Raw genomic sequence first — 144179 nt, 5'->3', positions numbered from 1 at the left:
AGTAGAACTTCAGCTGAAAATAAGAGAGCCATGAACAAAAGTCATTGGGTATACTAGTTGGCTATAGGTGGAGCGAACACAATGATTTATGAAACTAATCACATTTGACAGAATTTGAATTAACTTTATCCCTGAAATGGATTTTAATGTTTAACCTTACTACATCAACTTTATATTTGCCTTGAAGTGTACAACAATTATTCAAACATTAATGCAAATACATTTTGAAATGGTAACGTGAAACTTTTTTCAAAAATGTTGAATTAATACATCTCCTGTTTTATAAAATCTTGAAATCTTTTGTTTTTATTTTTATCCTTGGGAACATCAATTCAGAGCATTTTGCATCTCCCTGAGTATCTCTCAGGCATCAAGAACCGGACGTACAGTATATTACATCACTAAAGCCAAGGGGAAGCCAAAGCCATTAGGACATGGTAGTTCCATTGGAGAAACATTAGTGGGCAGGATTTTGACAATTTGGCAGCTTTTCAGGGTAACTCTTCAACTACCTTCGTTGTTCAGATCACTTAAACAATTCACTTGGATGGGTCTGGAACTCCTAGGTTACTTTCACAACAACAAACTTACCAGAACCTGACTGGAAGATGGAATCAAACAAAGACACCTATGAAGAATGTGGGTGGTGATAATAAAGCTGGATGGAAAGGAGGCTGAGGGCATGGAGAGGACGTATGCATGAAAAAGACCCAAATAGGCAAGGGAGAGATGAGTATTAAAGAATTAAAGCATTAAAGAGGATGATTCAGAGAATGAGAGGGATGGATTATGAGGAAAGAGACCTATTAGGCTATGAGTGTTGAATGTTGAATAAGGAAGTCACAGCCTTATGACTGAAGCCTAGACTCTGAAGGCTGGAGTCCAGTCCTGGAGTTGGATGACTGTCCATGTGAGGGTGGATGGGAAGGAGGAAAGGGGCTTGCTTTGCTGTTGTTTTGTTGCTTGTTATGTTCTGTATTATTCTGCTGAGCATTGTGGCTATGTTATACTGATGACAAAATGCAGGTTGTCCCCTGTACACTCTTAGTTTGTGTTGGTCATTGACACAAATGGCGCATTTCACTGTGTGTTTTGATATACCTGTGATTTGATTTAACTCTGAATCTAATTATGGGACACCATAGGCGGAAATTCAGCCCCATAAGTGGATGACAGATGGAAAGATGTGAGTAGGATACTGCAGGCAAGGAGAGATGGGAAGAAAGGTGAAGGGAAGATGGACCTGCAGGAATGTCCCAAAATGGCAGAGCAGGCAGAGCTTGTCTCTTAACCAATAACAGTCCTTCCTTTCAGGACTGCTTCAAGGCAAGTGGTCGTGTGTTTCCAGGCCTCAGCTGCATCAATGAACATTGTGCAAGTAACATTAAAGCTTACACTGCTTATCTTCTGACACCACTGTGCACATCCTGCGTTCTCTGTGCATGTCCTGTGCACCAAATAATTGAACTGAACTTGCAGTAATGTGTTACATGGAAACAAAGGATGGCAAGCTTCAATAAAATTCATTTGTGTTATGTTACAGGAGAAAATTTGGATTCCTCTTCCTTATCCTCTTTATAAGCTTACTTGAAAAATAGAAAAAAGGAGGTTTGGAATGGCAGAGTTCCAAAATGGTGCGATAATAGATTTTACTTAGAACTGCCAATGCCCTCAGTGGGAAGGTTATAGAAAGAGACATGGGGTTCCTGGATTTAAAATGGCAGCACTTATTCCTATGAAGGCAGAATCACAAGGGTTACAATGCCACTGGCACAACTTAAGACTTGTTCCCTTTGGATTTTGAATGTGAACTTATAGCCAATGGTGATGTCATAACTTAAGGCAGGCTTGCCTCTGGTCTGTATCAACTTATTTTGTTTGATATTAGCAAATCATTTGTAACACCCACTGAGATAAACTGAAGAGATTATAGGGCTGATGGCAGCACAGTGCAAGAGCTGGAACAGTAATAACAGTGATAATGCTGTAGAAACCACAGGAAACCATCTCATAGTCTATTCCTTAACGGCATGAGAAAAAGTCACAGCTCATGGCTTATGAGGAACTGGATTATCTCTGCCATCACAGGCAAAGTCTTTCATGGCCTGCTATCTTTCTCGTTACCACATTACTTGCATTATTGTACATAGATGAGGCAAGAAGAATTTAATATAACACAGGGGCAGGCTGGAACTCTGTAAAACTTGCTGGCATCAGCTCTGGATCATGCTGAAGAAAATATGTCTCCTGCAGTTCACTGTACACTTGGAGGAAAATAACCCACAACAGCCCAGGGTGAGGGCCTGACTTGCTGAGTACTTCCACCATTTCTTGCTTTTATTTAACCCAAAGTGTCAACAATTTAACATCAGTCCATTTTTCCCCAGTGCTTTTCTTGAAATGAAGATTATGACCTTAACAACGTTTATTGTAATTTTCTGGGTAGTTCCTCAGGAAGTTAGTTTCCTTTGCCCAATATTGCCATTGTCATTCCAACTATGATCCCCAGACCACTCTGCCACACATTTATTTATTATTATGTGTTATCAGAATTTAATTATTGCAGAATTGTGATTAAACTTAAAACCTCACCATGAAATACCTTGCCTAATTGTAAGCTTGGGCCTTGCTTTTATAAATGACAGGAAGGAAATTCCCAAAATGCTGGTTTGGGAATAGCATTGCCATGTTAATCTGCCGTGTCCCCATAAAAGCTTCAAGTACACCCGCCAGGCTCAGGAACAGCTTTTATTCTGCTGTGTTAAAACTCCTGAATGATCATAATGAACTCTTGATCTCCAGGTCCACCTCCACATGGCCCTAACACCTTCTATTCTACCAGCACAGCACTTTCTCTGTAACTATAACACTGTATCCTGCATTCTGTTTCATTTTCCCTTTGTACTGTCTCAATGGACTGGTGTATTTAATGATCAGTCTGGAAAGCAAGAAAACAAAAGCTTTTCACTGTATCTTGGGACGTACAACAATAATAAACCAATTAGCAATTATTAATTGCAGTGAGTTTTGGAGTTGTCCAGTTTTGTCGTGCAGAAAGCAGATACATTTGTGTCTCAAAATCAGTTCTGCAGTAAAATTAAGTTCTACTTATAAGGTCAGTGTGTGCACTGCGTGTCAGACTTGGGTTGGTGAAGCTGATTTCAGCTTTTGTCTCACTGGTCAGTTCCCTGAAATGGCATTGTAAAGTAACACAATGGGAGAAATATACATAATTCACAACTGCCACCATTGAGTTGTAATCTTACAGAGGGTGATCTGACTTGATGACGTTGTTATGTACGGATTTTTAGCATGCTTTTGGAGTCCAATAAAATGTGTTATGAGTTTTATTAAACATAAAATATCTCAGTTCATTTTATTTGTGAAAACCTACATTAGTGACCACAATATGACAGGATGATTCCAGTTATTGAACATGTCAGCCAATGCAATCACTTTGAAATTGACGGAGTTCTAGGAGCAAAATGGCATCGCTTGGTTCATACAAGCCGAGGCCCAGTTCGCTCTGTGAGAAATCACCGGCGACAACACTGAATTCTACAACATGGTAGCATTGCTCAGCAATTCCACAGCTGCAAGAGTGGCAAGACTGCTTGAACACTTGTCTGAATATGATAAATAACAATCTCTAAAAAGTCATCTTTTACAGACCTTTAGTCTACCGGAGTCTGAATGCACCAAACAGCTATTCTCCTTACCTGGTCTCAGTGATGGTAGGGCTTTGGAGCTAATAGACCACATGGTGTCCCACCTGGGAAACCACAATCCTTGCTTTATTTTTAAAGAACTCTTCATGTGGCAAATATCTGATCAAGTTCACATAGCCCTCGTTAATGCCCCCATGGAGGACCCATGGAAGATTGCTAAACTAGCTAATAGTCTACACTCAGCTAGGCAGCAATGCATCATTCCTCCTTATTTCTCTACCTCAATAAACCCAGTCAGCAAGGCCCCAAACATTAGGACATGCAAAACTGTGAAACAGGCAATGCCAGGCCAGTGATTTTAACCAGGTTCACTTTGGTGCAAGGGCTAAGGAGTGCCAACCACCTCACAGCTTTGACAGTGCCAGTGCCTCAGGACATCAAAGGTTCGAGCTGCCAGGGTTGTCTACACTTTACTATGGACGCCCTTTCAGCGCAATGCTCCCTGTGTGACTCAGGTGTTCAAGTGAGTGGGCTGTTGAAGTGAAGGCAAAAAGTGGTGAAACCTCACTGGAGGCCACCAATAGCAGCAGGATCCAGACTTATGGGTCACAGGGAGTGATACTCTGCTTCAGGGGCAACATAACCCATAGGACTTTGTCCAGGCTAAAACGACTGAACCTCTGCTCAGTGCAGATTGCCTATGTGCCCCAGGACTGTCTTCAAAAACTGCCAACTTGTGGATGTCAAGGACTTTAGGTTGTTATCCAGTTCCCCCAGTAAGTTCAACACAATGACTCTGTCAAGCACATGCACTACCACCTGTGAATTTGGTCAACTGCTGGACAAATACCCAGACCTCACCAAGTCCACATTCTCTACTACAGTCACAAAACATGTGGTCGAGGATTGCATTCCCACAAATGGCCCGCCAGTCCATGCCCACACATGTAAAGTGGACTCAAAAAAGCTGGTAACCGGGAAGGCTGGGTTTGCCAAAAGTGAAAAAGTCAGAATTGTATGCCAGCTGAATAACTCGTAAGCCAGTTTAATAGTATTAATGGTAAGACTCTTGGCAGTGTGAAGGATCAGAGGGATCTTGGGGTCCGAGTCCACAGGACCCTCAAAGCAGCTGCACAGGTTGACTCTTTGGTTAAGAAAGCATACGGTTCATTGGCCTTCATCAATCATGGGATTGAGTTTAGGAGCTGAGAGGTAATGCTGTAGCGCCTCTTTTCCTAGCGTATCCGAACCGACTCACAATTAGATAGCCTACGGGGGTTTGCGAGCACAGAGCTTTGGAGCCACTTCACAGCATGGGCGGCACCCGACCTGCGTACCCAAAGACCTACGGAACTGTAAGTTTGTGTTTGTACGAAGGGGCGGGCATCGGCCACCGCTGCAGCGGCCATACGAGGGGCCGTTTACGGTGCTCCGGAACAACGGGTCCACGTTCGTGCTGGACGTTGGGGGGAAGGAGGAGGTTTTCACGGTGGACCGCCTCAAGCCGGCCCATGTGGACCTGGCGCCACCGGCCGAGTTTCCGGCGCCTCGGCGCAGAGGCCGACCTCCCAAGCAGGTTCTGGCCCAGGCTGTGGACATTGGGGGGTGTATCGCCGGTTCTGGGGGGGGGTTATGTAGCGCCTCTTTTCCTAGCGTATCCGAACCGACTCACAATTAGATAGCCTACGGGGGTTTGCGAGCACAGAGCTTTGGAGCCTCTTCGCCATGGGGGGCCGGTTGACAGAGGCTTAAAAGTGAGGCTGAAGTTTTCGAATAAAGTTTTTCCTTCGACTGCAGTTACCGACTCCGTGTCGTAATTTTAGCGCTGCTTGTAGCACACCGCTACAATGCTATAGTTATATAGGACCCTGGTCAGACCCCACTTGGAGTTTTGTGCTCAGTTCTGGTCGCCTCGCTACAAGAAGGATGTGGAAGCCATAGAATGGGTGCAGAAGATATTTACAAGGATGTTGCCTGGATTGGGGAGCATGCCTTATGACAGCAGGTTGAGTGAACTTGGCTTATTCTCCTTGGAGCAAAGGAGGATGAGAGGTGACCTGATAGAGGTGTATAAGATGATGAGAGGCATTGATCATGTGGATAGTCAGAGACTTTTTCCCAGGGCTGAAATGGTTGCCACAAGAGGGCACAGGTTTAAGGTGCTGGGGAGTAGGTACAGAGGGAATGTCAGGGGTAAGTTTTCTACTCAGAGAGTGGTAAGTGTGTGGAATGAGCTGCCAGCAACGGCAGTGGAGGCGGATACAATACGGTCTTTTAAGAGACTTTTGGATAGGTACATGGAGCTTAGAAAAATAGAGGGCTATAGGTAAGCCTGGTCATTTCTAAGGTAGGGACATGTTCAGCACAACTTTGTGGGCTGAAAGGCCTGTATTGTGCTGTAGGTTTTCTATGTAACCTATTGGCTTCCCACCTCCATAGAGGTTCTACGCCTGATGGTGCTTGCCACCCATACTGTGATTTCCAACACCTTAACGAGGCCACCACTCAATCATTACCCAATCCCACACATTCAAGACTTTTCTACAGTTAATTTTTTCCAAAGTTGATCTAGTTGAGGGCTATCATCAGGTGCCTATGTGCTTGGAGGACATTCCCAAACAGCTGTGATAACCTCATTTGGCCTTTTTGAGTTTCTGCATATGCCGTTTGGATGAAAAATGCAGCTGAAGGATTCTGTATTAAAAGATTTAGATTTTCTTTTTGTTTACCTGGATGACAGACTTATTACCAGGGCTTCCAAATCAAAACATGTGTCTCATCTTTGCACACTTTTCAAGTGCTTAAGCCAACACCTGTTGATTATTAATCATGCTAAATGCCAGTTTGGATTGTCAACCATTGACTTTCTCGGCCATTGCATCTCCACAGAAGTTATAAAACCCCTCCCTTCAAAAACAGCTGCTATTATGGAATTCTATCACCACTTCATTCCGTGAGTTGCTAAATTTATGCTCCCTCTGTATAGTGTACTTAAAGGCAATACCTCAATCAAATGTTTGACTGGTTAGTAGACATGACTAGGGCATTTGATGATGCCAAACAAGCTATTTTTAACGTGACACTACTGGCACCCCAGCTCCCCAACCCCATTATTACTGACACCTCAGACTACACTGTGGGTGCTGTGCATGAACAGCTGGTCAGAGACGTGTGGCAGCCAGTCGCCTTCTTCAATTGGCAGCTCCGTCCCCCTGAAAGGAGCTACAGCACATTTGACTGTGAGCTTCTCGGTCTCTATCTGTCTGTCCTCCATTTTTGTTTCCTTTTAGTGGGTCACCATTTCACAGTGTTCGTTGACCACAAACCAGTCAGGTACACAATGGCCAAAACATCTGAACCTTGGTCTGCATGGCAGCAATGCCACCTGGCCTACACATTGGAGTATACAACATATCGCAATGGACATACAACATACAAGGGGGGAAGTAATGTTGTGGCTGATTGCTTCTTACATCCAGCCATTGAAGTCATACACATACGGGTTGACTATGCCACCACGGCAGCTGACCATGTTACTGACCCAGAGGTTCAGGCTTACTGAACAGCACTCATGGCTGTGGTTGGCTGACATTAAGTTTGGGGAAGTTAGGTTTTCTCTCCTATGCGATCTCTCACCTGGTTGCCCTCACCCCATCATGCCCACAAACTGGAGATGGACTGTTTTTGACTCCATACGTGGCCTCTCACATCCAGGCCAGAAGGCCTCACAAAGACTGGTTGCACTAAGGTTTCATTGGCACGGCCTCACAAAAGACGTGTGTAATTGGACTGCAGCCCCCATGGGGTGCCAGCAGGCAAAAATTAACTGTCATGTTCAGGTGCCATTGACACTTTTTGAGGTCTCTGAGCAACGATTTGACCATGTCAGTGAGAACCTTGTGGTCTTTTCCCTTCATGCACCTTCTTACCACAGTGGACTGTAAAACCAACTGGCCAGAGGTCATCCCTCTAGCACTGAAGATGGTCGCAGGTGTGACTCAGGCCTTCATCAGCATCTAGGTTACTCGGTTTAGCACCCCATCTGATATTTCCTCTGACTGCGGACCCCATTCCTTTCAGACCTCTGGGCCCAGAACCTTGGCGTTAGGATACACCATGGTACCTCAGCCACGGTTCAATTGCCTATGTGAGTGGTTTCATTGGTCCAATTGCCTATGCTGATTTGGTAATGGACAGCCATTACAAGAACCAGATGATTTCATTCATGCTGCCACAACCCCGTGGTCGGCCTCTCAACAGTGTTTCATCCTCCTCAGTAAATTGAATTCCTTTGTACCTATTCCTACTTTCCATCATGGTGTACAGCACTCTTGGGCTCCTGTTGACCTACATTCCACCTTGTTGGCTTTTGTCCACCATGATGCACACCATCATCCCCATAGGCCCACTTACGATGGCCCATTCAGCATTTTGGAATGGGGAGAAGAGACTCTTTATCATAGATAAGAGGGATAAACCTGAATGCATTTCGGCCTTAAGCCAGTCCACCAACATTTGGAGTATTCCACTGCCATGCTCCAACTCCATAAGACCATAATACATAGGAGTAGAATTTGACCATTCAGGCTATCAGTTCTGTGCCACCGTTCTCTCATGGCCGATTTATTACCTCTCTCAATTTCATTCTCTTGCCTTCTCCCCATAACCTTTGACACTCTGATTAATCAAGAGCCCATCAACCTCCACTTGAAATATACCCAATGACCAGGCCTCAATAGCCATCTGTAGCAATGAATCCACAGGCTCACTAGACCCTGGCTAAAGAAATCCCTCCTCACCTCTGTTCTAAATAGACACCTCTCTATTCCAGGGGCTCCCAACCTGCGGTTCACTTACCCTTTGCTTAATGGTACAATAAGGGTTGGGAACCCCTGTTCTATTCTAAGGCTGTGCCCTCTGGTCCTAGACTTCCCCCAATACAGGAAATACATCCACTCTATCTAAGCCGTTCAATATTCAATAGGCTTCTTCGTCTAAGCTCCAGTGAGTACAAGCCCAGAGCCATCACCCACTGTTCATACTTTACCCTTTCATTCCTGGAAACATTCTTGTGAACCTCCTCTAGACCCTCTGCAATGCTAGCAGGGTTTTTTTTTTCTTAGATAAGGGACTGACAATTCTCCTCCCCTGACTTAGAACATGCCTCTGTTATTCACCAGCCAGAGTCTTGTGCAAGATCACACACCTGTCAGGACTGGGGTGTCGGGGCAAAGAAGCTCGTAGGATTCACCGTCTGGAGCAAGGAAGGTGGTGAGGATCATTTGTTTTTATTGGTTTATTTAGAGACACAGCACAATAACATGCTCTTTCAGCCCAATGAGCCTTCACCATCCAACTACACCCATGCAACCAATTAAGCTACCAACCTGTACGTCTTTAGAATGTAGGAGAAAAATCGAAAACCTAAAGGAAACCAACATGGTCATGGGGAGAATGTACCAACTCTTTACAGTCAACGATGGAATTGAACCCTCCTCACTGTCATTGCTGTAGCATTACGCAGACTGATACACTACCCTGTCATGTTTTCCTGTGGTTGACCACCCACAGGCTGTTCCATCAGCTCAGGAATCATCGAGACCTTTCTAGCTCCAACTGGACAACTAATACAAGACTCTCTTGCATCTGGGTACCCCCCCCCCCACTTCTGCTTCAGAGTTCACTTGCAGGGAACACCCAACACTTCCAATCAACTTTCACATGAAACTTGACAAAATAAACAAACAGCAAAAATTAGTGATGGATGGGAGAAAAGGCCCAATGTTCCTGAGAAACCAAATGTTTATCAGAAAAGCCAAGTGTGAAACCTACAGCAGTTTTGTTGTCATTGCTTCATGGGTCCACCTTCCACCAGATGTTGTCCTTGCTCAGAGATGTTGATTGGCAATCCAGCTCCAGCGTGGGCACAGCTGAAGGTCACCAAGTCTGGGAGTCCACTATTGCACCAGGGAAATCTGGGCACCTCAAGCTCAGGTATCCTGTCAGACATCAGCTAAGGGGCTGGTGATGGAGGAGGTATTTGATCATCTGACTAATCATGTTTACCCTTGCACCCTGGCCTCCTCCTTCCTCCCCTCACTCCTGCTGGCCTACAGGATGGTGCATTGTGGAGCTGTGTCCTGTTTTACTTTCTTCACCACCTCAGCTACATGCTGAGAGCCAAATCATCCCCGAGTCTGTGCTGAAGCGATTTGAGCCTCTGGGAACACGTGAAAGATTGATAGCATATTTCCCACCATCAGGACTCAGCTGCAGTGTCCAGGCTGGATTAATGAATTAATAACACAGGCAGGATAATCTGCAGAACACTGAGTCCCTGGTAACATCAGCCATTCATTTCAGTATTGTGTATGTTTCTATTTAAGGCACCTATGCTGAGCTCACTGAGGACAGCAGATTCTGAAGATGGTCCCCTGCCACTGCAGTCCACTTGCCCTGTGCGTTTTGCCTGTGGTTGTGAGATTTATCTGCCTTTCACAATCAATGGAGAGACTAGTTCCTGGGCTGTTGCCTGAACTAGAATTTTCATGTTCAAAGTTTAAAATTCAAAGTAAATTTATTATCGAAACACATTTCTGTCACCATATACAATCCTGAGATTCATTTACTTGTCGTCATTCACAGAGTGACAAAGAAGCACAAAAGAATCAAAGGAAAGCTACAAACAAGCAGAAATGGACCAACTGGAGCAATTTGTAGATGTGCTCAATGTTGGGGGGAGGGGAGTGTTCCTTTCCTTTGCTGGACTGGGCAGTTTCCATTATTTTTGTCAGCTTTTCCATAGATGGACATTGGTGTTTCCATTCCAGGTCAGGATACTCACAGCTGTGCTTATATAGAAGTTCATCAAAGTCAAGAGATGACATTCTGAATATTTGCAAACTTCAAAGAAAGTAGAGGTGCTGCCGTGTCACCTTTGTAATGGCGCTTAAATGGGCACATCCTCTGAAATGATAACTCTGCAGAATTTAAAGTTACTGACTCCCTCCACCTCCGATCCCTGATGAGGACTGGCTCATGCTCCTCCATTGTCATTGGCAGTGTGAGTGATTTGTACACTACACTAGCTTTGTGTCCAATTGTACAAGTAACACTAGAATCAGCATCCGATCCATTCAAACATCGGGCGACATGGGACTGTCTTCTTTGGCTTTGACAACTTGCAGTTCACCCAGTGCTCCTTAGAATGGTGGGCTCAGGCTTTAAGTAGAAGCTGAGCATCGGCTTCATAGTCTGGCTGCTTGCTGACCCACCCCAAAGCAGAGAGCTGTGTGTTCACCTGCTTTCTGTCATCATTTTCCTAACTCTCTATCTAAGTTAAAGATCTGAATTTCAAATTTTCAGATAGTGCAACATAAATCTGTGTGCAGAGAATGCAAAGGCCTTGAGAACAAGGCGAAGCTTTGACCAAAAGGCCAAACTTGCTCCAACAAAGTGAATGGAAGACTACATCAGCCTGTCAGGAAAGGAAGTCCTGTAGTCTGCAAGGCATGCAGCTGTTCCCCAACTCCAAGCAAAGTCCCTTTTCGTTCAATGTGGCAGACCACAGCCACACAAAAAAAAATCTGTTAATTGATTATTTGGGTGCAGATTCATTAATTTACTTTGATGCCTCACTGTTTACAATACTCAGACTGTTACTTAAACACTGGGGAACCTTATAGTCAGAATCATATTTGCAATTAGATACGCACGAGTCAAGAACTGAGAGTAGAGGACCTCTTGCAGTGGATGGAGTAGTGCTGATGTCATCTCAACACACATCTCAGGGTATGATTATAGCAAATTGCAAGGCTAGATATTTATTATTCACAGCCTTCTTACATGGAGCTGTTTGGCTTCCACAAATGTTGGGAATATGCCATATTATGTATGACTCAAATACTGTGAACACACAAGGGAGCAGTCAACTCTTAAGGCACAATCATCTATTGGCTATCATTATGCAGCAATCACTTGAGGAGAAACCTGTTTCAAATCCTTTTTCTCAAACATTTCAAAACCCAAAATAGCAATTGTCCATTTCCCTCCACAGATGCTGTCCTGCCCATTGAGTTCCATCAGCACTTTGTATGTGGATCTAAATCCTTTGTTTCTTTAAGAGGTCCCACCAATGAGAGAGATAGTGCTACATTTATCAACCTGTGTGTCACCTGCATTGAAACATCTCTTATGCCTCAGGTTTTCTAGACAACATATTTTTAACATGCGTTTTCAAATGCCAAACAGTATCTGTGCCCTGAATCTTCAAAGAATTGCCATAACTTATCATGGTTATCTAACACGGCTGCCCTGACACTGAATGCTGACAAGTGTGACTATTTTGCTACAATTACACAGAAAGATTAGCAGTATTTTAGAACATTAGTTCCTTCAGAAAATAATAATACTTTTAGATACAAATTAGGCTTTACATAAGCTGGATTCCGTCATCTGAAAAATAGTCCATCTTGAAATTCTAGGCTGCACTCATGGTTAAGAACACGACTGACAAACCTCCTGGGTTTAATTTAAATCTCATTCCCATGTAAAAAGGAGTTTTTGAAAACTGCATGTGACAACTGTCAGCTCATATCTATGCCATGCACTTGCACTTTAACTGAAAATAGTTAGGCATAATATGAAAGTTCTTAAAATAAAGAAAGCATGAGGTACAGAATTAAGCACAAATATCCGAGAGAAGACTCCTGGGACAGGGACAAAGTGGAACCTGCAGGGCTGTTAAACTGAGAGTCATTATTCAGAAAATCAGTTTGAGTTTTGACAGACAGTCAGTATTAACCACTATCTCTACAATTTGAATTAGAGCAAATGAAGTATTTAATGTAACTCAATGTTTACCAATCAAGCTTTACAGTTTAACTGCCGTGTGGTAATTCATATTAAGGGTTGAAAATAAGCAACATTACCTCATAACAAATCATTGCCTGTTCATCTACCACCACATCAGCCTTCGTATCTAACACATCATTCTCCGCAACTTCCACCATCTTCAATGGGACCTACAACCGAACACAGCTTTACCTCCCCCCAGTTCCCTGCTTTCCGCAGAGATCACTTCCTCCGGGATTTTTTCCATCCATTTGTCCCTCCCGACTAATCTCCCTCCTGGCACTTACCCCTGCAAACAGCCGTAGTGCTACACCTGCCCACTCACCTCCTCCCTCACCTTCACTCAGGGCCCCAAACAGCCCTTCCAGGTGAGGAAACACTTCACCTGTGAGTCTGTTGAGGTTGTCTATAATATTCGGTGAGTTGGATATGGCTTCCTCTATATTGGTGAGACCCAACACCAACTGGGGGAACCAGTCTGTCAAGCAGCTTCCCTCCATCTACCAAAAGCTTTATTTCATGATGGCTAACCATTTTATTCCAACATGTCACTCCATAGCCTCTTCTACTGCTACAGTGAGGCCACTCTCAGGTTGGAGGAGCAATATCTCAAATTATGTCTAGGTATTCTCCAATGTGATGGCGTGAAAATTAATTTCTTCTGGTAATTTTCCCCCTCCCCTTCCCTTTTCTTCAATTCTCCACTCGGCCTCTCATTACTTGTCCTTAGAAAAATGGAGGGCTATGGGTAGCCCTAGGTAATTGCTAAGGTAAGGACCTGTTCGGCACAGCTTTGTGGGCCAAAGGGACTGTATTGAGCTGTAGATTTTCTATGCTTCTGTTTCTAACCTGCCTCTCCCACCACACCCCCAATGCCCCTCCTCCTTCCCTTTCTCCAATGGCCCACTCTCCTCTCCTGTTAGATTCCTTATTCTTCAGCCTTTTGTCTTTTTCACCTATCTCCGCTCAGCTTCTTACTTCATACCCCCTCCCCTCCACCTGGCTTTACCTATCGCCTTCTAGCTTGCCCTCCTTCCTTTCGCTCCACCTTCTAACTCTGGCATCTTTCCCCCTCCTTTCCAGTTCTGATAAAGACTCTCAGCCTGAAACACTGATGACTTATTCATTTGCATAGTTACTGCTGAGTTCCTTCAGCATTTTATGTGTATTGTTGTGGATAGCCACTACCTGCATAATCTCTTGTGTTGGTGCTTTTCTACATTACTTTAGCTAATGGCTGCTTGTCGGAATGACCAATTTAAAACAGAAATCTGAAGATGGGTCAGGATGAAAATTTTCAGTCAAATTGCCTGCGTCAGAAAGTTTTGGATTGAAGTCTTTCTGTAATCCTGAATTCTGGAGGGACAGGTCGTCTCTGTGTTACATTGAAAAAGGTCCAGCGTGACACATCACTTCAGTGTTGAGACTGGGTCACGTTGTTAGAGGTGCTACCTCTCAGGTGATATGTTAAAGTGCACATAAAGGTTCCATAACACTGTTTTAAAAAGCTCTAGGTAAATATATGTAGAAATTAATCTTGGAAACTGTTTAGTACATTTTTCAATTGACATTGAATTCAAACGTTTCCTGAGCAGTCTTAGGTATCGGGAAAATGATTTAGGGCTCTCGCATTCCCACTGTAAGCCACAGTGGGAGAGCCTCGGCAGTAGGAGCATCCTATATTTCTTTGCAGTGACTCACTCTGCTGTTATCGACAGTCGCAGCTGGAGCCTTTAGCCGGGCATTCGCCATCTTTCTCAGCCCATTCTCTGGCTTGATTCCCTGCTTCCCCTTGTCTTCTTGGTGTTTACTTCCACCTGCAGCTTCCTCCAGCCGACAGGACATTTAGGGATTCTCTACAGTCGCTGTCAGTGCATCTGTGTGATCAGTCTACATGAGCCCGAGCCAAAGACTGGCTCAGCCGACCTTCCTCCTCAGTGAAGGAGCTATTCCCTCCATCTGGCCCACGCTCCAGAAAGCTGGTATAAAATTAATTGATTGCTTCCAGCAGCGCAGGGGAGGGGATATCACAGCCTAATCTATTATTATTTTCTTCACTGCTTTTTCTACCATATCTCAGACTGAGTCACACAGCCCACAGATTAAAAGCCAGATGGACGCAATACCCTGGTGTGTCTGTTAATAATAAACAATGACCCAACTTACCAGGTGCAAGAAAGAAGTATAAACTGCACCATCATACCTCCTTTGTTGAACCGCCTTTGCTCCCCTTCCCAAACATACCAAACAGCAGAAGGGAATGATAGAATGATAAAATGTCAAATTAAGGCAAAGGATAGATAGAGTCTGTGCCTTAGGTTGAGGATGCCCAGTACTTGAGGGAATAGGTTTAAGCTTGGAGGGGGAGAGTTTGAAAGGGGTTTGCAAGGCCAGGAGTGGAGGATGCCTGGAAAGGGCTGTTGGAGGCAGACATGATTGTGGTGTTTATGAGCAGGAAATGCAGGAGTAGCGATCATGTGCAGGCAGATGGGATAGGCTGGGATAGGAATCATGATGATGGGCCTGTTCCTGGTTCAGATTTGTTTATCACATGTCTATCAAAACACGCCTCTCAAAGTCCGACCCTACGTCTCCATCACGAGAGGAGGAAACGGACAATGCTGGACAACTGGTGAAGCTGTGCTGGCCAGTCCCTGAACAGTGGATGCAGTGGATTGCAGAAGCATTGATGTACTCCAACCATACCATCGACTCCAGAGGATGGTGCAGACGGGGGATCATTGGTGACCTATGCTCCACTGACGAGCAAGACCCAGATAAGGAAGTAAGTAGATTGAAACATACAGTGAAATGTGTTGTTTGCATGAACAATAAATTTACCCAGGGATATACCTGGGGGGGGGCCCACAAGTGTCACCGCCCATTCCTGTGCCCACCTTGCTGGACAGAAGAGCACAGAACAGGTTGGGGGTGTTGTGGATAGTGTGGAGGACAGTGGGACATCGATAGGACTGAGAAATGGCAGATGGAGTTCAACCCAGATAAGTGTGAGGTGGTTCATTTTGGTAGGTCAAATTTGATGACAGAATATAGTATTAATGTTGGCAGTGTGAAGAAGCAGAGGGATCTTGGGGTCTGAGTCCACAGGACACTCAAAGCTGCTGCGCAGGTTGACTCTGTGGTTAAGAAGGCGTATGGTGTATTGACCTTCATCAATCGTGGGATTGAGTTCATGAGCTGAGAGGTAATGTTACAGCTGTATAGGACCCTGGTCAGACCCCACTTGGAGTACTGTGCTCACTACAGGAAGGATGTGGAAGGAAGGAAAGGGTGCAGAGGAGCCTTGCAACAATTTGCCTGGATTGGGGAGCATGCCTCATAAGAATAGGTTGAGTGAACTCGGCTTTTTCTCCTTGGAGCGACGGGCAGAGGATGAGAGGTGACCTGATAGAGATGTACAAGATGATGAGAGGCATTGATTGTGTGGATAGTCAAAGGCTATTTCCCAGGGCTGAAATAGCTAGCACGAGAGGGCACAGTTTTAAGGTGCTTGGAAGTAGGTACAGAGGACATGTCAGAGGTAAGTGTTTTACGCAGAGAGTGTTGAATGCGTGGAATAGGCTGCTGGCAACGGTGGAGGAGGCAGATACGATAGCGTCTTTCAAGAGACTCCTGGATAGGTACATGGAGCTTAGAAAAATAGAGGGCTATGGGTAATTTCTAGAATAAGTAAATGTTCAGCACAGCATTGTGGGCCGAAGAGCCTGTGTTGTGCTGTAGGTTTTCTGTGTTTGTAACAAAACAGAACACGCCAAGCGACAAAGCACTACCAGCAAAGTGAGCCCGGTTCCCTTCTCCCACACATTCATCCTGAGCGGCACTGTGCAGTGATTGAATGTGCCAATAGGTTTTGATAGCGCTGAGTTACAAGGACCCCAGGAGACAGGCAGGTGCCATGAATAAACATCAATGAGGCTCGAACCCATTCGACCCGTAAAGCTGAGGGATCCCACAGCCCCGGAACAGCTTGTGAGGCTGCGCTTATTTATATTTTAAAAATGCACACTCCAAATTTCTTCAAATGTGCATGTTAATTATATAACTAATATTATTCAGCTTCTTAAGTAATTATCACACACCCCATCGGATTATCAATAATTTACATTTGCTTATGCATCTATGCATCCTCCAGGACATCAGTGGAAAGGACTTGAAATTTAGATCAAATCAGGCAGAATGCTGCTGAACAAATTAAACCTTACAGGAACCTTAACCGTGCTGGAATAAGAAATGAGAAGCTATCTCCAGTCCCACGTCTGTTAACAACACAGGTTACAGCATGAGTGGCCACATTATTAGGTAACAAGTACACCTGTTTGTTTATGCATATATCTAGTCAGCCAATCATATGGTAGCAACTCAGTGCATAAAAGCATGCAGACATGGTCAAGATGTTAAAAACCTCGGAATAGGGAAGACACGTGATCTGAGTGACTTTGACTGTGGAATGATGGAGTGGTTTAAGTATCTCAGAGACTGCCGATCTCCTTGAATTTCGATTGCCAACAGTCTCTAGAGTTTACAGAGGATGGTGCAAAACATTTAAAACTATCTGGTAAGCAGCAGTTCCACGGGTAAAATTGTCTTGTTCATGAGAGAGGTCAGAGGGGAATGAGCAGCTGGTTCATAATGAGAGGAAGATCTAATTCAGTGACGGTGTGTCACAACAGTGGGGTGCACAAGAGCATCTCTGAACATGCAACACGTTGAAGCTCGAGGAGGACGTGCAACAGCAGCAGAACACCAGGAATGTACACTCAGAGGCCACTTTATTAGTCACAGGGGGTACCTAATAAAGTGGCCACTGAGTGCGTATCCGCACAATGCTTCGATGTGAGTACAGACTTTTCCATGTGGATTAATACATTACAGTATTCTGAACACCGATCTACTATAAATACTCACAGAATGAATTTCCATCTTCACTGAGTTTTGGCAGTATTTAATCACCTTCCTAACATGATCCCACAAACAATTAAAAACATAAAATGCTGCATATACACAGCAAGTCAGGCTGCATCCATGGAAAGAGATTCCCAGTTTAGGTTAAAAATCAACACAGCAGTATCACAGGGGAGCAGGATGCCCCCATACAATGATCACACTGACTTGGGCAGAAAGTGACATTTTTTTTCATCATGACATTGTCCAAGTTATTGCCAACTCCATCAGCCACACTGTCTTGCCAGCAATTTCTCGGTACAGCTAGGGATGAGTGATAAATGGCCAATTCCCCGAAACACTTCCAATAAATAGAAAATGTCAATAAATTTCTAATGGAAGTCTTCATTGTACCTATGCACATACTGCTGGCTTAGGTTTTGAGATCCTGTCACCATGACTTGCTATATATCTCAAAATAAATTTGGAGAGTTAATTGTAGTTACGTTGGTGTGCTGAAACAGCTATAAGGTCTTTTTTAAAAATCACTGTCCTTGCTCTTTATGGATCATCTGCGCCATCAACTGGCAGAGATAGAAACTGCAGCTCTCTCAGGATTCAGGAGCCACAGTCTGTGGACTGAGCAGCATCAGTAGAAGGGAATGATTTGTTTATGCTTCCGTTGAAACGCTGTATCAGAACTGAGAATGGGGAGGCAAGATAGTCTACATGATGAAGGTGTTGATCTGAAACTCTAAAGATTCTTTTTCCACCCAATAGATGCTTCTCAGTCCACTGTTCCTCCAATCGATTATGTGTTGCTCCAGATTCCAGTATTTGTGTCTCTTGTGTCTCTCTTGTGATTAGAGTCCTCTGAAAACACATTTTGTTAGTATTGGTGTCAGCGAGTCAGAGTAATACTGGACTGAGCAGCTTTCTGCTTTCTGATTTCTGAACTGAGCTCTTATTCACAAGTTCAGATAATTAATTCATTCAGTTATTCCCAAAGTGGTGATCACGATGATCCTCAGTTACCTGAGCATTGATTAGTGCATATTATTCTCAACACCATAACAGAGGCAGCAGAACATTTGCCACAATTGCCCAAATACCATGGAGGTACGAGAGACTTGAACAACTTTCTCTCCGTTTTTTTACAGCTGCTTTGACTAACCATTGCACTGAGCAGGAAATTTTTACATTGGCCTGAAAACTGTCTGGCACTTCAGTAAAACATCTTATAAAAGAAAGCTGTGCAGCAACGAAGGCTATGTGCGTGGGAGCATTCCAGTTACTGCGCGGCCACACAGCCGCACGGCTTCGAGGGAACAATGGACTGCCAATGCTGGGATCTGAAGCAACACACAAGATGCTGGATGAACACAGGTGATCAGGCAGCATCTGCGGAGGGAAATACATAGTCAATGATTTAGGTCAAGTCTCTTCATCCGGACCAAAGAAGTAGAAGAGAGATAGCCAGTATAAAAAGGTGGGGTGAGAGCTGGCAAACAATCGGCAGATCCGGTTGGAAAGGAGTGATAGGCAGTTGGAGCAGGAAAAACTGGAAATAGTGACAGAGGCTGGGAAGGTGACAGGTCAGGACAACAAAATGCTGCAGACGATAGAATCTGATGAGAAAAGAAGGTGAACATGGAACTAAATAAGCAAAGAGAAGAGGGAGGATGGAAACAGAGAGAGGAGTGGAATCCAATAAGTAGAGTGTAGATGGATGGTAGGACAGAAGGAGGGGAAAGCCAAGTCAGTGGACGTAGGGATGGATATAAGAGGAAATGAGTAGATCAGGAAGAGAGAGAAAAGGGACAGAGAGGGAGCAGATATATTATCATGTTGCCATCAGTTAACATTTTATTAAAATGTGATAGCTTCTCAGTCAATTTAGTGTAACTAGATTTTATTTTAAAATTTTGAACTAAATTTGAATTGTCAATCTTTTATGGAACTTGAAGTTTCCTTCACTTGAATTACTGGTGACATAGCACAAGTGCAGTGATACATTGTATTCTCACATTATATAACTGGTCACATAGGAATACATTGATATTTCTCAGAATCTTTCATATCACGATCGGTATGAAGATCCCATTTTCCAACAGGGTAAGATTTTCTTAATGTAACAGTCTGATTTGTGCAGGCTTGATATACAAAGTTAGTGATACACCCTGGTCCTTGAATTGTTTCTTTTGAAACAATAAGTGAACATAAGATAAGATACATGTGGTGTTTGTCCTAAACAAAAACGAGAGATTATGTTTTAAAAGTGAAATAAGCCAAACACCTTGTCACTATCAAACTCTGCGTGGGGATATATCGTGCCACAAACTTGACTATGACATCTTTTGCTCAGGCCATTCATTAAAAGGTTTACTTTGATGAAACACCTGCTCACTCCAAAAGCAGGACTTTGCAGATGTGCCTGTCTATTATCAAGATGCATTGGCTTTCTGCTAACCATCTGAAGAATAATTTCATGGCACAGCATTCACTGTTTGTACCATACATGCTTTTCCCAGACAACTGCCAAATCAAAGAAATGGAGCTGACCAAAGGATACAATTATAGAAGGGTATCCCTAAAGGTACAAAGCACCCAGCTGTGTGGTACTTACCAACTTAAGAGCTCTCCAAACTCAGACTTACTCATGTTTTCAAGAAGCTGCAGTCTACTGTTGATGCCTTTAGGTTTTGGAACATTCGAGGATAATTCCACTTGCTGATCATCTGGTCCTGTCCAACTCAGGTCTCCCCAGTACAAATCTCCTCAAGTAAACCTTCTTCAAGCTGGTGTTTGTCTTCCACTAATACTCTGGGCCTCTCTGACCAAGATGACCAGCCTGAATCATATCAAGAGCTGCTCAGAAAATGCTTTCACAGACACTCGTACCCACACACAAATAAACTTAAACATACTCTTAAATTCTTTATAAAACAGTTGTTAAAATGTAAAATATTTTGAAAAACTGAAAATAAGTAAAGACTATAAAATGCATTTAAATAAACTCTCTTTCAAAGCAAGAGAATTTTCTTCTCCCTCACAGTCATTCTTCTTCAATCCAATGTTCAAAGTTCAAAGTAAATTTATTAGCAAAGTATGTAAATGTCCCCATATACTACCTTAAGATTCATTGTCTTGCAGACACTCACAATAAAACAAACTACAATAGAATAAAAAAAGACTACACACAAAGACCAACACACAAACTATGTGCAAAAGAAGACAAACCACAAATACAATTAATTAATTAATGCTGAGCACAGGGGTTGTATATGGATAGCAGGCAGTCATCTTCATGAGTTGAGGAATCCTTGAAAGTGAGTCCACAGGTTATGGAATCGGTTTAGAGTTGAGGTGAGTGAAGTTATCCATTCTGGTTCAAAAGCCTAATAGTTGAATGGTAATAACTGTTCCTGAACCTGGTGGTGTGAGATCTAAGGCTAATGTGTGGGCAATTGCTTTCACAGGTCCTAACAGGTACAGGAATAATAGAGACTTTTACTGAAAATCTGGAGAAGTGAGAGGTGTGTGGAAGTGTCTCTGCATTCTCTGAAGAACCCTACCTCGGAGCACAATTAGGAATTGTCCGGAAATCAAAGAGGAGGAAGCTTGTGGCTTCCACACTTGCGTGAGAGGTTAGGATTCCAGCTGCTGTAGTGGAGGAAAAGGACAATAGTTCCATGAACAACTCCAATAAATTTTGAAGAAGATTAGATCTTTCATTTGAAATAAACCCAAAATGTTTAAAATCTGGCAGCATAAAACATCAATGAAGAATTTGCCAACTCTACATGGAAGGACCTGATTAATTACTGAAATGTACTAAGCAGAACAGCATTTATATCAGCTCCCACTTCCCCAAGGTTCTTTATGACGCCAGGAATCTGACTCCTTGAATATTGCTATTTTATAATATCCTAGACAAGTGGGACAATACGTCAATCTTGAGGCCCTCCATTGGTCAGGGTCAACCATGGATGTTGCATCCTGGTTCTGTAACCAGTACACAAGCCAGGGCAGCATGATGTGTAGAGCAAGATGATGCCATGCCACAGGCTCTCCTTCTCCATGCAGCTGAAGAATCCAAAGGAATAGCAGAGATGGACACAGTTTGGCACCATTGATATTGCAGGAGTTACCAGTCAGCATTGAACTCAAAATAGAACTCCCTTAGGGTTTCCAGCTCTGAATCTTTCCTTTGGTGTTTACTCCCAATACCTTCCCCATGAATGGGTATAGTTGCAAGGCAGCAGAGGTTTGAGATCAGAATTTCACTTCTCCTAGATGAGCTGCCAACCACAGTCGACAAGCAAATTCAAGATGATGAATCAAATACATATATATCTAAAACGGCACAGTAATCCAATGCTAACCAACAAACTTATCTCTGACATGAACTTCGGAATGCAAGAGAAAGACTGCCTTTAGGATTCCAGCCCTGGATTTTTCCTTCAGGGTTTACTCCCAAAACCTTCCCCATAAGTGGGTATAGCCTCAAACAAAATATAATGTGCGAATTACTCTTAAAAGAACAAATTCAACAGTTGGAGCATTTGAAGTGGTTTGTTTTGCTTCAGGTAATAAAAATGCTGTGGTCCTTGTGTAATTAAAAAAGGGTTTTATCTTTCTGTGAATTGTTGAATAAAAATAACCAGACACTTTGTTTCTATGTTACAAGCTGATTGAAGATTCCAAATTGCTCTTTTTTATTTCTCTGTCGACTGACACTTTAAGGGAACAGGATGTCTTTTGTTGGCAGCATCTCATTATTTCTGTCTCTTTTGATGTGTTGGTACAAATGTTATTCTAATGAGGCTCAGAGAGAAACTCAAAAGAAGATTATGAGCAACACTGTGGGAGTAATTTTGGGGAGAGAAATGGGTCCAGGGCAGTTCCTCTGAAATTTAAAATTTATCAATACCAAGTGTTATGCTTTGTAAATTCAAAACATTAAACTAATTCAAAGGAAGACAGGGAAGTCCAGGATTGAAGGTCTAACTTCACATTTGCTTTAAGTGAGGCACGCATCTTTTGGGAGCGTGATGACGTATGCAGTTCATGTATTTACACATATAACTGTGGTGAACTATGTGCCTGTCGGGACACGCCCCTGCTGACTGCTCCTGTGGCTCCTCCCACAGGCCCCTGTATAAAGGAGATCTGCGGCCTGACGCTCGGCCTCAGTCTCCAAGACCTTGTATGATAGACACTCACTCCTGGTTCCTTCTTCCAGTCAATAAAAGCCGATATCTCGCCTTACGTCTCAGTGTGAGTTATTGATGGTGCATCAATAACCCAAAACACTTACCTCTGACATGTCCTCTGTACCTACTCCCCAGCACCTTAAACCTGTGTCCTCTTGTGGCAACCATTTCAGCCCTGGGAAAAAGCCTCTGACTATCCACACGATCAATGCCTCTCATCATCCTATACACCTCTATCAGGTCACCTCTCATCCTCCATTGTTCAAGGAGAAAAGGCCGACTTCACTCAACCTATTCTCATAAGGCATGCACCCCAGTCCAGGCAACATCCTTGTAAATCTTCTCTGCACCCTTTCTATGGCTTCCACATCCTTCCTGTAGTGAAGCAAACAGAACTGAGCACAGTACTCCAAGTGGGGTCTGACCAGGGTCCTATATAGCTGCAACATTACCTCTCGGCTCCTAAATTCAATTCCACGATTGATGAAGGCCAATGTACCGTATGCCTTCTTAACCCAGAGTCAACCAGTGCAGCAGGCTTTGAGTGTCCTATGGACTCAAACCCCAAGATCCCTCTGATGCTCCACACTGCCAAGGGTCTTAGCATTAATTCTATATTCTGCCATCATATTTGACCTACCAAAATGAACCACCTCACACTTACCTGGGTGAACTCCATCTGCCACTTCTCAGCCCAGTTTTGCATCCTATCAATGTCCCGTTGTAACCTCTGACAGCCCTCCACACTACCCACAACACCTCCAATCTTTGTGTCTTCAGCAAACTTACTATCCCATCCCTCCACTTCCTCATCCAGTGTCTATAGTCTGGACCGAGGTACTGAGCAGTGTTGTCACCCATTGCTTTACTCATTAAGATTATTCTCCCCTCCTGGCAACTTGCTTTTAATAAACAAAACCAAACTGAACCCACCACAAACCTGTTCAATGTCTGATGCATCTATGATGCTGTTGGCACTGGTTTAATCATCTGGAGACAAAGTCAGTTCAGACCTAACAGCTAAGAAATAATCGCCAGGCTCGTCGACAACACCAGTGAACCACAGAGGTGTGTTACGGGCTGCTTTCACACCTTCTTAATGTATTAGTGGTTTCACGATCTTCTGAAGGGCTCAGTGGACTTAATTCTCAAGCATGCAGATATGGCACCTTTAAGCATGCAAAGGTATAGTGCCAAGGTTGAAAGAGAGGGAGGAGGGGAGGATTGCAAGCTAGACTGAAACATCGAGAAGTGAAACTTCCTCTACCCTGCATCTTCCAGAGTCATAGAATACTGCAGCACAGAAACAGAACCTTCAGTCGATCTAGCCTCTGCTTATTCCCATCAACCTGCATCCAGACCATAGACCTCCATAACTCTCCCATCCATGTACCTATCCAAATTGCTCTTAAATGTTGAAATCAACCCTACATCTATCACTTGCCTTGGTAGATTGTTCCACACTTACACCATTCTCTGAATGAAGAAGCTCCGTCTTGTGTTCCCCTTAAACATTTTACATTTCACCTTTCCCTCTTAACCCAGGACCTCTAATTGTAATCTTATACCCTTAGTGGAATAAACACGAGGCTTCGCAGTAGTGAATTTAAAGACCAAACACGAGGCCTCCTGTCCCATAATCCTTTCCCTTCTCCAGCTCTGTATCACTTTCGCCAATCACCTTTCCAGCTCTTAGCTTCATCCCACCCCCTCCGGTATTCTCCTATCATTTCACATTTCCCCCTCCCCCCACTACTTTCAAATCTCTTAGTATCTTTCCCTTCAGTTAGTCCTGATGAAGGGTCTCGGCCCGAAACGTCGACAGTACTTCTCCTGAAAGATGCTGCCTGGCTTGCTGTGCTCCACCAGCATTTTGTGTGTGTTGCTTAGTGGAATAAGTCTATTTACATTTATTTTATCTGTATCTCGTAATTTTGTATAATTCTATCAAATCTCCCCTCAATCTATTACTATGTTCCAGGGAATAAAGTCCTGCCCTATTTAACTCAAATCCTCAAATCCTAGTAACATCCTTGTAAATGTTCACTGCAGTATTTCAATTTTAATTACATCTTTCCTAAAGATAGGTGACCAAAACAGCGCACAATACTCCAACTTAGTCCCTGATATTTCTGCACTTGGCTTCCACGGGGTTGAAGGGAACACCCTGCTAGGCCCTAGGGATTTATTCATCCTAATTTGCCTCAAGATGCAAACATGTCCTCTTCTGTAATCTGTGTCCGGTCCATGACTGCACTGCTGCATTTCCCCACATCTATAGATTCTGTGTCCATCTCCCATGTAAATACAAATCCATTTGACATCTCCCCATCTCTTTTCACTTCACACATAGATTACCATTCTGATGTTCGAGAGGACCAAGTTTGCTATTCCCTTGCTATCGTTTTGCTTTTAATATATCTGTAGAAGCACTTACGATTCTCCTTCAGCTTGTCTGCTGGAACAACATTATGTCTTCTTTTAGTCCTCCTGATTTCCTTTTTAGGCATTCTCTTGTGTTTCTTATACTCTTCAAGTATCTCATTTGTTCCTACCTGCCTATACCTGCTATGTGTCTCCTTCTTCATCTTAACCAGAACCTCAATATCACTTGAGAACCAAGGTTCCATTAACCTGTTATCTATGTCTTTTATTCTGACAGGAACATGCACACTCTGTACTCTCAAATGTTGACTTTTGAAGACCTTCCATTTACTGTACAACTTTTCCAGAAAACAACCTATTCCAATCCACACTTGCCAGATACTTTTTGATACTATCAAAATTAGCCTTTCTCCAATTTAGATTCTCAACCTAAAGACCAGATCTATTCTCTTCAGTGATTACCTTGAAACTGACAGCATTACAAACACTATTTACAAGGTGTTTCCCTACACAAAGCTCTGACATCCATACTGATAGGAGATTTAGTATTGTGGGCTCTCTAATTGGGACTTCTATGTAATGATTAAGGAAACTTTCCTGAACACATTTGAGAAACTGTTTCCCATACAGCCCTTTTATAGTATGAGAGGCCCAGTCAGTATAAGGAAAGTTAAAATTACCTACTATCACAACCCCTAGTATTATGGAACAGTCTGTGATGTTTCTACAAATTTGCTCCTCCAAATTCTGCAGACTGTTGGGAGGTCTATAAAATAATCATATTAACTTGGTCACACCTTTCTTATTCCTCAGTTATACCTATAAAGCTTCACTAAATGATCTCTCCAGTTTGCCCTTACTGGGCACTGCTAGTAATGCCTCCCCTCTGCCTTTAATTCCTCTTGTTCTATCATGTCTAAAATAAGGAAACCCCAGAACACTGCCAGACTTGTCCTTCCTGCAACCAAGTCTCACTAATGTCATAATTCCACATGCTGATCCATGCCCTAAGTTCATTCACCTTTTTAAAAATTATTCCTCTTATTGAAATATATGCAGTTCAGAACATTAGTCCCATCATGCTCTTCCTTTTGATCTCTGACCTTGAATGTGGGCTAAACAACATATTTCTCTACAATCACTCCAATACAATTTCTGGCACTCTGATTGCCATCCCTGCATCTTTAGTTTAAACCCTGTCCTGTGCAGAACCAGCAAACCTTCCTGCTAGAACATTAGTTCCCCTCCAATTTAGGTGTAAACTATCCCTTCAGTACAGGTTGGAGCCTCTCTGGAAGAGAGCCCAATAACCCAAAAATATGAAGTCTTCTCTCAGCCACATGTTAAACTGTATGATCTTCCTATTTCTGGCCTCACGAGTATGCAGAATGGTTGGTAATCCTGAGATCACAACCCTGGAGGTTCTATCCTTTAACTTATCACCTAACTCCCAGAACTTGCTTTGCAGGACCTTAATACCCATCCAACCCCCATCATTTGTACTTTCATGGAATATGAACTCTGGCTGCTCATCCTCCCACTGAAGAATGCTGTGGACTTGATTTGTGATGTCTCTGAGTTTGGCACCTGGGAAGCACAAACCAATCAAGGATCATCCACAGAACATTCTTTCTGTTCCCCTAACCAATAAATACCCTATCATTACAGCGCACCTCTTCTTTCCCCTTCCCTTTTTAGCCACAGAGTTAAACTCAGTGCTAGAGACCTGCTCACTGTGGCTTCTCCTTGGCAGACCATCCTGCCAACAGTATCCAAAGTAATATACTTATTATTGAAGGGAACAGCCACAGGGGTAATCTATATTGGCCACCTATTCCCTTTTCCTCTCCTGACAGTCTGCAACTCCATTTCCTTAACATGGTCTTTAAGGAGCTTTAACTCAGTATGTTTTGTGATTCATTCCCAACAAGACTTGAAATTTTCAAAATTCAAATGTATAGCCACAGGAGGACAAGAATTGATGACCTATGGCCAAGATTGCTGTATTGGAGGGAAATGAGAAATTGCTGCACTCTGCATTCACAGAGAGATGGCTCACTCCAGACATGCTAGATGTGTCAGTAAGACCCAAAGGCTCATCAATACACAGAATGGACTGAACTGCTGATTCAGAGAAGGCAAAATGTGGGAGTCTGATTTTCATGATAAACTCTTTGTGGTGCTCAAGCATGGTGGTTTCGTCATGTACTTGTCCCCTCTGTCCCCCACCCCAATGACCTGGAACATCTACCAATTAAGTATCAACCATTCCACTTACCAAGAGAGTTCTCTTCAGTGATTCTAACAGCAGTTTACATATCGGCAAAAGCCCATGTTAATCAGGCACTGGAAATATGGAATGTTGCCATCACCAAACAAGAAACAGCCTGAAGCATTTCAAAACAAAGTCAGGGGCTTCAATAAAGCTTGTGTGAAGTAATCTCTGCCCAATTCTCATCAACATATAACCTACAGCATAAGGGTACCCAAAACACTCAACCACTGTTGTACTACTATGCTACTGTTCCATGCCTAGACCGCATTTTGGTAAATCTGATCACTTGGATGTCCTTCTTCTACCTGTGTACAAGCAAAGGCTAAACAGCAAGGCTCCAAAGGTAAGGACAATAAAGAGATGTTCACATGATGCAGAAGAGCAGCTTCAATTCAATGGACAGGGCCATGCTCAAAGATTCATTGGAGGATCTGAGTGACAGCACCACGGTTGACATGAACTTAATAAAAAGAGTCATACACAAGTGTGTCCCCATAAAATCATTCAAAATCTTCCCCAAGCAGAAGCTATGGATGAACCATGAGATCAGCAGTCTGTTGAGGGCAGATCAGTGTCATTCAGGTTGGTAATCAAGTAAGATACAAGAGGTCCAGGTTCTATCTCCAGAAAGTAATCTCACTTGTGATTCCAGACAAATTGGTGCCCGACAGCTGTGACAGGGCTTGACTGCTACTACCTCTTACGAAGTGAAACTAAGCACATAGGTGACAACAAGGCTTTGCTTCCAGATGAGCTCAATGGAGAGAAGGAGGATGAGAGGAGACATGAAAGAGGTATACAAGATATTAAAAGGAATAGATAGAGTGGACAGCCAGAGCCTCTTTCCCAGGGCACCACTGCTTCAACTACTGCACAGAGTCTTGCCATCTTCAGAAGTTTTCTGATGACTCTGCCATAGTTGGATGCATCAGCAAGGGAGATGAGGCTGAGTACAGGGCTACAATGGGAAACTTTGTCACATGGTGCAAGCAGAATCATCTGCAGCTTAATGTGAAAAAGACTAAGGAGTTATGGTGGACCTGAGGAGGGCTCAGGCACCGGTCACCCCTGTTTCCATCCAAGGGGTCAGTGTGGACATGGTGGAGGATTACAAATACCTGGGGATAAGTATTGACAATAAACTGGACTGGTCAAAGAAAACTGAGGCTGTCTACAAGAAGGGTCAGAGCCATCTCTACTTCCTGAGGAGACTGAGGTCCTTTAACATCTGCCAGATGATGCTGAGGATGTTCTATGAGTCTGTGGTGGCCAGTGCTATCATGTTTGCTGTTGTGTGCTGGGGCAGCAGGCTGAGGGTAGCAGACACCAACAGAATCAACAAACTCATTTGTAAGGCCAGTTATGTTGTGGGGGTGGAACTGGACTCTCTGACAGTGGTGTCTGAAAAGAGGATGCTGTCCAAGTTGCATGCCATCTTGGACAATGTCTCCCATCCACTCCATAATGTACTGGTTAGGCACAGGAGTACATTCAGCCAGAGACTCATTCCACCGAGATGCAACACTGAGCATCATAGGAAGTCATTCCTGCCTGTGGCCATCAAACTTTACAACTCCTCCCTCAGAGTGTCAGACACCCTGAGCCAATAGGCTAGTCCTGGACTTAATTCCACTTGGCATAATTTACCTATTATTATTTAATTATTTATGGGTTTATATTGCTATATTTCTAAACTATTCTTGATTGGTGCAACTGTAACAAAACCCAATTTCCCTCGGAATCAATAAAGTATGTCTGTCTGTCAATACAAGAGGACATGGCTTTAAGGTAAAGGATGGAAAGTTCAAGGGAGATATTAGAGGAAGGTTTTTTACTGAGAGAGTGGTTGGTGTGTGGAACGCTTTACCTGAGTCAGTGGTGAAGGCAGATACGCTAGTGATATTTAAGAGACTACTAGACAGGTATGTGGAGGATTTTGAAGTGGAGGGTTATTTGGAAGGCAGGGTTTAAGGGTCGGCACAACATTGTGGGCCAAAGGGCCTGTTCTGTGCTCTATTGTTCTATGTTCTATATTCTAATGCCTTCTATGCTCACTTTGACTAATGGAGAAAACTTCACAATCTGCCACACCCCTCGATTATCCTGTGATTTCAGTTTGCGAAGTCGACATGAGAACATCCTTCAGGACGGTGAGCTCATGGAAGACATCTGGCCCAGGTGGATGAGTAATAAAGACCTGCACTGAACTGTGATACCTTTAACCTCTCACTTCAGCAGTCTGAGGTACACCCCTGTTTCAAGCAGGCTTTAGTCATATGGGTGCCTAAGAAGAACATGGTAACCTGCCTCAATGATTATTATCCACTAGCACTTACATCCACTGTGATGAAGTGCTTTGAGAGATTAGTGATGGAACATATCAGCTCCTGCCGGAGAGGTGACTTGGATCTGCTCCAATATGCCTACTGAAACAACAGGACTGCAGCAGAAACCATTTCATTGGCAATCGAAAATCTAACTGAGGTGCGACAACAACGGTGTTAGCTAGACTATGATTATTGACTTCAGAAGGAGGGATCCAGGGGTCCATGAACCAGTCCTCATTGGGAGATCAGAGGTGAAAGGGGTCATCAACTTTACACACCTCTATGTTATCATTTCAGAGGATCATTCCTGGTCCCAGCGAGTAAGTGCATTTACAAAGAAAGTAGATTAGTGCCTCTTCTTCCTTAGAAGATTGTGAAGATTCAACATGACATCTAAAACTATGACAAAATTCTATGGTTGTGTGGTGGAGTATATCGACATTGCATCATGGCTTGGTATGAGTATACCAATGACCTTGAACAGAAATTCCTACAAAAAATAGTTGATATGACCCAGTCCATCATGGGTGAAGCCCTCACAACCATTGAGCACGTCTACATAGAGCACTGTCACAGGATGGCAGCATTCACTATCAGGGATCCTTACCATCCAGGCTATGCTCTCTTCTCACTACTACCATCAGGAAGAAGGTACAGGAACCTCAGGGCCCAAACCATCAGGTTCAGGAATAGTTATTACCCTCAACAATCAGGCTCTTGATCCAGAGTGGATAACTTCACTCACCCCATCACTGAACTGTTCCCACAACCCATAGACTCACCCATCTCATGTTCTCAATATTTATTGCTTATTTACTATTCTTACTATTATCGTTTCTTTTGTATTTGCACAGATTATTGTCTTTAGCAGATTGTTTGTTTGTCCATCCTGTTCAGTGTGGTGTTTCATTGATTCTATTCTGTTTCTTAGATTTACTGTATATACCCACAAGAAAATGAACCTCAGGGTTGCAAAAGTTTGTATTTTGATAATAATTTACTTTGAACATTTAAGCTTTGAACTTTGAGTCATAGGGTCAAAAAGTTATACAGCATGGAAACAGACATTTCAGTCCAACTCAATCATGACAGTCAATGTGTGTCTATCTGAGATAAAGCTACTTGCCTGCATTTGGCCCATATTCCTCAAAACTTGCTTTTGACATGTATTTGCCCAAATGTATTTCAAACATTCAAATTGTATCCACCTCTACCACTTTGTGTGAAAAAGTTACCCCTTAGGTCCCTTTAAATCTTTTTTCTCCCACTTTATTTTCTCTAGCTTTTGACTCTCTTACTCTAGAAAACAACTTATCTATGCCCCTTGTAAGTTTATAAACCTTTATAAAGTCAATCCTCAGCTTCCTATGCTCCAGGGAAAAAAGTCCCAATCTATCCAACTTCTCAGTATATTTCAAGCACTCCAGTCCCAGTAAAATTCTTGTGAAAGTTTTTTTTTCCCTGCAGTTTTTCTGGCTTAATGACACCCTTCCTATAACTAAGAGACCAGAACTGTACCCAATACTCTAAGTGTGGTCACATCAATGACTTGTACTGTCGTAATATGATGTGTTAATTCCTGTACAGAGTGCCCTGACTGCTAAGGTAACCATGTCTATTGCCTTCTTCACCACCTTGTCTACCAGTGCCATCACTTTCAGGGAACAATGTACCTGTTTTCCTATGTAATTTTGTTCTTCAACATTGCCCACAGCTCTACCATTTACTATGCAAGTCCTGCCCTTGTTTACCTTCCCAAATGCAACATACTCACACCTGTCTAAATTAAAGTTTGTCTGCCACTCCTTGGCCAACTTCTTAAATGCATTTAGAACCTGCTGTAATCTTAGACAATCTTCTTCAATCTCCACTACACCACCAAATTTGGGGTCATCCACAAACTTACCAACCATGTTGTCTACCAAATTGTTAATGCAGATGACGAATAGTAGAGGATCAGGCGCCTATTGCTGTGGTCCACCATTGGTCACAGGCCTCCACTCCAGTAATAACCTTTCACCACCACAGTCTGTCTCCTTCCCTCAAGCCAATGTTGCATGCATTTAGCTAGCTCTTCCCGGTTTCAATGTGATCTAATCTTTCAGACCAGCCTATTGTGTGGACCTTATCAAAGCCTTGCTGAAGTCCTTATAGGCAACTTTTATCATACTGCTCTTGTAATCCTATTGGTCAGTGTTTCAAAAAAAAACTCAAAAATTTTGTGAGTACCATTTCCAACACATAAAGCCAGGCAGACTCTTCCTTTCAATCCCTGCCTTCCCACATGCTGGCAAATCCTGTCCCTCAGAATTCCCACCACTGATGTTAGACTCACTAGTTTGGTAATATGCTCAAACCTTTAGCTTTTGAGGGACAATTCTCTGGATGTGAAAGGAATTGAACATTTCTCTGGGTTCTCTAGGTAAATCTAAGATATACAATTCAGGAAACCAGTTCTTCAATTTTGGAATTGACATTTTTTTCTCACACTTAATCCTCACCACCATGCCAACATATAGATCTAGGATTATTACATCATAGTTCTAGTAACTTCAGAACATTGGTGGGTGAATTTTTTCTTACTTGCGTAATCCACTAGCTAGCCTGTTTAACATGTTGTTCAGTATAGGATGGTGTTACCTTTTACTGAAGTGAATCATTCTCTGAATTTGATAGATCAGGAAATTATACTGTACTTTTCCTTCAGAATTGCTTTGTGGTGCTTCTGACTCACATCATCAGTTGTGGGATCAGGAGATTTGCAATCCTTTGCAAAAAATCAATGCTTCAAATTCTGCAGCCGTAAACAATGTCACAACAAATTCTTAATTAATTTAACATTGTGTTTCCTTGCTAGCTCTGACAGGTAAACATACTGAAGACATCAGGAATGTGCAGATCATATTTCTCCACATTGTCTGCTAAAGTAACCAATAATATTCCCAAAGGTCACTCTCAGAATAGTGTAGCAATCGTTTATTTTCCTTTTGAGAACATTTATTAACTTGAATGAAGAAATCTTCTCTTACATATCCTTGCTTATGCCCAGCCACTGCATGAATTGTTCTGATTGCTTCCAACATTCTGTCTAGAACATTATAACCTGGAAATTCGCCTGCACTGTTTTTCAGTATTAAGTTGTCACTGCATGACTCCCTCATGCACTTTAAAAGGCAGCATTCCCAGGCATCCTGATGGCATGCCACCATGTTTCACAGTGAACAGTACTGGAGTCATAGAGCAACCCAGCATGGAAACTGGCTTTCCAGACCAACTCGTTCAAACTGCCTCCCTGAGCTATCCAGATTTGTATGCATTTTGTCCATATTCCTCAAAATCTTTCCTATCCATGTATCCGCTCAAGTGCATTTTGAATGCTGCTATTTTACCTGTCTCTACTGCCTCCTCTAACTGCTCATTCAGTTAAGTGCACCGTCTTCTGCATGACAAATTTGCCCCTCCGAAAGGTTCTAGCTAACTTTTTTGCAACCTGGACCACAAGAGTGACACCTCATTATCTGGCTCAAAGAATAATGCCCATGCCACCCACACACCTTGAGCCAGAAGAAGCTGCTAGTTTCTTTACCAGCTTCCACCAACGATTCCTGGTGGTGGGATGTATGCCTGCAGGTTTACTGAACAGACCTGAAGAAGTTTATGAGTCACATTCCTATAGGAAAGGCATAATGTTTGCATGGCACTGACAGTTCACATTCTGCAAGGGCTCCCACAGGCAACAATGGACAATGGCAGAAGACAGCCTAGGATATCCATGTCAGGATCATATTTCACTATAGAGTGACGTTCGGGGTGGGGGCATGGTTGACAGCCCGCCCGTACATTTCTAATGACCAGTACTGTTTATTGTTCTCTTGTTAAAATGCTTTTGTGGGATTGTGGTGGTAAGTTCCAGTCCATTTATTGTTACATTTTCGCTCGGGTTACACAGTTAATTGCTTGTGTGTTTGCGGGCCACCCTAACGGTGACCGGAATGTGTGATGGTCACCTCCCCCATCGGTGTGAGACTGGTTGGGGTTCACTCTCCGGGTCATGGTGCCCGGTCTGTTTGTGTCTATCACAATAAAACTGTTGTTGAGTTAGAGCTTCCTCGTCTGTCATTACGAACCAAATGCTCACCACTATACAAATGGCTTACTAATGCAAGAAGTATTATGACCGCTCAAGACTGGTCAAGGTAAAACCTCACAGATTAGGACTTTGTCATCTTCTTTTTACTACCTCAGTGTGTTTATGCATGGAATGATCTGTCAAGATGGTATTGAAAACAAAAGCTCTGCATTGTACCCTAGTATATGTGACAATTATAAACCAATTACTGATCTTTGAGTCTGGTTTCTATCCATTCTCAGTCTGCTAATGCTCTGGTATGGTGGTTGTACTCCTCGTAGTACCAGATTGGTACTCTCATAGACCCAAGATTAAGTCCTATCATCTCTGGAATTTAAGTTCATTAAATAACCTGGTCTACGTGGAAAGAACAGCATTTTAATGTTAACTACAGAAAAAGGTCAGTCATTTGCTCATGGCCTCCTTTAGTTGCTCTGGCTTGGACATGACTCCAGATATATTCAGATGACTCCTCATTGTTACCTGGAATAGCCTGGTGAGCCACTCAGCTCAGGGACAATGTTGGCCTTGCTGAAAATTAATGGAAATTAATGGAAATAAATTGTTTTCCTTACGCCACGTGCTCCCATCATGGACATGAGTTGCTATGGTTCCTCTACTGCTCTACCTTGCCCATTCCTGTTCTCCTCAATATCATCACTGCATGGGCTCTCTCACCCCCTCACACAGTGAGCAGAGCACTCTGTCCTTCTCCCCAACTATCCACACTCTTGTACTCACCCTGATGACTGCATCTAACAAAGAGGACTGCAGCCTTTCATATTTGGCACAAATCATCGGGAACAGGAGGGTTTTCCTCAGTACAGCAGACAGATTCCTTTGGAAAAGAGAGCATTGAACTTGCTTGTTCTATGATAGAGCAACTCCAGGCACCTGGAAAACAAACCTTGTCTGATTCTGTTTTCATAGTATCCCACTATTGATACAGAAGCCATAGCCTGCAGATTTGCATCTCTAGATGGTAGGGCTTTTTACTAACAAATTGTCCAGTAATGAGTGGAACTTCATGTAACATTGGAGAATACAGCATTGACCTGTAGTTGCTGAGGTGCTGTCAGAAACCCTGACATACTTGAAAGTTTACACTTTACAGCAATGCAGCGGGTAGATTCCAACTCAATGTCTCCAGGAGACAGGTCCACAATCTTGGTTCCTACTGTAGGCCTCTCAGTGCCAGTAACTGTGGTGTTAACTGTTCAGGCTAACAATATGTCGTCTTTGTATTGTTATAATGAAATGGCTTCTCTGTAATGTTACTTAATGCTGTAATGGGTTTTTGTATCTGGAATGTTTGGGATATAACTAGATAAGGGGGGAACTAACCAATGGAGAATTGTTATGCTATTTTGTATCTGTGAGCTGAGCGGGAGTTCGGGTTTTTTTTCAGGAGGCGAGCGAGATGGATGGACATGTGAGGAGTGGACAGCGGTTCAAGCAGCGGATACTGAACATTGACGGTTTGGAAGGTCGTTGTGGTGGAACTAGAGGCGTGAGCTCCAACGTATTAAAATATTATGTGCACAAACTGATAAATTTACTGATTTGGTGCCTTTAGGTTATCTGTTTCTACTAACCCATCACTAAGAAATAAATATAAAGTTACAATTATTTACTTGCCTTTTGTGTATTGTCTGATACTTGTGTTGTGGGCATGTACTAGGGCATTACACCGTATTTACACCGAAGTATTGCACTATTGGTGGGGCAACAGTAGTTCACCCTAGGCGAACGGGGGAAAATTGGGAGCACGAATGCTACATTACATTAACACATTATTCCCTGCATTCAATCCGGGAGAAGCACATTTTACAAAGATACCATCTCTATAGTATATAAGTACTCAGACACCGTTCCCTTAACTATTACTTGTGGAGCATAGAGCGGCTCCATTGTGAGATCTCTTGCTATGGCAGATTCATGGATGTGATAATACATTTTGGACTGATGGAGATTGATACATATGCCTAAAACACATTTCTGCATGGTTGTAATGTTGGTTCATTTGCAAAGGTTTTGTGGGAACAGTAGGATTGGTGTGTGGCTGTGAGATGATGAGGTTAGGTTGTTAATCATGTCAACTGATCTGCCAAATAGTCTGCACTCTTAGAACTTCTCCTGTTATTTCAACTGAAACTCTGCCGCTCTTGAATGTTTGCCTGAATTAAAGTCTCTAATCCCTGAAATCATTGCAGTAACCATCTTTTGCAATCTCTCCAAGGCTCTTACAATTTACCTAAGTGTTTCTGAAACCAAACTCCAACCAGTTCATCACTACTTCCCTCATCTTGCTTTGCCTGCTTTTCTTTATATTGCCCAGGATTCAGTATTTTTCTGCTACTTTGTCAAATGGCACTGCTATTTTTTAACAAACTGTACAAATTTCTTCTGTGTCGTCATCCCTTACGCATTCAAATAATAATCTATTGCCAATTTCCACCACTGTCGGGGGTAGAGAACTCCAAAATGCATCACCTTTGGAAATGACATTTCTATGCAACCCAGTTTTAAATGACCAGTCCTCATCTTGCAGCTACGTCCTCTTGTCCATGGCTCTGGTAATTGGTATTTGATTTATTACTGTGTCAAGTTAGACAATGCAGTGCAAAGCTTCTGTTTGTATGCCATCACGACAGGTGACTCCAGACACAGAGTAAGTACATCACTGCAGCACAAAAGGAATACAAAACAGAATGCAGAATGTAGATCAGTGCCGGTGTCACAACCATGGATTCTGCCACGGAGTCTGGGCCCCTCGCAGGCGGGCAGCTGACAGGTGCTCATGAGTCTGCACGTTCTAGCCAGTTAAGGTCTCTTTCTGATTGTATTTAACCTCCTTCCTTTTGTTTCTATCTTGATTGAAGGGATGGCAATGCTCCCTGCTTGCCTTGGTCCACATAGAGAAATATTAATTTAATACCAAGTTACTGCTTCTGAACCACAGTGATGGCATTGGATCTTAGCTTGAAAATTAGAGTTTGCAGCCGTTTTAGTCGTGTGTTTTTTTTTAGTTTACCTCTTGTTCTGTACAGTTCTTATTAAAACTCAATGAACTGTTCATTCTGCTGCTGTCTTTCCCTTTGCACTGGGCCATCACCAGACATTGTCAGCAAAGCACGACATTGAAATGTAGTCAGCAGAAATGGAAAAGCTGACCTTGGCCCTGAATTTTGGTGGACAGGTAGGAGACAAGTTAAAGTCAGTAGAGGCTGGGTTGGCAGAAGTGGCTCATGCAGTGTGACAACTGCTTGCAGAGCTGCAAGCCCAGTCCAGACAGGAAGAAGAGGTGTCAGCATTCACAGCAACAGTTCAGCAACCCACCACAGACAGCCAGAATCAGTTGGCAGCCATTAGCGCTCAGTCCCATGGTTCAGCAGCTCAGAACCAACAGCCAGAATCAGGTGACAGCCAGTACTCCTCTCACTGCCACAGTTCAGCAGCCTTCAGCCAGGATAGTCCCACTCACAACAGCTTGTACAACCTCCTCAGTAACTATCTCATCAGCCTCAGCCACTAATACCCCAATTCCCTTGGCAGTTTCTGGACCAGAACCGAGTGTTCCTCCTCCTGGCAAATACTCTGGTGACCCCGACAGCTGCAGAAGACTCATTCGCCATGTGAGCTGACCTTCCAGGGCCAGCCAGCTCAGAGATGATGCACGTAAACTTGCTAACATGGTGAATCTCTTAGATAGACTCTCATTAGCCTGCTGAGTGCTCTACAAGAACATGGTTCCTCTGTAGGCCAGTATTTCCAGAAATTTATAGTAGAGTTCAAGAGAGTGGTTAACCATACAGTATGGAATCAGAAGGCTGACTTCTGGAAAGGGACAGTGGGAGACTATGCAGGAAAGCTCTGCATGCTTGTGGTTGAGATGGAATAGAACGAGAGATCCCTCATCACTGCATTCCAGCGTGAGGTAAGTGCAGGGGTGCAGTGTGAGATCACAGGACAGTCTACAGGATATGATAATCTAGGCACTAGAATGGACACCTGGGCAACTGAATGATGCAGAGTGAGACTGTACCAAGCCTTCTACTCTTTAGATCACTGTCTAACTTCACCCTCTCTCTCATAACCTAGTGCACAGTTCACAGAGGAGCCTATGCAGGTGGGGTAGGGGGGACCTATGTCAGGAGGGAAATGATTGCTGCCTCTACTGTGAGGCTCCAGAACACCTCTGGATATCATGTCCCAGGCGCCCAGTAAAAGAAGATACACATCAACGAGAAGGGAATTCTGATAGGTTGATTCTCCCTGTAAACATCTTCCCCTAATTCTGTAATAATCCCAGCTTTTTTTTTGTGGGGGCCCCAGACCCATGAGGTTCAGGTATTGACTCTGGGGGAGCAAGGAACACCATGGATACCTTACTGGCTCAACAATGGGGAGTTCACACTCAACAATTGAGAGAGAATATCAATGTCAAGGCACTGGATGGTCGGCCACTGGGCACTGGCAAGATCCACCTTTCCACAGTACCACTCCTATTTTGTGCCAGCAAGCAACACTGAGAACAGCTCTCCTTCTTGATTCAGCATTTGCCAGGGAAATCTATTTTGGCAAATTTGGGGATGACTTCCTGAAAGACTGAAAGACAAGCATACAGACATTAATAAAGAGGGTGTGCTGGAGCTTTTGAAAAGCACTAAGCTAAGTAAGTCACTCAGACCAGACGAGATATACCGAAGGCTACTGTGGGAAGCAAGGGAGGAGATTGCTGAGCCTCTGGCAATGATCTTTGCATCATCAAGTGGGACAGGAGAAGTACCAGAGGATTGGAGGGTTGCAAAAGTTATTCCCTTGTTCAAGAAAGGCAGTAGAGCTAAACCAGGAAATGATAGACCAGTGAGTCTTACCTTAGTAGTGGGCAAGTTGTTGGAGAAGATCCTGAGAGACAGGATTTATGATAATTTGGAGAGACATATTCTGATTAAGGGTAATCTGCATGGCTTTGTCAATGGCAGGTCACGTCTTATGAGCCTGATTGAATTCTTTGAGGATATAACAAAACACATTGATGAAGGTAGAGCAGTGGATGTAGTGTATATGGATTTCAGTAAGGTATTTGATAAGGTTCCCCATGCCAAGCTCATTTACAAAGTAAGGGGGCACACAGAGATCTGTTCTGGGACCCTTACTCTTTGTGATTTTTATACATGACCTGGATAAAGAAGTAGAAGGGTGGGTTAGTAAGTTTGGTGATGACACAAATTTTTGGGTGTTGTGGATAGTCTGGAGGGTTGCCGGAGGTTACAATGAGAAATTGATAGGATGCCAAACTGGGCTGACAAGTGGCAGATAGAATTCAGCCCGGATAATTGTGAAGTGCTTTATTTTGGCAGGTCAATCTTGAAGACAGAATATAATATTAATGGTAAGACTCTTGGCAGTGTGGACGATCTGAGAGATGTTGGGGTCCACGAGCATAGGACACTTAAAGCTGCTGTGCAGGTTGCTAATGTTGTTATGAGGGTGGATGGTGTGTTCTTCATCAACCATTGGATTGAGTTCAAGAGCTGTGAGGTAATGTTACAGCTGTATAAGACCTTGGTCAGACCCCTCTTGGAGTACTCTGTTCAGTTCTTGTCACCTCACTACAGAAAGTATGTAGATACTATAAAGAGAGTGCAGAGGAGATCTACAAGGATATTGCCTGGATTGGAGAGGGTGCCTTATGAGAATAGGTTGAGTGTAGGTAGCCTTTTCTCCTTGGAGTGACAGGGGATGAGAAGTGACCTGATAGATGTGTATTAGATGATGAGAGACACTGATTGTGTGGCTAGTCAGAGGCTTTTTTCCAGGTCTGAAATGGCTAACATGAGGGGCTATAGTTTTAAGGTGCTTGGCGGTAGGTATAAGGGGATGTCAGATTTATGTTTTTCACACAAAGCGCAGTGGGTGCGTGGAATGCACTGCCGGCAATGGTGGTAGAGACGGATACAATAAGGTCTTTTAAGAGTCTCTTATATAGGTACATGAAGCTTAGAAAAATTTAGGGCTGTGTGGTAGGGAAATTTGCAACAGTTTCTAGAGTAGGTTATGTAGTTGGCACATCATGTGGGTTGAAGGGCCTGTAATGTACGGTAGATTTCGATGTTCCATGTTCCGTGTTCTATCTTGCTTATTCACTTGAACTGCCGCTGGTACTTGGACTGCCCTGACCATCTCAACACAACCCACAAAATGACTGATTCCCTGAGGCACCCCAAGAGTGGAAACCGATGTACCTATCTACCTCTCTGGTTCCAGCTCAAGCCCTATCAACATATCCACGCCTGTGCCGACTGCTACTGTGGAACCGTCTGCTGTTCCAGCTGAATGTGCTGAAGTTTTTGAGCCATCAGTAAGAAGGCCACCTCCCTGCCATCACACTGACAAACTAACTGCACCATTGAACTCCTATCCAGTACAAGTCCTGCCCGAGACTGACTCTTTTCCTTCTCTCATTTTGAAGTGGTGGTCATGGAAGAATGCATTAAGGAAGCATTGGCCTTAGTATTTATTCATCCATCAAGCTCACCAGCACAGATGGATTTCATTTTTGTGAGCAAGAAAGTTGGCAAGTTCCATCCCTGCATTGATTGTCATCCCCTCAACATTGTGAAGAACCACTCCTCTCTTCCCCTGCTTGCTTCTGCCTTTGAACATCTCCAGGGATCAACCATAATCTCAAGATTGATCCATGCGATGCTGAAACCTGGTTCACATCCAAGAAGGGGATAAGTGGAAGACAGCATTCAACATCTCCACTGGCCATTATGAGTACTTTGTGATACCATTTGATCACGCTGACGCCTTGGCTGTTTTTGAGGCTCTGGTCAACAATCTGCTCTGGAACATGTTGAATGAATTTGCTTTTGTGTACTTGGATGACATTCTTATATATTCCCGCTCCCACCCGGAATACGTCCAACTAGTCCAGAGGGTTTCTAGACAGCTCCTTAAGAACAATCTTTATGCCAAGCTAGAGAAGTGTGAGTTACACAAAGATCAGCAATCATTCGTGAGCAACATCCTCACCCCTTCCAGTGTTCAAATGGACCCTTGTAAAGATCACACAGAATGGCACAAACCATTAATCGTCAAATAGGTAAGGAGCTTCATTGGGCTTGCAAACTTTTATCATCGCTTCATCAAAAACTTCAGTTTCATTGTGGCTCCCATAAATGAAGTCACCAAGAAGACCTCGGCAGGATTTTCATGGAAAGTGAAGCATTCTCAGAGCTAAAGTGATGCTTCACCACTGCTCCTGTGCTGCAACATTCAGACGCATCCTGTCCATTCATTGTTGCTGTACTCTCCCAGCATTCTTCTGGCCGCACCCTTGTGTTTTTCTTTCCTGTTGCTTGACTCTTGTAGAGTGTAACTATGGCATTGGGAACCAAGAACCTCTGGATGTTGAGGAGGCCCTGGCGTTTTGGTGACACTGGTTGGAGGGGCAAGGCACTCCTTTCTGATATGGACTGATCACAGGAAATTCCCTTACTTCTGTGACACCAAAAGACTCAACTCCTGTCTAGCCTGTTGGTCCCTCTTCTTCACCTGGTTTAATTTCACCTTTGCCAACAATCCTGTCAGCAAGAATACTAAGGCCAATGCTCTCTCCCACCAGTTTGACAACACATTGGACAACAGTACTCCAGAGCCCATTCTTCCTTGCTCATTCATAGTTGCCCCTGTGAGAGATGAGGGCTGCCCAATTGCTGGATCTAGGTCCAGGTGGGCTCCTCCCAACCCTCTATTTATCCTTGACTCTGTGCTCCCCAGTGTATTAGTGGGGGGTAATTTTTCCTGTCTGATTAGGCATCAGAGGATTCAACAGACCCTGGAATTTATGTTGGTTTTCTATGTCCCAGGATGTCCAAGACTTTGTCTCTGCCTTTCCCATTTGTGCCCAGAACAAGATGCCATGTTAGCACCCTGCTGGTCTGCTCTGCCCGCTGCCTGTGCATCACTGCCCCTGGTCCCACCTCTTGGTGGATTTCATCACTGGCTTGCCTCTGTCAGATGGATACACACAGAAATAAGGCCTTTTACCCCACTACATCCATGCCAATCTTTGTGCTTATCTACACTAATCCCATTTGCTTGTGCTACATCCACATTCTTCGATATCTTGTATGTCTAAGTATTTGTTCAAATGCCTCTTAAACATGGTGATTGCATCTGATTCCACCACCTCCTCTGAAAACTTGTGTGGTAGCAATACCAACAGTTCACAATATAATTTACCTATCAAATCCTCTTTAAAGCTCTTTCTTCTCACCTTAAACCTATACCTTTTGTTTTTGAAACCCTTACGACAGGAAAAAGATTTTGACTATCTACCCAATATATGTCCTTCATTATCCTATGTTCAAAGTTCAAAGTTAAAGTATCATCAAAGTACGTGTATGTCATGTACATAACCCCGAGATTCATTTGCTTGCAGGCATTCACAGTAAATACAAGAAATATGATGGAATCAATGAAAGACCGCACCAGCTGGGCAGACTAACAACCAATGTGCAAAAGACAGCAAACTGTGCATATATAGAAAGATAAAAAGAAAAAATAATGATAATAATAAGCTTATAAGCCATAAATAGAGAACATGAGATGAAGAGTCCTTGAAAGTGAGTCCATATGTTGTGGGAACAGTCCAGTGATAGGGTGAGTGAAGATATCCCATCTGCGTCGGAAGACTGATGGCTGAAGGGTGATAACTGCTCCTGGTGTAATAACAGTACCTGGTGGTGTGGGTCCTGAGTCTCCTGTACCTTCGTTCTGATGGCAGCAGCGAGATAGCCTTAATCAAATCAAAAACTTAGCACGATAAATATAAATATCCAAACAATCTATCTGAACTCAGTAATGCGAACAGTATTATAAATCATAAGAAAGGGCAGAATTTGCAGTCACTTGGAAAATATCGATTTTGATTGAAAACAAGCATGAATTGTTAAAGATAAATTGTGTTTAACTTACTTGAAAGAGTATTTTGATGGGAAAAGCTGTTTTGGGAATTACAGCTGAAATGATAGAAGCTATTATAAGAAGTGTCAAATAAAAAGTTTGCCATGAAGGACAAGAACAATGAAATAAAAAGAGCTGTAGATGGAAGAATGGGTTGAATAACAGGAAACAGAGTATAGTAGTCAAAGGCTGATCATCAAGCTGGAGGGAAATGTACAGTGTGGTTCCTCAGGGATTCGTGCTAGGAACACCACTTCTCTGCATGTATTTTGATAAATTTGGTTTGCTATAACAGAGTGTAAATTCCAGATTTACAGATGGCAGAAAAGATGGAGAAATAGAGAACTGTGAGAGGGTAGGAATATATAGCAAGGAAGAGAAGATTAAGAGATATAGAGAAGTTGGTGGAAGAGCCAAGTGAAAGGTAATGCTGAGAAATATGGGGTGTTTCACTTTGGCTGATCTGGTTATATGTTGGGTTCATAGAGTTGTACAGCATGGAAGCAAGTCCTTTATCTTATCTCTTCCATGCTGACCACAAGGTGTGTCTATGCTAATCCTATTTTCCTGTATTGGGCATAAATCCCTCCGTTCCTTCCCCATTCATGATCCTGTCCAAGTGGTTTTTAGTTCAGTGAAAGTGGCATGGCAAATTGAGAAAGTGATTCGAAAGAAGAGAGGATCTTGGACTTTATAACAAAAATACAAGTATCAAAATCAGGTTTACCATTGCTAGTTTATACGATATCAAACATGTAGCTTTGCAGCAGCAGTATAGTGCAAAGTCATTAAAATGCTATAAATTACAAAAAGTACATTCTGTGGTAGAGAAGGTAACTAATAATGTGGTCACTAAGTGTCTGTTTGTGGTCTGCTGCTGCTGTAGTCAAACCACTCAACGTGTTGAGGGTTCAGGTACTCTCTGCACACCACTATTTGAGTTGCTGTCACCTTCCTGTCAGTTGGAACCAGTCTGGCCATTCTTCTTTGAACTCTCTCATTAACAAGATATTTTTGCCCACAGAACTGCCGCTCAATGGCTATTTTCCTTTTCTTCAAGAACACTGGAGACTATTGTGTGGGAAAATCCCAAGAAATTAACAGTTTCTGAGATACCTAAACCTCCTCTGACACCAACAATCATTTCACAGTCAAAGTCTCTTAGATCACATTTTTTTCTCCATTTTGATGTTTGATCTGAAAAAGAACTGAATTTCTTGACCATGTCTGCATGCTTTTATGCATTGAATTACTGCCATATGACTGGCTGATTAGAGACTTGCATCAACAAACACTGTTGTATCTAATAAAATGGCCACTTAGAACATGGTGCAATATAAAGGAATAATAAGGTGGTGCTCATGGGTTCATGGAACACTCAGAAATCTGATTATGGAGGGGAAGAAGTTGTCCCTGAACTGATGAGTGTAAACCTTCAGACTTCAGGAGAAGAACAGCAAAGAAAATACAATAAATATTCTTAAAACATTAGTCCAGTCTCAAGTGAAGTTTTTAAGCTTTGAAGGATTTGCCCAAGACTTTTACGACAACAATGTAAGAATTTGAAGGACTTTAGAATGGTGATGAACTGGAGCATGTGAGCTTTCCTTTGGAGCAGAGGAGGTAGTGAAGGGATCTGATAGAAAACTTTTAAAATTGAGAAGGGGAGATGGAGAGCAGGCAAGGAGTGATTGTGAGATGGACAGAGAGAGGAAAGAGAGAGAGAGAAGAAAAGAGAAATAAAAGTTCTCCCCTTCTTTTTGGATCCAGTCCCTATATACGTCTCTCCCCCACAGGAAGGTCTCAAAGCTTTCTGCTTCGTTTTGGATACCGGACCTAACCCGTTCCCCTCTACCACCACTCTCCTCAGTCTAGCAGAATTAGTCCTTACTCTTAATCATTTCTCATTTGGTTCCTCCCACTTCCTCCAAACTAAAGGTTTAGCCATGGGCACCCGTATGGGTCCCAGCAATGCCTGTCTTTTTGTTGGCTTTGTGGAACAGTCCATGCTCCAAGCCTATACTGGTATCCATCCCCCACTTTTCCTTCGCTACATCGACGACTGCATTGGTGCGGCTTCCTACACGCATGTTGAGCTCGTTGACTTCATTAACTTTGCCTTCAACTTTCATCCTGCCCTCAAATTTACCTGGTCCATTTCCGACAGCTCCTTCCCCTTCCTTGATCTTTCCGTCTCTGTCTCTGGAGGCGGCTTATCCACCGATGTCTACTATAAACCTACGGACTCTCACAGCTACCTGGACTATTCCTCCTCCCACCCTGTCTCTTGCAAAAATGCCATCCTCTTCTCATAATTCCTCTGTCTCTGCCACATCTGCTCTCAGGATGAGGCTTTTCATTCCAGGGTGAATGAGATGTCTTCCTTTTTTAAAGAAAGGGGCTTCCCTTCCTCCACCATCAACTCTGCTCTCAAAGGCATCTCTTTCATTTCACACTCATCTGCTCTCATCCCATTCTCCTGCCACCCAACTAGGGTTAGGGTTCCCCTTGGCCTCACCTACCACCCCCACCAGCCTCCAGCTCCAACATATAATTCTCTGTAACTTCCATCACCTCCAACAGGATCCCACCACCACGCTCATCTTTCCCTCCCCACTCTTACTGTTTTCCACAGGGATTGCTCCCTACGTGACTCCCTTGTCCATTCATCCCCCCCATCCCTTCCCTCTGATCTCCTTCCCGGCTCTTATCCTTCTAAGTGGAACAAGTGCTACACCTGCCCTTACACTTCCTCCCTCACCACCATTCAGGGCCCCAGACAGTCCTTCCAGGTGAGGCGACACTTCACCTGTGAGTCGGCTGGTGTGGTATACTGAGTCCGGTGCTCCCGGTGTGGTCTTTTATATATTGGTGAGACCTGACGCAGACTGAGAAACTTCCGCTGAACACTTACACCAGAGAACGCAGGATCTCCCGGTGACCACACATTTTAATTCCACGTCCCATTCCCATTCTGATATGCCCATCCATGGACTCCTCTACTGTCAAGATGAAGCCACACTCAGATTGGAAGAACCTTATATTCCATCTTGGTAGCCTCCAACCTGATGGCATGAACATCGATTTCCTCAACTTTCATAAATGCCACGCCTCCCCTTCTTACCTCCATCCCTTATTTATCTATCTATCTATCCCCATCTATCTACCTATTCATCCATTTATTTGTTTATTTGTTTGTTTGTTTGTTCGGGTTATTTATTTATTGATTGATTGATTGATTGATTGTTCCCCCCTTTTTTTCCTCTCTTCTTCTCTCTCTGTCCCTCTCACAGTCACTCCTTTTGCCTGCTCTCCACCTCCCTCTGGTGCTCCTCTCCCCCTTTCTTTCTCCCTAGGCCTTCCATCCCATGATCCTCTCCTTTCTCCAGCTATATATCCCTTTTGCCAATCAACTTTCCAGCTCTTAGCTTCATCCCTCCCTCTCCGGTCTTCTCCTATCATTTTGGATTTCCCCCTCCCCCTCCCACTTTCAAATCTCTTACTATCTTTTCTTTCAGTTAGTCCTGACGAAGGGTCTCGGCCCAAAACATCAACTGCACTTCTCCCTATAGATGCTGCCTGGCCTGCTGCGTTCCACCAGCATTTTGTGTGTGTTGCTTGAACTTCCAGCATCTGCAGATTTCCTCGTGTTTGCGAAAACAAACTTATATTGTTCAACAAATAGATGAGTTCAGCGATGGTTCTTCCCAGACAGACAAGTAAAATAAGATGGCACAGTGATTCTAGCAGAGCCTCTGTCTTCACAGTTCCAGGAGCCTTAGTTCAATCCTGTCTGGGTGCAGTTTGCACATTTTCCCTGTAATGGCATGCATTTCCCCCTGATTTTCCGGATTCTTCTTCATCCCAAAGATGTGCAAAGTGGTAAGTTAATTGGTCACTGTAAATTTTCCCTAGTGTGTAGATGAGTGGTAAAATCTAGGGAGATTTGATGGGGAGGCGGAGAGAATAAGATCGGTCAGGTTAGGATTAGTTTACGGGGTGGTTGATGAACAGCTCGCATTTGATGGACTGAAGTGTTCGTTTCTCTGATGTATGATATTCTGGCTCCAGAGATAGTATGACATTAACCATTCAAACCTATTGTGTAATATGAAAGCAACAGAAGAAGCTACAAGAGACTGCAGACATTGGAATTTAGGACAGCACACAGTCTACCGGGGATACTCAGTAGATTGAGCAGCATTTGCTGGAGAAAAGTAATTGCCAATGTTTTGCTGTTTTGATTTAATTGTTTGCATTTAGGAACATTGCATTTATAATGAATCCTAGGCAATGCTCATCATTTGGAAAGTTCAAACGTGGGGCTATTTTCTGAAAATTATCTCAAGAATGTACTTGAACTAATTGAAATGAAAACAGTTTTCAATTAATATTTTATGTCCCACAGTTCTAGATTAGGTTTTTTGTTTATAACAGCAATATCACAGCTTTTAATTTACACATGTTAATTTACCTGTTTGCAACTATATTAATAGATAAAGTTTTAATGTGTAAATGATTACTCTTATGAAACTATTTCAAATTTGATAAGCTGTGTGAATTTCAAAATGTATGAAATGATGCAAACAATTTAAGGAGTAATTTAATGAAAAATAAAATGTAATTGGATATGAGTAAATTCAGAATGGGGCCAGGATGTTTGTGGAGAGAGTTTCTGTATTGTTCAATGATCCAGTGATGAAGGGTTGGATAATCAAGGCATTGGTAGTAGGTGTGACTAATAGTCTCAAGGGATATTAGTGGCTGCAGAGTGTGCAGTCACAGAAGGCTTGGATTGACCCTAGTGTTGATAGCAATCATGTCACAGTCATAATAAGGGAATTTGACAGTCCCACAAGTATTAGCAATTGTGAATAATAAGATATATTAGCAGAAGTAGACCATTCAGCCCTTTGAGTCTGTTCTGCCATTCAATCATGGGCTGATCCAATTCTTCCAGTCATCCCCATTCTACTGCCTTCTCCCCGTACCCTTTGATGCCCTGGCTAATCAAGAACCTATCTATCTCTGCCTTAAGTACACCCAATGACTTGGCCTCGACAGCCTCTCATTGTAACAAATTTCACAGGTTTACCACCCTCTGAAGTAATTTCCCCGCATCTCTGTTCTAAACGTATGTCCTTCAATCCTGAAGTTGTGCCCTCTTGTCGCAGACACCCCTACCACGGGAAATACCTTTGTCATATCTAATCTGATCAGGCCTTTTAACATTCATAATGTTTCCATGAGATTCCCGCCCCCCCATTTCCCCTGAACTCCAGAGAATGTTTTTTCCATTCCTTTTCAAATGTTTAGTCACTCAGATTAATAAATCTTAGTAATGTCCCACAACTAATATTAGCTTGATATGTCAGTGATTAATTCTTCTATCTTTTCCTCTTTAAATAAGATTTCTGGATTCATTTTCTAGATATTGAGCCAGCTTCTCTTTCTCTCCCTCCACCACAAATGCTGTAGACCAGTGTTTTGTGGAAATATTTATTTTTTGCAGCAGGTGAAACAACTGAAGTTTAACATTCTAACCCTATGAAGCCAACTGATGTAAATTACCTTGTTTATCTAGAAATCTTTACTCTTCCTCTTCCAATGACAAAAGTAGCATCTACAAAGGCAAGAAACACAGGTCCATGTCCCAGAGGCTGAAACACTCTTAGTCAACATTCTGCAAGCAAGAAGGGCCCCACCAGGGTTGCTTCACCTTCTGAGCATGGTTGATTAGGTCAAACACACCAAGTGTCTCTGTAGAAACTGACTGTATGGCCAGGACTCCTGACAGATTCTCACAAAACCAGAAGTGTTTGTTCAGCAACAGCCCAAGAGCGCAGTATCTGTGCTCAGCCGCAGGAGGCTGCAGGACCCTGTCCTCTCTGAATCAGACTGTTTGCTGCTCCTCCCGTCATCTCATCAGGCCCACTCATGGGTTACAAGAGTAAAACACACACCCCTCTCTCTCAACCTCTATTTCTCTCATTCTCTCTCTTTCTCCCTCACTCTGTCTCTCTCTCTCTGTCTATCTCTTTATCTCTCTGCTTCATTCTCTCTATCTCTCTCTGTCCACTGTCTTGTAACTGTCTCAGAGACATGTTTCATTGAGATGTTTATTTTACATGTTTTTGTCATAAATTAATGATTATTTTATCATCTTAAAATATTTTATGTAAGGTTTTATTTAAGGACCAGACTTTAATGGGTCATATGACCAGAGTTTAATAGATCACATGACCACAGTTTAATAAAGGCATGACTGTGGTATTATGGGTCAGAATCAACATGGAAGCAGAGAAAGACACATGGCTCTGAAGTAACCTTATTCTGCATGTGATCCAAGAGGTGCACATGGTAATTGTTTATTTATATATTGTGTACAGTGTTGTTGATGTGTCTGTATATAGACAGTGTGATTTTTTTTAGTGATTTATTTGATCTTAGCACACTTCTGATGTGCTAACATGTTTGGGCCTGTTTATCGGTGGACACTATAACTTGACTTTAAAAGACTGAGCGATGTATGTTTCAAATCTTTTATGACTTTTATTGTAGTTTTCACAGTGTCTACTGAAGAAAGAGAAAGAAAAATAACTCTTCAAGGACATCTGTATGTTGTGTGGCTGTTATTTCATTGGACTGGTGCAGTTTCCCTCTCTCCCTCCCCCTCTCTCCCTCCCCCTCTCTCCCTCCCCCTCTCTCCCTCCCCCTCTCTCCCTCCCCCTCTCTCCCTCCCCCTCTCTCCCTCCCCCTCTCTCCCTCCCCCTCTCTCCCTCCCCCTCTCCCTAGACTTAATGGTCCAAATTGCTTCTTTCTGTCTTCTAATTGTTCTATGTTTCTAATCATATGATTTCATCTTAGCCCAACCATGTTAAAATTCCTCTCAAATTAAAAATAAACTTAGGCAGATTGCCAAAGACAATAAGCTCATACTATTTCTCAATGGATGCTAAGAAGCAGAACCAAAGAATTAACAGAGAAGGAAAAGGAAAGGTTTTCGAGGTTGGTAAATATCCCTCGGGCGAAAGGACTGCTGGAAGGTGGATCAAGGTGGAAAGAAATAATATTATTAATAATGTTGGAAGGGATGTTAAGTTCAGGGTAAACTGAGTAATTCACTCAGTTGAAACCACCACTGCTAACACGTGTTCCTGACAAAACTTACCACCTTAGCTGTTTCAAGAATGTGATTTCAATACATGGTTCACTGCAAAATAAACAAAATGTTGAAAAGCAACATCACAAACTAGAAGTCATGCACTAATATTAACTATCTCTCACTACAGATCTGTCATATTCACTAAGGACTTTACTCTGAAAATAAACAGGTTATGTCAGAAAAATTGTCAAGTTAAATATAACATGGCATGACTTTGTTACATAGTTCATTCTGTAGTAAGTACATGATATATATATATATTTTATTGTAAAAATGAAAGGGTAATTAGCTGATAATTAAAATGATCATTTACATTCATGAACTGGTAAATGATTTTTTGAAATAATAGAGGAACGTCTGGAAATTGTTGGAAATGTCAGCCTGTCAATTTTTGAAAAGAAATGAGGCAAATTAAAGGTTGCATTGAAAACATTGTCATTTATCAGAAAATGGTTGCTTACCAAGATCTGAAGAAGGTACCACATTAGCACACATTGAAGAAAAGCATTTCCAAGAATTTAATTATCTGTGTTCCAACACACTCTATCCTCATCACTCCACATATGGACATAAAGTTACACAATTTGCCTGATTGGTGTCTCTATGCATCTTCCTTGTCTTCCCTTCAGGTAAGTAAGAAGCAGATCATTGTTATTTTCAATTATTATTCAGATTTTCCATGTTCACTGATGTTATATTAAACATGTAAATGGAATTCAAAACTCCAGCTTTCCAATTTCTCTTCTCAACTTTTCCCTCTGTTGTGTATTTAATATTTCAACATTATTTGAGTAACCTTATATATTGTTTCATTAAGCATTCATGTTTGTTTCAATAATAGGTTATAGGCATTAATACGTGAATTGTATACATCATCGTGCTACCACATATGTAAAAGCTTGCATAAAGCAAACTTGAAGTTAGCCTCACATTTTGGACTCCCATGTCTTCCACTGAATTAGTTTAATGTTTTGAAGTTACAAAACTTAACATCCTCCCTTCCCCTTTGCCTTACTTGCCGGTTTTCACTCCATTCCATACTCCTTAATTTTCCTCCTTTTCTTTAGGCCTGATAACTGAGGGAGTGGAAGATAACTCTTGACTGGTGCAAAATGGTTGCTTCCGGGCTGTCAACAAGTTCACTTGTTTTGTCTACGCGTTCAGATCGGGGGCTTGACAGAAATGAAGCTAAAAATAGCTCTGCACACACAGCTCAGTAGCCAAAAGTCAGCTTTGGCTAGTGACTCTTCAGTGTTCAAAACAAAACTTCATTTTAACCGGATTTGAAATAGTGAAAATGAGAATGAGGTGGGTGAGTCTTCGGCCTTCCATCAATCTCGCAGTTCTGTGAGGTAACTGATCATACCACTGCAGTGTTCAGTGAAGAGTGAACTGTGCTTTCCTATTGGAAAATGCTGCAGTCTTTTAGTGCCTGCGGGGAATCCAAGAATTTACATCAGCTCAAGGTTGAACATAAAGTGAAGCTGTTTCCACAGGGGAGACTTTAAGTTTACAAATGATAATCAGGAAGAGCTAATGCAATATTTCCATGATATGGCTAATGAAACAAGACAAATTTGTAAATGAATCTGCTCTCCCACTGTGACAGTCATTTCAGCCAACTCATTAAGGATTGACAGTTCATTGTGCTCTCTTTACAATTAAGTAGAGACTACTTGAGGTAAGAGAACTACAGAATATTTTTATTTATTAAATCTTTCTGAAGCAAATAATATAAATAGTTTTTGTATGAATATAAAACACAACTACCAGAGATTGTTTTAGTGAATAAAACACAGTCAATGATGAATTAATTACATCACAAGTATTTAAATTAAACAAAAATAATATGTGATTTCAAGATTTGTGACATATTCTGAGTATGCAGCAAGGCAAAATTAGAGTGTGGCATGCGATCTTAGGAAGGAGCTACTTTATAAAATAAGATATTTGCACCACAGAATAAGGTGGTCAGCTTGCCTGTTTCTAACACTGCGTGAAACTATGTCCCTCTGACTCTGACTCTCATTAGATTAATCAAGATGCTTCCTGGAATATGAAACATCCAAATTCATTTTCATAGAGGTAGAAATGACTGACAGGATATTTAATGGAATATTTTTAAATTAAAGAGAATTCTGACTTTGAGACATTAAAGATGTTTACATTCATTATTTGAAGACTGCACCATTGAGAGAATTTTCTTTTTGGAGATACTGTACTTTGAGGTCTCTGCTTCTGGGTCTACTTAAAAAGAAAAGGAAGAACAAATGAACTTTTTGACCACAGTACTATTTCAGGTAAGGGCAGGGCAAAGGAAGTTAATGGGGAATCACTTCGGTTCATGCAGAACCTTTAATATAGCAAAACTATAATCGAAAGCAATTAGTACTGACTAGAAGTGATATTGGAAGAAGTATAAAGTAAATTTGAAGGAGATTTTAACGAACAGATTTATGGAGATAAATCTCAGTTGATGTTGGCTGTAAAGTGACCAGACCAGAGGAACACCAAATACTTGGAGAGCTGAAATATGAGGTGGGATGGTTGTGAGACCATGAAGGAAAGTAAATGTAGTAATGTTGGCTTTAAGGTAATGAAGATCAAGAATCTAGCATAGGCTAGCACACACAAGGTAAAGTGATTTAATGAATAGACTTCTCCATGTCCAAGTTCTCTTTCAAAGACAATAACTTGTTCTCTCTCAGAATATAATTTCTTCATTTTCAATCTTTTTTATTGATTTCCAAATAAAGAATATACAAATTGGTAGAGGAGATTAACAAGTAGATATATAAAAGATATATAAACAGCAATAGTAAAAACAAAGTATATAATATCAAAACCAAATAAGTAAAATATGCTTTATATGAACAATGGTCAGAAAAAAACTACAACTCCTCATAACAATCATAAAAAAGATTGGAAATTTTATTGATGAGGAAAAATAACCCCACTAACTAAACTGAAACAAAAAACAAAAAAAAAGAGAGAAAAAGGAAAGAAAGAGAAAGATTGGGCAATCCACTTGAGGATAAAATTAGAAAAAGAGAGAGAGAGAGAAAAAAAACACATCCTTCCAGTCATCTTCGAACCTTCATGGATAAGGATTTTCCCCAAAGAGAATAAAGAAAAATAAATATTAAGTCATGTGAAAGTATTGAATAAAGGGTTGCCAGACTTGTTCAAAATTAAAGGATGTATCAAATGTCTGGCTTCTAATTTACTCCAAGCTTAGACATGACATAATGGAGGAGAGCCAATAGAAAACAGTAGGTGGATTAGATTCTTTCCAATGTAGCAAAATAGCTCTCCTAGCCAGTAAAGTTGAAAAAGCTATCACATGTTGGGCGGAAGCAGACACTTTGCTTGCTTCCTCTGGAATAATCCCAAATATTGCTGTAAGCGGATTAGGTTGAACATCCATATCTATAACTTTAGATAATATTCCAAGCACATCGCTCCAAAAATTATTTAAACTTACACATGACCAAAACATATGAGCTAGAGTAGCCACTTCTGCGTTACATCTGTCACAAATACAGCTTATATTAGGAAAAATATGTGCCAATTTATCTTTGGACATATGGGCCCTATGTACTATCTTAAACTGAATTAAGATGTGGCCTGCGCAGATAGATGAGTTATTGACTAAATAATAAATCTTACTCCATTGATTATCTGAAAGTGAATGCTGAAGTTCTACTTCCCAGGTACGTTGAACCCTATCATTGGGCGACATGCGAGCATTCATTAACTGTTTAAAATTGATAGCTATTAATCGTTTTTGAAAAGGTTTAAACTGAAAAATAACATAAGCCAAATTTGGAGAACAGGCCAAGGGGTAATTCGGTAAAAAAATCATGTTAAAAATTCCTAACCTGGAAATACCTGAAAAAATGTGTATTAGGCATATCATATTTATCCATTAACTGTGAAAAAGACATTAAACAGTCTTGTAAAAACAAATCTAAAAATGTTTTTATTCTCTTAATTTTCCATATTAAAAAACCTTATCCAAAGTTGATGGTTTAAAAAAGAAATTAGAATAAATATTACTAGAAAGTAAAAAATCATTTAATTCAAAAAATCTATGAAATTGAAACTATTAAATTGAGACTATTAAATATCATTTATTCCTCCTCAGCCAAAGAATCGGAATGTATTGTATCTTTGGAAGCAGAGAAAACCTTTGATAAAGTGGAGTGGCCTTCAGGTTTTGAAGAGGTTCAATTTTGGTCCAGGATTTATTTCCTGGATTAAATTGATTTATCATGCCCCAGTTTTAACTAATAATTAAAAGTCTCCTTACTTTGGATTATATAGAGGTACCCGTCAGGGTTGTCCCCTTAGTATTTTATTATTAAATTTGGCTTTAGAACCACTTGCTATTGCTCTTAGGGATTCTAATTCTGTGCAGGGTATTAGGAGAGGGGATAAATTACATAAGGTTTCGTTATACATGGATGATTTATTAGTTTACATTTCAAATCCTAAGAAATCTATTCCTTCTATGTTATCTATATTTATGGAATGTGGTACTTTTTCTGGATATAAACTTAATATACATAAAAGTGAATTATTTCCTATTAATAATTATTCTGATTATTATGATCAAATACCTTTTAATATTGCCAAAAACCATTTTACTTGATATCAAAATTACAAAAATTTTTAAAGACCTATATAGGTATAATTTCTTCCCTTAATTTGAATATACTCAACAGGCGCTTTCTAAATGGTCACCTATGTCAATGTCATTGATAGGTCGAATAAGTGCTGTAAAAATGGTTATTCTTCTGAAATTTTTATATATGTTTCAGGCAGTTCCCTCTTTTGTTCCAAAAACATTTTTGATAAAATAGATTCTTTGATTTTATCTTATGTTTGGAATAATAAAAGCTCTAGAGTGAATAAACTTTTATAACAAAAATCAAAAAAAAAATGGAGGACTGGCTTTACCAAACTTTAGATTTTATTATTGGGCAATTAATATTCGCTATATCACTTTTTGGATTTATGATATAGACGACCAAGATCGCCCTTCATGGTTACAGCTGGAGGAAAATTCAGTAGTGGGGTTTTCGTTACCTTCTTTATTAGGAGCTCCTCTTCCGTTTTCGCTCTCCAGAATAGGTAGGCAAGCTCTTAACCCTATTGTTAAACATGCTTTAAAAAATTGGTTTCAATTTTGTAGATTTTTTGAATTAAATGACTTTCTACTTTCTAGTAAAAAAAAACATTTAGAATATAATTTCTTATGTTATTTAAGTAATCAAGAAATTCTATTTTCTCTCAATGAGTCATCTGAATCATAAGACGGGACAAAAACAGATTGAATGAATGCACCAATTGGCTCCCATTGTATGTTAGCATCATACTGTATAAATGCAGGAAGACAATGCTTATTGTCTTAATAAGCAGATTTGCTTAAGACTCTTTATTCTTGCTGAATATATTAGTCACAATGAAATCCACTATTGTAAATAATACTTCCCATTATATCATCTTTTACAGTTCACTCACTGTGCAAGCAATGGGCTTTGGGAAATTGGAGTTGAAAAAGCTGCCTCGTCCATGATTGAAACTATTCAGGAAGCAATTTGAATCTTCTGTAACAATGATTGTCCATAGTATAATGTTCAAAAGTTCATTTTATTATCAAACTATGTAGGCAGAATACAACTCTGAGATTCGTCTTCTCCAGATAGCCATCAAATACGGAAAACGATAAAAGTAGTTGAAAGAAATTCATTAATCTCCCCCCCCCCCACCCACGTGCAAGGGGAAAGAAGCAAAAGCTTGTAAATCCAAAACCACCCCCGCCCCAACCCCTCCCTCGCACAAAAACTAAACAGGTCACCAAAACCCCCAGGATGTCATTCGGCAACAAAATAGAATGGGCAAGAACACAAAAAAGAACAGAACTGAAAGAGGTCAATATGAACTACAGTCCACTCCATAAATCTGTACATAAGTGCATACAAAATATGAACAAATAAACTATAAATTAATTAACTAATGACATATGGATTAAACAATAATATACAGCTGAGGAGGCATACTGAAGTGAAATAGTTCAGCTGGTTGAGTGGTGTCACAACAACCAACATCAGCAAGATGAAGGAATTGATTGTGGACTTCAGGAAGGAAGAGAACACACGCTAGTCCTCATTGAAAAGACAGCAGTAGAAACGGGGGTGGAGGGGGAGTATGATTCACGTTTCTGGATATCAACTTCTCAGAGGATCAACATGTTGATGCAATTACAAAGAAGGAATGCCAGTGGTTCTATATAATTAAGTGTTTGAATAGATTTGGTGTGTAACCAAAAATCTTTCAAGCTTCTATAGATGCACAGTAGAGAGCATGCTGACTGATTACATCGCAGCTTGATATGAAGGTCCCAGTGCACAAGATGCCACAGAGGCTTGTAGACTTAGCCAGTTCTAATGCAGGCACAACATTCCCCACCATCAAGACCATCTTCAAGAGATGGTGTCCTCAAGAGAGTGACATCCATCATTAAGGGGCCCTCCTCATCCAGGGTATGCCCTCTTCTAATTACTACTATTGGGGACGAGGTACAGGAGACCGAAGAATCAACTCAATGATTTAGGAACAGTTTCTTCCCCACCTCCACCAGATTTCTGAACAGTTCATGAACCTGTCAATACTGGCTTGGTATTCCTTTTGTTTTTGACTGACTTTGTAGCTTATAGTATGTTTTATGTTTATGCGCTATTTTGTTGCCGTAAATCAACACATTTCACATTATATAAGTCAGTGACAGTATACCTGAGCGTAATTCTGATGTGTTACTTTGGTTTGAGCTGTGTGCATTTGGTGGAGAATAAATTACATTTCCTGCAACATACAGTATATAACTGAGAAAGATAGGACTACAGCAAGGGAATTTTTACAAAGGATCAACATTTATCCAAACATGAAATGGAACCTGATTGGCAAATCCTAAATAGCATTGATATTTCAGTCTTTTTTGTGTGTAGTATTTCATTGATTCTATTATTTTTCCTTGTCCTACTGTGAATACCAGCAAGAAGATGAATCTCAAGGCAGCGTACGATGGCGGTGTACAAGATGATGAGAGGCATTGATCATGTGGATAGTCAGAGGCTTTTTCCCAGGGCTGAAATGGTTGCCACAAGAAGACACAGGTTTAAGGTGCTGGGGAGTAGGTACAGAGGAGATGTCAGAGGTAAATATTTTACTCAGAGAGTGGTGAGTGCGTGGAATGGGCTGCCTGCAACGGTGGTGGAGGTGGATACAATAGGGTCTTTTGAAAGGCTTTTAGATAGGTACATGGAGTTTAGTAAAATAGAGGGCTATAGGTAAATCCAGTAATTTCTAAGGTAGGGATGTGTTTGGCACAACTTTGTGCACTGAAGGCCTGTATTGTGCTGAAAGTTTTCTACGTTTCCAAGAATCTCTCTGAAAACATAGCACGTTGAACCTTGAAGTGGATGGGGTATAGCAACAGAAGACTATGAACATACATTCTATGGTCATTTCATTAGCTACAGGAGGTACCACCGAATATGCGTATTTTAATAATAAATTTACTTTGAGCTCTGAACTTTGAGTAGCCTTAGGTTGTTTGTGTCCATACTGACTTCAAGACTGATTAGTAGGCCACAGACTGTCAGAGTGAACCCCGGCCTTGTTACAGAATTTCAAAGAGAAACTTTTGATGCAAGTGCTCTGTCAATTTCTTTCTGGGCCTCTGGTGTGAAGGAGGATGGAGTTGCTTATTAGATCTGCAGCCAAAACCCTTTAGTTAGAAACCTATTTCCAGTTAATATAAATACTGGCAGATTTCAGATAAAGGAGGCAGATCTGGGATTATACTTGGGTCGTGCATACTTATGCCAGAGTCAGGGAGATAAGAAGACCAAATGTAGCCTTCATTTTTGGATGCTCAATGTGAACTTCCTTTATTGCCAAAAGCAGTGGTTTCTCAAGAGCTGTTCAAAATGGAAGGGTGGAAATCTGTTGTTTCAGGAATCCCAGAGCGTTCCTGGTATATTTGTTGGAGGAGCTGAACTTTCACCAGACTGTTCAAAGCCCACTCATGCATCACTGCTTCAATCAATGAACTTTGATGGTAGCCATATGCAGCTACATTCCTGGCATGTGTTTATCTGTTGCCTGGTTTTAGCACCGTGATAAATTACAAGTAGACATATAATACAGAGAGGCTCAACTCAGTTTGATAGGCTATGTTGTCGAGCAGCAAATCCTCTTTTGAAGTTGGAACCTTTTTATTTGTTACTATTTGTAAGGTCTTCAATCCATTTTATTCGATTTGCATTGTAATTTACAGAACTTTTGATAGAATGATAGTTTTATACCTCCAGCTGTGGAATAATAATCAATTTGAGCAATTTATGTCATTTTCTCATTTCTAAGAAAATGTTCCATTTTCAAACCATCTGGTTATTTGCTAAATGATATTCATCAACTTAGCAAGTAAGTTGTTGCCAGGAAATTGTGTGAATCTTTTTGTGTAATGTTAAGGCAAATATTTTTTTTTAGGGACAAAATAAGGACCAGAATTAGGCCATTTGGCACATTGAGTCTGCTCTGCACTTTGCAAGGAAAGATTCAGTAAGTCTGGTCAACAGCTCCACCCACTAAGCAGCTATCCACTCCCCTCACCACCACTACTTTATCATTTCCTGCCAGAATCACCTTGTCTCGTATCACTTTATGGACATACAAGTGACCTAGGTATAGGAACTAAGTGTTTATATTTATTTTGTTTTATTTCTTATTGTGTTTGTTATCTTATTGTGTTTTTCTGTACTGCATCAGATCTGGGATAACAATTATTTTGCTCTCCTTTACACCTGTGTACTGGAAATGACATTAAATAATCCTGAATCTCGAATCCTGGCTGATTTATTATCCCTCTCAACCCCATTCTCCTTCCTTCTTCCCGTAGTTGTTCATGCCTTTGCTGTCAACCTTTGCTTTAAATATACCAATGACGTGGGCTCCACAGCTACCTGTGGCCATGAAGTCCACAAATGCACCACCCTCTGGCTAAAGAAATTCTTCCTCACCTCTTTTCTAAAGGGACACCTATTCTGAGGCTGTGCCCTCTTGTCCTGGACTCCTTCACTATCTGAACTGTCCTCTCCATTTTCCACTATGTTAAGGCCTTTCAATATTCAATTGGTTTCAATAAGGTCCTCTTTCATTCTTCTAAAGTCCAGTGAGTATGGGCCCAAATCCATCAAGTACTTATCATGCATTAACTTCTTCATTCCTGGTATCATTCTCATGAGTCTCCTTTGAATATTCTCCAATGCCAGCACACCCTTTCATAGATGCGTTGTGCATGGCCTGTCAGTTTTTGAGGCGGTTACCAGGAAAGTTGAAGGCAAGGTCTTTGAGAGCTTAGCCAAGAAGGTTCAGTCGGTTGGCATTCAACTTGAGGTAGTAAATTGGATTAGACATTGGCCTTGTGGGAGAAGCTGGAGACTGGATGCTTGTGACAAATGATGTGCCCCAGAGATTGGTTTTGGTTCCATTAATGTTTGTCATCTATAGCAACGATAATGTGGTAAACCGAATCAGCAAAACTTGTGGGGTCTAACAGACAGCAAGGAAGGCTATCAAGACTTGCAGTGGGATCTGGAAAAATTGGCTGAAAAATGGCAGATGGAATTCAATGCAGACAACTGTGAGATGTTACATTTTTGGAGGACAAACCAGGATAGCACTTGCACAGAGAGCAGTAAGGCCCAGAAGAGTGCAATAGAACAGAGGGATCAGGAAATAGAAATCTATATTTCCTTGGAAGTAATGACACAAATAGAAGTGTCATTAAATTGGCTTTTGACACATTGGCCTTCAAAAATGTAAATATGAAGTACACGAGTTAGGATGTTATGTTGAAGATGTATAAGATTACGCTGAGGCCTGATTTGGAACATTGTGGGCAGTTCTGTTCACATACCCACAGGAAAGATATCAATAAAATTGAAAGAGTGCAAAGAAAATTTACAAGGGTGTTACCAGGGCTTGAGAACCTGAGTTGTAGGGAAAGGTTGACTAGTTTAGGACTTTGTTCCCTAGAGTGTAGGAGTATGGGAGATGTAATAAGTTAGACAGAATTATGAGCAGAAGAGATGGGGCTTTCCACCTAGGTAGGGTGAGACTAGAAGTCAAAGGGTTAAGGATAAAAGGTGAAATATTTATGGGGAACATAAGGGTTCTTCATTCTTCAGTCGAAGTGTGGTGAGAGTGTGGAATGAACTTGAGCAGGCAGTGAAAGAGGTGGGTTTGGGTTTGTTTTAACATCTAAGAGAAATTTGGATAGGTAGAACCTAAATCAGGTTTAATATCACTGGCAAGTGTCATGAATGGGTTAGGTATAGAGGGCTATTATCTGGTTTCAGGTTGGTGGAACAAGACAGATTAATAGTTCAGCATGGACTTGATGGACTGAAGAGATTGTTTCTGAGTGGTGATGTTCTATGACTCTATCCTACTCTATAAGGGACCTAACATTGCTCACAACACTGACACAGGATGTGGTCTAATCTATGCCTTATAACGGCTCAGCATTACATCCTTACCTATATATTCTAGTCAAAATGAATGCTAACATTGCATTTCCCTTCCTCACTACTGACTCAACCTGCAAGTTAACCTTTAGGGAATCCTGCACAAGGACTCCCAAATCCCTTTTTATCTCTGATTTCTGAATTTGCTTCCTGTTTACAAGATAGTCTACCGCTTTATTCCTTCTACCAAAGAGCATGGTTGTGCAGTTTCATATGCTATAAAATATCTGATACTTCTTTGCCCATTTGCTTAATTACCCATGTCCTTCTACAGACTCCCTGCTTCCTCAACTCTACATGTCCCCTCCCCCTATCCTTTTAGTGCAATCACTCAAGTCAAGTATAATATTCTCTCAAGAGGTTATTCCCCTAATGGAGAATATCCATTTGTGACTTTTTTAATGTGTGGAGGTTGATGCATAGGCAGCCACTGCATAGTCTTTTATAGATTAGTGCCATGGTCCAGTGGCATGACATGCAAGATGACTGGGGACCTTTAGCTGCTGCAACCTTCCTCCATCTTCTCCACTGTTGTGATGTGCCATCATCTTTCTCCAGCTTCACTGATGAGGTCTTGATTGGATCGCTGTTTGTCTGGAACCTCCCCCTTGACCTCCCATTGACGTACACTATAATGTGATAAGGACACCACCAATCACTGGAAGCTAACCAGAAAAGGCCCACTTTTTTCCCACTGTTTGCCTCCTACCAGCTTTTATCCATGCTCGTATCATTCCTGGAATCCCAATTGCTCTTATCTTATTTAGCTGCAGCTTCCTGTCAGACCTCTTCTGAAAGTTCAAGTGAACAACATCCACTAACTCACCTTTGTCTATCCTGCCTGTTATTTCCTCAAAGAATTCCAACAGATTTGTCAGGCAAAATTACCTCAACAAAACCATGCTGACTTCAGTCTATTTCATCATGTGCCTCCAAATACCCCTGAAACCTCATCCTTATAATGTACTCCAACATCTTACCATCCATTGATGTCAGGCTAACTGGTTTATGATTGCCCATCCTTTGACTCCTTCCCTTCTTAGAGTGGATGGACTTTTGCAATTTTGCAACATTTCCAGAATCCAGTGATTCTTGAAAGATCACTATTTATGCCTCCGCAATCTCTTCAGCTACCTCTTTCTGAACCCTGGGGTGTAACCCATCTGGTCCAGGTGACTTCCCTATCTTCAAACCTTTCAGCTTCCCAAGTACTTTCTCTTCAGTAATCACCACACTCACTTCTGCCTCCTGGCACTCTCAATCATTTAGTGGTCAGTCACTTAGATCACATTTCACTCTTCATTCTGATGTTTGGCCTAAATAACAACTGAACCACTTGACCACATCTGCATGTTTTTATGCACCGAGTTGCTGCCATGTGATTGACTGATTAGATATTTGTATTAATGAGCAGTTGTACCTAATAAAGTGACCACTGAATGTAGGTTCCAATTGTAGACCCATGCTTGACCTAAAAATCGAAAGGGAAAGAGTGAATTATCCCAGATGGATTGACTGTAAATAACACAGAACAAGCGTTTCCTTTCCACTTTGGAAATTAATGCTCTTCAGTGCTCTTATTTTAAAACAGATTGTTTGAAAGTGGTACAATCAGCAATTCTCTAAGGGAAAAGATAGAAAAATCTAGAACATAGTACAGTACAGGAACAGGCCCTTTGGCTTATAATGGCTGCACCAAACATGATGCCAAATTAGACTACATATTTTCCCTCTGCACATGATCCATATCCCTCCTCACCCTATATATTGATGTATCTATCTAACAGCCTCTTAAATTTTATTCTAATGATCAGTAATTGATAATGCAAAGTCTGATTTCAAGTCAACAATGCTTCAAAAAAGAACAGCACCATCATTTACGTTACCACCAAGCTCAGCAAATCACAACTGTGAAAGTGCCTAAAGGACACCATTGAGATCTGGAACTTATCTTTAGGCTTTGCTTTCAGTATCTCTGGAGAACTTAAGGAAAGCATCAGCATGTGCGCTTTCCTCAACATCGGAGTCTGGAGTGGGATGGGAGTGTTAAATTTAATCCAGGGTCTGTGCGAAGGTGTGCTGTAATACATTGGTCTACCTGCAGATGGTGACATTGTTTTATCTCTAAGTATCAGCTTAAGCACAACGGACGAATTGCAAGTATCTTTTGGTGAAATAGGTGTGGTGTAGATGAGAACATTCTTTGCATATAAATTAGGCTGAGTTTAAAGCCAAAGAAAAAGCCAAATCCTTCACAAAGCTTTCTGTGAGGTACAACTGTTGCTGAGCTGAGTGCTTGCAGAGAATACAGTGGTTCTTTGGCAAAGTAGACAGCCGTCCCAGGGTCAGAGAGGAGTTTAGCACCTGGTGACTCCTGGATTTGTCTTCCCAGAGTCCTGGCACAGCTGGATGTGGCCATGCACCAGGATGAGTAGCTCATGTTCTCGACCCCTATCACTGGAAATTGCCTCTCCATGGATTTGATCCACGTGGATCTCCAGATCAAATGGAGAAATGCTCTCCTGCAAGAGGGTAGTGTGTACTATTGCTATACCACATTTCACTATGCCAAGAGCTTCTCACATCCAAAATCCAGCTTCTATCTTGAAACTGAGACACAGCATTACTTTCTCAAATCAGGTTTCTGTGTCACCTTCGCTGTTTGTCCCATCCAGTGAGTCCATACCCCAACCTATCTAAATGAACCTCCCAATTCCTTTGGGAAATTGGACCTAATGATGAAGTAAACAGTAACATTTGGTTAGACAAGTTACCAACGACTTTTCCATACATCCCAGCAGAGAGCAAACTTATCTAACTCTTTATGTGATTGAGAAGCTATCCATGTCCCATTCTCACAGAATTACACTCCTGACAACTGTGAAACATCCATGTTGAATTATGAATTCTCCACAATCCTCATTTTACAGAGTTAGTCCTATATTCCACTGATAAAGACCCTCTCCTGTCAGTGCAAGTATCCAAACCTGACCCACTTACAGGCAACTGTTATAAGGGTGCAGAATGGCCTAGATTTCCACACTGGGCATTAAGGGTCCTTCTGCATTAACCCTATTTTTTCTTCCTGCCACACATCTACACTCTAGGAACAAATTATGACTGCCAATTAATAACTGAAAGTTGTGATGATGAGACATTCAGTCAGTGCAGCATTGGCATGTGGGGAAGGGATTGGCAATGGTCACTAGCAGAGTAAACAAACTCCACATCGTAGAAAAACAAAGCTTTCAGAAATCTTCCAGCTGGGTGCAACACAGGTCTGATCAGTGTGAATGCATTTGTCAGTGAGGGAGATCAACAAGCTTTGATGTCTATCTCTTCCCCTTCTGCTTATTAGCTTATAGATTCAATGATGCTCTTCCGCATAAATTCTAACTTGCTTCCAACTAGAAGCATTTTTCTTACAACCTTTATCAAATCTGGTCCCCTGGAACAAATTTCTAATCAGCTGATATTTCTAGGAGTTTCAGACAGTGATTTACACAAATATTTTCAAATTCCAGTTGGTAAAGAAGGTGATGGATTCTTGCAAAGTTTCATTGATTAGACTGGCAAAGTTTTTTGACAGAACATCTCATCATCAAAACTTTCAGTTATTCAGTCCTTCTTTGGCTAATGATGAGAAAAGACCTCCTGCCAGAATCCTCACAGTGTCAGACCTCAGTGGAGAATGGAGATGTTGTACTGTAGATGCTGACAAGATTTGCTCAATCAGTTACTGTATTGTCACATGGTCCCTATTTATTATATTATATCAGACATATCTTTCCACCTGAGAGAAAAAAAAAATGATAATATGAGAAGGAGATCACTAGAATATAAGAGAACTATAGAAATTAGAGATTTCTCCACAAAGGTAGGTGCTCTTAACTGAGAAGGTGTAATTCCACATACCATAGGCCTACAGCGCATCTTATGCTGAGCTATCTCTCCTTGGCTTCCACACTATTAAACATATCAACATGCTCACAAATCAGGACCTTTCCCTTGGAGAGAGTAGTGCGCACACTCTCGGTAATCTGGAGCCTTTCATTAAGGTATATAAAACAGACTCCAATCCCAACAGCTGCTGGAGAGTTTATGTTTTGTTTGTTAAATAAGTATGAAGCTCTGTCCTGAAAAACATCTCATCTTATTTTGAGACCATAACTCCTCATTCTCAATATGTCAGCCATGGGAAACATCAGCTCGATGTCTAACCAGCCTCTTATCATTCTCCTAAGTGCTGGAGAGTCTTCAGATAATCCTGATCACCTCCCTGACCCGAAACATATTTATCTCAATGACATTCACCTCCGCCATCAACTTGAACCCTTCTTGATTGTGTCCATAACTTAGTGTTTCACTCCATCTCCTCTGGTCAAATCTCTGATCATCACTCCACCTACTCTTAACTCAATGCCAGCTCACCTCCCCATGAATCCCTTTACTGGATCAGCAAGGGATCTCAGCTGAATGGAGTACCTGAGCAAACCCCTAAAGATTTAATGCTTTAAAATACAATGTTGAGGATTAGAAATGTAATATTCATTTCCTTTGCTTCCAATACATTCCTTTGACATTAGTCCTTGCATATTTTTAAATACTTCAATCAATTTACATTACTGTTTTTAAATGATTTATTGATCTACATTTCCAGGTATCTTTGCTTATTTGTCCTATTAAATTTCTTATTGTAATAGGAATATATACTGTTCTTTTAGCTCATATCAAATTAAACACTTCTGCTGTTCATTATTAAATCCTTCAATTCCCTAGTTTTAAAATTTTGATACCATTCTGTGTAGAAATGTATTTGCATATAAAAACTCTTGTTGAGTTTGCTCTACGCTGCATATCAATTTCTTCTGGGGCCAAAGGAAGATTTTCTTCGTTGTACTTGTGCAAGCCTTTATGCAATTTGTGATTTTCTTCTTAAATATAAGATAATTTGTACATAACTTTGATGTCACATGCAAACAATGAGAGAGCTTTTTTCTGAAGTTATCAGATTGGCCCTATACTCATTTGAGTTCAGAAGAATGAGATGACCTTATGAAACATATATGATACCGAGTGGGCTTGATGGGTGAGATGATGAGAGAATAATTCCCCTCTGGAATTAGAATCATTGAGAATAGTTTCAGGATAAGCAGCTGTCCAGCAAAGACAAGGAAAATTTACATTTGTCTCTCAGAGAATTGAGAATCTCTTGATTTCTCCACTGCAGAGAAGGCAATTAGCTATTCAAGACAGTCAAATAATTCTTTGGCAAATGGGGAACAGCCAGAGAAGTAAAACTTTGACAATGATCTTATTGAGCTATGGAGTAGGGTCATGGGCCACACAGCAATGTTCCCTCTAACGTGTGCACACAGCTTTTGCTACTGGTGCACAAAGGAACTTAAACAGTATACAAAAGAGTGTCGCCCTCTAACTCGCTGGTGAATTTGCAAGTAGGAAGAAGTAGGGTGATATTTGAAAACTTGACTTTTTAAAGCATCATTTAACAAGCAAGTCTCTCTCTCTCTCTATATATATATATATATATATATATTCAACAGTGGCTACATGGGAGATGCCAGAGAGTAGTGGTGGATAATTGTTTATCGAGATGGAGGCCGGTGACTAGCGGGGTCTGTTTTGGGCCCAATGTTGTTTGTAATATACATAAATTATCTGGATGATGGGATGGTAAATTGGATTAGTAAGTATGCCGATGATACTAAGGTAGGAGGTGTTGTGGATAATGAGGTGGGTTTTCAAAGCTTGCAGGGAGATTTATGCCGGTTAGAAGAATGGGCTGAACGTTGGCAGATGGAGTTTAATGCTGTGAAGTGTGAGGTTCTACATTTTGGCAGGAATAATCCAAATAGAACATACAGGGTAAATGGTAGGGCATTGAGGAATGCAGAGGAACAGAGAGATCTAGGAATAACAGTGCATAGTTCCCTGAAGGTGGAGTCTCATGTAGATAGGATGGTGAAGAAGGCTTTTGGAATGCTGTCCTTTATAAATCAAAGCATTGAGTACAGAAGTTGGGATGTAATGTTAAAATTGTACAAGGCATTGGTAAGGCCAAATTTGGAATATTGTGTACAGTTCTGGTCACCAAATTATAGGAAAGATATCAATAAATTAGAGAGAGTCCAGAGACGATTTACTAGGATGTTACCTGGGTTTCAGCACCTAAGTTACAGAGAAAGGTTGAACAAGTTAGGTCTCTATTCATTGATGCGTAGAAGGTTGAGGGGGGATTTGATCAAGGTATTTAAAATTTTGAGAGGGATAGATATAGTTGACATGAATAGGCTGTTTCCATTGAGAGTCAGGGAGATTCAAACGAGAGGACATGATTTGAGAGTTAGGGGGCAGAAGTTTAAGGGAAACACAAGGGGGTATTTCTTTACTCAGAGAGTGATAGCTGTGTGGAATGAGCTTCCTGTAGAAGTAGTAGAGGCCAGTTCAGTTGTGTCACTTAAGGTAAAATTGGATAGGTATATGGACAGGAAAGAAGTGGAGGGTTATGGGCTGAGTGCGGGTAGGTAGGACTAGGTGAGATTAAGAGTTCGGCACGGACTAGGAGGGCCGAGATGGCCTGTTTCCGTGCTGTGATTGTTATATGGTTATATGGTTAAAAATCAGAGTGCACATGTTGTCACTGGGCAAAAAATCGCACAGTTCACAAATTAACTGAAACATTGCATTGGTCTTTACCTGGTCCTATTTCTTGTACTCTAATGTTTATAGTTAATCTCCAGCAATGTCTGCCAATGTGACTGGAACTGATAAAGTCCTAATGACCAACTGCTGCTGAAAGTTCTTTCAGGTAAATGCTCATTATTGCATGATCAACAGTTCCCAAATCCATTGTGTACATTAGAGGGTGCAGCTTGCACTCAACTACTAATCTTACAACAAAATTCATATCTTTGATATCTTCATGCATTTCATCAGAATCTGCAGATCCTGAGAATCCACAATCCTGGTTCACTTTGCTGAAAACTATACTGTATAGCAGGAATCACAGGCAAAGATTATAGCACATCATGTCCCATCATTCAAACTTTCCTAAAGGTTAACACTGCTGATGAAAGGAGGAAAATCTTCTCTTCATCTGAATATATGTTATCTTTATTATTCACTTAAAGGGGGTAGGCTTCACAAGCTGAGCCAGCAGTAAATGCTCTGTTCCAGCTTCCCTTGAGATCATGGTGCTGGGCTGTCTTCTTGACTGCAGCAGTCCTTGAGGAGTGGATGTACCCACAATCCTTCAGGGAAACAGTCCCAGGATGGTGAAGAAACATTGAAAATGCCAGAAAACGAAAAGGAATCCCAAAGGAAAATAATCTATTCCAGTTGATGCTTTGTTACTGAGGAGATCACCACTTCCCTACCATTACACCTGAAAACACTATGAAGGATGAGAGAATCTGGAAACAGTGAATTCAGAAGTTCATTGGCATAACGCACAAAGCACTGGAGGAACTCTCCAGCTTAAGCAGTATCAATTGAAGAATGTGAATAGGCGGCACTTCAGTCTGTGTAGCTTTGTTTCAGAAAGTCTTTTCCCCAGAGCTGAAATGGCTAGCACGAGAGGGCAGTTTTAAGCAACATCAAGAAGGTACAGAGGAGATGTCAGGGGTAAGTTTTTTACACAGAGAGTGGTGAGTGCATGGAATGGGCTGCTGGCGATGGTGGTCGAGGCAGATACGATAGGGTCTTTTAAGAGACTGCTGTTCAGGTACATGGAGCTCAGAAAAATAGAGGGCTGTGGATAACCCTAGGTAATTTCTAAGGTAAGGAAATGTCTGGCGCAGCTTTGTGGGCCGAAGGGCCTGTATTGTGCTCTAGGTTTTTTATAATTCTAAACCGGATCTTCTTTATTTTTGTGCTCTTGCTAAGCACTTTCTAAGAACAGATCTTATCTTCCACAAAGAGGCACAGGAACATTTTATTTGTTCCATTATTATGGAGAATAATGGGACAATTTACTCAAGTAAATCCAGCAATGAATGTTACATTTCCTTCAGCAGAAGAATTTCACGCCATTGATCAAAAAAGTTATGAGGTCAAACAATTTGTTAGCAAGTTGAAATACATTGGTCTATTGGATTTGGTGTAAATGGACAAATGATCAGATCATTCAACCATCAACCAGCATAAACACCTTTGATGGAAGATAAAGTAAGAAATAGAAAATGGAGAGAACATTTGTGATGTGTACTGAAGAAGGACCTCGGCCCAAAACATCAACTATTTATTAATTTCCATAGATGCCGCCTGACTTGCTGAGTTCCTCCAGCATTTTGTGTCTGTTGCTCTAGATTTCCAGCATCTGCAGAATCCTTTCTGTTTTATGATTTGTGAGATCTGACTGGATGGGGACTAAGAAGGATTAAATAATGCAAATGATGGTACTGCTGACTGAGAGATGTTGCTGAAGTATTGCTGAATCAATTGATTGTTTTTGGTAAAAACACAAAATGCTAGCAGAACTCAGCAGGCCAGACAGCATTGTTTTTGGTATTGCTTTATTAAGATACGGTAAAAAGCTTGTTTTACACACTATTCATACCAATCAAATCATTTCACCCAACATTGAGGTAGAATAAGGTAAAGTAGTAAGGAAAATGCAGAATAAAGTGTAAAAGCTACGGAGGAAGTGCAATGCAGGGCAATAATAACATGCCAGATCACAATGAGGTTGATTGTGAAGTCGAGAGTCAATTTTATCATATAAGAAATTCATTCAAATATCTAGTAGCAGCAGAATAAAAGCTGTCCTTGGACCTGATGCTATGTGCTTTCAGGTTAATGTATCTTCTGCCCAAAGGGAGAGGGCCAAAGAGAGAATGTCTGGGGTGGGTGTAGTCTTCAATAATGCTGGCCACTCTACTAAGGCAGCAAGAAGCATGGATAGACTGCATAGTGGGAGGTTTATTTCCATGATGTTCTGAGCTATGGCCTCAACTCTTTGCAGTCTGTTGGGGCATACATGCAGAGCAGTTGCCATACCAAGCTTTATCTATCCATACTTTCTATGATGCATCAATAAAAATTGTTGAGGGTCAATGGGGCGTTCCAAATTTCTTTAGCGTCCCGAGGAAGTAAGCCTCATGGCCTTAACATCAACGCAGTTGGATCTGTTCAGGTGCGATGTATCCAAAGGAATGTAACTGAGGACAGAAGAATGAGATAAACAGCAGAGCTGGAATGGAGAGACACTGAACACTGCATCAACTGAAACAAAACAGAATGTTGAAAAGATACGGCAAGTCAAGCTGACATCACAGATTAATAACATGCATCAGTTCATCTGAAATTGTCATCTGGATATCTGAAATTGATGAGTTCTGTGCTTTATGGGGAATGTGATATGCCTTGTCAGAAGATGAGGGGCTGCTCCTCAAACTGAAATCAGCCACTGTTGCAAAAGTGTAAGAGGCTGAAGGCAGTGGAAACAAGTCTTCTCAACCCTGTCACAGCAGAAATGAAGATGCAATATGTAAATCACTCAAGTCTGTCTCCCGCTTCCATCTCTAATGCTCCATTGCATAAGCACACTTAGAAATTTGAAACACTAAAATATAAAAACAAAATAAGTTCAAAATGAACATGATAACACAGCCTCCATGTTATTTAGTGACAGCAATATTCAAATAACTGAATTTATTGCTATACTGAAGGAATTAAAGAGCTCATTAAATAATTAAGTTGAAGGAAATTAGAAGAACTCATCTGATAAAACCTGCATTGCGTCACCCTAGAACTGTACTTTTCATCATCAAAATGGGCTAAAAATCAAGAGTGAATATTAATAAATATACAAAAAATCATTATCTTCAGTGTTTATTTTTTTTCATGACTTTCAATACATTTATAAACTCAAGCAAACATTCTGTTCCAGCTAGAGCTGTTCTGAGTTACACGGATAGTGTTTAATCAAATTCCTTGGAAGTCACAATTTGAGTTAAAAATATTAAATCACTTGCAAGGCATTAGGATGCAAACATTGGTAAGGTTGGGGTCTGTTGGTGGGATTTTCAGGTCAGGTCGTATTTGAAAATCAGAAGGTGGGTGGGCTGGACAAGGATCAGACATCCCGTAGCTAGATTTCCATCTGGGTGGTATTGTTTAAGTTATAAGGAAGGGATATATACCTTTCAATCAACAGTGGCATGATCATTCTCACCTCACTGGTTCTGGGACCTTGCTACATGCACTTAGATTTGGAGTCATACACCCCTACAGTTCAGTTGTTTCAGATCAAATAATGTTCTCATTTGTCTATGTTTGGCCTATATCCTTCTAAATCTTTTTTATCCATGTACCTCTCCAAATGTCTTTTAAATGTTGTTAATATACCTGCTTCAGTCACTTCCCTTGGCAGCTCTATCCATACGTAGACCCAGGAGAAAAAATTACTCCCAGGTTCCTATTAAATCTCTCCCCTCTCAACCTAAAGCTATGCCCTCTAATTCTTGATTCTCCTGCCCTGAGGAAAAGACTGTGCACATTCACCATATCTATGCCCTTCGTGATTTTATACGTCTCTTTAATACCTTACCTCATTTTCCTAGGGTCCACTGAATAAAGTCCCAGCCTGCTCATGCTTTCTCTCTCAGGCCATCCCTGTGAATACCCTCTCCATCCTTCCCAGTTTAATAGCACTATTCCTACAGCAGAGATAACAGAACAGTACACAATACTCCAAATGTGGCCGGTGCCTGCTGCGGTGTTTCCTGTTTTGCAAAAGCTGAAGTATCTCATTATCTGAAAGCGTTTCAAACGGCCCAAAGCCATGGAAGGTGTCATGTAAATGCAAAGCTTTCCTTTTCTTGTTGTTATTGGTGCAAGAACAGCAGAAGGGTTGTCAGCACCCAGTCCAAGCTGTGCTTCTGGATGAATTCCACGAATGTAACCCATGAAGCAAAAGAAAACTTTGGCAGTTTGTGAAAATATTGGAGGAATATTATGGAAAGCAAAATTTCATGAGTGCAGTAATTCAGCAGAGAAGAGCTGGTTTTTCTTCCTATTTCTCCCCTTTACTTACATCACTTCTGCAAGTATCAGAGATATTAGATGTCTTCAGTATTATTGCTGATTATCAGCTGGCCCTTACTGGTGCCTGTGGGACATATTCCTACCCCTGAGACAGCCACATGGGAAATTTCTGTAGAAGCAATTACCAAACACATAATCTTCTCCTTTGCAAATGTCTTCACTCGTCATGTTTAATAAAATATGGTGGAACATGTGTCCAATGTGATGTATTCCAATAAAACTGCAAAAATATTAAAATATCTAATATACTTACCATTCACTGTGTGATGAATGTATATTGAATGTAGTGCCTTCAGGGACTGTTCTAATCAACAAGAATTCAGTATTTGATATAACGTAGTAAATGGCTTCTACAATTTTAATTTAAATCTTGCAGCAGGAAATGGACTGTTGTCATATGAGTTTTACTCTAGTTACTCAATGTCTTATTCCTTTTCTGTACATGGATGTCTACCTAACCTATTCAACGTAATGGTCTGGCTCTTCCCTTACTCACTCACGTGTGGCTCCAAACTGCCCACACAGTGGTGGAGGTGAGGAATCTCACAACATTGAAGAAGTTTCTAGACGAGCACTGAAACCATCAAAGCAGACAGCTATGAGCTGACTGTTTGGTCCCTGTGGCCAGCATGTGATGGGCTGAAGGGCCTGTTTCTATGCTGAATGACTCTATGACTTTTGAATGGTCCATGAGGAGAAATTGATGGCAGATCTATTCATACAGGAATGAAAATATTTGTCATAGATCATTGCAACCTGTAGCACACTCTGAAGCATTGCGGGATAGGAAATTAGTTACTCTGACTAGAGAATCTATGCAGGATTGATAGGGGGAGGGATCAGGGGAGAAGGATGTAGTTCAGGATGGTGAGATTGAAATAGGAAGAAATTTATGGTCAAAGAGTTGACATTCTTTGAAATAATGAGAATTATTCAAGGTGAGAATTATTCCTGAATTGAAGAAGACATCAGAACAAACTGCTCTGTTCTATTGTTCTATTCTTATCAATCTAAATTCTATGTCTCTGTAACACTTTGTCAGTCTGTTATTATTTTCTCTTGTACTGCCTCAGTATACTGTTGTAATGAAACAATATTATGGAGGTCAAGTAGAAGCAAAGATTTACACTATACCTTGATATATGTAACAAATATAAACAAATTTACCAATTTGCCAATTTAGAGTTGGAGGTGAATAGATTTTTTTGACAATGGGACATAGACAGATACCTGGAACAAGTAGGAAACAAGACAACAATAAATAATCTTGCTAAGTGGACAAATAGGAAAAGTTGCGATTTCCCGCAGTTGTGCTCCTGCTTCTAATATCCATATATTTCAAAATTTGCTCCCTCTTCTCTCTGATCACTTCATTGTTGGCCAATTCTAATTCTCTGCTGCAAACCACCCTCCTCCTCTTCCTCTTCCCTCATCATAATGGAAGGCCACAAGAACTAATTAGTCAACCTAAAATATATCTTCCAGATATCAGCGACAATCAGGTGCAACAACCTGTCTCACCAAGTCCACAGAGGTGTCCCCAAGAGTTAGAATCCCAGAAAAACAGAGTAATGGGAGAATGGGTGGGTCAAAGTGAGGTAATGCTGATTCTATAAATAAAGAAAGGAGTAAAGTGTTAGCTGGAAAAGGGTAGGTCAGCACGCAGCTTGCAACATTTTGCAAAGTAATGTGATAACTTTCTTTGAGGAAGTTGTTTTTCTGAATACTGTTGCTGTTCAATTCACTTCTGATACTCCCACTTCTAACCTGATGGAAGTTGAAGATGACTGGAGTGAAGACATTGCAGTAATGTACACGAACTGGGATAGCTGACCTCCAAGAAAGAAAGTTATTTCCCTTGATCCAACTACTGGATTGTCTTCCCCTTGGAACGAAGATGGTTAAAATCTAAATGCATTCCCTCTTAGCAAAACCTCACTGTGTCAGTCACTCATCATCTTGTTATGGAGAAATGTAACAGAAAATCAATTTAGTCTAAGAACATATATTCTGATGAGGCTGGCCTTCTTGAAGATAAGTGATGGCTGAAAATCACAATCAGGGATTTTATCACTGACATTTGTCATGAAATCTGTTGATTTGCAGCAGCAGTGCATTGTAATACATAAAAGAAACAATAAGTTACAGTAAGAGAAAATTAAAAATAAATAAGTCGTGCAAAAGAGAGCAAAGTGGGAAGGTCATGTTCATGGATTCATCGACTGTTCAGAAATCTGATGGCCAAGAGAAATAAACTGCTTCTAAATCATGACCATATATCTTTGGACTCCTGTACCTCCTCCCTGATGGTAGTAATGAGAAGAGGGCCTATCCTAGATGGTGGGGGTCATTAGTAATGGATGCCGCCATTTTGAGGCATTGCCTTTTGAAGATGCCCTCAATGGTAAGGAGGCTGGTGTCCATGATGGAGTTGGCTGAGTTTACTACTCTCTGCAGCTTTTACTTATCATGTGCATTGGCACCTCCATACTAGTTAGAATGCTTTCCACAGTGTATCTGTAGAGATTTGTTGGTCTTTGTTAATATATCATATCTCCTCACTGGCCACTGGCATGTATTCTTTGTAGCTGCATCAGTATATTGGGTCCAGGTGGACTTGTTGTGACCAATCTGCTTTGGTGGAGTCACAAGAGCATTTTTGTGGGTATGGTCCATTCTCCAATACCTACAGTACTTTTGCCATGACAGATCCTCACACCCTACCTTGCAACACTGCTGCACTCCACTCGTTATTGTGCTAAACAGCTGCCATTCCGTTCCATGCCGTCTTTTCTTTATCCTCCCCGAAACTCAGTTACTGACCCATTGACATTGAACTCCTGCAAGTTTGTAAGTTCTGGTGCAGTGTTTTAAAGCACAATTTCAATTTCCAATGAACCATCATCATCCCCCTCATGGTAACAAGAATTCATCAAGAATCTGCAGAAAAAGCTTTGCAAAACATTTCATAATCATGGGAGGCTTTTCAGAATTAAAATCAGATCACTGTCATAGAAGTGTGAAATGTGTTGTCTGCAGCAGCAGTACAATACATTACTGTACAATTACAAAAAAAGTAAAAAGTGCAAAAAAATGAGTTATAAAATTCTGTTCATGGGCCATTCAGAAATCTGATGGCAAAGGGGAAGAAGCAGTGTCAGAGAGTTGAGAGTTGGTCTTCAGGCTCCAGCACCTCCTCCCTGACTGTAGAAACGAGAATCAGATATATCATGGATAGTCAGAGTATTTACTGACGGAACCACTTTCTTGAGGCACTGCATTGATGATGGGAAGAGTTCTGTTCTGGCTGAGTCTACAACATTCTGCAGCTTCTTGAAGTCCTTTTCATTGGAAAATCCATACCAGCGTGTGACACATTCAGAATGTTTGCCACTGTGCACCTATAGAACTTTGCAAAAGACTTTAGTGACATGTAAATCTCCTCAAATTTCTAATGAAGTAGAGCCTCTGATGTTCCTTCTTCATTATTACATCAATGTGTCGGACCCAAGACAGATCCTATGAGATTCCTCCTTCCTGGGAACAAGAAACCTTTCCACCAATGTCTGCTCAGTTGTTGCCTGGGTTAGAGAACATGCCTTATGAGAATAGGTTGAGTGAACTTATAGTGACGGAGGTTGAGAGGTGAACTGATAGAGGTGTATAAGATGATGAGAGGCATTGATCATTTGGATAGTCAGAGACTTTTTCCCAGGGCTGAAATAGCTAACATAAGGGGGCATAGTTTTAAGGTGCTTGGAAGTAGGTACAAGGGGTATGTCAGAGATAAGTTTTTCACACAGGGAGAGGTGAGTGCGTGGAATGCACTGCCAGTGACAGTGGTAGAAGCAGATACAATAGGGTCTTTTAAGAAGTATGGAGCTTAGAAAAATAGAGGGCTATGTGGTAGAAAAATTCAAGACAGTTTCTGGTTACATGGCCAGCAAATGAGGGCCAAAGAGCCTGTAATGTGCTGTAGATTTCTAAGTTCTGTGCCCAATGTTCAATGAGGACTAGTGTGTGTTTTGCTGCCTTCCCGTTCCTGAAGCTCACAATCAATTCCTTGGCCTTGTTGATGTTGAGTGCAAGATTGTTGTGGCAGCACCACTCAATCAGCTGATCTATCTCACTCTTGTATGCCTCTTTGTGGCCATCTGAGTGTAACACCCGTGTAGCACGAGTCTTATTGTGTGTGACTAGTCATTGCACTCATTAGAGAAAATCAAATCACACCAGGTGCTAATAGGCCATAGGAAGAATCCAGGTATCCGAAGGAGGCAGTGAATAGAAACCACACATTTCTGGAAATAAGGTTTTGTTTATAAGAAAAATAAAACAATATGTACAAAATATTTACAAAATTCAAACATTCTGTTTAGGTTCCAAATCTTAGATATCAACAAAAGTCTGATTCCTGTTTAGCTAGAATCAGTGATATTCATTAGAATAACCTTCGTACTCCAATTTCTCTAATTAGGTCTAGTGTTATTCCCTATTTAAAAGTTTACAGACTCAATTTTTTTTATTTTTACTTATCCCTAGTTATTTAGAAAATGAAATATAATTCCTATTCTCAAGTATTATAGTTAACTTCAGTTTCAGTTCTGGACAGTATACAAATGAGTTTAAATTCAAATTCAAAAATTATATATACATGGTTTAACTCCTTTCATGACAATTTCCAACATCATAACTCTTAAAGTAAATCCCATTCAGTAACTAATCAAGGTCTGTGCAAAAATAATCATTTCTCATAGAAAATCAAATTCGGATTCTTCAAATGAAAATAAACTTATACATCCAACCATATTAAATCCTCTGCATCATTACGGTTCTTCATTTGGTTGGCTCGCCATCTTGGTTCGTAGGATGAAATAGTTAATTATCCACAGTGAAGTCAGTTCACAGAATTGAACAAATCTTGACCAAATGCCTTGGTATGATTTTGCAGGACTAATTCCTGACTACATGGTAGGGATTTTTGGAGACTGGTCTCTGCCGATATCATTTTGTCATAGCTGCTGGATGTTATAGCTGTAGCATCAATAAATCTTTTATTGCTATTGTCTGTCCTCCAAGGGTCTCACCCTGAGGGTTTCAAGTTAATAGGGTAAAGATACTCACTACTAATTCCACCCTTAACAGTTCATGTGTTCAGCTTCTAATGGATGCTGCGCTTCTCTCCTTGTCCATCCTGTGCCCAGTCCGCCCCTCCCTTGCATAGCGCTTTTTTCAAATTCTTCTTTTAAAATTGGTAGACCTTGTTTTCATCCCTCCGCAGGTAGAACTTCTGAACATTACAAATTTGGGTTTAATTAACCTGGGTTACATGAGTTTTTACCAACTAGAATGGTGTCAACCATAATTTATAAATTATGTTTGAGTTGTTCTTAACCACTAGACTTGATTGCAGCTTGTCACAACTGTTCTCAAGCAGGGCTAAGAGCAATAGCAGATCAGGTCTAACTGGAGTCTCAGTTTGGTACAGACATGTACTATGTCCGATGATCTGTAGGAATGCTTCGGCTGTGCTTAATCATTGATCTGTGTTGGGCTTCAAGACTGCCTTGCTGAAATTTCAGTGCTACTATATTTAAGTCATCGAATGATAGTTCCTTAACTGGCAAAGGTTGCAAAGGGTTGCAGTGAGAAGGCATGAGAAAAGGGTTAAAAAAAATTAGCCTTGATGGGCCAAACAACCAAATTTTGCCTCCTGAAACCTATTATGGTCTTACAGTGTGAGGCAATAGAAGGTGACATTATGGTTGCTGGAGTAATACTCATACATTGAAGGAAATTCTGGATATCTTTGCCTATTTCTGCTTCACACTTCATGGTCACTTCAGTGGTTGAGCATAGGTGGGAAATGGTGATGATGCTGAGAAATTCTGGTTGATCCTGAGGTGAGACCCAGCACATCCAGACATACATGCTTGAGCTGCATTCAAGATCCTTGAGCATAATATCCAGGCTGATGCATCGGCACAGTGCCAAAGGAAGGCAGCACAGTCAGGGTCAGAATCCCCATTGAACTAGCTCCCAACTGTTCAGTGATCAATAGTTGGCCACACTTTCTGCAAATCCATGCTTTTATGAAAATAAGTGGGAAAGTTACTGACAGCAGGCACACTGAATCTTGCATCGATATTTTCCAAATAGTAAGAGCCATTATTTTACTGTTGCTCTTAGTGGGATTTAACTATATGCCAATCAACTGTTGCTACTTCTATTTTACAATTCCAAAAATGTGTAGTAACTTTTGGGACTTCCTGAGTTCAAAAATTTGATAGTAAATGAAAATGGAAAAAAAAAACTGCAAGTGGTGGAAAACAGAAATAAAAATGGAAAATGGTGAGTATTCAGCAGATCATGCAGCATCTGTGGAAAGAGAAACTTAGTTAAATCTCAGGATGAAGATGCTTCAATTTCCCCAAAAAATCTGTTCTTACCTAAAACTCTGCTTTTATAAATTTAGACTGACAGCGTAGTGCTCTTGACACTCCAAATGGTGGCACTATTAGAGAAGGATTAAAATCTGAAGAACTATCCTGCAAGGCTGCCGTCTGCCTGTTTACAGATTAGGGTGACATGTATGGAAAACTCTTCTGAACTATGTGTACTTTAAAGCCTTCTTTTTATTAAGCACAATGCACCAAAACAAAAAGTGAAAAAAATCAAAGCAAATTGAAAGAACATTCAAAAAAAAATCAAGGAAAACACAAAAAAATTAGATCATGGTTCAAATGGAGGTGTCCAATAAGTTAAGGCTCTCCGTGGATTGGAAGTCGGCTAGAGATGCTGCGTCCTAGCTCTTTGCATCAAAGTCAATATGTCAGCCAGGGCAGTACACATCTAAAATGCTGGAGGAACCCAACAGGCCTGGCAGCATCTATGGAAAGAAGTACAGTCGACATTTTGGGCCGAGACCACCCCCCCCCCCCCCCCCAGCATTTTGTGTGAGTTGCTTGAATTTTCAGCATCTGCTGATTTTCCAGCATCTTGTTTGTGAACTGAGAGCAAGCCGTTGCCTATGCAACAAAGCCCTCCCTCTCCACGCAGTTGGTGAATCCAAAGGAACAGCAGAAACCAATAAGTTTTGGCACCAGCATCATCACAGGAGTTGCCAGTCAGTGTTGAACTCAATGTAGGACTGCTTTAGGGATTCCAGCTCCAGATTTTTCCTCGATGTTTACTCTTAAAACCTTCTCTATGGGTGGGTAGAGCTGAAAAGCAGCAGAAGTTTTCCTTTTCTTAAATGAGCTGCCAACCATGACTGACGAGCCCCATCTGCTTGAAGTGACTGGTTTTAAGGTGCCAATAACCCACCTTTGCCCCTTCTCCTGTCAGTAGAAATTATTCCACTGGGCTTAGTAACTAAGGCACAGTTGAAGTTCAGGAGCTGGACTTGGTTGTCAGAGGCTATTTGAGGTGCACACCATTGGGAGCATTTAATAGGTAGTGAGAGCTTATCTCCACAATCGCCAACCAACTACCACCTCCCTTCCTGACTTTGACAGTCTTAGGAACCGTCTGATAAGGAGAACTCTAGGAACCCTCCAAAACACGAGTGAGGGGTGAGGAACTGAAAGAGACAGGATTGGAAGCTAAGTGGAGACCAGATAGAAGCTTACAACATTATGAGAAGCATAGAGTAGGCAGCCAGAGTTGAAACATCAAAAATTAGAGCATAAACATTTAAAGTGAAAGGGAATAAGTTCACAGGAAGGGCCTATTCCGGTGCTGTACTGTTCTAGAGGTATAAGATCACTTTGAGGCGGTTCTTCTGGTAAAGAATTGCTTTTAACAGCAGAATTGTGAAACAGATTAGGTGTACATGTTGGATACCATATGACATTAATTTCCCATGAAGGGATAGTCTTAGATGGTAGGTAACATTCAATTAAGGATGACACCCAAATACACATTTTGTTAAGCTTTCACCCAGCATGTTTCTTGAAGAAATACATTTTTTTAACGAGGAACACTTGAAGAAGTGGTTCTTATATTCAATGGAATTTAGAAGAATGGGAGGAGGTGATTTTAGTTTCATAAAGTGCAGCAGTTCAACAGGTTGCTCAATCCATCAAGTCTATGTTGACCATCAACCACTCATTTACACTAATACTACATGAATCCAATTTTGTTTAGCGTTACCTCTGTCCCCATTTTTCCAGTCACTGCATACAAGGTTCGTTAGCTACTGACCTGCACATCTTTTGGAAATGGGAGAAAACCAGAGCTCCCGAGGGAAATCAACATGATCACAGTGAGAACATTCAACCTTCACACCCATCGCTCCCGTGGTCAGAATCTCCGGTGCTATGAGGTGGCAGCTCCACTAATTGTACTGCTGTGCTGCTCAATGTATGCCACAGATGTTTCTTATTGAAGCATGTAAAACTCTGAGGGGAATTGACAAGGTGTTATGTTTTGTGCAATCGAAAACATTAAACAAATTAAAAGGAAGCCATGGAGGCCAAGAGATGTGAATAAGTTAGTTTTTCTTTTAAGCATGGCGTGGTAGCATAATAATGTACACAATTCACTTTTTTTTTACATTTAACCCATAATAAATTATTTAAGGTAACAATGAATGCCTAATTAACAACTTATTTACAAGATTACAAAAATATTACATATACAACTCTCCTCCCTACTTAACTATAAACTCCAACTCAGAATAGAATGCATCTCAACTATGAAAACAATGTACTATATAATGCAACTGCTCTAGTAAGTTTTAATAATAAATTTTAAATTGTCTATTCATTCCTAAAGATTTAATCATTGTGGAGGCTTTCTTACTCTTGTGGGATAATGTTCTTCCTGTCGAGGGGGATCACTCTGCTCTGCAGGTGATTCTTGTGGCTGTGAAACAATCTCAGGTTCTGAGGTCTCCTCCGTGGTGTTTGTAGGAGTTGATTCTGGGACTGCAGGAAGTAGTTCTGACAACTCTGGACATATTCCTTCCCCTTTTCTCAGCTTTTCTCTCCAGATGTTGGCTGGATTGGGGAGCATGCCTGAAAAGAATAGGTTGAGAGGTGACCTGATAGAGGTGTACAAGATAATGAGAGGCATTGATCATGTGGATAGTCAGAGGCTTTTTCCCCAGAGTTGAAATGGCTAGCACAAGAGGGCATAGTTTTAAGGTGCTTGGAAGTAGGTACAGAGGGGATGTCAGGGATAAGTATTTCACACAGAGAGTGGTGAGTGTGTGGAATGGGCTGCTGGTGGCAGTGGTGGAGGTGGAAACGATAGGGTCTTTTAAGATACTCCTGGATGGCTACATGGAGCTTAGAAAAATAGAGGGCTATGGGTAAGCCCTAGGTATTTCTAAACTAGGGTCATGTTCGGCACAGCTTGGAGGACCAAAGGGCCTGTATTGTGCTGTAGGTTTTCCATGTTTCTATGATCTACTTCTATCCATGCTTCCCTTCTGGTCCTGGCTTCTCTCCTTCTCATTTTCTTTCTATCAAGAATTATCGCCCAGTACTTACTGCTTATGAACATGTGAGTTCTTCCATTTTCTGCCTTTTTAGAAACTTGAGCGTATCTTCCCTTCCAAAGAACACGTGCTGCATCACTTTTTTGTAAGCTTGAACATCTAGCTGTGCTTGCACGAGTAGTCAGTCATCATGGTTTTGTTATAAAAATATGCCATCGCCACTATTACGTTTTGTGCAATCAAAAGCATTAAAAAATTAAAAGAATGACTGTGGTAAACTATGTATAATTGTCTGGACACGCCCCCTGCTGACTGCTCCTGTGGCTCCTCCCACAGTCCCCTGTATAAAGGCGATTGGGGCGCTGCTCCTCCCTCAGTCTCCGAGATGTCGTGCCCCCTTTCTGCTGCTAATAAAAGCCTATCGTTCACTTCCAGTCTCCGAGAGTTATTGATGGTGCATCAATGACACAGGAGTTCAGAGATGCAAGTACATTAGTTTTATTTTACCTTTCATCATGAACATATGCAACTACTTACTTTTACATATAGCCCATAATGAATTATACAGAAACAAAGAATGCTTAATCAACAACATAATTACAAGATTACTCAAACATTAGTGAAAAATTAAATAAACAAAACAGTGTAGATGCAGAGAGGGTATATCTCTTCACAGTGGAAACTGGAAATGAGAACATAATTTCAGAATAGTTTTTTAATATACAGTATTTCTGTTTTTGCATTTTTAACCCATTCAATACATGTAATTGATTTGCATGTTTATATATTATTATTTTTTATTTTATTTATTATTATAATTTTCTCTGCTAGATTATGTATTGCATTGAACTGCTGCTGCTAAGTTGACAAATTTCACGTCGCATGCCGGTGATAATAAACCTGATTCTGAATAAGCGGTGATACATTTGCAGTAGCGATGGGGAAGAATTTCTTCTCTCACTGCTCTCTGGACTCTGTAACATAGAGCAATGGAGGCAGAATCACTAAACGTACTAAAGGCCAACTTACACAGATTCATTGGGGAAGCAGGTGTAAGGGGCAAAAGGATAAGAAAACAGAACTGAGGCCAAACTCATATTGAATAGTGGAATAAGCTAGCTAGCCACCTGCCTACTCTAGTTTCTATTTTTACGTAAAAATATTTTTATGAATTTTAATGACAATAATTACCACCCGAGATTCAAATGTATCAAAGTATTTAATCAGCTTCTAATGTTTAGGACTTCCTGAAGTCAAAAATCGGATAGTAAATGAAAATCAAAAAGTTGCTGGTGCTGGCAATTGGAAATAAAAACAGAAAATGGTGGAAGCACTCAGTAGGTCAGGTCATATGAATGGAAAGAGAAACTAAGATACTGTTTCAGGATGAAGTTTCTTCTATTTCCAGAAACTTGTATTGTAGTTGGCAGTATTACTTCACAGCCAGCGCCAGTGATCAGTAATCAGGGTTTGGCGTCTGTTGCTATCTGTAAGGAGTTTATATACGTACTCCATGTGATTGTGTGGGTTTCCTCCAGGTGATCTATTTTCCTCCCACATCCCGAAGATCTACAGGTAAGGCTAGTAAGATGCAAGCAAGCTGTAATGGCATTAGAAGCATGGCAATAATTGCAGGCTACCCCAGCATAATCCTCACTGATCTGATTTAATGCAAGTGTTGCATTTCACTGAACATTTTGATGTACATGTGACAAATACATAAAATTTTATTGGGGCAATGCATTAGCATAACAGTCAGTGAATGCTTTACAGCACTGACTGTAAGATTAGGATTTGGTTCCTCCTGCTATTGGTAAGGAGTTTCTATTCCCCACGACTGTGAGGCATTCCTCCAGCTGCTCCACTTTCCTCCGATATTCCAAAGATGTATGAGGTACAGTTAGCTATGTTGGCACGGGAAGAATGACGTCACTTGCAGGCTGTCCAGCACAATCCTCGCTAATTAGGTTTGACGCAAATGACACATTTCACTGTGTGTTTGGATGTACATGTGACAGATAAAGCAAATAATACTCTTTAATTTTCTCCTATTACCAATTTATCATGAGTTCTTTTCCAATTGGACAGACACTAAATTCGAATAAAATAATTGTGTGTCAGAATTGTGTCTGAGATTTCCAACGCATTATTTAGAAAACTACAAAAATATCAACCTGGAAGTTGCTGGTACAATAATGCTGAGTTTAATGCTGTATTCTGTTTCAAACCTTTCAACAATCCATGCTGAGAAAGAAATTTTTCCGGAGTTGTGAATCGGCATGAATCAGTCCACAGTTACTGCAGTTTAGCTATTGAGCTCGAAGGTCATTTTCCCCTCCGCCACCCTAGGTGTCTGAAGAGCTTACAGCACTTGTGTTATTAAAAAAATGAATTTTATCTACCATATTAAGCTAGATCTGGTACTTTGGAGTATAAGAACTCTTTCAAAATAAGTTTTATATTTCCGGAATGTCTTACTGCAGCTGTACATGGCCTTGACAAGGCCACCTGGAGTATTGAGAACAGTTGTGTTTTTTAAATTGGGGGTAGTGGGGTGGAGTTACATCTCTAGCAAAGGAGGGGTAAGAGGTTCATTCCTCAGGTCACCTTTGAGCAAGGTGTAGCTATTGCTTAGCAACCCCCCCCCCCTCTAATCTGGGTCACGTAACACCATGAGAGCGGGGGGGGGGGGTGGGAATGGTCGTATGAGCAGCTGATGCATATCACAAGTCTTGGTTAAGCAACCACTGATACCAGGCAGGCAGTCCCTGAAGAGTATTGATAATGTCTGGGATCACCCATCTTGTAAAGACTCTGCCCAGAAGGCGATGGCAAAACACTTCTGCAAATAAGTTTGCCAAGGACAATCATGGTCATGGAAAGACCTTGAACATCCACATCATGCGACACAGAAGCAAATGAATGAATAAATCTTAGTGTAGATGTACTTGAGCAGAAGGAGTGCCTCTGGGAAGATTGCACCAGACTGATCGCACCAGGCTTTGAGAGGAAGTGCAGCGGCGGCCATTTTCAAATTGTCCAATTGCGTCTCAGATCGGAGTTCTGAGAGGCGGGACTGCACAGGCGCGTGAGGAGTCCTGGGAAGGAGGGAAGATATAAAAAGAACGCAGCCTTAAGAAGCGGGCAGCTTCGTTTGCGGGCAGCGGAGTGCGCCGGGAGCAGAGTGTAGGGCTTGGGCTCAGGGGGCTTAGGCGGAAGAGGGCACAGTAGGCTTATCTTTTAGTTCTTGTTATTTTTCAGTTTTTCGGGAAGTATGAGTGTGAGGGCAGCTTGTTGCTCTCGGTGTCGGATGTGCGAGGTCCTGGAGTCTCCAAGCCTCCCGGACGTCCACATCTGCGCCAGGTGCGCCGAGCTGCAGCTCCTGAGGGACCGAGTTAGGGAACTGGAGCTGCAGCTCGATGACCTTCCCCTGGTCAGGGAGAGTGAGGAGGTGATTGAGAGGAGTTACAGGCAGGTGGTCACTCCAGGGCCACGGGAGGCAGATAGGTAGGTCACGGTCAGGAAGGGGAAGAGACAGGTACTAGAGAGTACCCCGGTGGCTGTACCCCTTGACAATAAGTACTCATGTTTGAGTACTGTTGGGGGGGACAGCCTACCTGGTGAGAGTGACAGTGGCCGGGCCTCCGGCACAGAGGATGGCCCTGTAGCTCAGAAGGGTAGGGATAGAAGAAAGAGGACCATAGTAATAGGGGACTCGATAGTCAGGGGTTCAGACAGGCGGTTCTGTGGAGGTGATCGGGAGTCCCGGATGGTAATTTGCCTCCCTGGTGCCAGGGTTCAGGACGTTTCTGATCGCGTCCAAGATATCCTGAAGTGGGAGGGTGAGGTGCCAGAGGTCGTGGTTCATGTAGGTACCAATGACATAGGTAGGAAAGGGGAAGAGGTCCTGAAACGAGAGTATAGGGAGTTAGGAAGGCAGTTAAGAAGAAGGACCGCAAAGGTAGTAATCTCGGGATTACTGCCTGTGCCACGCGACAGTGAGAGTAGGAATAGAATTAGGTGGAGGATGAATGTGTGGCTGTGGGATTGGAGCAGGGGGCAGGGATTCAAGTTTCTGGATCATTGGGACCTCTTCTGGGGCAGGAGTGACCTGTTCAAGAAGGACTGGTTACACTTGAATCCTGGGGGGACCTATATCCTAGCAGGGAGGTTTGCTAGGGCTACAGGGCAGACTTTAAACTAGTAAGATGGGGGGATGGGAATCAATTTGAGGAAATCATGGGAGAGGAGGTTAGTTCACCAGTAGAGCAAGTAAATAGACAGTGTGTGAGGGAGGAAAGGCAGGTGATGGAGAAGGGATGCGCTCAGCCCGAAGATGTAGGGGAGAAGGAAAAAAAGGATAATAAATTTGAATGCATTGTTAGGGATGAAAAGAGAGGAGGGGGTGGAGAGTATCTTAAATGTATCTATTTTAATGCTAGGAGCATTGTAAGAAAGGTGGATGAGCTTAAAGCGTGGATTGATACCTGGAATTATGATGTTATAGCTATTAGTGAAACATGGTTGCAGGAAGGGTGTGATTGGCAACTAAATATTCCTGGATTTAGTTGCTTCAGTTGTGATAGAGTAGGAGGGGCCAGAGGAGGAGGTGTTGCATTGCTTGTCCGAGAAAATCTTATGGCGGTGCTTTGGAAGGATACATTAGAGAGCTCCTCTAGGGAGGCTATTTGGGTGGAATTGAGGAATGGGAAGGGTGCAGTAAAACTGATAGGAGTGTATTATAGGCCACCTAATGGGGAGCGTGAGTTGGAAGAGCAAATGTGTAAGGAGATAGCAGATATTTGTAGTAAACACAAGGTGGTGATTGTGGGAGATTTTAATTTTCCACACGTAGACTGGAAAGCTCATTCTGTAAAAGGGCTGGATGGTTTAGAGTTTGTGAAATGTGTGCAGGATAGTTTTTTGCAACAATACATAGAAGTACCGACTGGAGATGGGGCAGTGTTGGATCTCCTGTTAGGGAATGCGATAGGTCAGCTGACAGATGTATGTGTTGGGGAGCACTTCGGGTCCAGTGATCACAATAGCATTAGCTTCAATATAATTATGGAGAAGGACAGGACAGGACCTAGAGTTGAGATTTTTGATTGGAGAAAGGCTAACTTTGAGGAGATGCGAAGGGATTTAGAGAGAGTGGATTGGGTCAAGTTGTTTTATGGGAAGGATGTAATAGAGAAATGGAGGTCATTTAAGGGTGAAATTATGAGGGTACAGAATCTTAATGATCCTGTTAGGTTGAAAGGAAAGGTTAAAGGTTTGAAAGCACCATGGTTTTCAAGGGATATTAGAAATTTGGTTCGGAAAAAGAGGGATGTCTACAATATATATAGGCAGCATGGAGTAAAGGAATTGCTCGAGGAATATAAAGAATGTGAAAGGTATCTTAAGAAAGAGATTAGAAAAGCTAAAAGAAGATACGAGGTTGGTTTGGCAAATAAAGTGAAAGTAAATCCGAAAGGTTTCTACAGTTATATTAAAAGCAAGAGAATAGTGAGGGATAAAATTGGCCCCTTAAAGAATCAGAGTGGTCAGCTATGTGTGGAGCCGAGGGAGATGGGAGAGATTTTGAACGATTTCTTCTCTTCGGTATTCACTAAGGAGAAGGATATTGAATTGTGTAAGGTATGGGAAACAAGTAAGGAAGTTATGGAACCTATGACAATTAAAGAGGTGGAAGTACTGGCGCTTTTAAGAAATTTAAAAGTGGATAAATCTCCGAATCCTGACAGGATATTCCCCAGGACCTTGAGGGAAGTTTGTGTAGAAATAGCAGGAGCTCTGACGGAGATCTTTAAGATGTCATTAGAAACGGGGATTGTACCAGAGGATTGGCGTATTACTCATGTGGTTCCATTGTTTAAAAAGGGTTCTAGAAGTAAGCCTAGCAATTATAGACCTGTCAGTTTGACATCAGTGGTGGGTAAATTAATGGAAAGTATTCTTAGAGATAGTATTAATAATTATCTGGATAGACAGGATCTGATTAGGAGTAGCCAGCATGGATTTGTGCGTGGAAGGTCATGTTTGACAAACTTTATTGAATTTTTTGAAGAAGTTACGAGGAATGTTGACGAGGGTAAGGCAGTGGATGTAGTCTATATGGACTTCAGCAAAGCCTTTGACAAAGCTCCACATGGAAGGTTAGTTGAGAAGGTTCAGTCATTAGGTATTAATGCTGGAGTAATAAAATGGATTCAACAGTGGCTAGATGGGAGATGCCAGAGAGTAGTGGTGGATAATTGTTTATCGGGATGGAGGCCAGTGACTAGTGGGGTGCCTCGGGGATCTGTTTTGGGCCCAATGTTGTTTGTAATATACATAAATTATCTGGATGATGGGGTGGTAAATTGGGTTAGTAAGTATGCCGATGATACGAAGGTAGGAGGTGTTGTGGATAATGAGGTGGGTTTTCAAAGCTTGCAGGGAGATTTATGCCAGTTAGAAGAATGGGCTGAACGTTGGCAGATGGAGTTTAATGCTGAGAAGTGTGAGGTTCTACATTTTGGCAGGAATAATCCAAATAGAACATACAGGGTAAATGGTAGGGCATTGAGGAATGCAGAGGAACAGAGAGATCTAGGAATAACAGTGCATAGTTCCCTGAAGGTGGAGTCTCATGTAGATAGGGTGGTGAAGAAGGCTTTTGGAACGCTGGCCTTTATAAATCAAAGCATTGAGTACAGAAGTTGGAATGTAATGTTAAAATTGTACAAGGCATTGGTAAGGCCAAATTTAGAATATTGTGTGCAGTTCTGGTCACCGAATTATAGGAAAGATATCAATAAATTAGAGAGAGTGCAGAGACGATTTACTAGGATGTTACCTGGGTTTCAGCAATTAAGTTACAGAGAAAGGTTGAACAAGTTAGGTCTCTATTCATTGGAGCGTAGAAGGTTGAGGGGGGATTTGATCGAGGTATTTAAAATTTTGAGAGGGATAGATAGAGTTGATGTCAATAGGCTGTTTCCATTGAGAGTAGGGGAGATTCAAACGAGAGGACATGATTTGAGAGTTAGGGGACAGAAGTTTAAGGGAAACACGAGGGGGTATTTCTTTACTCAGAGAGTGGTAGCTGTGTGGAATGAGCTTCCTGTAGAAGTAGTAGAGGCCAGTTCAGTTGTGTCATTTAAGGTAAAATTGGATAGGTATATGGACAGGAAAGGAGTGGAGGGTTATGGGCTGAGTGTGGGTAGGTGGGACTAGGTGAGATTAAGAGTTCGGCACGGACTAGGAGGGCCGAGATGGCCTGTTTCCGTGCTGTGATTGTTATATGGTTATATGATCCCAGGGATTGTGGGTTTGTGGTGTAAGCAGAGGCTGCTTTCTAGGACCACATTCTCTGGAGTTCAGAAGAATAGGAGGCAATTTCATCAAAACATAAAATATTCGTAGAAGGGATTTTATAATCTCGATGCAAGGAGAACGTTTTCATTGTATTATGAGACTAGGACCAAGGGGAAGAGATAGCAAACAAGTGGATGGCTATTTAAGACTAGAGACGGAAATACACTCATTTGGTGGTGAACACTGATTTAGGACTGTGAAGTCTCGGTCATTGAGTTCATTCCAAACAGAGATCAACGTTTCCAAGTATTAAGGGAATCAAATGAATTATGATAATGCTGGAAAATGGGGATGTGGAAAATCAGCTGTAATCTCAATGAGTGGTGGAATAGGCTTGAAGAGGTGTGTTCAACCTCTTACTCAATTTTGCTTGATGTGAAGTTGATAAAGAAAGCATTGTTTTTACTTCAGAAGGGAATAAATCAGTCACTGAAGTATTTTTACTACATTATGCTTTCTGTGTTTCAGGTGGAATGGCAGGGTGGAAAGCAGATCCTGGCTCCTGCTGCTTCTCAGTTGGTGACATCAAGTCCAGCCACTTTATCCTTCAAGAGGGAGAGAAGTGAACAAGTGAACTGTGTTCAAGTGATGTACCAGCTGTGTTTTAATTGTATTTCCACTGTTTCAAAATGTCCTTGACTGTCAGAAACACTTAGAGGCGGTAACAATTGTCAAAAAGCTGTGCATATTGTCTGGGTTCTGTGGCCATGCCTTAGATTCCACCACCTGAGTCCCATTCACTTTTGCCAACTGCTTCATTCTGCAGATGGTTACAGCAGTGAGGTCACAAGGATATAGAGAGTAAATGCAACCTCAGCCTTAGCACAGTGGACATTCTTGAGGTGCAGGTTGTCTCAAGTATGATTTGAGTCCCTGTAAAATTTTAAAATCTCATTCAGTATTACATCAGTGCCACCTAGCTTATGTTCAGCATTGAACTAGACCACAACAGAAAATTGTAAGTGAGGTCAACATTCAATCCCTCACAACGTGAATATTCATATGGTGAAGGTTCCAAAAATTCCATGACTTTTCTCAGAGTAAATAACAGATCTGAAAGTGTATATATAAGACTTTAACACATCCCTAGAGCTTGGTTATCACACATGAATCATTCCAGTTTCATTTCCATAGTAAATTAATCTGAGTCTAGACAGAGTGTATTTCAGCTTCAAAGACATAATTTTAGCTTTCTTAGCTGAATTGCCATGTGTAATTTGTTTTTTAAGTGGATGCTTTGTATTATATTACTGAAACAATAATCTAAGCATCTCACAGTTGAGTGAATGACAGTACAAATTTGGAATGTGAAATTTGCTTCAAAACATTTTTTTTAAAGAAAATAGAAGTTGGTATGAATAAAACTGACCATGAGGTTGTGGTTGTAGACAAAGGTTGTGGAGGAGAATAGGGATGGCTCCAGGCTTGCGAAACCAAAGTGGACATGCAATCTAAAGGGATTGAGTAAAGGAACAGAAGCTGATAAACCTTCCAAACTATAAAGTGGACTGAGATACAGTAAGTTCAACCTTCAATAGCAGGTAATGTGAACATTTACATGGTAAAAGTTCCAGAAGTTCATCAACTTTACATATGGTGAATAACAGATCTGAAAATGTATATATCAGAATTTTCTCTCATGGCAACCGAACACAGATCATGCCATACGTAAGTGTACCAATAGTTAACATAATACAGAATACAGTGTAGCTTCTGCAGAGAAATTGCAGTGCAGGTAGACAAATAAAGTGCAAGAGCCATGATTGGGAGCTCAAAAATTCATCTTTAGCTGTAAACTTTGTTCTTTGTGATTTATTTAGCAGAGACTGACCAACACAATTGGATGTTCACATCTGTTACAGACACATAGCTTCGGAACAGCAATATAACTTCACGTTTCAAATAACAACTAATAGTGAAGATTAGAGTTTTACTTCCCACCAATGAAACGCTTTATATGATTGGTGAACTTGTACCATTGAAGGTTTAATGCAGCTAGATCACTAGCTAAAGGCAACTCAAGGGGAGCTCTCTGAAATAGGAAAGTGAACATTTTATTTACAAAGTAGTGTCTAACAATTTCCTGGAGCAATCATTAAAATCCATCTGTTAATATTGGAGTCTTCCAACTTTAGTTCAATAATTAGTGTGATATTTTTCTCAATTACCTTTCTTGCTATGTTTCAGTTACTCCTTGCTTTCCTTTAGCCTAGAATGTGTTTTCATGTTACTTCTACAAATCACATTTCCTTTGCCATTTTACCAGTGGTAACTGAAGCGCATACAGGATACCTTTTCTTTTGGAAAAACATGAAAAATAAGAGGAATCGGGCACATTACCCCTCCAGGTTGCTACACCATTCAGTTAGACCAAGGATTCAGCACCACTCTCCTGCTTATTACCTATCACCCCTGACTCTTCAATAGGCCAAACACCCAACTCAAGCTTGAATATGTTGGATGTCGCTGTTGTATATCCACAAGGGCCAGTCAGAAGCCATGGCTGACAGCAGAGCTCTGAGAGTTCAGGATGCTGCCTTCAGATCAGGGGAGAAGATAGCTCTCCGATCAGCAAGACCTGGGCTGTCCTGCACCATCAGAACAGCAAAATGGGATTATTCAGAGAATAGACAACAATTTCTGAGGCACCAGAGACAGAAATGGTTGTATTTTCTCTGTGAATAAAACATTTTGCCATCCTGATGGTGCATGGAAGCACAGTTCCTGTTGACATGTGGCAGGGCATTCAGACCATAACAGACTACATGTCCACATGTCAACAACTGATGCCTCTCTTTCTAATAGGCTGAATATTTTTTACGTGTGGTTTGATGCACAAATGATGTACCGGTGAGGAAGCCCCCCCCCCCCCCCAAGGACCAGGCAATCTCTGGTGGCAGCTAATGGGTGGAAGGCCCTAGCCAGGGTTAATCAAGCTGCAGGGCCTGAGAACATACAGAGTTGAGTGCTGAGGGTGTACAGCCCAGAAAACAAAGGTTCTAAAAGCCATCTTCAAAGTCTCGTTGGAACAGTCCACTGATCCTTGCAGTACAGACCTCCAGTCAGAATAAACCCCTCCATCACAACCCTGTGACCAAGCCAATTTTGCAACTGGACTAGACTGCTGTGAGAAACCTTGTCAAGTGGTTTAGTAAAATCCATGTAGACATCACTCACTGACTTACACTAATCACTTTTGTTGTGAACTCCTCAAAATACTCAATCAAATTTGAGACACAGGACCTTACCCACAGAGGGATGACTATTCCTCATACATCAGAATTCTTCTAAATGCAAATTAATCTCTAAGAATCTTCTCCAATAATATCATCATCATTTATATAAGGCTTACCATCTTATTCTTTCCTAGATTATACCTGCTGTCTTTTAAAAAAAAGGAACAAAGAAACCTTTCCCCCATCTCTGCGTTATTCTAAAATTGACTGCGCCAGATTTGGGGCCTCTAAGAAGACCACCTTGTTGTAGGGTTTGGAGGCTTGTGTGCCTCAATGAACCAGAGAGCTATGTTGGCTGGAGTCAGGGCTTTGTGCTTCAGCTCTTGGTAGGGTGACTTATGCCAAACAGATCAAAGGATAGAGGACAGACAGAGTGGCCCACCAGTCCTCCAGGTTCAGGGGTTCAGCTCAGGGCTAACAACCTTAACTGGTCAAAAGACGTTGTTATGGAAACAGCAATGAAGAATCCTATATCTGTGTGTGACAGTATTCCTGAATCCCCACCTGGAATTTGCATGACTGACAGTTGTTGAAGCCAAGAGGAAGCTCCTGGTACAATGACAGAAGCCCTAAACACTGCCATGATCAAGATGAGAAGTGAGGCCAAATCCATCATCAAGACAGCACTTCACTGAGCCCCTGAGGGGTGGAGGAAATGCGGGACAACTTAGTGCTGTACCATAGTGGCAGAAATGAGAACCCTGACCACACCTGGGGCATAATAGAGAAGATGGCCAAAGACAGACAGAAATGGAAGACCACCACTGCTGCCCTAAACACCAGTGATCTAACGGGATAGCTACCGATTTGGAGGGGGAATAACTTCAAGCTTCTCCTCTTCAAGGTCTCCTGCAAACATTACATGTTTCAATAATGTCATCATTGATTTTCCAAACTTTGTAAAATATGTCTCCAAATGCTGGACATAAGACAACCTCTCTGAGAATCAGTGTAATAAATATTCTCTGAGCTGCCTACAATTAAGATATCCTCCAGATTAAAATAGGAGGCTGTATCTGCACCCAATACTACTTAACTGTAGCAAAATATCCTTACTTTGAGAAGCTAGGTAAAAAAAAATGTAGCTCTGACAGTGAAGTACTTTTATTTAATTATTTCCTTTTACAACTTGTATAATTTAAATTTTGAAATGTCTGAACTTCCGTCAAAGTGAAGAAGCATGACTAATATAATGAAAAATTGAAATTTTATTTCTGATTTGTTTTCCAAATCCTAGATAATAGGCCATGCTTAGAAGGTTCAGTCCTGGCTAAATCTCTGCTAATACATCAGTGGGGATGTTGCAAAGGAGTTTTTGTCTTAGTTCAGGGAAATGCAGAATCAATGGTTGATGCTGGATATATAGTGGGTGTCAAGCAGGGCACTGTAGTCCTTTCCTAGTCCTCAAGTCCAATATCTTAAGTCAGCTTCCATGACCTCTGTCCATCTGTGGTTTTGCAATATCCAAGATGAGGTAATATTACTCAATGCAGGTAGATAGAAAAATAAAATGTACTAAGGAAAGTAGAACAAAATAAATTCAGGTGAAGCCCGCTATCATTGGAAGGAGATGTAGGGGTGGTGTAAAGGAATAGTAAGGGTTATATAAAGGTGTTCTACAGTTAAGACACATAAAATGCAGTAATATTGTAGCGGTGTGCAGGTGTGCAGGTCGTCCTTGGGCGCTGTGCGGATGCCGAGTAGGACCCAGGGAAGCTCGTCCACCCAGTTGGCTCCTCGCAGGCGGGCCATGAGGGCCGACTTCAGGTGACGGTGGAAACGCTCCACTAGCCCATTCGACTGTGGGTGGTAGGCAGTGGTGTGGTGCAGCTGAGTCCCCAAAAGGCTGGCCATAGTTGACCACAGGCTGGAGGTGAACTGGGCGCCTCTGTCGGAGGTAATGTGGGCCGGTACACCAAAGCGAGATATCCAGGTGGTGATCAGGGCTCGGGCGCAAGATTCGGAGGTGGTGTCGGTGAGCGGGACCGCCTCTGGCCATCTTGTGAACCGGTCCACGATAGACAGGAGGTGCCGCGCTCCACGCGACACTGGCAGGGGGCCCACGATATCCACATGAATGTGGTCGAAACGCCAGTGGGCAGGATGGAACTGCTGCGGTGGGGCTTTGGTGTGCCGCTGCACCTTGGCCGTCTGGCAGTGCATGCACGTTTTGGCCCATTCACTGACCTGTTTGCGGAGTCCGTGCCAAACGAACCTGCTGGAAACCATCCGGACAGTCGTCCGGATGGAGGGATGCGCCAAATTATGAATGGAGTCGAAAACACAGCGCCGCCAGGCTGTCGGGATGACGGGACGGGGCTGGCCGGTGGCGACGTCACAGAGTAGGGTCCTCTCACCCGGGCCCACGGGGAGGTCCTGGAGCTGCAAACCGGAGACTGCGGTTCTGTAACTCGGAATCTCCTCATCTGCCTGCTGTGCCTCTGCCAGTGCCTCAAAGTCTACCCCTTGGGAAAGGGCATGAACGGTAGGGTGAGAGAGCGCATCAGCCATGACATTGCCCTTACCCGAGACGTGCCGGATATCCGTCGTGTATTCAGAGATGTAGGACAGGTGGCGTTGCTGGCGGGACGACCAGGGGTCGGACGCTTTTGTAAACGCAAAGGTAAGCGGTTTGTGGTCCGCGGTGAACGCGGTGAAGTGCCGACCTTCTAGGAAGTACCTGAAATGCCGGATTGCCAGGTAGAGCGCCAACAGTTCCCGGTCGAAAGCACTGTACTTGAGCTCGGGTGGCCGCAGGTGTTTGCTGAAAAACGCCAGGGGTTGCCAGCGACCTGCGATGAGTTGCTCCAGCACCGACTGCCGTGTTTGATGCGTCCACTGTGAGGGCGGTAGGGGCGTCCATTCTGGGATGTACTAGCATTGCGGCGTTCGCCAAAGCTTCCTTCATTTGAACGAAAGCGGCGGCGGACTCCTCGTCCCAGGTAATGTCCTTGCTCGGACCCGACATCAGGGCGAACAGGGGGCGCATGATCCGGGCAGCTGAAGGGAGGAAGCGGTGGTAGAAATTGACCATACCTACGAATTCCTGAAGGCCTTTAATCGTGGTGGGTCGGGGGAAGTGGCGGACCGCATCTACCTTAGCGGGCAGAGGGGTTGCTCCGTCTTTAGTAATCCTGTGGCCCAGGAAGTCAATGGTATCGAGTCCAAACTGGCATTTGGCGGGGTTGATTGTAAGACCATACTCACACAGTCGGGCGCAGAGTTGACGGAGGTGGGACAGATGCTCCTGATGACTGCTGCTGGCTATGAGGATGTCGTCCAAATAGATGAACGCCAAGTCCAGGTCCCGTCCCACCATGTCCATTAGCCGCTGGAACGTCTGTGCGGCATTCTTCAGGCCGAATGGCATGCGGAGGAACTCGGAAAAGCCAAACGGGGTGATGAGAGCCGTTTTGGGGACGTCGTCAGGATGCATGCTGCTCAAACATGAGGGAGGGCTTGTGTCCTCCGGCCAGAGACAACATCTCATTCATTAAAGCCGATGGAGGTCTGTCTCCCAAGCCATCTAGGTGCAGTAAACGGGCAGCCCGCTCGTGCCGTGAGAGTCCGAAAGTCCTGAGGAGCAGGGCTTTGAATTCCGTGTACTTGCCGTCTGCCGGGGGCGACTGTATGAACTCCGCAACCTGGGCTGCTGGATCCTGGTCGAGGGAGCTCACCACGTAGTAGTAGCGGGTGTCTTTGGAGGTGATCTGGCGAACGTGGAATTGGGCTTCGGCTTGCTGGAACCATAGGTCCGGGCGCTGTGTCCAGAAACCCGGCAGTTTCAACGAAACCGCATGAACAGAGGCGGCGTCGGTCATTTCTGGTCCAAAAATCGTTTGGACCGTCGGGATCACCAATTGTAGCGGTGTGCTACATGCAGCGCTAAAATTACGACGCGGAGTCGGTAACTGCAGTCGAAGGAAAAAACTTTATTCGAAATCTTCAGCCTCACTTTTAAGCCTCCCTCAACCTGCCCCCCGTGGTGCAAAGGCTCCAAAGCTCTGTGCTCGCAAACCCCTATAGGCTATCTAATTGTGAGCCGGTTCGGATGTACCAGGAAATGGGTCGCCACAATATACTATTAAGTAATCTTCAGGAGTGAACAAGAATAGAAAGGCACCTGCTGATCACAGTTATCTCACAGCTAAAATTCTTCAGCCTTATTTTTGTAGACAGAAGCATGTAGGGTCTAGTCAGCTAATTCCATCAGGTACCAGCTTTATATTCCCTCACTCATCTGTTTTCACACTAATTATACTCATGAAATATTTCATTAACAAATACTCACACATTCACCATAATTCAAGTTACAGGGTGACATGAACTTGTTCCAATGAACCATCCTTTCACCACCCACTACCTTCTGACATTACAACTGCCTATATTAATAACAAGTTTGTATTTATCTCTCCCCCCTCCAAAGACACACAGAACAGATACAGACACACAAAATAGCTTATTAATGAGAGCTGTGTACTGTATAGAACTCAGTGCAGCACTTGGATTGGAAGAAGGATATGCATGGGCAATGGCTATCTGTTCCCTAATAGCCTCAGGCTAGTCATCATTTCCCCCTGCTTAGTAAATAAAGGTTATCATGTTTCATGAATTTCCTTAATTGTTGGTATGTTAGATTTTCCACCCAATTAGAATAATTGGTGAGTATGGACTGGTTTTTTGATAGTCTTTCTAGGTCTGAGGTAAAATTTCTTGTCAACACATACATTTTGAACCAAAACCCTTCATCAGGATTGAAGAAGGGTCTTGGCCTGAAACGTCCACTGTTTACTTTTTTTCATAGATGCTGCCTGGCCTGCTGAGTTCCTGCAGCAGTTTGCATGTGCTGCTTTGAATTTCCAGCATCTGCAGATATTCTTGTGATTGTAAAATTCCTCATCATGATTTGTTTTTTTGTAAAAAGTGAAGCTCAGTTATTGGCTGGGTTAGCTCGAAGCAGATGGAGAAGACATAGGAAGATTAAGATGCATGGGATTTATGGGGTGCTAGGGAGGTGGTTTCATAATTGGCTTGATGATATGAAGAAGAGATGGTTGAAGGCCAATTCTCCAACTGGAGGCCTGTGAGGTCTGCAGTGCTCCAGGGGTCAGTGTTGGGACTCCTGTCATTCATTGTTTACATAAAACATTTGGATGTGAATGAACATTGGATGATCAGCAGTTTGCTGATGAAATTAAAGTGGGGTGTCTTGTTGATAGTGAAGCAAATTGCAACGAATTGCAAAGGGATCTCGACTGGTCAGGGAGGTGGGCTGAAGAATGAGAAATTACTTTCAACTTACGTAAAAGTGAGGTGATACATTTTGGACATTCAAACCAGGGTAGTCTTGTACAGTGAATGGCAACTAATGAATGTTGAGGAACAGGGATCTGAAAGTGCAAGTGTGCAGTTTGTTGAAAGCAATCACGCAAGCTAACAGGGTCATGAAGAAGGTGTTTAACATGATGGCTTTCATCAGTCAGCACATGATGTTTAGTAGTAGGGATATTATATTGCAGTTATTTAAGTCATTTGTGAGACTGCACTTAAAGTATCATGTACAGTTTTGGTCATGCTATTATAGGAAAGACATTATCAATCTGGAAGTGTGCAGAAGACACTTACAAGGATGCTGCCAGGAACACGGGACCTATGTTATAGGGAGAGTTTGGCCACACTGCACCTTTATTCCTTGGAGCAAGGAGAATGAAAGATGACCTCAGAGAAGTTTATAAAATCATGAGGAGTGTGGATAAGGTGGACTGTCATAGTCTTTGCTCCAGCATTGGAGGGTCCAAACTAGATAGCACAGATACAGGCTAAGAAGGGAGAGATTTAAAAGGAGATCTGCAAAGTAATTTTTATTCAAAGAATAGTGAGTACCTGGAAATGAGCTGCCAGACAAAGAGGTTAAGGCAGCTACAATTGTAAAATTTATTGTTAGTGTCATTTGTATAATACATGGAGAGGAAAGGCTTGGAGGGTTAACGGCTGAAAGGGGCTTCTGGGGCTAGGAGGGAAGATGCTTCGGCTGGCCTGGACTAGTTGGGCCAAAAAGCCTTTTTCCATACTGTGTTGCTCGAAAACGTCACTGGTTTGTTCAGTTTCCTGAGTTCATTCAACCAGATCATTCCTCTCTTTTTTTCATTTCTCTTCATTAGTCTCTCTTTTCCACAACAGTATCACTCTCAGCATTTTTAAATTGAATTGTATGTACTGACAGGAAATGGTATCCATTCTTATGATGTTGAAAGACTTCATCATCTTTCAATGGATTCAATTTCAAGAGGTATACTTAATGTCAGAGAATTGTATACAATATACATCCTGAAGTGCTTCTTCTTTGCAATCATCCACGAAAACAGAGGAGTGCCCCAAAGAATGGATGACAATTAAATGTTAGAACCCCAAAGTACCGCAGCTCCCCCCTCCCATGTACAAGCACCAGCAAAGCAACAACGCCCCCTCCAGCAAAAAAGCATTGGCATCCCCCACCAAGCACTCAAGCATGTAGCAAAATATCAATAAAGACACAGACTTGCAGTACCCCAAAGACGACTCGTTCACCCAGTTATTCAACATACCACAATCAGTCAGTCAGTCTCTCCCTCTCTCTCTCTAATTTCAAAGCAATAGTGTCAATACAAGAGAAATTTTGTTTGATCCTTAATCTGCTCAGATCTGACATCAGCCTTGTGATTTGCTTGGTACCCTTTCCAAATTAATCGATTTGTCTCTTCCTGGTTGATTTTTAAAGGAGGTATTTGCAGAAGTGTTGGAACAAGTGTGCTGGTCTTCAGGTAGAGATAGGAATGAAAAGATGGGAACAATTTACAAACAGGACATGATCTCTAGATGTCCAACCTTTGCAATCATATAACCATGTAAACATATAACAATTACAGCACAGAAACAGGCCATCTCATCCCTTCTAGACGGTGCTGAATGCTTACTCTCACCTAGTCCCACCAACCTGCACTCAGCCCATAAACCTTCATTCTTTTCCTGTCCATATACCTACCCAATTTTACTTTAAATGACAATACCAAACCTGCCTCTACCACTTCTACTGGAAGCTCGTTCCACACAGCTACCACTCTCTGAGTAAAGAAGTTCCCCCTCATGTTACCCCTAAACTATTGCCACCTAACTCTCAACTCATGTCCTCTTGTTTGAATCTCCCCTACTCTCAATGGAAAAAGCCTATCCACATCAACTCTTTCTATCCCCCTCATAATTTTGAATACATCTATCAAGTCCCCCCTCAATCTTCTACGCTCCAAAGAATAAAGACCTGACTTGTTCAACCTTTCTCTGTAACTTAGGTGCTGAAACCTAGGTAACATTCTGGTAAATCTCCTCTGTACTCTCTCTACTTTGTTGGCATCTTTCCTACCAAAACAGTGACCAGAACTGTACACAATACTCCAAATTTGGCCTTACCAATGCCTTGTACAATTTTAACATTACATCCCAACTCCTATACTCAATACTCTGATTTATAAAGGCCAGCATACCAAAAGCTTTCTTCACCACCCTATCCACATGAGATTCCACCTTTAGGGAACTATGCACCATTATTCCTAGATCACTCTGTTCTATTGTATTCTTCAATGCCCTACCATTGAGCATGAATGTCCTATTTTGATTATTCCTACCAATTTGTAGCACCTCACACTTATCAGCATTAAATTCCATCTACCATCTTTCAGCCTACTCTTCCAACTGGCCTAAATCTTTCTGCAAGCTTTGAAAACCTACTTCATTATCCACAACGCCACCTACCTTAGTATTATCTGCATACTTACTAATCCAATTTACCACCCCATCATCCAAATCATTAATGTATATGACAAACAACATTGAGCCCAGTACAGATCCCTGAGGCACACCACTAGTCACCGGCCTCCAACCTGACAGTTATCCACCACTACTCTCTGGCATCTCCCATCCAACCACATGCTGAATCTATTTTACTACTTCAATATGAATACCTAACGATTGAACCTTCCTAACTAACCTTCCGTGCAGAGCCTTGTCAAAGGCCTTACAAAAGTCCATATAGACAACATCCACTGCTTTACCCTCATCCTTTCCTAGTAATCCCTTCAAAAAATTCAATAAGGTTTGTCAAACCTGATCTTCCACGCACAAATCCATGTTGACTGTTCCTAATCAGACCTTGTTTGTTCAGATAATGATATATACCATCTCTAAGAATACTTTCCATTAATTTACCCACCACTGACGTCAAACTTACAGGCCTATAATTGCTAGTTTTACTTGTAGAACCCTTCTTAAACAATGGAACAACATGAGCAATATGCCAATCCTCCAGCACCATCCACGTTTCTAATGACGTTTGAAATATTTCTGTCAGAGTCCCTGCTATTTCTACGCTAACTTCCTTCAAGGTCCTAGGGAATATCCTTTCAGGACCTGGAGATTTATCCATTTTTATATTCCATAAAAGCACTAGTACTTCCTCCTCTTTAATTGTCATAGCTTCCATAACTTCCCCACTTGTTTCCCTTACCTTACACAATTCAATATCCTTCTTCTTAGTGAATGCTGAAGAAAAGAAATTGTTCAAAATCTCCCCCATCTCTTTTGGCTCCACACATAGCTGACCACTCTGATTATCTGAAGGACCAATTTTATCCCTCACTATCCTTTTGCTATTAATATAACTGTAGAAACGTTTTGGATTTATTTTCACCTTACTTGCCAAAGCAAACTCGTATCTTCTTTTAGCTTTTCTAATTTCTTTAAGATTCTTTTTACATTCTTTATATTACTCAAGCACCTCATTTACTCCATGCTGTCTATGTTTATTGTAGATATCTCTCTTTTTCCGAACCAAGTTTCCAATATCTCTTGAAAACCATGGCTCTCTCAAACTTTTAACCTTTCCTTTCAACCTAACAGGAACATAAAGATTCTGTATGGTTCAGTGAAGTATATTTGACACATAGTCACATTTATGTGCTGTTAATTTATCAACTTCATCACTGAGATTGCAGAGCATTGTTTATCTAAGTACTATGGTATTAAAGACATTATCGTGGAATGAAACACACTAACAGCCTACTACAGGTCTTTTTGCAGGAATTCAACCATTAACTTGCGGTACAAGCTGTTTTTTTAATCCATCTTTCTTGATATCAAGTCATGTCGTTCCTCATTTAATATTCCTTTTGGGGTGCAGCTGAATAAATCAGACCAAGTTGTCAGAGTGTGATCTATATTGACCAACCCTGGATGAACTAATGCAGTGCTAGACTGGGATTGTTCTAGTTAAGTCCCACAATTAATCCTTATCCATATCCTCCTACTCTCCTCCACCTCCCATTTAACCTGGGCACTCATGGCCACAGCCAAAGGGTCCAGGCGCTACTGACCTGACTAAACCTGAGAGCCATTCATCTTCCTTCCCCACAAGGCCAGGATCCCAACAACCAATTTATTATTTCCCAGCTGCTCCTCAGATTTATTCCAAACCTGATAACATTTACCCTCCAGACCCCAACTTCTTTCCACACTCCAACCTGCCCAAGATCCTGCAATCAACTTAGCTATTCTATGACCTTATCACTATGAACTTCCAGAGTCCTACTACTCCTTACATATGCACTCCACCCTCTACCTATCCACCTGTCCTTGGATTCGACCATCTTCCCTCCATCCTACATTTGTGTATCAACAAACAATCAGAAAACATGTAGTAATCTGTTTCTCCCAAAAGTGAAGAGAAAAATACTGCTCTAATTATATTGGAATTACAGTAGGTGTACAAAGTAGAGATCCTTGGCCAAGAAAATATATAATACAGAAGAGATCCATCAGATCAATTTTGTAGCTGAGTGCACCATCTAAAAGATCACAAATTCTAGGTCCTTAGTTTTTTCACTGATTAGAAGAATTTTCCTCAATACCGTGAATGGTAAATGCTGAGTGGTTAGTCCTGACTGGATGATATGGAACAGGAGGGAAAATCTCAGAATTAAGTTAGGAGGAATGATTTCTTCACACTCAGTGTTGTGAGTGCTAGGGCTTTCCCAACCTAGATTGCTCAGGAGCACTTGCAAGATGGAGTCAATAGATTTTTGGGTACAAAGAGAATTGAAGGAAGCAGGGACAGGGTGGTAAAGTAGGCAACGTAAAGGTTATGCTCATACTGTCCGATGGGATGGAACCTAGGGGCAGCATAGACTTCCCTCACTTCTTTTCTTACATTTCCATCTTTCCTGTTCTTCACTACCAGCTGCTACACTCAAGTACAATGCTCTACACACATTTGGAGGTTAATCCTCCTTACATATTAAGCACAATGTAGTGGCCCAGTGTTGGCCTCTACGGAAGACATTTTGCCACATTAGTTCTTCCATTATCACAATGACTTATTTTCTGCTTTCCAATTATCTCTACCCATTTGATTAATTTTATGTGCCATTATCTTTTCCAATTCACTAAATTGGAATTAATAAAATTCCACTGACAACATATAGCAGTGAGTTTGAAATGTTATCAGATTTGAGTAATTGATGTGCTGCTTTAACCTTCGAAATCTCAAAAGCTCAGTTCCTGAGGTGATGACTTTGGGAAATGTCATTACAGGTTGTGTAGAGAACTCTTCTTTCTCACAGAAGTTAGGAACAAATTGCTTTTGACACTTTCCAAGGCTACCTCCATAAGCCATTATCGTCTGCTACTATTAGCATTATGGACTAATACAGTGATTCCAGTGCACAGGAATGCAAGAGTTTACAGAGACCGGTGGCCACAGCCTGGTCCATCACAGGCAAAGCCCCCTCCACCACTGACTACATCCACAGGAGATGCTGCTTCAAGAAGGCGGCTTCTATCAGCAAAGAACAACATCCAAGTTGTAAGAGCACTTTTTAGGGCTAGCACATACAGCAAATAACTTCAGCAAATGACTTCAGCCACCAGTCTTCAGATATGAAAATGAACTATGGATAAAATCTGAAATGCAGCTCTGAACAGTGGGTTCCTAAGAACTGTGAACCACAGTCAATTGTAAGACCAGACAATGCTGATTAAAATTAATTTGGCAGTCTGTGGTGTGAGCGTGAAGCTGAGGGGGACCAATATTCTTGTGGGCAGGTTTATTAGAGCTGTTGGGGAGGGTTTAACCTAAATTGGTAGGGGTGGGAACCAAAATGAAGGGACTCAGGACAGATAGTGAAAAAGCAAAGGTAGCATGCAGTCAATCTGTCAGGGAGGTCAGGCATAAGATAGGGCAAAATAGCAGCCAACAGGGTAGTATCAGTACAAAATAAAAAAGGGTAGTAAATACAGTACTCAAAGTGTTATATCTCAATGCACAGAGTATAAGAAATAAGGTGACTGATTTTGTTGCACTTTTACAGATTGTCAGGTATGGTGTTGTGGCCATCACTGAATCGTGTCTGAAGGATGGTTGTAGTTGGGGGCTAAATGTTCAAGGTTACACATTGTATTTGAGTGATAGGAAGGTAGGCAGAGGGGCTGGTGTGGCTCTGCTGGTAAAGAATGGCATCAAATCAGTAGAACAATGTGACAAAGGATCACAAGATATTGAATCCTTGTGGGTTGAGTTAAGAAACTGCAAGGGTAAAAGGACCCTAATGGCAGTTATATGCAAGCCTCCCAACAGCAGCTAGGACCACAGATTACAACAGGAAGTAGAAAACGCATGTCAAAAGAACAATGTTATGATGGTCAGGGGAGATTTTAAAATGCAGTTGGGAAAATCAGACTGGTAATGGATCTCAAGACAGTGAGTTTGTTGAACGCCTATGAGGTGGCTTTTTAAAGCAGTTTGTTGTTGAGCCTACCAGGGGATCAGCTATACTGGATTGGGTGTTAGGTAATGAACTGAAGGCGATTAGGGAACTTAAGGTAAAAGAGCCTTTAGGATCCAGTTATCACAATATGATTGATTTCAACTTGAAATTTGATAGGGAGCAAGTGAAGTCTGAGTTGCCAAAGTGAATTGGAAGGAGCTGCTGGTAGGGATGACAACAGAGCAGCAATGATGTGCATTTCTGGGAAAAATAAGGAAGGTACACGATAGATGTATTCCAAAAACAAAGTACTCAAATGGCAAAATAGTGCAACCGTGGCTGACAAGAGAAGTCAAAGTTAATGTAAAAATAAAAGAAAGGGTATACAACAAAGTAAAAATTAGCGGGAAGATAGAAGACTGAGAAGCTTTTAAAAACCTACAGAGAGCAACTAAAAGAATCAGTAGAAAGGAAAAGATGAAATATAAAAGCAAGCTCAACAGTAAAAGCTTTTTCAAGTATGTAAAAAATAAAAGAGTTGAGTGTGGATATTGGACCATTAGAAAATAAGGCCTGAGAAATAATAATGGGGGACAAGGAGATGACAGATGAACTAAATGAGTACAGTATTTTGCATCAGTCTTTACTGTGGAAGGCACTAGCAGTGTGCCTGATGTTGCAGTGTGTGAAGGAATTGAAGTGGGTGAAATTACCATTACAAGAGAGAAGGTGCTCAAAAAGCTGAAAGACCTAAGGGTACATAAGTAACCTGGACCCGATGAACTGCACCCTGAGGCTCTGAGAAAGGTGGTCGTAGAGATTGTGGAGGCATTAGCAATGATTTTTCAACAATCATTGGACTCTGGCATGGTGCCAGACTCAATAAGACTAATTGGGCCAAATGGCCTAATTCTGCTCCTATGTCTTATGGTTTGATGGTCTTATGGTCATTGTGAGGTGATAAATCCCTCCATCATTTAAACTAAGTTTGTTTGTGTTTGTAACATATCAACAAGAGCTTCGCAATGTCATTCGAATTCACTTTTCTACTTCAAGCAGTTATGGCCAAAGGATTCCCAGGACTCATTTTGAATCTTGCAATAATTCCCAAGGGAATATCGAGAACAACATTGAATCATTCCCTGCTCTGCTTGCTAATTTCTTCCTATGACAGATTTTTGAACTTTGGATAGATCCTTCAAGGTGTTGACTTGAAACTGCTCTCAACTTTCTACCAGTGATCCCTCAAAGAGGACTAATTTCCCCTTCCTACAGTCCATAATCATGGTTTTGCTGACACTAAGTGCAAGATTGTTGTTGCAACACAACTCAACCAACCATTCTATTTCACTCCAGTACACCTCTTCATCACCCAGTCTGAGATTCTGCCAAAAACAGTGGTGTCTTCTGCATTTGAGCTAAGTTTAGCCACACAGTCATGAGCGTGAAGAGAACAGAGGAGTGAGCTAATCACACATCCATGAGGGACGACTGTGTTGACTGTCAGTGAGGAGGAGATGATATTAGCATTCTGCGCTGACTATGGTCTCCCAATGAGGAAGTCAAATACAGATTTACATTCAGAATCCGATAAGTGTATCACACTTGCGTCGAAACATGCAGTGAAATGTGCATTCTTCTTCTTCAGTTGTTCATCGGAATCCACTCATATAACGGTGAGATCTTTGATGACTATATAGTCCTATCCTGGACTCACAAGCTCTATTGCAGGTGGGACATGTACATGTGGTAGTGGTGGTGGTAGTGATGGCAACAATGGCTGCATTTATCCTGGCTCTCTTCTGCTGTCTTCTGGTTGTTCTTTCCATCTCCAGAATACGAACCCTATCCCTACACAGCTGTCACTAAGTGATACAGTCTGCAGCACCATCCTCCATGTCCTCAGGTCTGATCTTGCACTTCCTTAAAGCATTTTTCATCTGATCCTTATAGTGCTTCTTCGACCCTCCAGCTGAGCATCGACCATGATGTAGCTGGCCGTGTAACACTCTGCGGGGTAGCCGACATGGGGGCATCCTTATCACGTACCCCAGCCACTGCAGCTGACACTGGGTGATCATGGCCTCAATACTTCTGCAGTTGGTCTTTACAAATATTTCAGTGTGTGGCACCCACTCATGCCAAGTAATTCCCAGGATGCGCTGAAGGCAGCTTATGTGGAAGCACTCCAAGGACTTGATGTGACAGCTGGAGGTTACCCAAGCTTCACAGCCATAAAGGAGGGTGGTGATACAGGCTGCTTGGTATATGTCCAACTTTGTGGAGGGGCGAAGGCTCCTGTTCTGAAAGACTCTATGCCGAAGTCTCCCAAAGGCAGCTGATACCTGTTTAATGAGGCTCTGGATGTCATTGTCAATGCCGCTATCCTCAGAGAGAATGCTCCCCAGATATTTGAAAGATGGCGCTACTGACAGCTTTTCATCACCAACAGTGAAGGCCGGTAGGGTGGGTGGGACACTGGTACTCCTCTGGCAAACCACTTCTGTCTTGGTGGTATTGACAGTCAGCCCCATCCTGCTGTATGCTCTCACCGCCACAGCGAGGATAGTCTGAAGATCCTCTGGAGTATGGGCCACAAGAGCACGGTCATCTGCATACTGCAGCTCCAGGACCCGTTCTCTATGGAGTTTGAAATGTGCAATAACAATCAGCGCACACAAGGATGTGTCAGGGGCAAGTCTCACCACATATTCTGGTGTGAACATAGCATGACCACAATTTTCAGCAAAACAACACAAGCAGCAGCAACAGCACTACAACAAGAACAACAATAGAACCAAACAAGACAACAGCAGCAAATCAACTCCCTTTCTCATCCACCCACCCCCTCTGACAAACAGGCCACTTCCAGGCCTCTAAATCCAGGACAAGCCACTTCACTCCTTGGCCCCGGACTCTCAGACTTGCAGATATCTTGTCTCCATATTCTATTCCTTGGCCTAGACTCACAGACTCAACCTTCCAGTGTCTACCTCTAAACTCTCTGACATTGAGCTTTGGCTTTCTACAGAGTATGGACTTGTCTTCTGGATTTCACCAGCCTCTGGATGTTGACCCCAAAACTTACCAGTTACGGATTTGGCATTTGGACCTTGACCTCAGGACTCACTGATCACAGGTGTGACTTCTCAGCCTCAGCGACAGGCCTCGCCGATCATGGGTTTGAGCTTTGGACCTCAACCTGAATTTGGACTGGCCCTCCCAACCGGAAAGACCTCTGACCCTGAACTCAACAACCCGGGGATCATTGGTCTCCTCAGTACCTGCCGATCAGACTTCCAGGAAATCAATGATGCAGATGCAGTGGAATTTATGCACTAGATAAATGTCAGATAATGACAAACTCAGCAATATAGAGACTAAAAATAGAGACATAACAGACAGCAGATGCTGTAATCTGGAGTAACATCAATTTGCTGGAGGAACTCAACAGGTCGAGCTGCATCTGTGAATTGAATTGAATTGAATTAACTTTAGTACTTACATCCTTCATATATGAGGAGTAACAATCTTTATGTTATGTCTCCATCTAAATGTGCAATGTACAATTTATAGTAATTTATAATAAATAGTATGTACAACAGGATAGTCAATATAACATAGAAATATAGTTGTGTCAGCATGAGTTAATCAGTCTGATGGCCTGCTGGAAGAAGCTGCCCGGAGCTTGTTGGTCCTGACTTTTATGCTGTGGTACTACTTCCCAGGTGGTAGCAGCTGGAACAGTTTGTGGCTGGGGTGGTTTGATTCTCCAGTGATCCTTTGGGCCCTTTTTACATATCTGTCTTTTAAATGTCCTGAATAGTGGGAAGTTCACATCTACAGATGCGCTGGGCTGTCCGCACCGCTCTCTGCAGAGTCCTGCAATGGACGAAGGTACAGTTTCCATACCAGGCAGTGATACAGCCAGTCAGGATGCTCTCAATAGTGCCCCTGTAGAAAGTTGTTAGGATTTGGAGGCCCATACCAAACTTCTTCAACTGTCTGAGGTGAAAGAGGCGCTGTTCTGCCTTTTTCACCACAGAGCTGGTATGTACAGACCATGTGAGATCCTTGGTGATGTTTGTGCCAAGGAGCTTAAAACTGTTCACCCTCTCAACCCCAGATCCATTGATGTCAGGTGTTAGCTTGTCTCCATTCCTCCTGTAGTCCACAACCAGCTCCTTTGTTTTTTGTGACATTGAGGGAGAGGTTGTTTTCTTGACACCACTGTGTCAGGCTGGTGATTTATTCTCGGTAGTCTACCACATTATTATTTGAAATTAGGCTAATCAGTGTAGTGTAGTCAGCAAACTTAATTAGCAGATTGGAGCTGTGGGTGGCAACACAGTCATGGGTGTACAGAGAGTAAAGGAGCAGGCTTAGTACACAGCCCTGAGGGGCACCAGTTTGGAGGGTCAGAGGGGCAGAGGTGAGGGAGCTGATTCTTACCACCTGACGGTGATCTGACAGGAAGTCCAGGATCCAGCTGCACAAGGCAGGATCAAGGCCGAGGTGTCTGAACTTTCTGTCAAGCCTGGATGGAATGATGTCATTGAATGCAGAACTGTAGTCCAAGAGCAGCATTCTCACATAAGCATCCCCCTTCTCCAGACGCGCAAGGACAGTGTGTAGAGCCACGGCTATTGCGTCATCTGTTGGTAGGAACTGACAATTTGTTGAAGGCTTTTGACACAAAGCATCAGCAATTTCTTTCCACCACACAGTTATTGCTTGTCACATTAACACTCTATCTCTTTGCAGTAAGATGTGGGACGCAATGGAAGGAGTAAGTTGGAGCGGCACGGTAGTGTAGTGGTTAGCACAACACTTTACAGTGCCAGTGACCAGAGTTCAATTCCCACCACTGCACCTTCTCCCCATAACCGCATGGGTTTCCTCCCACTGCTACGGTTGGTAGGTTAATTGCAGGCATTGTTAATTGTCCTGTGATTAGGCTAGGATTAAATGGGGTTTATTGGGTGGCGTGGCTCAAAGGGCTAGAAGAGGCTACTCTGCACTGTATCTCAATAAGTAAGTAAATATTGTGACTACAAAGCAAGTAACGATAACAATAGATCTTAAGTACAAAAGATGTATTGGCAATGTTGCAGAAAGTAGCACCATGGAACGAACAAACCGTTCCAGCTATGAGCCAAAGTGGCAAATTGAATTAATTGCAATGAGATGTAAAATAATTTTGGACTCTGTTTAATACAATGCTAATGAAGATGAAAGTCAGGGAATTAAGTGCTAATCGCTTTTAAATGGCCCCCATTCTAGTAATAAGGCAGAAAAGTGATAGCTCCTGGCAGTAAAAGTTTGGCCACAATTAACTGGTGAAAAAACTTGCTGGGAATTCTGAAAGAAAGGAAAGTAAGACAGAATGTGAAGCAGGTGTCTTCAATGAAAACACGGGGGGAGATTGGCATCCCCTGTGTCTGATGTTTGTCTCTAGATGGGACCAAAAATGAACCTTCTCTACTGTATCCAACATCCAGCATCCCAAAATTCTATTAAATATGGCTGATCCACCACCACCCCACCAACCACCAAGTAAGGCTGCAAAATTTTCCAGATCCCTTTCCCCAAAGGGTTGACTGAAAGGGATGTTAGATATGTTAAATATGCATATGTTAATCCACTTATTTAAGGCCCCTTTCCATAAATGTTCTTCTATTTCAGCACCACCTTCCTGTGGTAACACAGCATCCTTTGATTGCCATAATAAGGTACAGTATCATTCTCTTTCATGAGTATGCCCTGTGGCAGAGGCTCCACAACTTTCTTGGGTTGAGAATTCAAAAATACACAATCCTATGAATCTAGGCATTTTTTTTTTCTCATCTTTGCTACGAAAAGCCAACCTCTTATTCGGAAACAGTGACACTGGTTTGATATACTTAGTCCAATGGAAACATCACCCTGCACCAGTGTTTATATTCTCTCCCTAAAGAACAAAACTCAGCCCTCATTCCAGTGAATATTCACACTTCCTCTATCATAATTGCCCTCATCATATCTATCCTTGGATATGGAGCCCAGACCTGGCAACCATACCTCAGTTGTATGTATCTCTTCAGGGTTTAATATAATCGATGCAAGGCACCTTCCACTTGTTCTCTGTATATTTTGAAAAAAGGAATATTGGACTTATTGTACTTGTACATTGATATTTAATGATTCACATCCAAGGGTCCCATGCCCTTTTGCGCACCCATACTTTTAAACTCGTGTCATTGAAAGGTACTCCATTCCTTTTACTTCATTTCAACTGAAGTTGATGACGCCACGTTTTTTGAAGTGATAATCTAACTGTCATATGTTCACCTATTCACTTAGCCTATCATAGCCCCTGCTAAACATTTCTTTAACTAATACTAATATCTTTCAGTTATTTATTCATGCTGGACCTTTTGTCTTCTATATTTTAAGAGGGCTTTGTATGTCTCATTCTGTGAAGACAGACATAAAATAATTGTTTAATTTTTGTGCCTTCATCTCATTCCTCAGTGTAATTTCTCCTGTCTCACTTCATGTCCACAAAATGTCTGGATTATTTTTTCTAATTCTTTGTCCTTTCATGCATTTCTAAGAGCTTTTCACCTTTTGATTCTCTGTTCCTTAATTAATTACTTTCAAAGTCAAGTCCATTGTCATATTCACAAGTACATCTAGACCGGGGGTCGGCAACCCGCGGCTCAGGAGCCACATGTGGCTCTTTTACGTCTGTGCTGAGGCTCCCTGTTGCTTTGGGAAATAATTGGTCAGTATTTAATTAAAATGTATTTTATGTTAGTTTGTTAGTTTTTGAAATGTAATTCTAAATTTGAAGATTATGGTGATCTTGTACAATCTAAATAAGACGTTGTGGCGGGCGACCCATTTCCTGACACATCCGAACCGGCTCACAATTAGCCAGCGTTCAGGCTAAGGGAGATAGCCTACGGGGGTTTGTGAGTACGTGTCTTTTGCAGCATCCGCGCCCATGGGTGGCGGGATGAGGGAGGCTTAAAAGCAAGGCTGTTTAGTTCGAATAAAGCTATCTTTGACTGCAGTTTACTGACTGCGTGTAGCACACCGCTACAACGTGTTTTTATCGCTGGCTGTCCAGAGGGAAGGTGCTGAAACACTTTGTCGCGTGTCTGGAAGAAGTGAAAACTTTCCTGGGCAGCAAAGGGCTCACCTTTCCTGAGCTGAAACAGCCAGAGTGGCTGGAAAAGCTACACTTCATGGTAGACATGACAGCGCACCTGAACACGCTGAACACAGCTCTTCAGGGGTAAGGACGTACAGCCCTGCACATGTTGGAGGATGTTTTGGCATTCAAGCTCAAGTTGACAGTGCTTGCCAGAGATTTACAGAAAGGCACATTGTCTCACTTCCCCAATTTGAGAGAGTTCAAACAAGGTCACGACATGATAAATTCAGAGTATTTACATTCTGCAATCATCGCAATGCAAACATCGTTTGGGAAACGCTTCTGTGAGTTCAGAGAGGAAAAAAAACACATTATCCTTCCCGGTCACTCCCCTAAGCATCGATCCATCCCTATTGAATACAACTGCATTGTCAGGTGTGAGTCAACCTGACCAAGTATGATAAATATTTTAATTGCCTATTATTTTACGTATATTCATATGTTTTCATTGTTCAGTGAAATAGTCCTTTTATTTTTCAGGTTGACAGCTGGCTGACGTTATTTTTGGTTTGCTGCTGGCTGGTAATTTAAGTTTGGCGTTTTTCATAAATACAAGAAGGACTCAAATAGATGTTGAGTATTTTACTGAAAAGTAACCTTCAACCCAACGTCTTTTTTTCGGAGTTCAAAATGTTTTTGTGGCATGCAGAAATGTAATTTTGTTTTCTCTGCAGGAGTTCATCAATTTCATAAATGCAACACATTATAGTTTGTTTATACATAGCATAAAGGCAAAACAAAACGTTGTATGCAGTGTTATTTCATTTTAAATGTCAAACGGGTTTTGCGGCTCCCAGTGTTTTCTTTTCTGTGGGAAACGGGTCCAAGTGGCTCTTTCAGTGGTAAAGGTTGCTGACCCCTGACTAGACACAGGTGCATTGGAAAGCCCACTTGCAGCAGCAGGCAGATGATATGAGCACCATTCACAGAAAAATATAAATTAAATGTAACTTAAACACAATTTTGACAAGAATGATCACAATTAAGGGAAAAGAAGAAAGCCCATCTCAATGCGAAGTGAACTAAGTGGTCATAATGTTGTTGAACTGTAGCAACTAGTGTTTTAAACACAAGAGATTCTGCAGATGCTGGCAATCCAGAGCCAGATCCATCATCAGGACTGGAAAGGAAAGGGGAGGATGTCAGAATATGAAGGTGGAAGGAGGGGAGGAGGACAAGCTAGAAGGAGATGGGTGAAGCCAAGTGGGTGGGGGTGGAAGGAAGAAGTAAGAAGCTGGGAGGTGATGGGTGGAAAAGGTAAAGGGCTAGAGAAGAAGGAATGTGATAGAAGAGGCAAGTGGACTGTGGGGAAAAAGGAAGGAGGTGGTAACACAGGTGAGGCAACACTTCATCTGTGAACCTGCAGCTGTTGCTCCCAGTGCAGCCTCATCTACGTTGGTGAGATGCAATATAGATTGGGAAACCGCTTTGTCGAGCACGCCAACTCCATCCACAAAAAGCAGAATTTCCAGGTTGTCAACTGCAATGGGAAGGGTTAGCTTACCTGCCAGTAGAAAGCCACTTCCACCATGTCAGTTCGTGATTGGCCTGTTCAAAAGGTGTGGTAGCACTCTCCCATTGGCTGGCTTTCACACTATGGCACTGACTTCCAGTTCCGGGCACCCCAGGGATATGGAGCATGAAAATAGCTGCATGTGAAAGCGATGTTTTCTTTTTGCTCGGTGCTCCTCTTCCAATTGGGCCGTGACCAGGGCTGAAGGACCATTATAAAAGCATGTTGCAGAACGAAGATTCCGCTAGCACACTTAGATAAGTTCCTGTTTGTCAAATGTTTAGTATTGTAGTTGTGTAACTTGGGAGCCTTAACAAAGTACTTGCTTAAGTTAGAAATGTTATTGAATGTCTAGTGTCATTATTTTGTAACTTAGGGGGCTTTGGTATGTACTTGTTTGACTTAGATGCTTGGTTGAGTGTCTCACTGTTTGTAAATAAATAGTTCATGTGTTTATTTGCAATCAGTGTCTTCTGCCCCACTTACTGAATCCACGAATTTCCATCTGCTTAACACCAAACATTTTAATTCCTTTCCCCATGTCCATTCCAGCATATTGGTTCATGACCTGCTCTTCTGTCACAATGAGACCACTCTGAGGATGGAGGAGCAATACCTCATATTCCATCTCAGTGGCCTCCAATGCTGATGGCATTAACATTGATTTCTCCAACTTCTGCCAATTTCCCCTCCCCCTTTCCTCTTTTTCAATTCCCCACTTACCTCTTCTCCTTATCTGCCTATCACATCCACGGTCCCTACATTTTCCTTCCCTTTCTCTCATGGTCCACTCTCCTTTTCAATCAGTTTTCATCTTCTCCAGCCCAGCCCTTTACCATTTTCACTATCACCTCCCAGCTTCTTACTTTGTCCCCCCTCTCCTACCACCTGGTTTCCTCTATCACCTTCTAGCTTGTTCTCTTTCCTTTCCCCCTACCTCCTATTCTGGCATCTTTCCCCCTCCTTTCCAGTCCTGATGAAGGTTCTTGGCCTGAAATGCTGACTGGTTGTTCGTTTTAGTAATGCTGCCCGACCTGTTGAGTTCCTCCTGTATATTTTGTGAATAGGTTTTTGGTGGTTGGATCAAGATCTGAACGACTGAAGAGAAGTAGCAATTCCTGAATCTGGTGGTGTGAGACTTTAGCTTTCTATACCTCTTGCCCAATACTAGCTGTAAGAAGATTGCATGACCTAGATAGTTGATGATGGATATTGCCTTCTTAAGGCAGCTACCGTAAATGCTGTAAATGCTACCGATGGTGGGGATAGATGTGCCTGTGATGTATTAGACTTTGAGCATTACTCTCTGCAGCTTCATGCTTTCCTAGTTGCCATACTATGATGCAACTAGGCAGGATCTGTAGTCAGTCATAATTTACCTTTCATTATCAATGTGTAGATCTTGATTCTATTTTTGTTCCCCATTTCTCAAGTAGAGCGTGTTATAAAACTGAAACATTTTATTCTGAATTCGGTTATTGTTTTACTTTGTACTGCCTCATTGTTCTGTTATAATGAAATAATCTGCATGGACAGTATTCAAGAGAAGCTGTTCATTGTATCTCAGTGAATTTAATGATAATAATCCAACTCATCAATACTTTTTTGAACTAATACTGTCTTTAATTTCTCTTGTTGAGCCACTGCTACATTTTTGCTCTTCGATTTCTGTACGCTGAAGGGATATATATGTATTTGTTGTAAAATATTTAGGTGTTATCCATTTCTTCCTTTCCTCCGTACCTTTTAATGGCCTTTCGCAATCTGTCCCAGCCAACTCACATGCAATACTTCATGGTTTGCTTGGTTGAGATTTAAGATCCTGGTTTCAGATTGAATTGAATTTCTTTCAACCTTTACGTAAAATTCTGCTACATTGAGGTTATTTTTCTTAAAGACTGGCTAATTACCAGCATTAAAGTAATCGTTTCACGTGGCACAGCACCAGATTTAAAATATTGCATTTCCTTATTGACCGCTCAGCAGACTGATCCCACTCAGGCCCCATTTGTCCTCTATCACTGTTTATTTAGGTACACTACTCTACTTGGAGATTAAAGACCGACATTATTATCACATTAACCTTGTAATATAACACCTAAAATTTCTTGATTTATACTGTACTCTAAAATGGTTTTTTTCTCTGTTTCAGACCCTGTGGACAATACCTTCCAACCAATACTTTTGCCCCATGCTGTTTCTTAGCTTCTCCTAAAAATTACAAAGTTCCTTTATCATTTTTGTTTGTTTGTAGAGCTTCTCCTCCTCCTTTTTCATTTTGTCAATCTGATCTAATTGTTAATTAATCCAAGTAATTCCCACTAGTTAATTTGAAATCTTCAATACATTCTTCGTTATTCAATTCAGGATGACACTGGACCCAGCCCAATTCAAGTGAAGAATTTATTATGGTCTTCAGAACGGGTAAGACAAGGGAACATACACCAGTCCTCATAAAGGGATCAGAAGTGGAAAGGGTGAGCAATTTCAAGTTCCTGGGTGTCAACATCTCTGAAGATCTACCCTGGGCCCAAAATATTGATGCAATTACAAAGAAGGCATGGCAGCAGCTTGAGCAGATTTGGTGTGTCACCAAACCAAAGACAGATGCAAATTTTGACAGATGTACCATGGAGAGTATTCTAACTGGCTGCATCACTGTCTGGTTTGGTGGGGTGGGGGGGGGGGGCACTGCACAGGATTGAAATAAGCTGCAGAAAGTTGTAAACTCAGTCAGCTCCATCATGGGCACTAAACACCCCAGCATCTAGGTCATCTTCAAAGACTGATGCCTCATAAGGGCATTATCCATCATTAAGGACACCCATCTCCCAGGCCATGCCTACTACACATTGCTTTCATCAAGCAGGTGGTATAGGAGCCAGAAGGCACACATTCAATGATTCAGGAACAGCTTCTTCCCCTCTACCATCAAATTTCTGAATGGATGTTGAACCGATAAACAATTCCTCACTACTTTTTTTCTCCTTTTGCACAACGTACTTATTTGATTTAACATTTTAAAAGAATATATATACTTACTGTAATTTACAGTTTTTATTATGTATTGAAATGTACTGCTGCAGCATAACAACAAATTTCATGACAGATGCCAGTGATATTACGCATGATTCTGATGCCTATCCAGCTTTTGGTCTCTCAGGTTTAATATTATCTCAGATAGACAATAGACAATAGGTGCAGAAGTAGATCATTTGGCCCTTCGAGCCTGCACCGCCATACTGAGATCATGGCTGATCATCTACTATCAATTCCCGGTTCCTGCCTTGTCCCCACATCCCTTGATTCCCCTATCCATAAGATACCTATCTAGCTCCTTGAAATTGGCCTCCACTACCTTCCGAGGCAGTGCATTCCAGACCCCCACAACTCTCTGGGAGAAGAAGTTTTTCCTTAACTCTGTCCTAAATGACCTACCCCTTATTCTCAAACCATGCCCTCTGGTACAGGACTCTCCCAGCATCTGGAACATATTTCCTGCCTCTATCTTGTCCAATCCCTTAATAATCTTATATGTTGCAATCAGATCCCCTCTCAATCTCCTTAATTCCAACACGTACAAGCCCAGTCTCTCTAGCCTCTCTGCAGAAGACAGTCTGGACATCCCAGGAATTAACCTTGTGAATCTACGCTGCACTTCCTCTACAGCCAGGATGTCCTTCCTTAACCCTGGAGACCAAAACTGTACACAACACTCCAGTTGTGGTCTCACCAGGGCTCTGTACAAATGCAAAAGGATTTCCTTGCTCTTGTACTCAATTCCCTTTGTAATAAAGGCCAACATTCCATTAGCCTTCTTCACTGCCTGCTGCACTTGCTCATTCACCTTCAGTGACTGATGAACAAGGACTCCGAGATCTCTTTGTATTTCTCCCTTACCTAACTCTACAACGTTCAGATAATAATCTGCCTTCCTGTTCTTACTCCCAAAGTGGATAAGCTCACACTTATTCACATTAAACGTCATCTGCCAAGTATCTGCCCACTCACTCAGCCTATCCAAGTCACCCTGAATTCTCCTAACATCCTCATCACATGTTACACTGCCACCCAGTTTTGTATCATCAGCAAACTTGCTGATGTTATTCTCAATGCCTTCATCTAAATCGTTGATGTAAATCGTAAACAGCTGTGGTCCCAATACCGAGCCCTGTGGCACCCCACTAGTCACCACCTGCCATTCCGAGAAACACCCATTCACTGTTACCCTTTGCTTTCTATCTGATGTCACAGTTGTCACATATGTGATAGTTAAATTTAAAATGCTATGTTGAGGCCAATCAACTAATTAGTAATTTGCAAACTTTATTCAAAGAAGCTTAATATTTTCCTTCTATTTTTACCATTGGCTATATTTCACATCTCTTTATCTTTTAGCTTTCTCCTCTTTCATAAAGATAAGGTGAAATATTTATCTAAACCCATACATCTGTTTTTATTAATATTTACAGTTTTGGTCTCTAATATCCTACATTTCACTTCTCTCATTCAGTTTCCCTTTACATATTTATAGAGTATTTTTGTACAGTCACAACAGAGCAGTCATATGCCTCAAGAATGCTCCTGTTACAATGTAAATGCACCCAGAATCTGGAATCAGCCAAATAAAAAATTGAAACCCTTGAGGGAGAGAGACTTCCTCTGCTTCAGTTTAGTGGTCAGTTTGATTTATGTTACACAAGTTGAACATCTATTCCTAGCTGAAACTGTCTGGACCAATTCCAAATGAGCACTGAAAATATATTTTGAAAATTATGCAGGATAATGTGTGGAAATGTTCTTTGCTTCAACAGAGAAACGGATTCTTATTATTGCAAATACAGTGCTAATGTATGAAAACCACTCAGTATAGTGTAAATCAATTCAATTCCCTGAACTTCAGTTATTAATGATCAGTCAATTTTCAAGCCAGAATTTATATAAAGAAAAGTCACTTTCATGAAAAATGAAAAGTTTAAATCTTACTCAAGCCTATGTTCTAGTGATACTTTGCCTGATCCCACACTATCACACCTGATATTGTACAAACATTGGAACAATGATTCTTTGCATTCAGATGAAGCCACTTACTGGTTTAACACAATCCTGGTATCAGTCACACTGCCCAATCACTAGCCTGCATATTTTGTCATATCTTGCAATTATTTGGATAGAAATTCACTCAAATGTATGAATCAAAAAACACTGAACAGTATGCCATGGGGATGGTCTCTCACGTGCTGCAGACATTAGGTAAATGCACTGCACAACCACCTTGATAAAATCCAATTCATCATTTGCACGAGTTAATTTGCATACAAAATGACGTACTAATAAACAAATAGTAATAAAAATGCAGACCTAATCAAAAAGAGGTAATTTCGACGAATGATGCAAAATAATTGTTCCATTCTGAGATGTGGGTGATCATTGCAAATTAATGATATTATGTTAATACTTATCATCTTTTTTTAATATTCCTTTTTTTCTGGCTAAATATAAAATGAAAATAATGCCTTAATTAATTATTTTTAAATTGCAAATTGACATGAAGAATAAGATTTTACTTTTGTCTCATATGTATTCTCTGTGTGTTTATGCTTGAGAGGAATTTTTCATGAATACGTGACTGCAACCAATCCAAATTCAAATGTAAGTGACATCCTATTAACCTTCTAAGAAGCTATAATATATTAAAAAGAACAACATTAAGAGTGCTCCTGTATTATTGCTAAATAAAGGTTTATGCCATGGAAGTGCTTCTGAGAGCTGTTTGAATGACATTCTATGAAACTTAACAATAGATCATAAAAGAGGTGATTTCAGAATTGAAGACTTGTGAATTAATGGCAGTATATAATTTATTTACAAGCTGCTGACTCATCAACAATTTTTTTTAAACTGGCCTGTCAGGAAGTGGCTCTCTAATGAATGATTAGTTCACAACACTGCAATGTTCATGGAGAAAGATCTACCGATCTCTGACTTGGGTTGCTTTTAGTACCTTACTTTTATCTCATGGGATGGGGTGCCTTCCCCTTTGGTAGTTTTAAAGTTCTAATAGAAAATCTGCTGAGCCTTGAAGAATGAACAGCTTGAAACCAATCTCAATTTTCTACAGTCTGGCAATTGCAATCAAGCACACACCTGCAGATGGTGTGGAAAATTAAAACTGGATTCTTCAACTCAAGACCAGCTTTGGCTATTGAATGCAATAATTAAAAATGTTGAAAGTGTATAATTTTAGAAATGATTTTTATGTTTTTTTTTTAATTGGTGTCATGTCAAAAAAAAGTCTTCAAAACTCTTACCTTGTTGAGAATGACTAGACTGAGTAGCTTGTGTTAAGAGTATATAACATAAATTTCAATACGTTAGGCAATTACTTAAAGAATGAAAGAAGGACCTTAATAGTGATTGGATCTTGTCAGATCAGTGTTGACTTCATTTTCCATCTTGTTGTCATAAGACCACAGACAGTTTAATGACTGTGTACTATTCACATACAACTGACTAACATTCTATGAAGAATAGGCAGTGCAAAATAAAAAGTTACTTCTAGAAAGTCTCGTAAGAACTAGGACAGAAATTCCACTGAACAGATGAGGAATTTAAACTTTCCTTGAGGTGTGTAAAAGAGCACTTCATCACAGAAAATAAAAATCTTACCTTGATCAGTTTTCAAGAGATATTTTCAGTGCACATTTGGATTTGGTCCAGAACAGTTCTGTGAAAGTTGACATATCTTCCCAAGGCAAGGACAAATTGCAATTACTCATTGTAGACCCGCAATATAGTTTGACCACACTGTTTATATTTTAAGTAAGGCCATGTCAGATGTGAGTGAGCATTTCATCCACATTGCCAATGGCAGCCTCTGGGCATGGTATTAACAAACAGTGAATAATTGTTCACACACCCCGTGAAGATCCACCCAAATGATAATTGTCAGAAGTAATTTATTTTCTTCTGTGCTGAGCAATGATTAAAATGCAAAGATATATTAATGATACATGTGTTAATTCTATGAAATCGCCTTCAGAGATTCCTGTTGGTTATACCATTGAATGCTGGGAGAACTCAGCAAGTCAGGTGGCACCTATGCTGGGAAATAAACAGTCAATGTTCCAGAACCAAGACCATTTATCAGGGCACGATCATCAGTCAGCCCAAAGTGACAAATGTTTATTTCCTTCCATAGATACTGTATGACTTGCTGAGTTCTTCCAGCATTTTGAATGTGTTACTCAAGATTTATAGCATTTGCAGAATCTCTTGGGTCTCCAGTCAGCTACAGTTGTTAGTTAATATACCTTCAGAGAGCTGGAACTTGGAGAGAGGAGGCTCTGCCTCAGGTTCAAAGTCCAAAAGTACATGAAACTGTGCGTATGCAAGTATAAAACAATAGCAATAAATACCAGGAACATGAAATAACAAGATAAAGAGTCCTTAAAATAAGATCATTGGTTGTGGGATCATTTAAATAGCTGGGGAAATGAGTGTAGTTAATCCTTTTGTTCAAGAGCCTGATGGTTGGGGGGTAATAACTGTTCTTGAACTTGCTGGTGTGAGCCCTGAGGCTCTTGTACCTTCTACTTGGAGGCAGCAGTGAGAAAAGAGCATGGCCTGGGTGGATGAGGGGGCGTGGGGGGGGGAGGGGTTCTCTGAGGATGGATGCTTCTTTCCCAGGACAGTATTTCACATAGATGTGCTCAATTGTTGTGAAGGTATTACTCATGATGTTTTGGGCTGAATCCGCTGCCTTTGGTACAATTTTCCATTCAAAGTCATTGGTGTTTCCATACCAAGCCGTGATACAAGTTTGGAATCATAGAATTGCAGAGCAAGAATCAGGCCCTTCATTCCACCTTATCCAAGCTGACCAAAACAACTATCTACACCAATCCCATTTGCACACATCAGACCTGTATCCCACTATTTCTACCCTATCCAACTACCTATCCAAATGTCTATCTTTTCACTTTGACCATAAAATAAGAAATTTGCACTCATTGCCTTAAAGTGTGGAATCAAGAGAACATTATACTCTTTTGTGTCTGGTTCTGTGCGTTTCAAATGCTTTTGCACTATTCCTATCTATTGAAATTAGTTCTTTTTCCTGTTTGCCTCCTCCCCTACATTCTCCACACTAATTAAAAGTGTTGAAAGTAAATTACTTCTGTTTATGACGCAGATTTATAAAAAAGGACATTAATTACATAAAACTACTGAACATGAAAGAACATTTAACGTGCAAAGTGACACTTAGCCAATGAGAAACGCAGGCCAGCTTGGTGCTGCAATTTGTGATAATTTGAGGGATATACTCATTTACATTGGATTCGATGCAGCAGCAGAGTTTTCTTTCCTCTAGATGGAGATGTTAAGATATAGCCTCAGATTAACAATGTATTCTTCAAGTTGAGAAAGAGAAAAGTACTCAGTAGGTTAGGCAGCAGCTGTGGGAGGGAAAAGTGAAGTCATGGATCTAAAATGTTAACCCTTTTTTCTTCCTCTGGAAGAGCTGCCTGACCTGTTGACCACTTCCAGAACTTCACAGTTTATTTTGGATAAAAAATGTGTTATGAAATACTGTATCTTTAGACATGGCATTGATAATTAGAAAGACCAACTTATTTCAATGTTCAAGTCTTTATCACATCACCTGTACCTACTTTATGAACTTTATGAATCCTCACAAAAGTAGCACACATCCATTTCCATTTAGACTGTAATTATTTCTCCCACAATATATATTTTAGATACACTTCCCATAAGTGCCTTGCCTCTCTGAAGACATCCGTTGATTATTTTCTGAAGTATTGGTTTTAAACCCAATCGTAAAGTGCAATTGTTTCTATTCACTAGGATCAGAGCTGCAATTTGGGGCCAGTTATTTCTAGAAAGTAAACATGGGCAGCTGTTCCTTTGATTTCCAAAATGATGAACACCCAGCAATTCTGCTTACCAGATTCGGTGAGGATCTTAACACTTTTGAGCTTCCATTTGTCCAGGGAAATTTGCATTTAATTTCAGAAGGGAAGTAGAACAATCCAAACTGATTAGGATCTGCAGTGAAGGCATGTAATGAAAAACTAATTGCATCAGTCTCTTTATTGTAACAAGCTCAACAACTCATTTCGACTGGTCACTTTTTCCACCTGCTCACAGGGTCCTGGCAGCTAAAGCAGGCATTTCAGCTCTGCTACGTGAATACTAATGAAGTAAAGGTCACTTGCAAAGCCAGAGTGGGCACAAGATATAAGCATTTTCGACAGGCAATAGACATTTTTTCCTGTGCACTGGTAAAATGCTTTAGACAAGGATTTCATTACAAAGTAGTTGAAATCGGCACAACAAGCAAATCATGCATTTCTTGGTCTTTGGAGGTTACTGTTGATCTGTTTGTGACAGTGATAATAAATCAGAATTTGCATGCTAAATGTGAGAAGGGAAATTATTTAGTAAGCCAGGTAGGAAAGCTAGACAATACATATTCATTAGCTCACAAGAGGTAGAAAGTAGTTCAATGTCTAAATGAATTGAATGATTCTGCAAATAAATTGGTTGTTTCTGCTTAGTATACACTGCATCAATGTTTTAATTGACATTACAACTTATATAATAACTTTTTTTACATGTATATTGCTTGTAATGTGCATGTATTTACCTTATTCTGTTTAATTGAGCCAGTGCAAATTTAGCTGACACTTTAGAGGTAATATTATGAAGATAATGTCAGAACAAGGAACAGTATAGAAATTTGAACAGGTTCCCCAGTCCACTATATTGGTGCAGACCATAATGCCAACCTAACTAATCCCATCTGTCAGCATGGACTGTATCCTTTATGTATCCCTTCTTGATCATGTGAAGTCCAAATGCTTCTTGAAAAATGCCTTTGCATTTGTTTCTACCACCTTGCCTGGCAGCACTTCCAAACAACTACCACTTTCTGTGTATAAAGCTTGCCTCACATACCTCCTTTAAGCTTTCACCATTGCACCTTAATCTTATGGCCTCTAATGTTTGACATTTCCACCACAGGAAAAAATGACTATAATAGAGACAGTACTATACTTGGGGTGGTCAGAGGTAGTTCACAGAGTCCACCTGTTGTTATTTGTTTGAAACTTCAACTACCCCCACCTTCTGAAAGATTGATTTCCCATTTAAGTGCAGGACTACTTGTAGTCATTGTGTCCCACCAGCAGCAATTACTAACACCTCAGCCTAGCCTTTGAATAGAGACTGATTGTCAAATGATAAAAAATGCTCTGTGCGTATCCGAATCAAAAATACTAATTTTCCTGCAAAAATAATAATGAAAAACTTGGCTGTGTCCATATTTCATAACAATAAGTTAAAACTCATAATCAAAACTCATGCACATATCTGCATAACTTTAGATCTTAAATTGATATTGGTCACATTCAGTAATGAATTAAAGCATGTTAGATTAGATAAAGACAGGGAGAGATACAGCATAGAAACAAGCTCCTCAAACCATCAAGGACCATGCTGACCATTGAACTCCAATGTACACTAATCCTACATCTCATCACCTACACATATTGAGAAATATATACCTGAAATGTAATCACTATGAACTAGCTATTTACTATACTATGTAATCACTCCTATGCACTGAATATTACTATGTATTATTTTACTAGAGACATTTTACTATGTATTGTTTTACTAGATACCTTGTATTCTCTTAGCTACATACCATGGCAGTTAAAGAACATCTGTTTATCCTTAGCAGCACTAATTAGCTGAAATGTACTCCATATATTGTACAATAGAATGGCTTATGAAGAGATACCAGTGGCAGACAGGATGGTATGAACAGGAACTGTAATGTGAGGGAGGTTAAGGGAGGCTGACTGAGAAACAACCGTGGCCAGGAATGAGGCCCAAGATGTGAACTGGAAAGAAATACTGGTGGCGCACCGAGAGCTAGGCAAGGGCGTTTGATTAGTTAATGTATAGATGATATGCAACTAAAAATTGATTGGGTATGCTGATATAACCGAAATGTAATCAAGATAAGAAATTACTATAAAGAATACTGTACACCGGAGCTCGGTGGGCTTTCGGTGACAAGTTCATTGATTGCCTCAGCCTTTGTTTGCAAAGAAAGGTTTAAACCTCTCGAAGAATTGTCTGCATCTCCTGGTCATTTCAAGTAACCACGACACACACCAGGAACAATTTACATCAGACAATTAACCAACTGACCTACACACCTTTGGGATGTGGAATAGGTAGGTGAGCCCAGAGGAAACCTACAAAGTCATAGACAGTATGTGCAGACTCCACACAGACAGCACCAAAGATCTGCATTGAGACATACTTGATATAACTGCTGATAGCTGCAGAAATGAGAAGCAAAATACAGTGGTCTGTTAATCATACTGCTTAAAACTAATGAGCTTCAACACCAAGACCATGAGCATGGCTTATTTACATCAGAAACAGGATGTCTGTGGGGACAAAATTCTGCTTATGGTGGTTGTAAGCGATCACCTTAAAAATGCACGCAAACACTAATTTAGACAGGAATTGTTAGATTTACCGGACAATTTGAATTTAGAACAGATATCATGAGTCCTACTGTTGGGAGAATTACAATAATCTGGTAAATTAATCCTCAGTACACTTGAAGACATTAAAAAAAACAATGATTCTCCTGTTGAGATTCAGCAATATTCATCCTTTCTCAATTGTAACCCAATTATACATTGTTGTCTCATGAAGTTCATATACCCTTCCAATACAGAGTCACTTGAAGCAATTCAACATTGAATGAGCTATTAATGTTGTTGATCCTAAGTTCATATACAGTTTTATAAAACCTGTCTGATCTGCTGGGTATCTCTTCTTAAACTTTTTTTTCCCCTCCGTAAGTTTCCCTGCCTCTATACTTATCAACATGAAGAACTGTGTTACTGTGAATAAAACATCTAGCGATGCAAAAAAATTTCAATTCAGCTTTCTATTTCATTTTATGTCCTTTATTGTAAGTACAAACAAACAAATAAAAATACAAAACCAGTCATTACTGGGTTGATATTCAAGACCCAGTAATTGTGACCAAATAGTGGAGTGCAAAAATATCAAACATCACCACATCCCAATTGAGGAAAAGGTTAGGAGAAGAAGTTACTAGTTACATAAAGGACATGTCTACTTCTAGTACTCCTTGGCATGCATGTAATTCAGTCATTTGACTCTTACAAATAAGCTCATTCCCTGTAATTTCACCCCTGTATTTCTTTGCTCACATTTTCAAATGCATTGAAGATTTCTATGTCTGTGTTCACCTTTCTCACACCTCCATTTCTTCTAATCAGGTCTCTATGGCTGCTACAATACTGAAAGAATTTTATCAATGTCATAAATGACTTCCACGCTGGTAGAGACTGTAGTATACCAGACTTACTCGTTCTTTTGACCTGCCTACACAGGGCTTTAGATACAGTTAAATAGAGTGTACTCTTTCAACACCTCTGCATCACCACTGAGCTGGATAGCACCATAATTGGCTCATTCATTTCCAGTCTATCCAGCTGTATTCTGCTGTAACATCTTTACTTTTTGAGCTCACATCGCTGACTCGCTCCCATTTCCCACCTCAAACCCACCCAAGGTGAGATCATCCAAAGCCATGTTAATACTGGCACAGGCAACTCACAAGACAAACCATTTCTGAGCCAAACCTGGATCACAATAACCTATCTCCAATTCGCTGGACTGTATTTTCTGAGACACATGTTTAGATGTACAGAAATGTTTGTAATTAAAATCAGTGCCAATATCTGTATCTAGATCAGACTGAGCTGTAACATTTATCATCCTACATAGTCCTCGACTGAGCTTCCAAATCCATAATGACCCACAAGTAAAACATTAACATGGACGTGGTGCCTCATTAACATATGACACTGCACATATGCTATATTGGTATAATGATTCTATGGCCCCAAGCAGCTCCATAGGTTGAGTTGATTGTTAATACAAACAATACATTTGACCTATGTTTTGAAGTGCATGTCATGCATTTTGGTAGTTGAAATAAATGTGCAGACTATTTTATAAACGTGAAGAAAATCCATAAATCTGAGATGCAGAAGAACCCTGGAGTCCTTTTGCAGAACACCCTGAAGGTTAACTTGCAGGTCGAGTTGGTGATAGTGAAGGCAGATGAAGTCGAAAGATTTGCTGGCATTGGAGAGGGTTCAAAAGAGGTTCACAAGGATGATTCTGGGAATGAAAGGGCTATCAATGAGGAACGTTTGATGGTTCTGGGTCTGTACTCACTGGAATTTAGAAGGATGAGGGGGATATCTCATTGAAACCTTTTGAATCTTGAAAGGCCTAAACAGAGTAGATGTGGAAAGGATGTTTCCTTGGTAAGGGAGCCTAGGACAAGAGGGCACAGCTTCAGGATAGAAGGATGTGAATTTAAAACAGAGATGTGGAAAAATTTATTTAGCCAAAGGGTGGTCAATTTGTTACCACAGGCAGCTATGGAGGCCAGGTTGTTCATTATATTTAAGTTAGAGATTGTTAAGTTCTTGATTAGACATGACATCAGTGCTTATGGGAGGAGGCCAGGGAGTGGGGCTGAGGAGGGAAAAAAAGGATTGAATGGTGGAGCAGACTCGATGGGCCAAATGGCCTAATTCTGCTCCTATGTCTTATGGTCTATGGTCTAATGATACATGTATCTGAGTCTGAACTGCTAACCATTTCTTATCAAACTCCAGGCTCAACCACTCTCTGGATGGTCTTGCTGGGAGTTCTTACTGGTTAGATTCACCTAGACTGAGAGAGGAAAGATTTAAAAGGGACTTCAGGGGTGATGTTTTCATGTAGTGGACGGTGAGTATATGGAATGAACTGCCAGAGAAAGAGGTTGAGGCACATGCTATGCTATCATTTAACAATCATTTGGATAGGTATATGGAGGGGAGGAGCTGAGAGGGATAAGGGCTGAACACAGGAAGTCAGTATGAGCTTGGTAACCTCTGTAGTCAGCATGGACTGGTTGGGGCAGGATTCCTGCACCGAACTTGTGTTGCTCTATGTCTCTATGACTGTCATACATTTTTACTGACCTGGAGCAAGTAGGAAATAAACCAATTTCTAAGTCCCGAAAGTCTTTCCACCAATATCAGGTGATAGTACTCTCAGTTGCTGCATGGGTGAGTTCAAAGTTCAAAATACATTTATAATCAAAATATGTGTATATTACCTTAAGATTCATCTTTCTGCAGGCACTTAGAGATAGAAAGAGAAATACATCATTTTAGAATCTTTTTATTGATACATAATCTTCTACAGCTATAGAATAATACAAAACTTCAACAAATTAATATCTATACAATTAATAGAGCTGAAAAAAACTGATCGTAATATATAAAAATGAAAAATAAATTTTACATAGAAAAAAGGAAAAAAAAAGAACCCCATCTAGCTAAGAAAAAAAACCCACTAACTACAAAAACAACCCATTAGGAATCAACCCCCGGAAGCAATACGTTTGACTGTCATCTAAATATATAAAGAAAAAAAGTCATCAACCACCAATTCATATTTTTTAAAAAAAGATAATAAGATTGGAAGGAAACCATATACAATAATTCAAATTAAATGGTAATATTTGGCAAAAGAACCCCATCTTCTCTCAAAATTGAATTGGGGTTCAAAAGTTCTACATCTAATTTTTTCCAAACTGAGACATAACATTACTTGAGAAAACTATTCAATTAATGTAGGGGAAGAGATATCTTTCCATTTTAATAAAATAGCCCTTCTTGCCAACAATGTAACAAATGCAATTACATGTTGATCTGAAGATGAAATACCCTGAATATGATGCGGAACTATTCCAAATAGAACAGTTGGTCTATTAGGTTGTAAATTAATTTTCAGAGCTTTAGAAATTGTAGAAAATAAAGATTTCCAAAACAGTTTTAATGAAGAACATGTCCAGAACATATGTGACAAAGTAGCTACTTCAGTTTTACATCTATCACAGTAATTATCTACACTAGGAAATATTTTAGATAGCCTCTCCTTTGTTAAATAATAACGATGGACAATTTTAAATTGAATTAAACAGTGACTGGCACATATAGAAGAAGAATTTACATTTTTCAAAATTTGAAACCAATCTTCATCAACAAAGGTCATATTAAGATCTCTCTCCCAATCTTGTTTAATCTTCAGTGGTAGTTTCTCTTTTCGTAACAAAAATAAATTATAAATTCTGCTAATGGAACCTCTCACTAAAGGATTCAACTTCAAAATGGTATCCAACAAATCAGATTCATGTAGATAAGGAAATTTAGGTAAATATTGTTGTAAAAAATGTTTAACCTGAAAATATTGCAAAAAATGTGTAAGAGAAATACAATACAATTTTACAGACAAAAAGTCAACGTGAACAAATATAGACTGTCAAATACCAACAGTGGAAATAAGCATAAACCTGAGAATGAGTTGTAAAAGTACTCCACCTCTAAATAACGTTAAAGCATCCTTGAAAGTGAATCTGTATATATCATAGAATCAGTTCGGAATAGTGATTGAAGTTATCCACTCCGGTTCAGGAACCTGGTGGTTGTAGGATAATAACTGTTTCTGAAGATGATGGCATGGGACTTCTATACCTCCTGCCCGATGGTAGTAGTGAGACGAGGGAATGGCCTGGATGGTGGAGTATTTTGAAGGTGGATGATGCCTTCTTGTGACAGCGCACAATGTAAATATACTTCATTGCGGGGAGGGCAAAGCCTGCGGCAGACTGAGCTGTATCCATCACTTTCTTTTGCCTTTCCCTGAACATTGGAGGTCCATATCAGGCTGTGATGCAACCAATCAAGATACGCTCCAACTGTGCATTTGAAGAGGTTTGTCAAAGTTTTTCTTCCTCTTCAGCTGTCCATCGATTTCGATGTTGACTGTGCTGAGTGTTTAGTCTTCACATCATCCAGGAACTCTACTCCAACACACCTTGCACAGTAATAAGACAGACGGTGTCATGCCCCCACCATACAGTTTCTCTGGGCTTCCAAATCTGATGCTAAGTGGTACACAGGAGTGTAACAGACTTAGCGGATAAGGAAGCTGCCCTGCAGTGACAACTAACTAGTCTAGTGATGCCATCAGTTGACGAGTGCTCTTGTTCGTCCGCATACCACCAAGGTGGCTGTACCATTGACCCTCTTAGATTCATCTGCCACAGACACCATCAGACACCCTGCTGTCAGCGTCCTCATTGAGTCCAGCCTTTGCCTGAAGAGGCATAACCTACAAAGCAGCAAAGGCACGCTTACCTCTTTGACTTAGCTAGCAACAATCCTACTACTAGATCTAATCTAGTAGTATACCAATGGAACAGCACCTTCACAGCTAGGTTAGACCTGCCAGGGAAAAAATCTCCACCATACTTCACTGATGTTCAGCCAGTGACACTCCTAGGATTTTGTAGCAGTCAAAGTTTTTAGTGGCATGCCAAATCTACAAAAATTTCAAAGTAGAGGTACTGAGGAATAATCTGCTACGAAAGCAGAGCGCCTCTCTGACAACTCTGCAGAAACAAAACCACATTCAAGGAAATACAACCCAAATAATCTCTACTGCTCTGTCTCCCTATATTTCAGCATCAGCAACATCTGTGACAGTGGCAAGTTCTTTTAACAGCATCTGGGAAGTTCTTTTAACAGCATCTGGAAAAGAGGTAACCCCTCCATCAAGAAAGCTCAGAGAAGAAACATTGCTTTCAAAGTCATTCACCATCCTGTTTACATTCGTCTTTCACCCCATGTCAAAATTATGGAAGACTCTACAGCATCTTAGGATCATGAGTAAAAGCATGCCAAAATTGTTCACCTGGCATATTTCAAGGGAGCTTAATGAAGGTTATAAAAAGACCCTGGTATGAGGAATGGTTGGCTATGGACCAGGAGTTCAGTGTTGGGGCTTTTGTCTTGATGCAGCACCCGATGATGCACCTTTGCATTTCTTGAGATGGACCTTTTTGGTTTTTACAATGATATTGAGCAATAAGCCCTTTGCATTACCACATCCATGCCATTACTGCTGATTATCTCCCAATGTTGCTTCAAGACGGAGACACATATTTTCCTGGGTGTCCATGAACAGATACCCTCCATTTGTACCTTTTCTACAGTGCTATCCTGTAAATTACTTCCTCCACTCACTTCTACAATCTGACTGAGGTATGAGCAAAGTTCACAGGCATTTGTAATACTTTCCTGATTAAATGCAGAGAGTAAACATCTCTGCTTTATGGGATTACAATGTACAATTCAATCACCATGTTTGCTTTAGCTAGCACTGGGCAAGCACTTAGTAAATATTTGGTAAATTAGTCAATTGGTATATTATTGGCATATGCACGGAGACACAGAGAAAAGCTGCTTTGCATGGCATCCATACAGAATATTTCATCACAACAATGCAGTGAGGTAATACAAGGGAGAATAACAGAATGCAAAATAAAGTGTTACAGTTGCTGAGAAAATACAGAGCAGGCAGACAGTGATGTGCATGATCACACTGAGCTAGATTGCAAGGTCAAGAGTCTATCTTATTGCACTCGCTGTACACTAGTGAGGACCATTTAGATGCTTCATCCATGATCCGGAGTTCAGAGCTCAAATCATTGGTGCATTGTATATCAGATTAAATAATTGCTGGTTAATAATCCAATTCAGTTCCTGTACATTACTTCCAGTAGATCACCACCACACAAGCACCAGCAAAGATGGAAACTGCAACGCAAGGTTACCATGTGAATGGGATAGGCATAAAGGAATATTATATCAGACAGTCTGAAGCGACGGTACCAGACCACTGTGGGTGCAGCTTAGTACTTAGCATGTGTTTTCAATTGATCGGATGTGAAACCCAATTGGGTTTCAATCTAACAACCACATTAATTACTGCCTACTCAAAGAAATGACCATGAAATAATAACTAAGTTTGTTTAATATTTACTGATTGATTAAAACATCAATTCAGGAAATTGAATGATACCGACTGCTTAATTTCCTTCTTTATGTATACAAAACATATGACCTTCATGTCAAGTAGAAGCTGTTCTTAAGCAGTCAATCACCAAAACTTGCACATAGAATAGACAATAGACAGTAGGTGCAGGAGAAGGCCATTTGGCCCTTCTAGCCAGCACCGCCATTCACTGTGATCATGGCTGATCATACACAATCAGTACCCCGTTCCTGCCTTCTCCCCATATCCCTTGATCCCACTATCTTTAAGATCTCTATCTAACTCTTTCAATAATGTTACATATATGATGCAGTCTGAAAAGGAGCCCAACAATTAACTCTGTAGATTACTTATGTTTTAAAAAACTGTAGAACATTAATAAAGGCAAGAGATTCAAAGGAGACTGAACACAGGGTTTTGACAATGATGACGGGCTCCCTGGCAAATTGGATGTAGCTCTGTTGCCTGTGATGTGGTCCAATAATGTAATTATGAGGCTGATATAACACAGCCTTAAGCAGTTTTAATTATGGGGATTACGAATAATTCTTGCCATTCTTACTTCCCAGGGTAAAGCCTAGACAGGTCATTTATCCGGATTAAGCAAGAGCTGAAAGTGGGAAACTCAATGCTGGAATTGTCTGTTTTTCCAGTGCACAAGAGACAACTATGATTCTGGAGGCTAATGTTCACATTACTGTCTGTGAAAGCTTAACTGATACTTTCTACCCAGTGAAGTGCTAGGTGTTTCATTGAACACATGCAGCATTGAGAAAATACAGAGGCTAAGACTCAGGCTCTTGACATTTGGTGGTGTTCTTCAATCCTGCTCCCTGCAGAGTTCACAGGTCACTGTTGCCAATTGCTTCAAGCCCCAACCTGCTGGGAAATCTGCCTTCAGTTATTGTTGGTATAGAGTGCTCCTGTACTGTCCCGGGTGTGATCAACTGTATTCTTTCTATACAAACTTCTCTGATCCCCAGCCTACCCCTGACCCATCTCACTTCAAGGAATGCATAGCTTACAATTTAAGATCAATTATTTGCTTGATATATGCAATGTACTTATAGAGCTGTATTTATCAATTGCACTAATAATCACTAAGGAAAAGTAAGTGTCAGCCACTCTCCAATCAGCAGATGGTGCGGCTTTTGCATAGTCTGGCTTTGGTATGGTACTTGTATTGGTATTGATAAAACCAAATGATTTCAAGTCAAATCAAGTCAAGTCACTTTTTAATTGTCATTTCAACCATAACTGCTGATACAGTACACAGTAAAAACGAGACCATGTTTTTCAGGACCATGGTGCTACATGAAACAGGACAAAAACTACACTGAACTACGTATAAACAACACAAAAAAAACTACACTAGACTGGAGACCTACCCAGGACTGCATAAAATGCACAAAACAGTGCAGGCATTACAATAAATATTAAACAAGACAATAGGCACAATGGAGGGCAGTAAGTTGGTGTCAGTCAAGAGTCTGTGTATTGAGGAGTCTGATGGCTTGGGGGAAGAAACTCTTACATAGTCTGGTCGTGAGAACCCGAATGCTTTGGTGCCTTTTCCCAGACAGCAGGAGGGAGAAGAGTTTGTATGAGGGGTGTATGGGATCCTTCATAATGCTGTTTGCTTTACGAATGCAGTGTATAGAGTAAATGTCCGTAATGGCGGGAAGAGAGACCCCGATGATCTTCTCAGCTGACCTCACTATCTGCTCCGGGGTCTTGCGATCCGAGATGGCGCAATTTCTGAACCAGGCAGTGATGCAGCTGCTCAGGATGCTCTCAATACAACCCCTGTAGAATGTGATGAGGGTGGGGGGGGGGAGTTGGTGGGAGATGGACTTACCTCAGCCTTCGCAGAAAGTAGAGATGCTGCTGGGCTTTCATTGCTATGGAGCTGGTGTTGAGGGACCAGGTGAAATTCTCCGCCAGGTGAACACCAAGAAATTCGGTGCTCTGCCAACAATCTCTACCAAGGAGCCGTCGATGTTCAGTGGGGAGCGGTTGCTCTGTGCCCTCCTAAAGTCAACAACCATCTCTTCTGTTCTTTTCCACATCCAGAAACAGGTCGTTGGCTCTGCACCAGTCCGTTAGCCGCTGCACCTCCTCTCTGTATGCTGACTTGTCATTCTTGCTGTTGAGACCCACCACAGTCATGTCATCAGCGAACTTGATGATATGGTTCAAGCTGTGTGTTGCAGCACAGTCGTGGGTCAGCAGAGTGAACAGCAGTGGACTGAGCACACAACCCTGGGGAGCCCCCGTGCTTAGTGTGATGGTGTTGGAGATGCTGCTGCCGATCCGGACTGACTGAGGTCTCCCAGTCAGGAAGTCTAGTATCCAATTGCAGAGGGAGGTGTTCAGTACTAATAGGCTCAGCTTTCCAATCAGTTTCTGAAGAATGATTGTGTTGAATGCTGAACTGAAGTCCATGAATAGCATTTGAACGTACGTGTCTTTTTAGTCCTGGTGGGTTAGGGCCAGGTGGAGGGTGATGGCAATGGCATCATCTGTCGAAATGTTGGGATGGTATGCGAACTTCAAAGGGTCCAGTGAGGGGAGCAGACCATGGTTTATCATAGAAACTAGGACAAAACAAAAGGGTCAGACCAGTTACACTCACAGATATCGATTTTGCAGAAGACATAGTTCTGCTCTCTGGCCAGATTGAGGAAGCACAGCAGCTACTGACAAAAGTGGAAATTGACTGCAATAAAGTTGGACTTCACCTAAACACTAAAAGACAGAGTACACGGCGTTCAACTGTGACGAAGGTACTCTCAAGACCGTAAAGAATGATACCATTAAGTACCTCAGGTCAAGAATGATGAGTTCGGAGAAGGATATAAAGATACGGAAGGCATTGGCGTGGAGAGCTATGAACGACATGAAGGAAATCTGGAGGTTGAACCTGATCAGAGGGCTTAAAAAGAGGATCTTCATAGCAATCATAGAGTCCATTCTCACATATGGATGCGAGACGTGGACACTCACCAAGACCATGTGTAAGTCACTAGATGGTTGCTTTACACAAATACTCTGGATGGCTCTTGACGTACGTTGGCAACAACACATGACGAGCGTCGAGCTCTATGATGACCTAACGATGCTCACTACTAAAATCAAGGCGAGAAGGGCACCCTCTAGCAGGGCACTGTCTATGCCACCCTGAGCTACCTGCCAGCCTAGTCATTACATGGGAGCCCAAGCATGGGAGGATGAACCCTGGGCACCCTCCCAAGACTATGGAAAACACGTTCCCAGAAGATAGCGGCATGGCTAATTGTAGATGAACTGAACATACTGATGAAGGAGAGGGAGGAGTGGAGAGCCCGTCATCGTGCCTGACACCAGCCCCCTTGCCCTTGCCCTGAGTCGACATAGTAGTAGTGGTATTGGTATTGATATTGGTAGTGCAAGTAGCACAACCACTGGAGTCAAGTATGATGGTCTCCTGAGGGGCTGCCCTTAATGGAGAACACCTATATTTGGTGTTGTTTAATGTGTGGATACCGATGCATGGGCAGCTGTCACACAGTCCTTGATAGATTGAGGTCAGTGTCTAGTGACATAGAATGCAAGACAACTGGAACAAGAGAAATTTACTGCTGCAGCCTTCCTCTGCCTTCACTGCCATTTGAGTATGTAATCATCTTCCACCAGCTCCACCAAGGAGGTCTTGGTTGGATTGCTGTTTTTCTGGAACCTCCACCTTGACCTTACCACCATGCGTGGCCCTACCAGAAGCTAAATTCTAGATGGCAACACTCCAGAGAACTCAGAAATGCAGAAGTCTCTCCACCACGAATGATCATTGGGGAAGTGATATTGGTATGGTAGGGCAGTAAATTGCTTTCATCCCCCAAAGTTTGTGCTCTCCACTTAGCCTGTTAGTTAAACTCTTTATACAGTCAGCATATTTTCCAGACTTGCCTTAAGATATTTGATTGGCCCTTTGGATTCTCTAATGATGTTGGAACTTTTATTGGCTGCTCCAAAGTGCTTACCTAGAGTCCAATCAATCCTTCAACTGGCAATTTAGTCTTCTGTAAAAGTCTGACTTTCATGTCGAATACCAGAGCCATTTAATAAGGTCATATTGTTCATTTCCACTTGACAAATTGATAAATTTGCTTTATTTCACCTACAAGATAACTTAATTTAATGCCAGCTATAAAGTGCAATTTGAAAACGTACATGGTGCAGTTTGATTGGATGGATAAATACATATCCAGAATCTGAGAATATTTACAGCCGGTGGATTAATGGCTGAGTGAAGCATAATTGCATCGGGAAATTTTATTTCTCGGTTTGATTATAGAAAGTACAGCAGCCTGTGGAAATGATTTTGTGTTTCTGACTTTATTGAAGCAAATGTTGTTTTACATTGCAGTTAAACTGCTCCTCTCTCCCCATTGTCCTCAACTTGGGTACCCTAACCCTCCCAAGGGTTGTGGGGTGAATCCACTTCTGTACACTCAGCTCACATGATTGCACAACCAAATGCCCAAGTAATCAAATTGACAATTTCACTGACAACACAACCGCTCATCACCAGCAATGATGAGATGCCCTACAAAGAGGAGGTGGAAGAGCTCGCGCCCTGTGACCAGGCAAATAACCTCTTCCTCACTGTCAACCAGACAAAGGAGTCAACCATCATTTTAAGGAGAACTTACTCCATTCACACCCCTCTTTACATCAGCAGCACAGCAATGGCAACTACAAGCAGTTTCAAACTCCTGGGAGTGCACATCTCATTCAAACTCTCATGATCACAGAACACATTCCACACAATCAGGAAAGCTCACCAATGCCTCCAGTTTCTAATAAGGCTGAAGAGAGCTAGACTATGCACATCTATACTCACATCATTCTATGGAGGAGCTTTAGAGAGCATCACTGCTTGGTACAGAAGCTGCACTGTAGTGCACACTAAGTCTCTGTAGCGGGTAGTCAAAACTGTCCAATATATTACTGACACCATCCTACCTGCCATCAAGGACATTATACAGAAAGGTGCTGAACAGGTCCAGTAACATCATGAAGCATCCCATCCACCCTGCTCATGAACTGCTTGTCTGACTCCCACCAGAGAGAAGACGACATAGCATCCGCACCAGGACCATCAGACCCAAAACCATATACTTTAGCCAAGCAGTAAGGCTGCTCAATACCTCCAAACATGAATCCACCCCTCCACACCCAACACCACCACCACTACTTTATCATTTCTTAGCAGAGTCACGTTATATAAGACACTCCTGTACCTAGCATCACTTTATGGACATGCAATCAATCTATGTATATAAACCACCTTATGTATTTAAATTTGTTGTGTTTTATAGTATTATTGTATTCTTTATCTTAATTTGTATTTTTTGTGCTGCATTAGATCCGGAGTAACAATTATTTGATTCTCCTTTATACTTCTATACTGAATATGACATTAAACAATCTTGTATTTTATTCTCAGCTCAAACATTTGCTCTTATTCCGAACAGGGCTCCCTGATTGTTTGCAGATATATAAATTGCAATCAGAGCATAGGTGGTTGAGAGAGCATAGAGTGGGGAGGCATGTGCTATAGCAGAGAGAAGAGAGAAGGGAAAGGAATACATAAATGGGGGATAAAGGATAGAATGTAGGCATTTAGTCAATGCCCTTCACAATCCGCAGAGTTCCTAACACTGTTTTACCGACAACACAGCAGTTTTTTAGTTCTCTGAGTGACGCTGGAGAATGAATTTTGCAAAGGGCTCTAGGAAAATAGTGCACCTTTCTGCAAGATAGTATCACAGGCCCTTCGACATCTGGATGGAGCCTGGTTTAATATCTCATCCCAAAACTTTGTTGATCATTCAACAGCAGCCTTAAGTAATGTGTACAGATAAATGTGAAGGTGTTCTGTGGTCATGGGGTGAGGAAGATGTACAAAATTAGCTCTGGTCCCAAGCAATCAAACTTTAACCTGTTAGCAGGGCAAACAATGAGAGGAAAGCAACTTTGTGCAATGAATATAGAGATTATAGTGGGTTCCAGAAAAAAACAGAGACCTGAACAATTCACCATTGATAGAGTTGTGCAGAAGATAACCAGCGGGGAATCAATGAGTCCTTGAAATGAAGGGAATTCTATAATCTCTGACATAATATTCTGCGGTTCGTTATTGTATCTATCAATCCCATACATTATTTACACTGTGAGCTTCACACAGAAAATGTACTTCATTGCATTCTGGTCCATAAGACAATAAACTAACCTGATCTGATCTGATAATTTCAAAGCCCCATGGGAAAAGTGATTATGTTCTTTGTGAATGCTGTTTATAGGAGGCCATCTACCTGCAAAACTGCTGCTGCAGTAATGCTTTTCATTGCACCTCTGTGGGAGTAATAAACTTAACTTTGACTTTGACTATTTTATGTAAATCTGCGGTGCAGCTGAGGACTGTTGACTGTCATTTGAAATTATTTTCTGATAGTTTGTTTCATTCAGTGCTGATAAGGCATTTCAGGAAATATCATTAATGGTTAGGTCATAAATACTGGCAGTGCTCAGTCCTGATTTAATTTGTCATTGAGGCTCTTTTACTGGCAGGAAATACTGCTACCAAAATTAAGATCCCTAGAAATATCGACAAACCATATAAGTTGCCATTCTTGCTTAAAAATGGAGTGGTAAAGAAAATAAAAGAATCATCCCCTCTTGCCAGCCAGCACTCTTCCAACAACCCCATAATGTGTCAAAAATAAGGATTACAATTTTTGTCATATTGTTTATGCTTTTACCAAAACCTTTCCTCTGTTGGAGTACTGAACAACAGGTTAACAATGCCTGTTTACATAATGTGCTGCAGGCAAGAGAAAGAAACCCAGCATGCTATTTTTATCTTTCAGGTCAAGCTTTCTGAAGATACAGCAATAGAGTTTCCTGTTATCGATAAAACTGGAACAGAAGTCTCTGTGCAATAAATTATCATATTTCAGGAAAGGATCTTTGATCTGTTTACTCCTTAGTAACAAACCAGTTGGGAATTAATGCTTAAAAAGGAACACAGTTTGAGGGGAGAGGGGGAGAGAGTGGGGAGAGAGAGGGGGGAGGGAGAGGGAGGGGGAGAGGGAAGTAATTTTAGGAACTGAGAAAGTTATCCATTTTTATAGATAAAATCACGTATGCAAAACAAATCCAGTTTAACTGAGACTAGTTCATTGTAAACAGTGGTTAGATTAGTCCTATCAGAAATAACATACTGACCTTATTTTCCTCTGGCAGATAATTTCCATTTTAGTCCACAGCCTGTTCTTCTAGGAGATTGCACGTGATGGGTCAAGCACAGCCTTATCTTTCACTGAAGCAGGATTACAGGGCAGATGGTAATTAATTCGAAAGCACAGAAGAGTCAGTATCATTTTAAAATGATAATTCTGTGGATAGAATTCCTTCTTTTTCCATTATGTTTTTTTAATAACAAAAGTGACAGCAACTTAGAAGGCAAAGAGAAAGAATATATTGGAGATGAGTTTCTCTTCAAACAGGGATGAAGGTTTTGGAAGTGTAGAGCTGGGAAATTAAGGGCTAACCCCTTGTGAAATGGTAAAATTACAATATGAGAAGTACATGTTAATAGTTTAGCATGTACTGTATATTGACATAAGAATCTGCAATTCAAAAGGTAACATAAGAAAGTGACAAACCATCACTGCTAAAGCTTTCACAACTGTAATGTCTTCTACTACACAGCTGTGAGATTTTATAACTTAGCTGTTATTAAACAGAACGCTGAATATTTCAAGTACAGAACACGTTATTTAATGCAGAGACTGAGAAACATGGATCCAGTGTGGGCATTTATTGTCAGTGAAGTCTTGCTGAATATTATCAACCTTAATTCTGATGGCAGGGTCAAGAAGTTGGTGAACTATCTGGGGTTTTGAGGAAACAGACAGTAATGTACAATATTTTTGCAAAGTGTTTATTACTACATATAATGATATTTTATCATTGAATTCTGGAACATTAATAATTCTTAGTACTGAATTTGGCATTTAATTAGATTTATACAGAATGAATTGAGAGCTTTATTTGAACAAACCTTGTTGCTCTGATGTCTCCAGTCAGCCCTCCCTTCCACTCACCTGACCCCAACAAAACCCAATCAAAATCTTGGCATGTCACCTTTCCCTCTAGTATGATACCAAACAAGATCTGAAGGAATAGCTTATCATTTGACATCCTAACATCTTGCTGAACTTGAACCTTGTTTTCAGTAACTAGTGGACAACTATGCCTAGATTTCACTTCTCCTTTTCTCAATCTATCTTCATTTTCAGAATCACAATGAATCACCTCTGATTATTAATATTTTTAAGCTTCAATTGGCATGCATTTGCACATTCACCCAATCTGTTTAAGCTACTTTGGACCCTCTTTTCATCCTCCTCACAGCTCAATTCCCTTCAAGCTTTGTATTTTCTGAAAATCTGGTTATGCTATATTCTGTTTTCTGACTGATTACGGTAATACATATGGTGGATAGCTGGTGCCCAAGGACTGATCTCTGGTTCCCCACTGTCTCTGTTTGAAAACCAGTTAAAACCCATACACTCTGTCCTGGATCAATCTTCATTCCTGATCCAGAGGGGCAGGCATAGCAAGTCTTCACTTGATTGATTTGAGCTTTCAAAGGAGGACATCTAATAAGGGCAAAAACAGTGATAAACAGTGCACAGAGTGAAAAGTGAACAGACCTGTGTGTGGCTCATGAGAAAATGACCACTGTAACCCACACACAGTGTTTTGTTTTCCACTTTGTTCTCCACACTGTGCCTGAGGCCAGGAAAAGTCTCTCTTTAAACCTGACTCCTTACTGGAGACATTTCTGCTAGTCCTCCTTCACCCTTTTCTGCCAACTCTTCAAGCAGCAAAGCATTAATGTTCTTTTGCAGTATTTCCCCATCCAGACGCTTATGGACTGACCGATATGACTTGAGCAGCCTGCACTGAGTCAATGACACCTCTATTCTTAATCTTCTGAAATTCCTACCTAGTCTGGTGTCACCTCAAACTTCGCCAAGTTAGTTAACAGTGACTTATTAGTGCAGGATGTAATTTTATCTGCAGCACATACAGCTAGTGGGTCTGTATAGCAGCATCTCCAACAATTAGCGATTGTATAAACTCAAACCATCCTACATGGAAAGATACTGTTCTGATGCAGGCAAATTGGGTTCATGTAGATCGGCAAAAAGGTTGGCATGGATGTGATGGGCCAAAAGGTTTCAAAGGTACATTTAATGTCAGAGAAATGTATACAATATCATCCTGAAATGCTTTTTCTTCGCAACCATCCGTGAAAACAGAGGACTGTCCCCAAGGAATGAATAACAGTTAAAGGTTAGAACTCTGAAGTCCCCTGTAGCTCCACTCCCTCCTGCTTGTAAGTGGCAGCAAGCAAGAATTGCCCCTCACCCACTAGTAAAAAAAAGCATCTGCACCTGCCACCAGGCACTCAAGCATGAGCAAGGCAACAGCAAAGACACAGATTTGCAGTAACCCAAAGATTACATTTGTTCAGCTGGCATTCGATATACCACAGGCTCTCTCTTCTCCCTAATAAGGGAGAAAAAGGCATCTCCATTTTCCAGCGAGAGGAGAGACATAACACACAACTCACAGGCTTACGGTGTTAAAAGTCCATTAAGTGGTCACTTTTACCAAGCTCTGTGCCCAAAGATCTCTGGTCTCCAGGAACACAGCCTTAGATCTTCAATCTCCCATGACACACTGGTCTTCCGCTCAGACACCAACCTTCGATTCCCCCGTCTCCAGAGCCACAAAAACTCGGTCCGCCGAAGGCGAGTGGAGCTTTTAGGCCGAGCCTTTGCCGTGCCGAACAACGGCCAGTTGTGAAACCCCGAGAGCGGGACCCATTCCCGCAAAGCACCGTAGTCAGCGTGTAACTCCAGGTCAGGGTCTTCAAAAGAACCTTGAAGGGGAAAAATAGAGATATTAAAGATGGAAAAAGAGCTGTTTCCAAAGATGCAAGCAAGGGAGTTGCTGTTAGGTGCCATTAACCACTCCCCTTAAGCTCCGCTTTCTTTTGTAATGTACAAATCTATGACCCTGTGACCCTACATAAATATAAATAACATATATTAAAATATTAGTGACAGGTACTCATTGATAGTCTGTTCCTAAAAAAAAATCACTCCCACTAATCTATGTCTTAGAGCTAAAGCTAACATTGACAAATGTAATTGTCTAAGAAATAGATATAGTCTATTTAGTGGCACCGTGCTTCAGTCCCATTCAAAGTATGTGCATAATTGTGGCTGATTATTCACAATGTGATCCTGAGTACTCTCAGGATGAGATGACGGTTGGTTTCCCCAGGGCTGTCAGGAAAAGGACTGTCGGCTGAATTGTGCAGAACTGCTCTTAGGCAGTTCCTGTGACCAGCTTTGTAGCAGCATCAATGAGAGCCAGGTATCTGTCATTTTTGGCATTGCTTCAGCACTGGACAAGATGTAAAAGGTGCTACATTTGAAACAACGTGGATACCGCGTAAATCAACAGAGCACGTGACTACAAATCTTTTTGCACCATATCAAGCAAATTACAGTTCACCCTAAATTTGTGCCAGAATGACACTGGTATAGTAGACAGCATCAAACTTCAATTATAACTCTGTATGACATAGAGGCGTTGTACGGGCTCTACGTCTCTTGAAAAGCAAACTGGTTCTAGTTCTGTCGCAGTAGCAGGTGCTCCCAATTTTTCACTAAAATGTGAAAATATCTGTACAGTGAGGAAGGACCAAAAAAATTATATATAATATATCACAAACATCTACCACAATTAGGGAATGTCTCCAACCACACCCTAGGGGATACACTGAAGCCCACTTTGTACCTTTAGCAACCCTCCCCAGATGTCCATCGTATACCTCAATGAGTATTGTCCAGCAGCACTTACATCCACGGCGATGAAGTACTCTGAGGGGTTGGTGATGAACCATATCAACTGCTGCCTGAGAAGCAACTTGGATCCACTCCAAATTGCCTACTGGAGCAACACGTCCACAACAGATGCAGTCTTATTGGCTCCTCACTCCTCTCTGAAACATCTGGAGAGCAAAGATGCATACATCAGGATGTTCCTTATCGACTACAGTTCAGCATTCAATACCATCATCCCCTCGACACTAATCAATAAGTTTCAAGACCTTGACTTCAATGTCTCCTTGTGCAATTGGATCCTGGATTTCTACGTTTACAGACCTCAGTCAGTTCAGATTGGCAACAACATCTCCTCCACAATCTCCATCAGTGCAGATGCACCATAAGGCTGTGTGCCTAGACACTTGCTTTATTTGCTTTACACTTTTGACTGTGTGGCTAAGTATAGCTCCAATGCCATTTTCAAGTTTGCTGACAAAACCACTGTCATAGGCTGAATCAAAGGAGGTAGCATATAGGTAGGAGATTGTCATTTGTCATTTCAGAGGAACTGTCTTGAGCCCAACACGTGTGTGCAATTACAAAAGAAAGAATGGCAACACTTCTACCTCCTAAGGAGTTTACGAAGATTTGGCATGACATTTAAAACATTGACAAACTTCTATAGATGTGCATGGAGAGTATATTGACTCACTGCATCACAGCCTGGTATGGAAACACCAACGCCTTTGAATATAAATGATACAAAAAGTAGTGAATAAGGCCTCCCGTCCCATGATCCTCTCCCTTCTCCAGCTGTGTATCCCTTTAGCCAATCAACTGTCCAGCTCTTAGCTTCATCCCTCCCCACTTGTCTTCTCCTATCATTTCAGATTCCCCCCCCCCCCCCCACTTTCAAATCTCTTACTGTCTCTTCTTTCAGTTAGTCCTGACAAAGGGTCTCGGCCTGAAACATCGACTGTACTTCTTCCTATAGATGCTGCCTGTCCTGCTGCGTTCCACCAGCACTTTGTGTGTGTTGAGTGAATACAGCCCAGTACATCAAGGGTAAAGCCCTGCACACCATTGAGTGTATCTATACAGAACACTGTCACATGAAAGCAGCAAGAAAAATAATGTTGTTTATGGTGACGTATATGTACTTGATCATAAATTTCATTTGAACTTTGAACTTGGTGCCCCTTCTGCACACTGTGCATGTACAATTTCTCACCAATTTTGTCAGTCTGGAAGCAGTGCCTCGTTATTGCCAATGTGTTCTAGAAACAGCCAAACCACAAACAAATGAGCAGACAAACAGACCAAAAGAGCACTCGACAAACAACAAACGTAAAACAAATAAACATTTCTGCATTAATAAACTTAACTGTTATTCTGTGTGTGTGTGTGTGTGTGTGTGTGTGTGTGTGTGTGTGTGTGTGTGTGTGTGTGTGTGTGTGTGTGTGTGTGTGTGTGAGTGTGTTACTTTGAGGTTGTGAAATGACTGCAGTGCTGTGCAAAGCCAGAGACAGAGCTCTCTGTTACATTGCCTCTCTCCTTTCCAGGACTGCGACTGTTTGGCAGTCTGGATGGGTAGTTAGCTGTAATGTTCTGTCTTCCTGGTTTGTGGTAAATGTTGGACTGGAAGGGCTGCAGAGCCAGATAACTTCAGGTCGGTATTGCATTGTTGTCGTTCCTCTGGATCTACGTACGTTCCTGATGGCCAATGTCCAGGTTTAAACTCTTGCCCATTTGGATAGTATTGGAGGCTAACAAGCAAGATATTCTTTTTTTATTGTTAAGTACCTTACCTCCTTAGGCCGGTTTACAGCTGAGATTGAGGTTAGGCCGTTCTTCTCCTCCCTCTCCTTGGGCCAACACAGCCCCAATACCCAAAGCCAAGGCATCCAGGAAACAATTGTTAAAACTTGGGCTTTGCATGACGGATGATGAGCAGAGGTGGGTCTTGAGGGTGCAGAAAGCCATCATTGGGCCATTCCACTGGACTTCTCACAGACTTGGTGTTCAGGTGTGTTATAGATTCTGCAATGGTTGTATCACCTAACGAGCCCCAAGAATGATCACACCTGGTTCCTTGTACATGGTCCCAGACTGTTTCATATGGCCTCTATCTTATCCACCAGTGGCCATACTTCCCCCTTACCCAGATGGTAGCCTAGGTAGTGCATCTATTGCTTTGCCCAGTCACATTTTTGCACATTTAGTGTTAAGCCTGCTTTATGGATATGTCTCACAACACAGCACAGATGCTGGAGGTGGTCACTCCAGGTGTCACTGTAGATGAGCACATTATCTAAACAGACCACACAGCAGGTTTCACAGCCCTGCAGCACCCAGTCCATCAGTCGCTGAAATGTTGCAGGTGCTTCCTAAAATCCAAAGGCACAACAGTGAACTGGTACAGGCCTGTCGGTGTTCTCAGAGCTGTGTACTCCCTGGTCTTCTCTGCCAGTGGAACCTGCCAGTAGCCCTTGCAGAGATTTAATGTAGTAATGTAGCTGGCTTTTCCAATTCTATCAAAAAGGTTGTCAATACGAGGCATTGGGTAGGTACAAACTGGTTGGCTCAATTGAGCTTCCTGAATCCAGGCAGACTCGCAGTGAGTAAACCTTTCAGGGAATGATAACTATTGGGCTGCTCCACTCGCTTTTAGAAGGTTCTATAGTTGTAATCACCTTCTTTAGTGGGTCTACAGACTTCCAGGCACCTTGTATGGTCTGTGACAGATTGGAGTGGGGTCTTTCAAATGGATGACATGCTGTAATATCTGAGTTTTTCCAGGTCCCTGCTGGAATAGGGCTGGATACTCCTGGAACACTCCCTAGCAGCTCAGCAATTTGGCCCTCCTTCAGGTGCTCTAAGTTCAAAGATGCCACGTCTCCAGGTCACACCCCACTTCTTTATCCTCTTACACCTCCTGAACCATCAGTGCCATCCATGTAGCAATATCCTCTCTCTCTGTCCGCTCTTTGATGAGGTTTGCTTGCCCTTCCCCTTCTCTGGGTGATGGATTTCATAACTGACAGGATCCGACCTGCAGATGATGGTATA

The 144179-nt window shown here is 41.5% G+C and overlaps 1 long non-coding RNA gene across 1 annotated transcript; it reads left to right on the top strand.

Moving 5' to 3' along the window:
• The first annotated feature begins 49005 nt into the window (after window positions 1-49005).
• Window positions 49006-90458, top strand: LOC132396316 (uncharacterized). The gene is made up of 3 exons (XR_009512948.1): window positions 49006-49091; window positions 50964-51577; window positions 88837-90458. It is a non-coding gene; the product is annotated as an uncharacterized LOC132396316 (long non-coding RNA).
• Window positions 90459-144179: the final 53721 nt, after the last annotated feature.

Source organism: Hypanus sabinus, chromosome 7, assembly GCF_030144855.1.
Source record: "Hypanus sabinus isolate sHypSab1 chromosome 7, sHypSab1.hap1, whole genome shotgun sequence".
NCBI classification, from domain to species: Eukaryota; Metazoa; Chordata; class Chondrichthyes; order Myliobatiformes; family Dasyatidae; genus Hypanus; species Hypanus sabinus.
This window is presented reverse-complemented; position numbering and strand designations above follow the sequence as displayed.